The sequence below is a fragment of the Carcharhinus amblyrhynchos genome, chromosome 10 (assembly GCF_965287045.1).
Source record: "Carcharhinus amblyrhynchos chromosome 10, sCarAmb.v2.hapA, whole genome shotgun sequence".
Lineage (NCBI taxonomy): Eukaryota > Metazoa > Chordata > Chondrichthyes > Carcharhiniformes > Carcharhinidae > Carcharhinus > Carcharhinus amblyrhynchos.
The window spans coordinates 88,366,311-88,510,489 of NC_137333.1; the positions used below are offsets into that span (position 1 = coordinate 88,366,311).

The 144,179-nt window shown below is 43.4% G+C and overlaps 1 protein-coding gene and 1 non-coding gene across 2 annotated transcripts; one reads left to right on the forward strand and one right to left on the reverse strand.

The window, feature by feature from the left end:
* The first annotated feature begins 18,305 nt into the window (after window positions 1-18,305).
* plekhb1 (pleckstrin homology domain containing B1) lies at window positions 18,306-84,062 on the forward strand. Its single transcript, XM_080197540.1, has 6 exons — window positions 18,306-18,495; window positions 18,945-19,097; window positions 24,054-24,156; window positions 37,135-37,174; window positions 80,979-81,081; window positions 82,589-84,062. The coding sequence occupies exons 1-6, from the start codon at window positions 18,459-18,461 to the stop codon at window positions 82,723-82,725; spliced, it is 573 nt and encodes a 190-aa protein (XP_080053666.1). The 5' UTR covers window positions 18,306-18,458; the 3' UTR covers window positions 82,726-84,062.
* A 50,887-nt stretch (window positions 84,063-134,949) lies between these two features.
* Window positions 134,950-135,143, reverse strand: LOC145349598 (U2 spliceosomal RNA). The gene has a single exon (XR_013888110.1). It is a non-coding gene; the product is annotated as a U2 spliceosomal RNA (small nuclear RNA).
* Between the last annotated feature and the right edge of the window lie 9,036 nt (window positions 135,144-144,179).

Consider the following 144,179-nt stretch of genomic DNA (forward strand, 5'->3'; position numbering starts at 1 on the left):
AGGCCATCTGGCCCATTGAGCTTGCATTGACAACAATCCCACCCAGGCCCTATCCCCATAACCGCACATATTTAACCTCCCAATTCCCCTAACACTAAGGAGCAATTTATCATGACCAATCAACCTAACCCACACATCTTTGGAATTTGGGAGGAAACCAGAGCACCCAGAGGAAACACACGCAAACAAGAGGAGAACATGCAAACTCCACACAGACAGTGACCCAAGGCCAGAATTGAACCTGGGTCCCTGGCGCTGTGAGGCCGCAATGCTAATCACTGTGCCACTGTGCCACCTGTCTTGTCTTAACAGATCCACTTGTTTTAAGAAATGATGGACTGTCCCCAGGGTATATGTCACTTTTGGATTGAACATCATCTGTGGTGGGTGTGGAGGCTGAGTTGTGAGTGTCAGTCTGCAATAATTCTTGCTCACTAGTTAAGGGAAAAACAACAACATATTTATTTACAAGTAAGGGCAATACAGAGGCTTGCAGCCTCATGACTGCAACCAATTCCTGAGATGGTTCTGGAACAGAAGCCTGAGCTCACCAGGGTGATCCCTTGGGTCATGTGTTCTTTATTCTGCAGAGGGATCATTAAAGGAACAATCGCCACATAGCCTCCTCCTCTTCTAAGTCCTTTGATATGAATGGAAATACTCAATTTACACAGTCCAAGATAATTAGATGTTTACTACATGAACTTACTCAATTATAAATTCTTTCAGGAGGTTTCTGAATCAAAGAACAAAGAACAAAGAAAATTACTACACAGGAAGAGGTCCTTTGGCCCTCCAAGCCTGCACCGACCATGCTGCTTGACTTAACTAAAACCCCCTACCCTTGTGGGGACCATCTCCCTCTATTCCCATCCTATTTATGTATTTATCAGGACACCCCTTGAAAGTCACAACTGCATCCGCTTCCACTATCTCCTCCGGCAACGAGTTCCAGGTACCCACCACCCTCTGTGTAAAAAATCTGTCTTATACATCTCCTTTAAACTTTGCCCCTTGCACCTTAAACTTGTGCCTCCTAGTAATTGACTCTTCCATCCTGGGAGAAAGCTTCTGACTATCCACTCTGTCCATGACTCTCAATCTTGTAGACTTCTACAACTAAGACAATTGTTAAGCAATGATTATTGCCATGTGACCTTGTGTGTTACCCCATCTTTTATTCAAATCCATAAAGTAGCTTAATTCCAAGGAAAATTTTCAAGTAAAAAAAATTGGGCATTTGGACACAAACAACTGCAAGCACTAATCTCATCTTGAGAAATCATAGGCTTTTTCTAATGAGAACAACAACACTTTGCTTAAGAAATACAGCTTCCAATCCTTTGGAGCAGCATAACTCTTCTGCCTGGGGCGCTTCCATAGGATTGCTGTAGAAACCACAGTGACAGCTGCCTCTTCAGGCATGGACAGCTCAGTTCTATCTGTTTCCAAGGGAAATGTTGGTTGTGTCTGCCGTAGGACAACCAGGTACCTCAGTGCTTGGACAGTCAGCAACATTCCCGCATGGCAATATAGCTTCTGATGACAATATTGGCTGCTGGGGCAATTTTCTCTCTCAGATGGTCTCAAATGGTCTATGTGTTTCCTGGCAATCCTTCCTTCTATATCCATTTGATAAGACAGGGATCCAGTTTTGGATACAATGACTCCAGGGACCCAATCGACCCACTTCCAAACTTCCCCACTTCATCCATTGAAAACGACCATGTTGACTGAGATGAATCATGGTTTGTCTTCTGACAAGTCAGAGACTTCACCTCAAACACTTGCATACACTTTGTACATTGACAAGAGCAAAAGCATTTTTCCCATGAATAGACCAACCCATTCTATATGGACCTGTACCCACGGTGATTCACAAGGGTGCAGTGGGGCTGCAGCAGGCAGCCTTTGTTGCAATTGGCATTGTTCGCAGTGTTTGGCTAGGTTCTCATTGTACATCACTGCATGGCTGCCAGACCCGATTCCTGGTGAGAATTGGGGGTTGCATCTGGATTCGCATAGATCTTCATCTGCAGGCCTTTTATCTTGCCAACTCAACACTGAAGACACTCTCATATTTCTTCTTCCTGCAATTGCATTTCCTTAAGCCAATAGTGGCCCAGAAGGCTTTGTTCTTCGCCTGGCACTATTATTGCTGGGAGCTGGACAGACTGCTGCCCATAGCTTATAGGTACTGTTGTTGTGCTTCTTCTGTGTAAGTTGTTAATTTTTCTGCAGCGCTCTTTAAGTTGACTGGCTGCCTCCTTCTCTCAAGTACTGAAACTTATGTTGACCTATTACAATGGCAGATGCCCCAGTATCTACTTCCATCTTAAGAGGCTTTCCATTTACCAGGAGCATTACAGTAATGAGGGCTATCTTGCCCACTTTCACATTAATCAGAAAGTGAACATTTAAACTATTGGTGCCAGCTTCCTCTAGCAGCACAGTGGCACAGTGGTTAGCACTGCTGCCTCACAGCACCAGGGACCTGGGTCACTGTCTGTGTGGAGTTTGCACATTCTTCCCACATCTGCGTAGGTTTCTTCTGGGTGCTCCGGTTTCCTCCCACAATCCAAAGATGTGCAGGTTAGGTGGATTGGCCATGCTGAATTGACCCTAGTGTCAGGGGATTAGCAGGGTAAATATGTGGGGTTATAGGAATAGGGCCTGAGTGGTATTGTGGTCAGTCAGACTCGATGGGCCGAATGGCCTCCCTCTGCATGGTAGGGATTCTATGAAGATTATATACATAAGCTCTACTTAATTGGCCACTGGGTAGACGTGACTTGCTTTTATGCCAATGCCTTAAATGATCTTTCCTCTGACAGAAAAAACCCTGCAGGATTCAGGGAAGTGGTTTCCCCCACACCGGTAACATTCTGCTTTAACCTTTGCCGATTGATTTCTTCTTCTAAATTTTCTTTTATTTGTGGCTAAATTTGCATCCTGCTTCACTACCACATTTTAGTTTCTGGAGCCAATGCTGACTGCAAGTTCTCACCTTAACTGGTGAACAGTGCAGTAGTTTCCTCTGGGGACTCTCCCCTTTGAATTAAACTTAAATCTCTGCAATATGACTGATGGTTTTGGATGAAAATGTGACTTTACCAATTCAACCATCTCACTAAATGACTTAAAGTCAGGCATGCTTGGGGTTGTGAATCAAATTGTAAGCCTGGGTCCACACACACTCAGGAGTGTTGCTTTTCTCTTCCTCTCCTCTATTCTGTTGGCCTGAAAATAATAACCCAAACACTGTATGTATTGTGTCCAGTCCTCCATGGAGGCATCAAAAGGATCTATCCGTCCAAACAGAGGCACCTTGTAACTACTCTGCTTTGTCGCAAATTCACTGAACTTCAAAAGAAACTTTATTTATTTGCCTGTAAATGTTATACAGAGGCTATAGCCTCGTGGCTGCAGCCAACTCCTGAGATACTTCTGAAATGGAAACCCGAGCTCACCAGCCTGATCCCTCACCCTGCCCCCACCCCCCCACCCCAATAGGTTCCTAGGATCATGTGACCTTTACTCTGCAGATTGATCCTTGAAGGGACAATCACCACATAATCCCTTCAGCAGTTGGCACCAATGAATAATGTTGGGCCGAATTCAACTGGTGATTATCCTCCCTGACCAGATGGCAGAAACCTACCAGCTTTGAAGTTGCACTGAAACTCTGGGTGGATACACGATGTCAGAATCTGCAATCTGATCAGAGCAAAGACTTTTCCTTAATTAAAAGATGCCTTTTTTGTGGTCCCCTTTGTTTTGTACAGTGTGATTATTTCTGCATTATGCATATCTTGAGGTACAGATCTTTCCTTCCAGCAGAATCATGAAAGTTCACGGAGATGCTGCAGCAGTGCCAGTTTTCAGCTTTTGATGATTTCAGGTGGAATGCCACTGTTTCTTGGGTTTTACCAATAGCAAGATACTCAATGGTCTTGTTGAGCTATGGTTAGGCTCACTTATGTGGCACGGTAGCACAGTGGTTAGCACTGCTTCCTCACAGAACCAGGGACCCAGGTTTGATTCCCGGCTTCCGTCCCTGTCTGTGTGGAGTTTGCACATTCTCCCTGTGACTGCATGGGTTTCCTCTGAGTGCTCCGGTTTCCTCCCATGTCCTGAAAGATGCGCTGGTTAGGTGCATTCACCTGAATAGGCGCTGGAGTGTGATGACTAGGGGAATTTTGCAATAATTTCATTGCAGTATTAATGTAAATCTTACTTTTGACTAATAAATTAACTTTGTCCAGCTCCTCCGTGACACAAAAATCTGAATGATGCTGAGAGTTTCTTCACTAACAACGTTTTTTGTTGCATAGAGCTTGAGATAGTTCTTCATCCACCTTTCTAGCTGCTTAATAGGTTTAATGATGATCATCCTTGTCTTTGTCTTCAAGAGGGTTGATTTGGTTGCCGCTGAGCCTATTGCTTTCTGGGTGCCTTTGTACATCCGTCTAGCATCCTCAGAGTTTCAACAGTATTGATTGGCAATGGTGGGCAGTCTGTTGGGACTTGATTCTGGCAACTCTGAGAGCATCTAGATTCTGTTTGCTTGGGTTTTGATAGTAGTTCGTGAAGGCTGTTCTCTTGGTTGCAGTAAGCGGCTCCATAGAGTGGATGTGGAGAAGATGTTTTCATTAGTGGGAGAGGCTAGAACTTGAGGGAACAACATCAGAGTGAAGGGATGATCCTTTAAAACTGAGATGAAGAGGAATTTCTTCAGCCAGAGGGTGGTAAATCTGTGGAACTCATTGCCACAGAAGGCTGTGGAGGCCAGGTCATTGAGTGTCTTTAAGACAGTTATAGATATGTTCTTGATCACTAAGGGGATCAAGGGTTACAGGTGGAAGGCAGGGAGAAGACAGGAGATTGGAGATGAGAATCATATCAGCCACGATTGAATGGTGTAGCAGACTCAATAGGCCGAATGGCCTAATTCTGCTCCTGTATCTTATACTCTTATGGTCATTTCAGTCTCGTAAGCTTCAAACCGGTCAGTATTTCTTTGATTTCTTTCCTGTGTGCAGTGAGTGCAGAAGTATAGGTGGTGTTGTGCAGGTGATCCCACTGTGACACCACAGTCTAGTCTTGGGGGTTAATATCTGGAAAAACCTGATTAGTCTTGGGGGCTTAATGTATGGAAAAGCCAGACCAGGGAGTGATCAATGTCATGTTATTGTTTCGCTAAGTGTTACTTCAGATCAAAGGGGGATATAAAGTTCACTTATACAATGTCACCATCAACCTTTCAAGAGATCAACTGATGAGCACATTGCCTAGTAATGCATGTTCTTTTGACATTATTAATTAGTAAATTGAAATTATCACCTTTGCAGGACAGGCAGACAATTTGTTCCCTTCATTTACTGGAAGTGAGCTTTGCTGTCTGGGCCAGCATTTGTTACCCATCTTTAATTGCCCATGGACTGAGTGGTTTGCCAGTCCATTTCAAGAGTTAACCCATTGCTGTGAATCTAGAGTCAGATGGAGACTAGACCAGGTAAGGATGGCAGATTTCCTTCTCTACAGAACATTAGTTAACCAGATTTATGACAATCAGCAATGGTTTCATTGTTATCATTAGCCTTTTAATTCCAGATTTTTTTATTGAATTCAGATAGCATCATCTGCCCGGGTGGGATTCAAACCCATTTCCCCAGAGCATTATCCTGAGTCTTTGGATTACAATTCTAGTGACAGTACCACTATGCCATTGCCTCCCCTTGTCTTAGCACCAACTAAGATAAACTGAAAGGCTTCCTTCTTGTGTTGCATCGTTCTATGATTTGCAGGTCTGTCATCCACCCCAAGGCAACATTTGCCCCAAAATACCTCGAGCAAAATGACACAAAATAACTTGGTACACATCTCTGGCAACTGTAATTGTGTTCCTGTGCAATTCCGAGTTCATCTATTTTCACCATCTGTTGGTGATTATTGCTCTCTGCCAAGTTGATTTTAATATACGACATTGCATGAGCAGAATCCATCATCAAGAAAAAAACAATTGCAGAACTTTTTAAAGTTGTATTACGATGTGCACACATGAAATCCAAATATCTGGATCTCATTTTTGAAAAGGCAAAACATGGGCTGATATTTTATGACCTCGCTCGGGCAAAGCTCATAAAATCCTGCCTGAGACCAACGGAGAATTCCGTTCTGCGAGCTGCGCCCACCCTGATTCCAGGGTGGACATGGTGGTAAAATTCGGCTCATGAACTCTATGACTTCCCAAACAGTAGCAGACTTTATTTGAAGTCAAGTTTTTGAAACTAGTGTCATGTACCATGACCAAGTTGTGGTCAATGTCATTGGCAAAAAAGAACACAGTGGCATTTATAAGTTGACATTCTCAAGAGCAATTAGGGATGTTGCCAGCGAAGTTCACATCCCAACAACAAATAAACAAAATGCACCTTAACTCACAGCTACCCCCTGCTCAATTCTTACTTTGGTAACACTAATTGAATCATGGTACTTCCAAAACAGACACATTCCTGCATGATATTTCTACCACCTATACTTTTTGTGCCATCTCCATACCTGCTCCAGATCTTGTTCTGTGCCAATAGATTTCTGGTACGAATCAATTTATATTAACTATTTACACCATTATCACAGAATCTATGTACCTGCATGACTGTTCAGTTTCAAGTCATCCTGACTTATTGGGTACATTGCACTTTTGAGTTTTATATGAGATCATCTACTAGGTTCAGCCATTTGTGTAAGCATCTTCATATCTCCTTGACGCAAAACATCTCTTTAAATGACCAAGTAATAAGTAAATCATCATAGGATGAAGAATTAAAAGGAAATGTTTTTGCCTACATTTGCCTACAAATATAGTGCTTAGTTCTTAGTGTTTTTAGCCATTTGTTACAATAAAGGTCTTAAAATGTGAAATTCTGATATTCTTTCAGCTATTAACTGGAAGTTTGAATTTGCTTTTAAAAGTTATCGGTGTCTGGGTAGCACAGTGGTTAGCACTGCTGCCTCGCAGTGCCAGGGACGTGGCTTCAATTCTGGCCTCAGGTGACTGTGGAGTTTGTACATTCTCCCTGTGTCTGCATGGGTTTCCTCTGGGTGCTCTGGTATCCTCCCACTTTCCAAAGTGTGCGGGTTAGGTGGATTGGCCATGATAAATTGACCATTAGTGCCAGGGAGGTTAGCAGGGTAAATACATGGGGTTACGGGGATACAGCCTAAATGGGGATTGTTGTAGGTGCAGGCTCGATGGGCCGAATAGCCTCCTTCTGCATTGTAGGGATTCTATGATTCTACAGGGATTATAACACGAAGAAGAACAATATGCTCCTTCCAACTCCACAGCTGCTTACTGGAAAGTCATACATGCCACCATAGATCTCTCCTTATCTTCAGTATACAGAATTAATATGTATCTCTCAGGCTAAGACACACATAATAAACCAACATATGATTTGTTTAACATGGGGGAACAGGTGAACAAGCAGTACTAAATGTTAAAGAGTGTATTTTTAGGTCTGTTCGCAAAAGCTGGGCACAGGTGACATGATGATACAAGGCCTGAGAGACACTGAGCCACAAGCCTCATTTAAATTAGAATAACAAATTATGGATGTTCCCTGTGCATTTCACTGAACCTTGGAAAAAAACTGGGATAGGAGGGGTGGTGACTGGGAGAATAGAAAAGATGATCAGAAGAGGAAGAGGTAACTTTTAAAAGCAATTTCAAACTTCCAGTCAACAGCTGGAAGAATGTCAGAATTTCACATTTCAAATGCTTTACTGTAACAAATCACTAAAAACACTAATAACTAAGCGCCATATTTGTAGGGAATTTATACTTTAAAGAATCAAATAAAATATCCCCCTTTTACTTTTTACCCCAAGCAAAAAGACATATTTCACAGTTAAGTTTTACACTGTCCTTTAATGTAATTTTAATTTTACTTTTTTTTTACAGAATCAATCCAAAGTGAAGACTTATGAATACTGCAGGTTGCAAACTGTATTTTCCTCACTTACCGATGGATTGGCTTGCTCATGATATAATATTCTCTCCTCATGCCCCTCATCTCAGAAGACTGTGGATTTGAAACCCATACCTGAACAATAACATATAACCTGGATTGACAATTGCATGTGATATTAATGCTCAATATGCTATCATTAGGACCAAGCATTCATCCTACTCTTGTGTGTATGCCAGGGCTGCCCCGCTGTAGTTTGTGGGGTTAGTGGGAAGGCACTTTATTTACAGATGAATCCGGAGTGCCTCACCACCCCATGCTATCAGAGACATCTGAGGGGATTGTTTTTCCCGCTTCTCAAGGACTAATTTTCAGCTCCCCTTACAAGGGGCCAATACTAAATATATTAGGGGAGAGAATCCTCATTTTGAGGTATCAAGGCCACTTTGCCAGCCTGGGTTACCAAGAAAGCACATTGCATCACCATAAGTCATTGAAGACTAACACGCAGGTGCAGCAAGCTCGTGGAATGTTAACCTTTATCGCAAGAGGATTTGACTACAGGAGTAGTGAAGTCTTGCTTCAATTGTATAGAAACTTAGACTGCACCGGCAGCAGTGTGTATAGTTCTGGTCCCCTTACCTCAGAAAGGATATTATTCTCAAGGAGGGAATGCAACAAAGGTTCACCAGACTTGTTCCAGGAATGCAGAGCTGTCTTATGAAGTGAGACTAAGCAAACTGAGCCTGTATTCTCTAAAATTTCAAAGAATGAGAGATGATCTCATTGAAACGTACAAAATACTTCAAAGTATAAACAGAATTGATGCAGTAAGATGTTTTCCTTGGCTGGGGAATCAAGAACCAGGGGCTCAATTTCAAAAAAAGGGGAAAGCCACTTAGGAATTGATGAGGAGAAACTTCTTCAAGCAGAGGGTTATTAATCTTTGGAATTCTCTACGCTGTGGAAGCACAGTCATTGAGTATATTTAAGATGGAGATTGATAGGTTTCTGATTAACAATAATGTGAAGAGTTATGGGGATAGAGTGGGTAAAAGGCCTGATCAGCTGTGATCATACTAAATGGTGGTGCAGGCTCAACAGGCTGAACTTCTGTTCCTACATTCAGCTCACAATATATACACTGAGGCTGTTAATAAGGCTATAACAGTAAATCCATACATTTTGGGGATACACTACAGTCTGCTTTCTTTCAGGTCATGGGGTATCAGCTGAGAGATCCTGTACCAAGTATGGCAATGGGCTAAGGAGCTAGGATCTACACAAGAAGACAGAGGTGAGGTGGATTCCACTAAATTTACAATTATTGACATCAGACTTCCTGGGCTGTACTTACTTGGCATGTCTCTGTGTCCCTTTGTAAATAAGAAATCTACACTTGTCTGCTTCCAGCCTGCTGGAAATTTCCCACTGGTGACTGACTCCCGCATAATGACCTTCAGCAATTCTCAAATCTCCACCTTTGTATTGTAAATGCCTTAGGACATAGGTCATATTTCTGAGGGAATTTATTAGCTTTTAGCCCCTTGAGCCCATCCAGAACCTCTGTTTTGCAAATGTCAAAGTCCCAAAGCTCTCACAATGTGTATTTGATGTTGAATGTATCCTCCTGGTTAAAAGAAAATGTCTCTTAACATATGTACCATCTCCTTTTCATCATACTTTTCAACTCCATAAGGGCCTTAACATCTTCCTTGATTACCCCGTTGCTGTTGTAGTATGGTAAGGATACTTTAACATGATATTTTGCATTTGTTACCATGTCTGTTTCTATCTTACTCTTAGCATTGTTACCAGTCACATTATTGCGATCTAGGACTACTCAATACTATGGCACAGTTATATGCATGAATAGTCTCAAAATGTGCACAGTGTGATTATTAAAATTGAAACCACTTTCTAATAATAAATGTGTACCAATCGGGGAATTAGTGTTCACTAATAAAGCCAGATACCAGCTTTCATCAAATATTAATTTGTGTATTAGAATTTGAAGATTCAAATAAAATTCAGAAATTCTGTTTTTTTTTCTAGAAACCCCCCCAAGAAACAGCTCCAATGGTGATATATTGTTAGGTTATAATCTAAATTGTTGTTGTAGAAAAGTCATTTATTTGAATCTGTGCTTTAATGCTTCAAGGAGACCGAGTCCTCTAAGCCATTGGGAAATTTGGAACATGTGTAATCAATCAAAACATTGACAATAGTGCTGCCTTTTTCCCCTGGAATTTTTCAAAGTGGAACTTGTGCATCGAATGCCTGTGTTGCTAAGATACAGGAGGCTTAAGTCTTATTGCAATCAGTACTTTGATCATGGTGCTAATGCTGTTTAAAAGCAGACTGCAATTACACCATATTTTAATCTGCACCCTGTTTGAATTGTGCTTTAGGAAGAGGGCACAGATTCGTGTGACATAGATAACAATGTCAGCGTAATTTTAATTGTCTCAATAATACCTGTATCAGTACTGCCGGTAATGTCACCTTGAGCAGCGCCGGAGTGAGGTTATTCCAGCTAAACCACTGGGAGAAGATTTTCATTCAGCACCACTATAGACCATCAACCACTGCAAAATGACAGGGTGGTGCGCAGCCAGAAAAAGACAGGCTGAAAAACATACCTTTAGAGAAAGGAGCTGTACAATAACTGGGAGTTAGCCATCTCTGATTAGGAAGAGATCTTTGTGAGAAAGCATATTACTGCAGCATGAAAGGGCTCAGGAAGACACCACGGGGGAACTCTCGAATTATTTTGAAACCGTGATGATGAAAGATGAAACAGTTATGATTGGGGTCATTCAGGTTGCACATATTATAGAGATTCTAACTCATTTTGATTTAGTTTCAGTGTTGGAATGTATGACCTTGAAATTGCAGAACTAATATTCATATAAGAACACATAATACTCCACTGTTTGCTGTTTTAACAGTGGTGTTAACCATTCAAAATTGGAGAATATTCACAGTTTCAAGGCCAGCAGCAAAAATGAATAATTTTTAGCTAATCTACTTATCTTTTGATTTGATTTATTATTGTCACATGTATTATCATACAGTGAAAAGTATTGTTTCCTGCACGCTACACAAAGCATATCATTCATAGAGAAGGAAACGAGAGAGTGCAGAATGTAATGTTACAGTCATAGCTAGGGTGTAGAGAAAGATCAACTTAATGCAAGGTAAGTCCATTCAAAAGTCTGATAGCAGCAGGGAAGAAGCTGTTCTTGAGTCGATTGGTACATGACCTCAGACTTTTGCATCTTTTTTCCCGACAGAAGAAGGTGGAAGAGAGAATGTCCGAGGTACATGGGATCCTTAATTATGCTGGCTGCTTTTCTGAGGCAGCAGGAAGTGTAGACAGAGTCAGTGGGTGGGAGGCTGGTGTGCATGATGGATTGGGTTACATTCACAACCTTTACTAGTTTCTTGTGCTCTTGGGCAGAGCCGGAGCCATACCAAGCTGTGATACAACCAGAAAGAATGCTTTCTATAGTGCACTTGTAAAAGTTGGTGAGAGTTTTAGTTGACATGTCGAATTTTTTTCGCCTTCTGAAAAAGTAGAGGTGTTGTCTGATCTTTAGTAAAAATTGGGTGTGCTGCGTACTGTATTCCAAAAGAATACGAATGAAGAAGTCTTCCTGGGATTGTGTAGAACTTTGGTGAGATAAGCCTGGAGAACTGGTTTGCTTTGATTTTGATTTTATTTATTGTTACAGGTATGAGCATACAGTAAAAAGTATTATTTCTTGTGTGCTATACAGAACTGGTGGATAGTCAGAAGCTTTTTCTCAGGGTGGAAGTGTCATTTATAAGGCAGCACAGGTTCAAGGTGAGAGGCGGAAAGTTTAAGGGAGATGTGCAGGGGAAGTCTTTCACGCCGAGAGTGGTGGGGCCCCAGAACATGCTGCCAGAGGAGGTGGTGGAAACAGGCACATTAACAACATTTTAGAGGCATATGGATGGATTCATGAATAGGCGGGAATAGAGAATATGGACTAAGTAATCGTAAAAGAGTTTTTTTTTAGTTTAGTTAGGGCATCATGATCAGCACGGGCTTGGAGTGCTGAAGGGCCTGTTCCTGTGCTGTACTTTTCTTTGTTCTTTGTTAACTGTGTATAGCTTTTGTCTCATTACTGAAGGAAGCATACACTTGGAGCGCAGCAAACATTTATTAGATAGTTTCCTGGGATAATGGAAATGCCCTTTCAGAACAGATTAAGTCAATGAGTACTATATTCTTTAGAAGAATGAGAAGTGTTCTAATTAAAACATGTAAAATTCTTAAGGGTCTCGGGGTTTTCCCTTTTTGGAGAATCAGGAACTAGTGGTCACAGACTCAGTACTGAGATGAGGAGAAATATATTCACTCAAAGGACTGGGGATCTTTGGAATTTATTACCCCAGATGGCAATAGCTGTTACATTACTGTATACAAACAGAGACTGATAGATTTTTGGTTACAAAGAGAAGGAGGGGATATGGGGTTGGTGAGGATATATGGAGATGAGGCAGAGCAGCCATGGTCATATTGCCTGCCGCTAGGGCAGGCACGATGGCACAATGGTGAGCACTGCTGCAGTGAGCTCCAGGGATTCAGGTTCAATTCCTAGTTTGGGTCACTGTGCGGCATCTGCATGTTCTCTAAGTCTGCGTGGGTTTCCTCTGGGTGCTCCAGTTACCTCCCATGGTCCAAAGATGTGTAAGTTAAGTAGATTGGCCATGCTAAGTTGCCCCTTCGAGTCCCAAGATGTGTGAGTTAGATGGATCAGCCATGGGAAATGTATGGAGTTAAATGTATGATGTGCAATACTCTGCATTCCTACATGAAATAACTTGCAAATTAAACAAAACCACTAAATATAAAAGTAACTTCTTTAGGACCTTTCTCAAGAGAAGAAAATATTAAAACATTATAAGTTGAAATGCTATACATTCCTGAATGTCTATATTCATAAATGAAAAACAAAGCATTTAAAAAAGATCATTTTTAAAATATATAAATACAAAATACTGTAATCAATTAATAATATGAATGGACTGACCAGGGTCCATCTAGTGGCAGATATTAGTCATGCAGGTACTATCTGCATGGAAAGTGTGAGCTCGGAGCAGAAATTGGACCAAAGAGAAAAGCAGCATCTATCTAAACATGACCCCGGTGGTGGTAATGGATACTGGGAGGGTGGGAGCAAGAGCCAAGTGCTGGCAAGGAGGTAGGACAGCATAGCTTGAGATAGTAACTTCATCACTGGGGAGAAGGTCATATACACATGCAGACCATAAAACAGACATCTGTTCAAACAACATTGAAAGAGAAGCTTGCAATGTTGAATAGATCGTCACTGGGGGGAGTGGTATAACACAGATATTAGAGGGAGGTTTTTCACACAGAGGGTAGTGGGGGTACGGAATGCTCTGCCAAGTAAGGTGGTGGAGGCAAACACGCTAGAGTCATTTAAGAGTAACTTAGACAGGCACATGAGTGGGTTGGAGATGGGTGGACATAGGAGATTGTTTTAAATAAGGGTCATTAGCATTGGGGCGTCCCTGGTAAGGTAAATGGATATGGTACAATAATAATGTTTTTTTTTCTTTTCATTCACAGGTTTTAAGTCGGTCCGCCTAGTGTCCAACGAGGGGCATACACGCGATGGGTCGTACTTGGGCTGCTCTTGGTTGTTCGAGATTGGCCTAGTGCTTCATGTCGTTAGTGTGTGCCTAAACTGGACCAGATACTGGGCAAGACGACAGCTCAGTGACTATCACTGATTGCTGTGCAGACGCATGGATTTGGGCCAGTGTCTGTGGGAGTTTGCACATTCTCCCCGTGCTTGCGTGGGTTTTCTCCGGGTGCTCCGGTTTCCTCCCACACCCCAAAAATGTGCTGTTAGGCTGATTGGCAGTAATAAATTGTCCCTAAATTAGTTTCCCTCAATGTGGATGGCCATAAAACATTAGACAAGGGTCATGGGTGGAGAGGGGGACTGGTGGTGTTGGGATGGCGGCGCGGGCTCGTTGGGCCGAAGGGCCTGTTTCCTGGGCTGTTTTTGTTCTTTGTTCTTTGTTCTTTACTAATAACTTAAAAGTGAAACAATGTCAAATAAGTCAGTGTTAAGGGGATAGAGCAGAGTCTTACTGATAGGTTGAGGCAGCATGGTGGCAGAGTGGTTAGCACTGTTATTTCACAGTGCCAGAAACACAGGTTCAAATCCAGCTCGGGTCACTGTCTGTGTGGAGTTTGCACGTTCTCCCTGTGTCTATGTGGATTTCCTCCGGGTGTTCCAATTTCATCCCACACTCCAAAGATGTGTGGGTAAGGTGGATTAGCCATGCTAAATTGGCCCTTAGTGTCAGTGGGGACTAGCAAGGTAAATACATGAGGTTATGAGATAGAGCCTGGGTGGGGTTTGTTGTTGGTACAAGCTTGATGGGCTGAATGGCCTCCTTCTGCATTGTAGGGATTCTATGATTTGACTGAGTGGGACAGCATGATGTGCTTCTTTTTGCCAGCCTCTCAAGCTTCACACTCCAAATAATCTCCATCTTCTCTTAAACCACATTTCCCATATCCTATGTGATAAGAAGTCTTCCTCACCTGTCCAACGTTCATTCCTTCCCCATTCAGCTCATCAGTTACAAATGGCAAGTGACTGTGGCCATAGTGCATTATCCTTCCACTCCACCTCTCTGCAGTCTTTGATGTACTTGGTCACACCTTCATTCTCCAAGCCTATCTTCCATTGGTGGGTTGACTGGGATGACCTTGCTTGTTTCCAGAAATCCTCCTACAATCACTCGTCCTGCCATCTTCACCTGATGTTTCCCAAATATCAATCTTTGGTGCTTCCACCATCACCTCACCTACCCCTGTCCCCCAAACCCCTCTCTCCTCACCCCCCCACCACTATTTCTCATCTACAGGTGGCCTCTCAATGATATAAGATCATTCTTTTGATAAAAGCAAAATACTGCGGATGCTGGTATTTGAAACAAAAACAGAAAATGCTGGAAAATCTCAACAGGTCTGACAGCATCTGTGGGGAGAGAATAGAGCCAAAGTTTTGAGCCTGGATGAGACTTCATCAGAGCTGATTACCCATTAGTTGACTAACACATGCATCACACTGCCTTTCTATACACCAGTTAGAAAGCAAAGAACAAAGAATAGCACAGCACAGTAAACAAGCTCTTTGGCCCTACAAACCCATGCCGCCCATTTTAACACACTCAGTGAGTGCCTTATTCGAGTCTTACATCGCTCATCGACATTTTCGTCTACCTCTAGCGGAACCCACAATAAAGGGGGTGGAAATTTAGGGAATTGCATGTATGCCAGATTAAGGGAGATCCAATTACGGGACAATTTATTGACACCAATCAGCCTGAAAAGCACATTTTTGGGATGTAGGAGGAAACCGGAGTACCCAGAGAAAACCCACACAAGCACGGGGAGAATGTCTGTGGGAGTTTGCACATTGATCCAAGCCGGAGATCTGACCCGGGTCTCTGTAACTGTACAGCAGACAGTGATAGTCACTGAGCTGACGTGTTGCTGTCAGTTGGTCCAAAGTAAGCATACACTAACAGACATGAAGCACTAGGCAACTCTCAAAACAACATCCAAGAGCAACCCTCGCACAACCCACCGCGTGTATGCCGCTTGTTGGCCAACAAGGGTGGACCGAATCGCCTGTGGATGTAAAAGGACACATCAATAAACATAAATAGACATACAACAGGCTATACAGACAGTGATGGAAGATCCCCAATAGCTCCAACGTAAGTGACAAGGTGAGCCTTGAAATTTGTTAGAAGACTGATAGGAATCTTTTAATTTCCAGGAACGTCATGAGGCTCTTGATCTTCAACTAGAACATTCGTTTGTATCCCTCCATTTTCAGTCTGCTCATGTGACTGTCCAGGTAAGTTTTAAACAACCCTAGCGTGTCTGCCTCCACCACCCTGCTTGGCAGTGCATTCCAGGGCCCCACCACCCTCGGTGTAAAAAACGTCCCTCTGACATCTGAGTTATAACTCGCCCCCTCACCTTCAGCCTGTGACCCCTTGTGATCGTCGCCTCCAACCTGGGAAAAAGCTTCCCACTGTTCCCCCTGTCTATACCCTTCATAATTTTATACACCTCTATTAGGTCTCCCCTCATTCTCCGTCTTTCCAGGGAGAACAACCCCAGTTTGCCCAATCTCTCCTCATAGCTAAGACCCTCCATACCAGGCAACATCCTGCTAAACCTCCTCTGCGCTCTCTCTAAAGCCTCCACGTCCTTCTGGTAGTGCAGCAACCAGAACTGGATGCAGTACTCCAAATGTGGCCTAACCAACATTCTATACAGCTGCAACATCAGAGTCCAGCTTCTATACTCTATACCCCTTCCTATAAAGGCAAGCATACTATATGCCTTCTTCACCACCTTCTCCACCTGTGCTGCCACCTTCAATGATTTGTGGACTTGCATACCTAGGTCTCTCTGTGTTTCTATACTCTTGATGATCCTACCACTTATTGTATAACTCCCCCCTACACTAGTTCTTCCAAAATGCATCACCTCACATTTATCTGGATTAAATTCCATCTGCCATTTCTCCGCCCAAGTTACCAGTCTATCTATATCCTGCTGTATTGTCCGACAATGTTCATCACTATCAGCAAGTCCAGCCATCTTCGTGTCATCCGCAAACTTACTGATCAAACCAGTTACTCCTTCCAAATTATTTATATATATCACAAATAGCAGAGTTCCCAGTACAGAGCCTTGCGGAATGCCACTGGTCACAGACCTCCAGCTGGAAAAAGACCCTTCCACTGCTACCCTCTGTCTCCTGTGACCAAGCCAGTTCTCAACCCATCTAGCCACCTCCCTTTGTATCCCACGAGCCTTAACCTTTTTTACCAACCTGCCATGAGGGACTTCGTCAAACGCCTTACTGAAATCCATGTAGACAAAATCATAAATCATAGCATAAATCATAGAATCCATATAGTGTTTAAGGAGGCCATTTGGCCCATTGAGCCTGCACCGACAACAATCCCACCCAGGCCCTATCCCCATAACCTCTCATGTTTACCCACCTAATACCCCTGACACTAAGGGGCAATTTAGCATGGCCAATCAACCTAACCCGCACATCTTTGGACTGTGGGCGGAAACCAGAGCACCCAGAGGAAACCCGCACAGACACAGGGAGAACATGCAAACTCCACACAGACAGTGACCCAAGGCTGGAATTGAAACTGGGTCCCTGGCGCTGTGAGGCAGCAGTGGTAACCACTGTGCCACCGTGCCACCCTAATGTCTTGTTTTTTTTTCTCTCCAGGATATCACACAGCAATGTCCTGGGGATTGATCTTCAATTCCTGGAGACTCCAGGCCAACCTTGGAGGATTGACAACCCTAGTTCAAATCCATATAATATGCATTATATATTAAATACATTTTATTTAATTAACCGTGATACATTGGCATCGAGATCGGAGAAATCTCAGGTATATAATTTTCATTTGGGACGTCAACTTGAACTGAGAATAAATATAAAATGTAAGGTTGGTGCAGTTGTATTAGTTAACACAGATCGCAGCAACATGCCAACTTCTGTTCACATTACCTGTTTCAGAGCTTCAACTAGTACTGACAAGGAGCCTTGGTTTGCATATTGGGAAATGTAGTTCTGAGCATGAGGAGGAGCAAATAAATCCAGTGCAAAAAGACTACAACTCCCAGGTACATAAAGCTGATACAAGGCTGAAAGAGTATCAATGTAGAGAGGAAAGTTTTGAATAGCCCAGTATTTGGAAAGCTCTGGATAAACACTATAGCAATTCATCACCTGCTTTAGCTTTGGAATATGTTACCTATCATGGTCTGTTCCAATTCTATATTTTGAAATCATAATTTCCTCTTAAACTACAGTCATAGATTTTTATTTATTTAAAAGCAAATGTATTTACACATTGGTGCACTTTGAATTGTACACTTTAAAATGTTGTTTACACTTTGAGACTAAAAATACAAAAAGAGTGTGATCAGACTGAGTTGATCTCATTTAAATAAAGAGTTAGAATATATTTATATGGTTGGGCATTTATTGAACATTATTACTCAGTTCCGGAATTCAGAAACAAGTTGAATTGCAAGATTAAATACAATTGAAAACTTCTTTTTAAATACCAGAGCCCAAACCCATTTAGCCGAGTGTGATGTGCTGCTTTGAAAAGCCACTTCGACCTGTTTTCTGGAACCTTCCTGACTTTTCTATTTAGAAGAGGGATCAAGCAGGGACAAATAAATCCCTAAATCCGATCATGCGGATTAGTATTTGAAGGAGAGGCCCAGTTTTTTTCTTCTCTTCTGAGCATTTGTTCACATAAATGTGCGAGAGAAGGTGAATTGAATTGCAAGCTGGGCGGATGAGGTGTGGGATCTGCTGATACGAAGACCCCTGTGTGAGAATGGCTTTGGTGAAGAGTGGCATGTTGTGGAGACAAAGTGAGTGTTTTGAAGGGATTAAGAATCTGCAGCATCTGCATTAATGTGGCTGAATTTAAATTTTGTAACCAATTGGAATTCTGTAACAAGTGTTTAAATTAACAAGTGTTTGTATCAATCAATAGCTGTAGTTAAATTGGCAATATTCAATTTTTTGACCGAAATTCATAACTTTTAAATTGAAAATGATGTCTCCACCCTTTCCAAAATTTTTAAGGAGAAAGGAATTTAACTTATTAGAAATTATTTATACTTAGCTACAGAATTTAACAACAGTTATAGAACTAGCTATAGAATTTAATACAGTTATAGGACTTCTTTTAGCCACAAAATTTAATAGCAGTGTGCAGAATGCTTTTCTTAAATTGCCAATTTAAATGGGAAAGACACAAAGGGCAAATGGAACACATTAAGAAAATCTATGTTATTTTCTTGATGTGTGTATGCAGGCACAATACTAAAACGGTGGAAGAAGAATTGGTTTGACTTGTGGCTGGATGGTATCCTTGTGTATTATGAAGATGAAAACCACCGTCAATTGGAAGACAGCATCCATCTCAGAATAAATTGCATAAATATAAAGGCAGGATATGAATGCATAGGTAAGTGTTATCTGTCACCTTGTCTATTTTACAATGTCATGTTTCAACAGTTAGCAATGATTCAGCTGAACATTTTGGTGGTTCAGGACGCCATTCGATGCTGACAGTTTAAAAACCTTGTTTGTGAAGTGTGTCCAGTCTCCCACTATAGCAATAGGTGGTGCAGTAAATTAGTATACTTGCTTAATATGGTAAGTCACAATAAACTTGCCAACTTGAGATAACTTTACATCTTTGGGCTGAAAGGGTTTATTTTCTCCTGTGGTTGCTTTTCTGAGGTTATTATAGAATCCCGTAATGCAGAAGGAGTAATGCCATTTGGTCCATCCATTCCACGCCAACTCTCAGATAGAGAATCTCAGCCAAGCCCTGTCCCCGTAACTTACATATTTACCCTGCTAATCCCCCAACCTACACATCTTTGGACATTTAGGGGCAATTTAGTGTAGCCAATCCACCTAACCTGCACATTTTGGACTGTAGGAGGAAACCGGAGCACCCAGAGGAAACCCCCGCAGATACGAAGAATGTGCAAACTCCAGACAGACAGTCACCCGAGGCCAGAATTGAACCCAGGTCCCAAGCGCTGTGGTGCAGCAGTGCTAACCACTCTGCCACCCTAGTTTGAGTTTATATGCATCATTTTGAACTGTTTCAATAATGATCTGACAGCAACTGTCTTCAGCAGCGACCTGAAACACATGCCATCAAAATCCACTGTCAAGCAAACCTGTGCAATAGTCCCCATACTATTTACGATCTACCTGACAGTGCTGTTAACCTTATTAAAAATCCACCAAGCTCTGGTGTGAGTATTAAATACACCCAGATGGATAACTTTAACCTCAGTCGCCTCAGTGCCAAAACTAAGCTGACCACCAGACACAAACTGATCTACAAATTGCAGGTGACTCCAGTGTCGTTGCTCAGGCTGCACCAGATTTGCAAACCACTCTCAATCGCTTCCATTCTGCATACAAGAAATTCAGCCTGCCCTTGAATGGTGTCAAAACAAAACTCATATCAACCCACATCTAGTCAGCCAAATATTCCACCTCCTTTTTATGTTAAAGGAGAGATTCTGGAATATGTTGAATATTTCTCAAAAGCCACCATGAAAAGAGGATAGGCTCAGCTACACCAGTTCAGCCTTCTACAAACTAAAGTTTATTTATTAGTGTCACAACTTGGCTTACGTTAACACTGCAAGAAGTTACTGTGAAAATCCCCGAGTCACCATACTCCTGTGCCTGTTCAGGTACACTGAGAGTGAATTTAGCATGTCATTTGGACTGTGGGAGGAAACTGAAGCACCCAGAGGAAGCACATGCAGACATAGGGAGAATGTGCAAATTCCACACAGACAGTCACCTAAGCCTGGAATCGAACCTGGGTGCCTGGCTCTGTGAAGCAGCAGTGCTGACCACTGTGCCACCCACCAGGCAGCAAGTAGTGGATAAGAGAACTCGACATGTCGACAAAGGTCCAATCAGCCAGAATTTTTAGGATAAAGCATCACTACCAATGCTGGCTGCTCCACTGAGCATTAATTGGCTGGGGCCGGAACTTCTGCCCCTCACTCAGGGGGCTGGTCCCACCTTAGAGAGCTGCCAACCAATCAGGTTGACCAGCAGCTCACCAGTCCCAATAGTGCCAGAAGGTGCAGTGAACAAAACGGGAAGTACAAGCTTTCACTAGAATCTAAGGCCCAGGCATCCAAGACCAGGTAAAGTGTCGCTGGGTTGGGGGGGAGGTGGAGGGAGGGCTGAGGTCTGGGTGTTGGATGGCATAAGTGGTGAGGCTGTTGGTGGCTAGGCCAAGAGGGGAGGGAGCACCCTTGTAAGGTAAACCTTATCGGGTTGGGGCACCCAAGGTTTAAAGAGGGCCTTTGAGTGAAGTGCCCCTCACCTCCTCCCAACCAAGGCCTTTGGGAAGTCATAGGGGGAATTTTACAGCCCCCATCACTCCTACTGCTACCACCACCACCACCTGCACACACATCGCTTGGGGGCGGGAGAGTGGAGGGAGGGGTGTAAAATTCTGTCCCTAGTGTACAGAACTGTTATCATCACCACATGCCTGCACTGCAGCGAGAGCTGGATTCTGTATCAGTGCACATGAATGCGCTAGAGAAATTTCGTCAGCATTGCCTCCGCCCCCTCCTTCAGATTCGTTGGAAGGTCTGTCAAACAAATGTTAGTCATTCTTGAAGCAGCTCCACAAACATTCAGGCAAAGCTCCTGCAAAAGCAATTTAGATGGACTAGACATCTAGTGCATGCCAATGGTCACAATGTGTCACCCTCTCCAAATCCTGATCTCTAAATTCTCAAATGGCCAGCGTTTCAGGAGAGGACGTCCTGCCCCATGTGTCCAAAGATCTGTTAGATTTAAAGACATTTAAAATGTGTCTTATTATCCTTGGCCTATAATAACTCAAGTAAAGTTTAAAGTTTATTTATTAATGTCACAAGTAGGCTTACTTAACACTGCAATGAAGTTACTGTGAAAATCACCCAGTCACCACACTCCGGCACCTGTTTGGATACACTGAAGGAGAACTTAACATGGCCAATGCAATTAACCAGTATATCTTTTGGATTAAGGGAAGAAACCTGAGTACCCAAAGGAAACCCTGCAGACACAGGGAAAAAGTGCAGACTCTGCGCAGACAGTGACCCAAGCCAGGAATTGAACCTAGATCCCTGTTGCTGTGAGGCAGCAGTGCTAACCACTGTGCCACTGTGACAGAACATGGATTTGGCACTGGCCTTAAAATTCTGGAACCTCGCATTTGCTATTGGCAATTATTTAAAATCAGGTTAAAGACAGGTGGTGGACTGGGCAGTCTGATTAAAGTTTTTTTTGGGATAAATACACCTTTTTCAACAAACTTCACCAAGTTACCACTCTTAATGATTTCATAATTTAAAACAGAAATTTTAAAAAAGATCTGTTTTAAAACTTGGTCCAATTATTAAAACATGTTTGTGGCGTGTGAACATTATCGGCAAGATCATTATTTGTTGCTCATCTCGACTTTCCCTTGAGAAAATCTGTTGAACAGTCGCAGTCCATGTGTTGTAGATACACCCACAGTGCTGTTACGAAAGGAAATCCTGATTTTCGACCCGGTTATAGCTGAAGGCTAAAGGCTGAGTATTGTATGTTTTAAAATTCTGGGTTGTATGAACGAAGCAACAACAACACATCCATCTGCAGAGTCATATTGACCAATAAACCAAGGCAAAATGTCATTGCTTACATGGTGAAAATAAATTATACAGCGTTGCAATCTGGAGTTTTCCACATGATCCTCACATAATAGATGTCCCATTTCAGTTTCATTTTTCACCATAATACAAGGAAAGTAATGGTGCTTGCTGTTATTAAAATGTAACTTGGACACCCAATTCTGGGGGGTGATTCTCCCATTCTGTTAACACAGCGGGCCGGGAGATTTGAGCGTCAGCTGACTCGCGGGATTCATTAATTCATTAAAGTCCTTTAGGGAAGGAAATCTGCCATCCTTACCTGGTTTGGCCTACATTTGTCTGCAAAGTCACAGTAATGTGGTTGACTCGCAACTGCCCTCCAAGGGCAACTAGAGATGGGCAATAAATGCTGACCAGCCGGCGATGCCCGTGTCCCATAAATGAATAAAAGAATTTGCGCTGGGCATCCGGGCCCGAGCGCATCTCCCAGCCTAAGTTTTTTGGCCTGGAGGAATCCATGCTGAAAATGAGCATAACAGATATTAGCACACGTTTACATACCTTTTAAATATAATTAGTGGATCTACAACTAGAATCTCCATCCCCACTACCGTCTCCCTCCACTCTGGCATGATTTCACACTGGCGGCGGATCACAACTGCTGTGTAAAAAGTCAGGAGCTAACGTGGCAGCATTGGACAGTTGTCCCTGACTGCTCAAAGATGTATAGGTGGATTAGTTATGGGGTTATGGGGATAGGGCGGAGTGGTAGGCCTGGTTAAGATGCTGTTTCGGAGAGTCGGCGCAGACACAATGGGCCGAATGACCTCCTTCTGCACTGTAGGGATTCTATGGATTCTATTGAGCCTCCAGTCAAACATGTGGTTTTCCCATTTCCCACATTCTATGTTCTTGCAATTTTCATTTGCGCTGTACCAGGTACTTAACAAAATCTGATTGTCAGAGAGTTTTTCCAGATATCTCAGTGGGCACGAATTCAAAGAAACTTATGAAAAAAAGAATTTCTCCAATGTTCCCCTTGTTTTATAGCAGCAAAAGTCTGATGGGCAGACCCTAGACTGGAGATGGCAGTTTAGGATTGATCTTGTCTGGGGGTAAATCCATCATTTACAGGACAATATTTTAGCTAAGATTTGTTTTTATTCATTCATGGGACATGGGCATTGTTGGCTGGCCAGCATTTGTTGCCTATCCCTAGTGCTGAAGGGCAATTGAGAGTCAATCACATTGCCATGGCTCTGGAGCCACATGTAGGCCAGATCAGATAAGAACAGCAGATTTCCTTGCCTGAAGGGTATTAGAAAACCAGATGGGTTTTTCCGACAATTGACAATGATTTCATGGTCATCGGTAGATTCTTAACTCCAGATATTTTTTATTGAATTCAGACTCTACCATCCACCATGGTGGGAATTGAATCTGGGTTCCCAGAGCATTACCTGTGTTTCTGGATCAATAGCACCAGGCCACCACCTCCCTTTTAGCTAAGATGTGTGTATCTTAAACCCAACTTCACTTAAAAATTTAGTGCAGGACATAAATGTGGTGTAAACCAATGAAGTTCTGCAAGCTTTTTGAACAATGCCGGCCCTGAACAATATGTTCAAAAAGCTAATCTTGCAAACTGACTTCCATAGAAACAACTAAAGCACAACAGAGCACACAGTTCTGTCTTTTACCTGTTTATTATTTTTACTATTATTAAACCTTTTCTTCCACAGAGGGCTTGCCACCTGAACAGAGCAGTAGGGAATGTATGATAATAATCTATCTAAGGGATGGGTCAAAACTGGCACTCTGTGCAGACAGCTCTGATGATGCATTGTAAGTATGATCATTCCTTTACCCTTTCTACATCCAGAAAATTCATGTATCAAACCCAGTCTAATACCTTGTCTGCTGAGTGTTGTGAAGCATACTGTGAGCATAGTAAATCTATTGCGTATGCTGCCCAGGGAATAAGGAATCATTGATTCATTCAAATGCTGGCTAGAAAATGATATTTTATTCCGCATATTTAGTAGGAGCTGATGACTCTATAGCCAGAATTTTACCGCCTCACCTGCTCGAGGCTCGTAAGATCCCACCCGAGGCCAACGGAAAATGCTGTCTGCTAGCCTCACCCGCCTTGATTCTGGGGCAGGCATGCTGGTAAAATTCTGGCATATGCCTATGGTTCCCAAAACTTTCCACTATTAATGTTTTCCTTGTATCATGTCTTATTCTGCTGCAGATTAATTGACAAGAGACCGATCAATATGATTAATCAGCAACTCATATTAATGTTCTTTCAAACCACTACCAGGACAATAGAAAGCAAACCTGCTGCATCTTGGTCTTTTCTTTTCACTTTCTCCTTCTTCCCCGGATCACATTCTTGATTATTCAAGGGTCACCAAGCCGCAGCGTGTGCCATGATTTTTCTACAGGGAAGGGCAATAAAGCAGACCCCTGGTCAACCTGAGCTGGAAGAAGATCCAAGCTTTGCTTTTGGTGTTATTTTGGCCCACATACTAATTGTCTTGCCAACTGAGCTAATTGGATTCCTTTTGCATTTCCAACTGGCACATCCAGCATATTATGGACTTGCAGCCAATGCTTCAAAAAAAAGGACACAAACATGTTATTAAAATGTGATTGCTGCAAATCATGAAGCTATAGTTAAGAAAGCCCACCGACCCCTTGACTTTCTCAGGAGGCTAAGGAAATTCGGCATGTCCACTACCCTTCTCACCCACCTTTACAGATGCACCACTGAAGGCATCCTTTCTGTATGTATCACAGCATGGCATGGCTCCTGCTCTGACCAAAACCGCAACAAACTACAAAGGGTTGTGAACGTAGCCCAGTCCTTCACCCAAACCAGCCTCCCATCCGCAATGTTGTTGACTCTCAACTGCTCTGAGGCAACTAGAGATGGGCAATAAATGCTGGCCAGCCAGCGACACCCAAGTCCCATGAATTAATTTAAAAAATTCATTAACTCCCGCTGCCTCGGAAAAGCAGCCAGCATGATTAAGGACCCCACTCACCCCAGACATTCTCTCTTCCACCTTCTTCCATCAGACAAAAGATACAGAAGTTTGAGGTCACATACCAAATGACTCAAGAATAGCTTCTCCCCTACTGCCATCAGACTTTTGAATGGGCCTGCTATATATAAAGCTGATCTTTCTCTACACCCCAGCTGTAACGTTACATTCTGTTCCCTTTTCATTCCTTCTCTAATGAAGGGTATATTTTGTCTGTATAATGCACAAGAAACAATACTTTTCACTATATACCAATACATATGACAATAATAAATCAAAATCAAACATGACCTTTGACTATTGAGCTACAGTCAGTATCAAGTCCTAGGCAAATAACTAATTAGATATGAATATTCATAGCAATCCACAGAATTCAACATCTCCTTGTCTTTTTTTTAGTTTGTTCATAGGATATGGGTATTGCTGGCTGCTCAGAAGCATTCTCCAGCTCTTAAGTACAAACATCACCCGCTCTCAATTCATTCTGATACAAGACCTGATTTACTCTTAAAGGGACCAGCATTGTTCCTTAAAGGGACTAACATTGTCACTGAACTCCATTGCAATACGAGCCTGCTGAAAGTGGCAAGCACGGGGAAACCCTTTGCTTCAACCAAATGGTGGCGCCATCTTGAATTTCAGCAGCTTTGTAAAGCTGAACCTACACTTCAAAATATTTTAGTCATGCATCAGCCCTTCCTGGTCTTATCCAAGACCGAGTTCAATCACATGATTGAGGACTTTGGAGAAAAACCTTTCTTAGATATATGATAGATTCAGGAGGGGATATAAAGACAGAAGCTGAACAAGTTAACATGCTACTTCATTTGATAGGACCAATACGGACGACATTGTTGCTAGATATGGAATTGACGCATTATCTGTTAAATTTGAAGAAGTATTAAAATCATTCAGTGTTTATTTTGGCCTGAAATGTAACAAAATCCTTGAAAGGGCTGAACTTTATAAGTGTTTCCAGTAGCCAGGAGAAATTGTCAACTTATTAATGAACTGTACAGAATGGCTGTAGGTTGCAAATATAGAGACTAAAATCTGAACTTATCAGGGAAAGAGTAATTGTAGGAATAGTGGACAACACATTCTCAGACAGGCTGCAAATGAAGGAAGGTCAAATCCTTGAGAAAGTTATCCAGATTATTAGGTAACCATTAGGTACTCATTACAAGAAAGATGTGGGAGCTATTGAAAGGGTGCAGAGGAGAGTTACAAGGACGTTGCCTGGATTGGGTGCCATGCCTTATGAGGATAGGTTGAGGGAGCTCAGTCTTTTCTCCCTGGAGAGACGAAGGATGACAGGTGACCTGATAGAGGTTTATAAGATGTTGAGAGGTATAGATCGGGTGGTTTCTCAGAGGCTATTTCCCAGAGCTGAAATGGTCGTTATGAGAGGACACAGTTTTAAGGTGTTGTGGAGTAGGTACAGAGGAGATGTCAGGGGTAAATTTTTCACTCAGAGGGTGGCGGGTGAGTGGAATCGGCTGCCATCAGTGGTGGTGGAGGCAAACTCATGGGGTCTTTTAAGAGATTTCTGGATGAGTACATGGGATTTAATGGGATTGAGGGTTATAGGTAGGCCTAGTAGGTAGGGATATGATCAGTGCAACTTTTGGGTCGAAAGGGCCTGTTTGTGCTCTGGTTTTCTATGTTCCATCTGAATTCTATGTGCAGCACAAACCAATTTTAAGAGGACGAAGTAAATTGCAGCACAAAGGAAACCCACAGTCCAATTAGGTAAACAGCACAGAAACAGGGATACTCCAGGCCAGGAGAACAATACCCTAACTGAACAGTAGAGCAATCATGGCAGCATTGTGGAGCAATCCTGCAGTTTAGGCCCAATGTTTTCATTGTAACAGAAATGGAAGCTTCAACAAATTGTGAAAGGCCAAAATATCTAAGCTTACAGAAGACCTGAAGATGACTCAAGAGGTCAAAATTGTACACCCAGAGGACACTCAGCCATGCTTCTTGGATAATGTGAAAGACCTTGGAGAGAAGAAATTTTGTTTACCAGCCATGTCACAAAGTTTAAATTGGACATGGGAGCCAGTGTTACAGTCCTGTCAAACAAAGAATCTTGGCTTTGACCAAGAGACACACCACTCTGTGGACCAAGTGGAACTTGATTTCTGATCATTGACATGATTCTGGAACTGCTAAGGTCTGAAGACAATTAAATCTTCAAGCTGATGCACGATATTCGTAACCCCGTCCTTTTCTCTCTTAGCAGAGATGCCTGTATGGCCGTGAATCTCCTCAAAATGGCAGAAGATGTCAAGATAGCCACTGTCTTAATTGTCCAAAATTGCACGTTCCTGAGAGCTCTAACAAGAAAGGGTATTCTAACTGGGACTTTGGCTATGAACTGTCTTTGTGACATATGCCAGAAGACCCTCATTGACCACATCAACTAACACTCCAGATGGTTACCATGATGCCCTCAGGGAGGAGAGACAAGAGAGCAATGAACAGCTTCAACCTCCGGGTCCGCCAACTCCCAGGCAGCATGGCAGTGCCACAGAAGATGCTGGAACCAAGTAGTAATCGTCCATTGTCGACAGAACACCACACAGTCAAAAGCAAAACAGAGATTACAAGAAAAATCTCATCCTGACAGGAATGACTACCTTCCATTGCAGTGGTGAGTAATAATGACATGCTTACAAGCACAGTGTTCATCTACCCCGTAAGAAACAACATCACCTATTACCAGAACTGTGGATTTGACAAGGAGTGGCTTAATATGAAGGAATGGAAAAAGAGAAGGAAAAGATAGCCAGGACAAATTCTAAAACAAAAGATTTTACCTGGAGTAAATAAGCCTCCCACTCCTTTGACATTAGTGCGAAAGAGCTATGGAAGGATTATAAGGCTTTCAGCATTATAAGGCCTGAACCTATGAACTCAAAGACTTGAAGGAGGGGGGGGAGCGATATGATAGTCATAATGATGTAATTACCTGGGGTAGAGTTGAATAACTTGAAATATGTTGGATAAGGACTTGAGGGAGGTGTTTCAAAGAATCCCTACAGTGCAGAAGAGACCATTTTGACTCATCAAGTCTGCACCAACTCTCTGACCCAGTATCAGTCCCACTTCTCTGATCTATCCCATAACCATCACATTACCACTGCTAATCCATCTTACCTACAGATCTTTGGACATTAATGGGCAATTTAGCTTGGCTAATCCACCTAACCTGCACACCTTTGGACTGTGGGGGGGAACGGAGCACTCAGAGGAAGCCTACGCAGACACTGGGAGAATGTGCAAACTCCACTCAGTCACCCAAGGCCGGACTTGAATTGTGAGGCAGCAATACTAACCACTGCGCCAGTATAAGGGTCTGACATGAGACTGAGTACAATATTGCCTACGCAGTGATGTAAGAGAACACATGACCCACGCCTAGGGTCTGTCTAGCATTGGACAGAGTCATGTTCACAAGCATGCATAGAGACAGCACATAACTTGAATCTTTTACTGTATCTATGTTCTTGCAGTTAATAATTATATATAGCTAACCTACTTAAGACTCAAAGATTTCATTAAGACCAAACCAAATGGCATCCAGCACCCTACAACATTCAGGAGGGGGCTGAGATGGACCATTCACTCTGCACTTTTAGCTGAACATAGCTGCAGTTTCTGTTTTGCCTTTTGCACTGATATGTTGGGACTGTAGCAGGCGGGAACCTGAAAGGTATTCAAATTCACCAATTTAAATATAATTAGTGGGCTTGAAACCCTTTAGGTTTTCTGCTGGAGTGGGCACACAGACCCAATTCAGGAGAATTGTGGCCATAATGTTGTCATTTCTGACAGAAACACTGCAGCTTTTTTAAAAAATTCATTCGTGGGACATGGGCGTCGCTGATTGGCCAGTATTTATTGTCCATCCCTAGTTGCCTGTGGACAGTTGAGAATCAACCATATTGCTGTGGGTCTGGAGTCATATATAGGCCAGACCAGATAAGGACGCAGATTTCCTTCCCTGAAGGACATTAGTGAACTAGGTGGGTTGTTCCGACAATCGACAGTGGTTTTGTGGTCATCCGTAGATTCTTAATTCCAGGTATATTTTATTGAATTCAAATTCCACCATCAGCCAAGGCAGGATTGGAACCCAGAACATTAGCTGAGTTCCTGGATTAATAGTCTAGCAATAATACCATTAGGCCATTGTCTCCCCAGTGAAATAAATGTTGGCCACATTAGTCTGGCAGTCACATGTTGAAGGTTATTCAGTGCCTGGTGGACACAAAGCTCCGTAGTGTGCTAACGCTGTGAGCATGTGAAGCCTATGCATCGAGTGTTTGACGGCTTAGTGAGGGTACAAACTCTGTTCAGGTTAAAGGAATGCTTGATTAATGCAGCTGGAAATCTGAAAATTGCCTCCATCACTCAATGCTCCGTATCAAACAAATGCATCGAGGGAGTGCTGTAAAAATAGTTTTATTTCCCGTCGCCACTGACTGAGCCTGTCTTTGAAACAGGGACATCCTTTATTGCTACACATCCTCTTGCTTGGCTGCCAGAAGCTGAACAGTGAAGGGGCTTTTCTGGTCTGAGCCATTTTTCTCCCTTCAAAAATGTTTCAACTTCAAGGGCAGCTCACCATCTTTTGATGACTGCTGGTGCCTGATAATACAATTCCTGACCTGTGTGGCATTCCCAGCAAGCCAGTTAAGGTGGGTAATATATGCAGTGTTACTGGGGTCACCACATTTCAAAAGCAAACAAAAATTAATGCAATTAAATCTTCTGGGGTGATTCTAATTTCCACAATTTCCTTACCTGCACACCCAGCACAGAATGGTCTGTGCCAGAATTTGTTAAATTTAATGCACAATATCTCCTTCACAATTTAGCCATTCCATATCTGTTTTCCAAAATTTGCTAGCACAAATGTATACCATGTTCTCCACATTTCACTGACTAACAAACCTCAAGAAGTGAAAGATTATTATGGATTTGGGCTCTGGAATGTACTTGCGGCATTTAAATACAAATGTCATTGTGTCGCTAAAAAAACCAGCAAAAAGGTTAATTTAAACAAGGCATGTTTGACACTTCAACCTGCTCCTTTCCCAATTTCAGGCCAATTATTATATACATATTCTAAGGACATTTCTCATTTCTAACATCACACTCCGGATGTGGAGATTTTACTGACTGAAATGTGCATCCTTTAGAAAGGTCTAATGATTGTAATTTGCAATGCATGGTGTTAAATGGGTGGATTTTATGTAATTGAAACATACTTTTCTGTAAATTCATGGCATACCAGTACTGGGGAAAGAAGGAACTGTACTGTTTGGGCCACATGGTGGCACAGTGGTTAGCATTGCTGCCTCACAGCATCCGGGACCTAGGTTCGATTCCCAGCTTGGATGACGGTGCGGAGTCTGCATGTTCTCCCTGTGTCTGTATGGGTTTCCTCTGGGTGTTCCAGTTTCCTCCCATGTGCTGGTTAGGTACGTTGGCCAAGCTAAATTCTCCCTCAGTTTACTTGAACAGTTGCCAGAATGTGGCGACTAGGGAATTTTCACAGAAACTTCATTGCAGTGTTAATAGAAGCCAACTTCTGACACTAAAATAAATAAAAGTTGGCTTTCATCTGAACCATGCTGGGATGAGTTTCAGGCGAGTCAGATAGCTCGGGCTGTAGAGAGAAAGTTATAAACTAAATAATGAAGAGAGACTTCATGTAAGAAGAAATGTGGAACATTAAAGAGAAAGAGCAAGATAATATTGCAAGGTAGCAAAACAGGTATTGGTGATCAGAGTGTGACAGGAGGAAATAGGACATTCACTCATGAGAGTGCACCAGCAAATATTGTCAGAGTAGGGGAAAATGACTAAGTTCACAGGGAGGGGAGGAGGATTCAGTTGCAGGGAGATTTAGAAATCCAAACATAATTTTAAAAATGTATTGATGTGGGTAAAAACAAGCTGAGTGGCTCAGGAAGGAACAGAGAGTTTATGGTAATAGTGTATCAGGGAGTAATATCCATACAGGGGATAGTAGTGCCAAAAAAATCACAGAATCTACAATACAGAAGAAGGCCATAGAGTCTGCAATGTCTCTCTGAAAGAACATTACACCAATTCTCACTCCCTTGCCTTGTTCCCATAGCCTTGCAAGTTCCTTTTCAGATAGCAATCCATTTCACTTTTGAACACTTCAATCAAAACTGCCTCCATCACCCTGTAGGAAGTTCATTCCAGACTCAAAACACCCTCTGGCTGAACTCACGTTAAAAGAATTCATCCACAGGCACATTTCACTCTTAAAGTCGCAGCGTTGGGACCCTGGAGTGTCAGGACCCTGGAGTGTCAGGACACTCGGGACAGCCCCAGCAGCGATAGCCTGGAATATATATATTCTAAGGACATTTCTCATTTCTAACATCACACTCCTGATGTGGAGATTTTACTGACTGAAATGTGCATCCTTTAGAAAGGTCTAATGATTGTAATTTGCAATGTATGGTGTTAAATGGGTGGATTATTATTGTTTGCATGGGAGCCTGGGTATTTCGGCATTGGCATCGCCACCATGAGCGAAAGCTGGTAGGCAGGGGAAGCCAGCACAAGGAACAAGATAGCGATTAATCCTTCTTCTAGAAAGGTAAACCAGAAGATCACCGAGCCCATAGAGTTGGCTTTGCCATTAAAAGCAAATCAATTGACCATCTCAGAGACTCCCCTTGTGGGATAAATGAATGCCTTATGACCTTTTTACTCACCCTAGCCCAGAGCCAATGCACTACAGCCTTCAGCACAAATGCTCCATCACTGAAATCTATAGTCTTCACCAAGCCATATGAGAGCATGGGCCTTACATCCATTAGACTAAGGTCTTTTACCAACGTGTCCCGCTCACTGCCCCTCAGTTATTAAAATCCACAATGAGGTCTTGGACAACATGGATCACTTTCCATACCTTGGAAGCCCACCATCAACTAGGGCAGACAGACATCAGCGATGAGGTTAAACATTACCTTCAGTGGGCCAGTGCAGCCTTTGATCGCCTGAGGAAGAAAGTATCTGAAGACCAGGCCCTCAGGCCTGGCACTAAGCTCATGGTCTACAGAACATTAGTGATATCTGCCCTCCGATATGGCTCAGAGGCCAGACCTAGGCAGCTCGAAACCTTGGAGAAGTACCAATGGCACTGCCTCCACAAGAGCCGACAAATCCACTGGCAGGATAGGCACACCAACAACAGTGTTCCCGCTCAGGCCAACACTCGCAGCATCGAAGTATTGACCACCCTAGAACAGCTCCGCAGGGTGGGCCACAACATCCGCATACCTGACACAGGACACTCAAAACAAGTGCTCTACTTGGAGCTTCAACACAGCAAGCAAGCCCCAGGATGGCTTCAAAAATACCCTCAAATACAAGTGCAACATTCACACTGACACCTGGAAATCTCTGGCCCAAGACCTCCCAAACTGAAGGAAAAGCATTTGTGAAGGAGCCAAGAACAAGTTGAAGGCCCCCCCACCGCCCATACCCCTGATGCCCTAGGGGCCAGTCCTGCCTCCTACTTCCCAGTGTAAAATCTCTGTGTTGTGCAGGTGAGCTGGAACCCGGAGGGAATCCCTTATCCCACCCTTTCAATTTCATCCCCGTCCCCGCCTCACCTAAAAACCCACCGAGCGCGGGAGTTTAAAGTCGTGATCCATATTTCGGATGGCAGCACGCAGAACTCAGTAGTGGTACAAAAATGATAAATGCACTAAACTTTTTTTCACTGAATTACATATCAGCAATTTGTGAAAATCAAAGCACCAAGTTAAATAAGGAACACAACTTGTAATTGCAAATGTTTTAATGGTAATTTCATTTTATCATAATGGGCGGCAAAAAAGCAACATAGGAAAAACCTGCTGACACAGTGAGAAATAGAATCTCAAATACACTGCCTGAGAGTGTGATGGAGGCAGATTCAATCGAGACACTCAATTGAATAATTATCTAAAGAGGGAAAAATTGCAGGGCTATGAGGTAAAGGCAGCGAAGTGGGACTGGATGAGTTGCTGTTGCAGTGAGCTGGCATGGAAATGAAAAACCGAATGGTCTCCCGTGCTGTAACCATTCTGTGATGCTGTGAATCCCTGTAAGTGTATTTGCAGGGCTGCAATGGCACAGAGCTTGCATCCAAAACTGGTCGAATGTAGGTCATGGGCCTCATTATTGTTTAGGCAAGCAGCCAGAGCATGACGTACCTCTACAGGCAGCTGTCCTATTTTAAAAAGACAAATATAGCACCACTTGCCTCGCTGGCAGTGCCTAAAAGTATATGCTGGAAGGGAATAGAGCTGGTGGGCAGTAAGTGGGAAGACTGTTGAGTGGTACCACTAAGTTGGGGGTGTTCTGCTGCTGCTTCTGCCTCCACAAGCAATTTTCAAAAAGTTTTAGAAGAAACCTTAGTGCCTGTCAAAAAATTGCAACTGAAGCTGGCTCAGCTCCTACTCTGATCATTGCCATTGAATATGGAGCCTAAAACACACCCCTGATTTATATATGGAAGGGACCTAATGTTCCTTCATATTGCTGCCAAGGATGCCTGGAAGATGGCCCAATCCACTATTGGGTCGTAATCAGTTCCAGTTTCTATCCCATTAGCCACAAAATAGTTTTCAGCATACAATGCACAGCACTTCGTTAAAACGCTCACTGATTTTATGTTGTTTTCATAAGTTTATAAGTCCATCAGGAATTTCAGATAGTTGGAGTCAATCAGGCTGAGTCAATATTGCTTTGTGAAAGGGAAAAAAACAATTAGACAATTTATTGGAGTTCTTTGAAGGAGGCACATATGCTGTGGATAAAGGAGAACTGGTGGATGTACTTTACTTAGACAACCAGAAGGCATTTGCTAAGGTGCCACATCAAAGATTATTGTGGAAAATAAAAGCTAATAGTGTAGAAGGTAACATACCGGCATGGATAGAAGAATGGCTAGCTGGTAGGCATTAGTAGGTACAAATTTATCTTTTTCTAGTTGGTAGATGTAACATGGGGTGTGGCACGAGGATCAGTGCTGGGGTCTCAACCTTTTACAATTTTTATGAACGACTTGGATCAAGAGACTGGTGGTACAGTTGCTAAATTTCCTGATGACACAAAGATAAGTAGGAAAATAAGTTGTGAAGAAGACATAAAGAATCTACAAAGGGACATAGGCTTTGGAGAAGGTACAGAAAAGATTTACCAGGATGTATGGAGGGCATTAGCTATGAGGAAAGATTGGAGAAACTTGGTTGTTCTTACTGGAATGACGGAGGTTGAGGGGCAACCTGAAAGAAGTCTACAAAGTTATGAGAGGCATGGACAGAGTGGATAGTTAGAAGCTATTTCCTAGGGTGGAAAGTCAATTATTTGGGGGCATAGGTTTAAGGTGCAAGGGGCAACGTTTAAAGGAGATGTACGAGGCAAGTTTTTTACACAGAGGGTAGAGGATGTCTGGCACTCGCTGCCAGTGGAGATAATGGAAGCAGATACGATAGTGACTTTTAAGGGGCAGCTTGACAAATACATGAATAGGATGGGAATAGACGGATATGGTCCCCTGAAGGGTAAGCGGTTTTAGTTCAGTCGGGCAGCATGGTTGGTGCAAGCTTGGAGGGCCGAAGGGCCTGTTCCTATGCTGTAATTTTCTTTGTTCTTTTGTTCTTAAGTCAGTGGACAAAGATTTGACAAATAGAATATTATGTGGGCAAATGTGAAATTGTTCATTTTCGCAATTAAAGAAGCTAATTATATAAATAGTAAGAGAATGCAGAGCTCTGAGATGCAGAGGGATCTGGGCATCCATGTGCATGAATCACAAAAGGCTAGTATGCAGGTGCAGCGAGTGATTAGAAAAGGTAATAGAATATTATTATTTATTGTGAGGGGAATTGAATATAAAAGTTGGGAGGTTATGCTTCAGTTGTACAAGGCACTGGTGACGCCACATTAGAGTACTGTGTACAGTATTGGTCTCTTTATTTATAGAAGGGTGAAAATTAATTGGAAACAGTTCAGAGATTTATTAGACCAGTACTAGGAACAGGCAGGTGAGAAAGAGAAAGGTTTGGCCAGTCTAGTTTTGCATTCACAGGAGTTTAGAAGATTGAAAGATGTCTTGATGGAAACTTTCTATAGAGGTATTGACAGGATGGAAATGGAGAGGATGTTTCATCTTGTGGGAGAATCTAGAACTTGGGGTGACTGTTTAAAAAAAGGGTCTTTCATTTAAGACTCAGATGATGAGGACCATTTTTTCTCTCTGAGGCTCATGAATTTTTGAAACTCCCTTGCTCAAAAGGTGATGGAAGGAGAGTCTTTGGCCAGAATTTTACCAGCACATTCATTCCTATTCCAGGGGTGGGCGGGATTTGGAGAATGGCATTCTCCGTTGGCCTTGGGCAGGATTGTAAGAACTTTGGGCGGACGTGCTAGTAAAATTCCGTTCTGTGAATATTTTGAAGGCAGAGCGAGATAGATTCTTGATAAACAAGGGGGTGAAAGGTTATCAGGGTAAATTAAAGTTTATTTGTCACAAGTATTCTTACATTAATGCTGCAATGAAGTTACTGTGAAAATCCCCAAGTTACCGCTCTCCTGTGCCTGTTCAGGTACCCTGAGGGAGAATTCAGCATGGCCAATGCACCTAACCAGCACATTTTTTGGAGTGTGGGGGGAAACTGGAGCACCCAGAGGAAAGCCACACAGACAGAGGGAAAACATACATACTCCACACAGACAGTGACCTAAGCTGGGAATCGAACTGGGGTTCCTGGCGCCTTGAGACAGAAGTGCTAACCACTGTATCACCATACCAAGGTTAAAATCATTTTAGAAATGATCTTATTAAATGGCAGAGTAGGCTCAAGAGGATGAATGGCCTACACCTGTTCCTAATTTGCATGCTTGAATATAGAGGCGGAAACAAAACCAGAGACATTGGGTGAAATCTTCCCCTCAGAGCTGATGACAATCAAGTGGTCTGCTTCATCCTGGATGGTGTCAAGCTGTTGAGTGTTGTTGGAGCTGCACCCATCCAGGCAAGGGGAGAGTATTCCATCACACTCCTGACTTCTACTTTGTAGGTCAGTCAAATATGGCATGATGGCGTTGAACGTCCGGCCATCATTTTAAAACAGCACCCAGAGAAGCATCATCAGTTCCCCGCAAGCCAGTGGTATTAATCTGCCTGCCTGAGAGACACACATTTTGACCTTGAACTGCCACCTCTCCCCACCTGCCATGCATGGATCCCTCGAGCTGCTGCTACCCTTGTCCACCTTTGGACTTCAATTACCTGCTGTCCCTCAATATCAGTGAAGGTGTTGCCACAGCGCAGGGAAGGCTTGGCTTCACGATTTAGCGATGGCTCCCTGCAGATTCTCCTCTGGGTCATCCAGAGTGGTGGGAGGTCACGTTTCATTGGGCCAGTCAGGAGCTGACCCCAAATAAAATCCCACCCCCAATCCAGATTGCGCTGTTGTTCCAACAAAAGAAGGAGTAGGAATTTTAGGCCTTTGATACTTCTACTTATGACATTTGTTTGCTGTCAAGTAAAATGATTTACAGTTCAAAAATACAGTTTGGTTCTGTAATAGTCAACAGATTCTTCAGATAAATTTTTCCGAAATCTTATGTGTATTTTTTTAATAAATTATGGAAAAATTCTACAGGATCTCACTATAGCAACTTGTGAAAATTAATTTGTTCTTGTGTGTGGCAGGGCATGGAAGCTGGCCTTCTTGGAAACTAAATACAGCCCGGTAAGAATTCTCTTCAAAAATAAAACTTAATTTGCTAATTTACGCCAAAGTTAGTTTTTTCAGATTGCATTGAACATTACTTAGCCATCGAATAGATGTGAATGAAAATGTATGTCTATGAATTAATTCAAATTTGGATGACCCAATCAGGGAGACCAGAATCCGAATTTGAGTCAGACTGGTTATTATATGCCTGCCACATGCAGTCATTTTTTTGATACTGGGACTGTGGCCGCAGTTAATGGTTTCTGTGGAGTTTGATGCATGATCACCAGTTCTGAATTCTACTGCTGAGTTCCCATCCCCATGGATTGAACCAAAGTTATAAATACAGAGCCTCTTTGTCTCCTGCTTGAATCTGCGCACTTAGCTTTGCTCACCGCTGGCTAATTTGTCATGTTTGTAGACTGCAGCTGGAAGTGTCTGCTTTTTTGTGAGATTAAAAATACATTATTGTAATCCTAAATTGTGTGTATCTTGCAAGCCTCCTATTTTGCAATGTGTTCAGTCTTTTACATTATCTTCTGAACTGTTATATGGATTGGATTGCTCCTCCTGCTGTGACACCTTGATTCATATTCATGTTTCTCCAGACTGTGATAGACAATGACTGCATCCATCGTTTTACAGTTTCCAGAGATAATTGATGGGATTGTAAAATGTAATCCCTGAAAACTGCCACAATCTCTGTCTGTCCATGTAATTTTTTCACTTGTCCAAGTTTGAAGTATACTTATTAGTGTCATAAGTAGGCTTACATTGACACAACAATGAAGTTACTGTGAAAATCCCCTAGTCGCCACACTTTGGCACTTGTTAGGTTACACTGAAGGAAAATTTAGCATGGCCAATGCACCTAACCAGCACGTATTTTGGACTGTGGGAGGAACCCGGAGCACCCAGAGGAAACCCACATGGAAACAACAGACACAGGAAGAACATGCAGACTCTGGGGATTTTCTAGAGCGATTAGGGGATTTTCACAGAAACTTCATTGCAGTGTTAATGTAAGCTTACTTGTGACACTAATAAATAAACTTTAAGGCAGTGACCAAAGCCGGGAATTGAATCCAGGTCCCTGGCACTGTGAGACAGCAGTGTTGACCACTGTGCCGCTGTGCTGCCTCAGCAAGGTTTGCTAATCGGGACTCAGTCAAGCAAATAGAAGAGGCAGGAGCCAAGAAGTATCTCAGCCAGTATGGAAATTGGACAACATTGAGCTCTCTTCGCCATCTGGGCAAGCTGGTCTCACGTCATTGAGAAAAAGCATTTTGCTTATCGGTCAACATAGAGACCTTAACTAGAAGCAACTGATGATTATTTTGGTTGTTTGGTATGTAGGGTACTCAGTTTTCCTGCTGAGTGATAAAAATCTGTAGAAGCTGTCATCAATCATTAGTTTCCTCATGCAAAAGATTAAACCCTTTGGGTGGAATATTCCTGTCTCGCCTGCCACAGGAATCATAGCGGGTGGGACACAGACCATGCAAGTTCCGTTGACCTCGGGCCTTGGGGCAAGCATAGCTGGAAAATCCCACCCTTTATTTACACTATACGTGTGTGAAGTACAGTCTTGTAATGGAGTTAACTTGTTGGTACATTGGGTCGCAATTAGCATAAATGGAGGAAACGTTTTTGGTTCTTTTACAGTGTACTGCTGCAGGCTTCAAAGAATCATACAGGGTGCTTAGCTCCTTGTTGTGAGCCTTTAGTCGGGCTCAATGCCAGACATAGCCAGGAACAGCTCACAGGGGATTTGTACTACAGCAGATGGAATATTTGCTACAGCAACAACAGTTTTTGTATTCATTTAGTTTTATAGATTTTTTTTGGCCACTGGCACAATAGATTTTGGCTACCAAGGCAAAAAGCTTGAGTTGGGAAATTTCCTGATTTGTCTAATGTGTCCAGGTGAAAAGTATCCCGTAATGTGCGGGTTTCACTCTGGCGTAGGACAAGGGGGAGAACGAGTCAAACCCATTGACCTTGGAAGTAGAGCACAGGTGGCCATGGGGACAGGCTTCTTAGAATGCCTGCCTCACTTCTCTAGGGCTTTGTTCTAGTTTATTTTTTACAAGGTATTAAATACTTGAACCCTCACATGTCACACTTTCTCACCCACCCACATCCATGACCCTTCAATACCCTCATGCCAGCTCAATGCCCCCAGCCACTCCTAGTGGTCCTCCATTCCCCCCATGCCAACTCATGTACTCCACCATCCCCCCATTGCTCCTCATATCGTCCACACCAAATTCCATATCCACCAGGAGCAGACCTCAAGAGTCCTGAGGAGATGAAATAACTAATTTGTAATAATCTAATATAGCTCTCACTGCTACACACTTGGTGATGGAAAAAATCCCATTCTTTGTGCCCATTCAAAGCTTTTAAATATTTTGAGGTGGTCAGTTTCGTATAAAAACAAACAAACTTCTATTCAGATCCCACATCAAAAATGGTTAATCTTTAAATACCTTTCTAAGCTGTCAATCAAACTGTAAACCTAGAATCCCCTGCAGTGGTAATTGTAGCTTTTGAAATTCAGCCAAACATTCATAATGACATTATGATGGCTCTTGGGGAAATGTCAACAAAGAGTGCTATTGAAATTGTATGACCTGATGTTGCTTTTTTTTTCTAATCTATGTCTATTAATCTAAACAGTTCAACTTTTAACTCTCAGTGACCCTTTTTTTTAGTTTAAAGAGCTGGGGATTTTAAAAAGTTCAGATCATGAAAATTATACAGTCCATAACCACGTGGGTTTCCTCCAGGTACTCTGGTTTCCTCCCACAGTCCAAAGATGCGTGGGTTAGGTTGATTGGCCATGCTAAAAAATTGCCCCTTAGTGTCCAGGGACGCGTAGGTTAGAGGGATTAGTGGGCATAATGTGTAGGGATATGGAGGTAGGGCCTGGGTGGGATTGTGTTTGGTGCAGACTCCACCTACTCCATCAATTTGTGATTCCCACACTGTGGGTTAAGGCACTTTGAACCACCACTGGCCAAACTTGGATCTATCAGAAATGGGGATGGGACTTGCAAATCCGAGTCCCACCCGTCATTTTTAAAGGTTTGTAGTGCTTTCCCACATGGGTAGAAGGAGAAACATTGGGTTCAAGATAAAGGGGAAAATTTTTAACCCCCTCCCCATCAAACCTCCCCCTCCCTCCAACTCCAAATGCTGAATTGATGATCTAAATTCTTCTTTTGCACTATTTGTGAATCAAGAGAAGAAATCATGTTTCCCCAAAACTCATCCCACTCCTACTCCAGCCCACTGTTTACTTTCTAAACACAGTACAATCTATTTACCCTCCCCTCCCCGACCCTGACATTCTCAATGTGATTTTGGTTCCTTCCCCTGCACTACCAGACTTAGCTACCATCTTCTCCTAGATTATTTTCCAGCCCAAGACAGGTTGTCAGTCTCACTGGCAGCCAGTAAACCTGTTATGATCAGACAAAGAAGGTCCTGCTGTTTAAATTTGGAAAAATCTTCAGGGAACCCTTTCTTCCAGGTTTCTGTCCAGAAATCATCCCCACAATTCTCTTCCAAACTCTGAATTATTCTCAGGCCCAAAGTGTCAGGGTAATTTTGACTTTTGGTTGCTCTTCATATTGTCTCCCAACTTGTCTTCATTGAAATTAAAGGTAAATGATATCAGGATGGATGTGGAACAAGCTGTCCATTCACTGTCCGTCATTTTACATCGCTCCAAGTCAAAATGACCCCTCCTCTCTCTCTCGGCTTTTCATAGAATCATAGAATCCTACAGTGTAAAAGAAGGCCATTAGGCCCATCGAGTCTGCACCGACTGCAATCCCATGCAGGCCCTATCCTCATAACCCCATACATTTACCCTAGCTAGCTCCCCTGACACTGAGGGGCAATTTAGCATGACCAATTCACCTAACCCACACATCTTTGGACTGGGACAGGAAACTGCAGTACCCAGAGGAAACTCAGACATGGGGAGAACACGCAAACTCCACACAGAGAGTGACCCAAGCCAAGAATCGAACCCAGATCCCTGGTGCTATGAGGCAGCAGTGCTAAACCACTGTGCCACCATGCCGTCCTTTCGAGAATCATCACTTGCCAAATCCATCAATGTCTGTTGTGTGCATGAAGGCTCTCTGAGAGGGAACAGACAGGTAATAGTACTAAATGTTTGGAAATGTTTGTTCTCCGCTGAGTGAGATTGTTGATTACAGCAAGAGAAACTGAGGTGGGGGGGCGGGCTTTATAATCGCTGTAAAGCCCCTCTGTTAAGGAGGGCAAAACAGACCAGACATTTGGAACATACAGACTCAAAACACTAACTCTGTTTTGCTCCCCACAGATGCCACCAGTCCTGCCATGTTGTGCTTTTCCAGAATTTTCTGTTTTAATATTAGATGAGAAGCCTGCTTGTAATCACTAAATCATTAAATCACTAAGGGAGCTGAGTTTGACCTATGCTTGTGTGGGCACGGGGCAATGGCAGCTTTGGGTTTGGCTGCGTGGTCACATAGACTAACCAGTGCTCACAGTCAGAGCTCACAAATGAGCCGTCTCTTGCTGGTGGGTTCTTAATGACGATAATTTAGCGTGGAAGTCCCCTGAAATAAAAGTCACCTTGACATAAAAACAAGAGAGTCAGCCAGCACAAAACAATCAGTGACTCTGTTTGATTTCTTCAATGCAAACCTGGATGTTCCTTGAGGAATTTAATACTAATTAATATAAAGCTGGAAACCGAAGATTTACACAGCACCTTTAATGAAAAGTTGCATGAAGCTTAGCAGCTTTGGAATTACTGTAACAGGTAGCCTAGGTGATAACATTTTAATACTGGAATGATCATGAATATCATTTTTTCCTCCCCATGCTTTTCACCCTTGGCACCTTTACACATCTCTGGCAAGAGATTTGCTGTCAAAGTTTTTGCCATTGATAAACTATAGCCAGTTGCTCCGACTTCCACAAGGGCAGAGAAGTCATCTGATTTTCCCTATTTACTCATTGTTTCTCCATGGTACGATGGTTTAAAACATTCCCACCTGGAAATCAGGAGTGTTGTGCCATTGACTTCTTCTATATCTAACTATTGTTCAATAACAATAGGAGCTATAAAAGCTGCTTTCTGCATCTCCTAAATAATTCATAATAAATTTGCCCAAAGAGGTTGTTTATTCATGTAACAAAATAAAGATAAGAAAGGAAGCTGCTTCAACATTGTTTATTCCAGAGGTCAGAAAATCCAGAAATTTGAAAAGCCATGACTAATTCTAGCTTTCAGGATTGTGGAAATTTGAGGCTAAATGCATTCAGGCGAGCACTAGTTTATCCTTTCCACTGTAGTGTATCCAGGCACATTTTTTTTATCCATTCATGAGGCTTGGACATCGCTGACTGGCCAGCATTTATTGTCCATCTATAGTTGCCCTTGAAGGGCAGTTGAGAGTTAAACATATTGCTGTGGCTCTGCAGTCACATCTAGGCCAGTCCAGGTAAAGACAGCAGATTTCCTTCTCTAGAGGAGATTAGTGAACCAGATGGGCTTTTCTGACAATTGACAATGGTTTCATGGTCATGAATACATAAGAACATAAGAACATAAGAAATAGGAGCAGGAGTAGGCCATCTAGCCCTTCGAGCCTGCCCCGCCATTCAATAAGATCATGGCTGATCTGTCGTGGCTCAGTTCCACATTCCCGCCCTCTCCCCATAACCCTTAATCCCCTCGCTTATCAAAAACCCATCAACCCGCATCTTAAAAATATTTAGCGAGGCAGCCTCCACCACTTCAACGGGCAGAGAATTCCAGAGATTCACCACCCTTTGAGTGAAGAAGTTCCTCCTCAACTTCGTTCTAAACCGCCCCCCCTTTATCTTGAGGCTGTGCCCCCTAGTCCTACTGTCCTTTCTGAGCGGGAAGAGTCTCTCCACCTCTATCCTATCCATCCCATTCATCATCTTATATGTCTCAATGAGATCTCCCCTCATTCTTCTAAACTCTAACGAGTACAAGCCTAGTTTATTCAGCCTCTCCTCATAGCTCAACCCCCTCAACTCCGGCATCAGCCTAGTAAACCTCCTCTGCACTCCCTCCAAGGCCAAAATATCCTTGCGTAAGTGCGGCGACCAAAACTGCACACAGTACTCCAGCTGCGGCCTCACCAATGCCCTATACAGCTGCAGCAAGACCTCCCTACTTTTATATTCAATCCCCCTCACTATGAAGGCCAGCATCCCATTAGCCTTCCTGACCACCTGCTGCACCTGCAGGCTGGGTTTTTGCAACTCATGCACAAGGACCCCGAGGTCCCTCTGCACCATCACCTGCTGCAGTTTTTCGCCACATAAATAATAGTCCTTCCTACCATTATTCCTACCAAAGTGGACCACCTCGCACTTGCCAACATTAAATTCCATTTGCCAGTTCCTGGCCCATTCGCCCAGCCTATCTAGATCCTTCTGCAGACTCTCCACACCCTCTGCGCAATTTGCCGTTCCACCAATCTTGGTGTCATCAGCGAATTTCAACACCATACACTCGGTTCCCTCCTCCAGATCATCTATGTAAATGGTAAATAGCTGAGGCCCCAGCACCGACCCCTGGTGCACTCCACTAGTCACCAACCGCCAATCCGAATAGCACCCATTAACCCCCACTCTCTGTCTCCTATTTGACAACCAATCCTCTATCCACACTAACACCCTACCCCCAACTCCATGCCCCCTTACCTTCTGCAATAACCTCTTGTGAGGTACCTTGTCAAACACCTTCTGAAAATCAAGAAAGACCACATCCACCAGCTCTCCTCTATCCACCGCCCTAGACACATCCTCATAGAACTCCAATAAATTTGTCAGACACGACTTCCCCTTAACGAAACCGTGCTGCGTCTGCTCTATCAAGCAATTCCCCTCAAGATGCCTCGCTATTTCCTCCTTGATGACGGATTCTAACATTTTACCTACAACAGACGTTAAACTAACCGGCCTATAATTCCCCGCCTTTTGCCTGCCACCCTTCTTAAACAACGGCGTAACATTAGCCGTTTTCCAATCTTCCGGCACTTCCCTGGAATCCAGCGACATCTGGAAAATAACCACCAAGGCATCCACTGTCACCTCCTCCATTTCTTTCAGAACCCTCAGATGCATTCCATCCGGTCCTGGGGACTTGTCCACAATCAGTCCCTCCAGTCTGTCGAGCACCGCCTCTCTAGTAACAATAATGTCATTCAGGCCCTCCAGTCCTATCACCTTTCCATCGCTAACACCCGGCAAATTATTCACGTCCTCCTCCGTGAAGACTGAAACAAAAAAGTTATTCAAGACCTCAGCCATTTCCCCATCCCCTACACTAAGTCCCCCCTCTCATCCTCTAAGGGTCCAACGTTCACCCTAGCCAGCCTCTTCCTTTTTATATATTTATAAAAACTCTTGCTATCCTTTTTTATATTAAGCGCTAGCCCAGCTTCATAGTTTCTCCTACCCTTCTTTATCAACTTCTTTGTCAATCTTTGTTGACATTTAAACCTCTCCCAATGCTCTTCTCACCCACTACTCTTAGCTACTCTAAACGCCTCCGCTTTTAATTTAACACTTTCCTTCACCTCCTTCGTTATCCACGGCTTATTACCTCTCCTCCTACGGTCCTTTTTAACCATCGGAATAAATTTCTGCTGAGCACCAAGAAAGATCTCCTTAAAGATCCTCCACTGCTCCTCAGTACATTCTTAATTCCAATTTTTTATAAACTAAATTCAAATTCCACCATCTGTTGTGGCAGGGTGCGAACCCAGGTCCGAGAACATTAGCTGAGTTTCTGCATTAACAGTCTAGTGATAATACCATTAGGCCATCACCTCCCTTTGCAAAACATGTTTGGACACTTGCTGCTGGAAAAATTAATTATGACTTTGGTCTATGGTTAAATACACCACAATGCAATCAGTCACTACCACATCAATTTTAGATGCTCTGTCTCTATAAGTTGACGCGAGGTGTCTGTTAATGTTTATAGACTGTGCAGAAAATGGTTTAACAGCACAATGTGAACTGGCAAGCCTGGACATGGTAGAAGAAATTTCCTTTGTCTAGAAATTTAACACCATAAATAAATACCTACCTCTCTGAGTGTAATTAGAATTTCCACACATTCTGCCCTGTGCCTAAGCATCGGACAGACAAAGCAGAGCTGAGTTAGACTCTCCGTTCAGAGAATGTGAATTTTCATGGACTGGGCTATTATCATAACCCATTCCCAGACAGAATTTTGCAGTGTCAAGCAAGTCTAGCCCAGTTGCGGACTTCATGGAGTAGCTGGGGCCTTCTGGCTGCTGTTCTCCAAGATCAAAGAACTGTTTGGATGGTACAATGGTATCATGGAAAGGACACACTTAACCTTTCAGCATCTCTTGTCTTGCTGCCTGGACTCCATAGATCATCCAAAATAAAGGGATCTTATGTGCAAGACCTCGCAACTATTTGAAGAATCTTTACGAAGTCCAATTTTATAAATAGAGTCATATGCCGGAATTCTCTGGCCATTCATGCCAGCAGGATCCTCTGGTCCCATCTGCAGCGCACCCCCGCCTGCTGGTTGCCCAATGGCGTTGGTGGTTTAAATGAGAAATCCCTTTAATAGCAGAAGGACCAGAGAATCTTACCCCACAGAACAGCATGTTGCCCCCTACTGCCAAGAAACACAGCTGGGAGTCCTGCAAATCCTGCCTATAGAATTTCACAGCACAGAAGAGGCCTTTCTGCACTCATCGCCAGAGGCCAACAAGGTAGCTGTCACTAGAAAGCTAGCTCCTATTCATTGTTTCGCCAGCTCAAGAAGAGCAAGTAGCGAGCTAGGAGATTGAGAAATGGATTGTAGAGAGAGGAGGGAATGATACTGGTTGACTATGAGAGCTGGGTATGAGATGTTTAGAAAATGGGTTGAGAGTAATTAGGGGTTGTAGAGAGGTGCCTGGAGAGAAAGGAATGAGTAGAGCTGCCCCTTGTGTTGGTCCAAGGAATGCAGTACAGGAGAATCCCCAGGAAGCTGTAAGGGGTTTGGCATGTAAACATGGTACCCATCCTTCCTGAATTCATGAACCATTGAACCTCTTTTGTAGTATCACCAATTGGAGGGGCCATACCTCTGCTGCACACTTCCTCAGCCACCTCCATCGATTGCCTGTTTGGTTTAAGAGGTGGAACTCTTTCACCTGCCTGCAGGGAACAAGATTTCATGTCAGTCCCTCGGATCCTGCAGTAGGACCTCGGTAGAAGAGACCTGGAGGAGTAACCTTTCCCCATCTCCAGTCCGTTCTTGCAGTCATTGAATAGCTGTGATTAGGAAACAAGATGGAGCTCATCCATTGTGACTGCTCTTTTTTTTAATAAAAAATCCTTCTTTTGACTAGTTGTGGATTGTTCTGATGCCCGCTTTCCATGATTGATTTGGAAACGCAGAAACAGAATGCTAATGTCTGGCTGGGTTAAAGTGCCTTGGCAAAACCTACTGCTCAACTGACCTACTGCCATATACCACTCAGAAGAGGCTTATTTCAAAAACGTTCTGCCCAATAAATCAGGAAGGCCAACATGTTCTTGCATTTGGAAACTACCAAAATGGTAATTTTCTCAGCTCTCCAGCTAGATCATGAGAAAATAGAATATCTTGTGATTGGTGGAGGTCTGTTTGGAAGGGAGAAGAGTGGGTCTAAGATTAGTATTTTATACTTAAATAAGGGCAACTATGTGGGCATGAAAGCTGAGTTAGGTGAAGTGAACTGGGATAGTAGGGGATAGATCAATCGAGAAGCAATGGCAGACGTTTAAAGGAATATTTCAAAATATGTGGAATAAGTATATTCCTGCTACAAAGAAAAGTTCTAAAGGGAGGAGCCACCATCTGCAGCTAAAGAAAGAAATTACGAAAAGCATCAAACTTGAGGTAAAAGCAGAAAACTGCACAAAGATGAGTGACAGGTCAGATGATTGATTAGAATATAAATAACAGCAGATAATGACGAAAAAGATAATCAAGAAATTAGAGCGCGAGAAGAAGGTCCACCGTCCCAAACCAACACCACCCCTTCCCCTTCACCCCCACTGCTAACCAGCTGATGGGAAATTTCGCCCAGAAAGTCAGTATGGGATACAATTTTGCTGTCTGACCAGATGTTTCTTTGCAATTTAGTAGAATATGGAAACTGTCTGAAGCAATGGATCAATAAGCTACTGCAAGGTGGATGGATATAGTTCCTTGGTTGGGCCGAATGGCTTCCTTCTGTGCTGTAACTTCTCTATGGTTCTAATTAGCACTGTTTTCTTCCTCATAGTGTGTTTAAAAGACCTTGTAGCTAAAATAAGAATAATATATTTTGATACCCAGAGAGCCACTGACAGAGTAGTTTGGCTCATTGAAGATATCTCCAGCTCTGCAGCCCAGAATTTCACACATCACAGGAATTATCTCCCTGGTGGCCATTAATCTCCAAAATTCGCTGCTCGTATGATCAAATTAGACCCGTTGGTTGTGGCCAATAAGTATAACCTCCCCTTTGCTGCTGTCCCTGAAACAGCAGAGAGACTGCTGAGAATTTCAAGTGGCATTGCAGCAATGTGTAACACTGTGTACATTTTGCCAGTGTTATCAAATCTAGAGTAATTACAACTTAGTGCCATTGTAGAACATCTTTGAAAAGAGCTGAATTTGAAGAACTACTTAAACTAATTGAATTTGGCCTGGAATGTGCACCTAAATTAGTCTTTTAGTTTTCTTTTAATCATTGCCTGTCGTGTTAAACAGTTAACTAATTCTGTGGAGTGGCATTAAATCACACAAAGTATTCCCTCCTGCCTGCTAGGAATTGGATGGTAAAATTACTGACATTCTGCCTGAAAAATCTGACCGCAATTGTTCCAAATTGTGGTATCTGTTCAGTATCAAGATGTGATTTATTTTCCTCAATGATTTTGGAAAATAGTACAAGTTGAATGTTATACCTTCAGCCAGAAACTTGAGCACATAAATCTGGCTCACACTCCAGTGCAATATTGAAAGTGTATGGCATTTTCGAAAGTGCCATCTTTTTGATGAGGTGAGGGATGGCATGGTGCCACACTGCTGCCTCATAGTGCCAGGGACCCGGGTTCGATTCCTGGCTTGGGTCACCCTCTGTGCAGAGTCTGCACATTCTCCTGCATGGGTTTCCTCCGGGTGCTCCAGCTTCCTCCCACAGCCCAACGATGGGCATGTTAGGTGGATCGCCATGCTAAATTCTCCCTCAATGTACTTGAACAGGTGCCAGAGTGTGGTGACTGATTTTCACAGTAACTTCATTGCAGTGTTAATGTAAGCCTACTTGTGACACCAATAAATAAACTTTAACTTTTAACTTCAAGTGGACTTAAAATTTCCCATGTCACCATTTGAAAAATAGCTGGGACATTCCTTCTAGTGTTCTGGTTAATATTTATAACTCATATAGGATTGCTACAAGGATCTCATTGCCATCTGTGGGACCTTGTAGTTTGCAAATGGCGACAGTGTTTCCCATACCACACCAGGACTACAATTTCAAAGTGCTTCATTACTTTTAAAGCTCTTCAGGAAAGGTCTTATATAAATGTAAATCATCCTTATAAATAATTTTTCCATTTTGCATCTGTATCAAACAATTAATACTTTCACAATGACTTTTAAATGTTGTAGATTTCCTTAACGGAGCCAGTTTTCACATTAGACCTGCATAACATGCATAAGTAAAGTACCCGTAATACATTGAAATTGCTCTATGCATAGATGGTAATATTAGGGAGAATTAAGTTTTTAAGGATTGTACTAATCAAAAGGGAAGAAAGTGGCTAGAAATGTGCCAATAAGGAGCAGGTGAAGGACTAAGTCAAGTATAACCAACCAAACAAATCTATCAATAAAGGAACAATAGGGAACCAATAAAAGTGCTCTAAATGTTTCACAAATCTTCACAGTTGCTGTGACCAGACATTTTAAAATTCTTTTAGCATCTATTGATCCTTGATCTTCCCGGTGGCATGCTGGCACAGTGGTTAGCACTGCTGCCTCACAGTCCAAGGGACCCGGGTTCAATTCCTGGCTTAGGTCACAGTTTGTGCAGAGTCTGCATGTTCTCCCCATATCTGCATGGGTTTCCTCCGAGTGCTCCAGTTATCTCCCACGGTCAGAAAGACATGCTAGTTAGATGGATTGATTGGCTGTGCTAAATTCTCCCTCAGTGTACCTGAACAGGTGCTGAAGTGTGGCGACAAGGGGATTTTCACAGTAACTTCATTGCAGTGTTAATGCTAGCCTCCTTGTGACTAATAAATAAACTTGCCTCCCTCACTCTTTGCAGTAATATAAACGCTTGACTCTTGAGTGTTGCAATGGGAGATCTATTTATTTAAAAGTTGAAACATTCAAAGGTAGCATGTTGCTGTTAGGGTATTGAACAGAAGGATGTGAGATAGATATATTAAGCATTTGTTCACTAATATGACCTACTGTACATCCCAAGCTGTGACTCTTTAATGTGTGAAGTGCTTCACATACACGAGTGCTAGAGGACATGGTAGCCTAGTGGGAATGGCAGTTATAGTCACGCATTTAATAAATTTGGCAATTTGCAAATTAGCATCAAAAAAGTGGCCTTGAAAGCTGCTGGATTATTATAAAAATGCAACTCGCCTAAGGAAGGAGCCTGCTACCATGGCACGGTGACACAATGGTTGGCACTGGGGCCTTACAGCGCCAGAGACCCAGGTTCGATTCCTGGCTCGGGTCACCGTGCGGAGTTTGCATGTTCTCCCCATGTCTGCATGGGTTTCCTCCAGGTGTTCTGGTTTCCTTCCACGGTCCGAAAGATGTGCTGGTTAGATGCATTGACCATGCTAAATTCTCCCTCAGTGTACATGAACAGGCACCAGACTGTGGCAACTAGACGATTTTCACAGCAGTTTTATTGTGGTGTTAATGTGAGCCTACTTGTGACTAATAAACAACCTTTACTTTGCATTGGCCATGCTAAATTTTCCCTCAGTGTACCCCAACAGACACCAGAGTGTGGTGACTAGGGGATTTTTGCAGTAACTTCATTGCAGTATTAATGTAAGCCTACTTCTGACACTAATAAATAAACTTTTCTTTACCATTGCTTGCAGCTGACGCCAAACAGCCCTGAAAATGTTTAATTTTTCTTAAAATGCCTGTTGTTAAAACAACATTCCGTAGCAGCTCTGTCCAACAACAAAGCTGCAGGAACTGTCCTTTTGTGGTATTAATGAGTGCATTTAGTCGTTGAAAGTAGTTTAGCAGATTACAATCTAAAGCTTGTAATCTAACTAGTGCTATAAATTAGTTGTCGCACACAACATATTAAAACTGCTTCCATTCTTTGAAGAGACTTGTAATTAATTAACACCTCATATAAATCACATTGTAAATGCTTTTTCAGAGTCTTATCTGCTTCCTGTATTTTCTAATAAATCTCGACTCCCATCTCCAGTCAACTGAAATATATGCATGGCTAAACTTTAATGACAGTGATAAATTAGAAGAGATAATGTCCTAAATCACAGCTAATAAATAACTGAATAAGATAACCTGAAACTATCTCACATTTTCACTGTTTTATGGACACCCTTTCTAGTTTATCAGAAGGAAATCAAATGAAATATCAAACAGGCACATTGATGAAATGAAGAATAATTGTAATGTGCCTGAAAATCAGGGTACGTGAAGCAGAGAATAGCTGACGGTTCTGTAAAGGAGCTGCTGTACACTGAATAAGAGCTGTTGTTAGGAATATTTAATGTGCCTTCTGGTGTTATGTTCTCATAAAAAAGGGGTTTAAGTGAGCAGCTTCTTAGGGTTTTCCAATTAACAAATATGTGCTGCTGTGAGTAAGCATATTTATGACCTTTAATCTATTTCCTATGCTTGAGGATACACTGCACTTTAAAATACTAGCTTGGTGTGGCTGTATTACATCCTCTTTCCTTACCTCAAACCGTCTCCCCCTTTCATGATTTTTTATTTCACGATGGGCTTTGTTCCTTCATGTCAGGTCCTTCAGGGTGACACGGTGGCACAGTGGTTAGCACTGCTGCCTCACAGTGCCAGGAACCCAGGTTTGATTCCCAGCTTGGGTGACTGTCTGTGTGGAGTCTGCATGTTCTCGCTGTGTCTGCATGGGTTTCGTCCAGGTGCTCTGGTTTCCTCCCACAGTCTAAAAGATGTGCTGGTTAGGTGGATTAGCCATGCTAAATTTTCCCTCAGTGTATCCAAAGAGGCGCCGGAGTGTGGTGACTACGGGATTTTCACTGTAACTTCATTGCAGTGTTAATGTAAGCCTATTTGTGACACCAGAAAAAAAACAAATTAAATAAATAAACAAGTGTCTCAGTATCACAGGGAAAAAAAAATCTTGTTCACCTGTTTCATATCTCCCAGTTTAGAGAAACTGCATTACACAACATAGGTTCCCAGTAAGGTGAATAACATTCAAAAACATTCAAACATAATTTAAAAAATTGAGGTTGAGCTGCAGAAGGAGAACAAAATTTGGAGGAATGATTTTAATCATGTTGAAATAAATAAAAGGATTTGAAATGAGCAGAGAGCTGGAGACAGGGCTTATACAGGAAATGAAGTGGTAGGACAAGGTCTGAGGGATTTATGGAACAAAGAATTTAATATTAATGGGTTAGAGGCTCCACCCTGGGAGCAGTAGGAAATTCCATTGCAAACTTCCGCCATTTTGAAAGATACATTTTCCCCTCCCCCCCGAATTTATTTAATTTGTGTATCACGACTTTGGGGCAATCTTACCAAAAATATTCGAAGTGCCAAATGAGAGTGACAACAGGAGAGAATTGCGACCATTTTTCAGGGCAAGATATAATCATATGGCACTTAGAAAAAAAAAAGGCAAAATATGATTCCCGCCAGTAGGGGGAGTGAGCAAAACCCGTTCACACTGAAAGGCTGGCTGCTGAGCTCCAGGGGCACCATTGCACAGTGTCCCTATGCACTGTGCACAATGTGAAATTTAGGGAGTGAATGCTTGACAGGGCCCAGACAGTTGAAGACACAGCCACCCAGTGGTGGGCAAGTAAAGTTCAGGTGTTAGAGACACAGATCAGGAGCACAGATACCTGAATTGTAGAGCTACAAGTTACAGAGATAGTGATACATGTGGCCATGGGAGGATTTGAAAACAAGGATGAGAATTTTAAAATTGAAAATTTATTAACATAATCAGAAATCAGTAAATGTCAGACAGCACAGGGACGATGGGTGAATGAGACATGGTGCAGGTTAGGATTTTGGATGACCTCAGGTTATTGAAAGTAGGAGATGCTTATTTTGCTGTGTGCTTAGTTCAAACCTGAACTGCTGGAACCTAGTTATTTTTGAACAAAAACAGGTAGTTTCCTTTTTTCAGTTAAAGGTTACTTTTGACTCAGAGTGAAGAATATAAAAATCCAAACACACTGTGGTAAATTTTGAAAAGCTGCATTAGAGGTTGGATCCAGCTCCTCACTGAGTTAATAGAAGATAGATGAACCAATTGGAAAGATAATGTACACTAATTAGCAGCCATGTGTATGAATTGAGAGGATCAATTTATAAGAGCATGAAATCTCCTGGTTGAGCAATATAATGAAGCTATATGTATATACATATATATAAAAATGAAATGAAGCAATATAATGAAGTAAGATCTGGATTATATTCAAGCTTGAGATGATAAGTAGCAGGTAATATTACTGCCACAAGAGAGAATCTAACCAGTACATGCACGTGGCAGCATTACTGCCTGCAAATTCCCTTCCAAATCTCAAACCACCCTGACTTGGAACTATATTACCATTCTTCACTATTGTTGGGTAAAACTCCTGGAACCCCATCCCCAGCAGCACTGTGGCGTACAGACACCAGACTGCCATAGTTCAAGATTTTGGCTCACCACCACCTTCTCAAGAGAAGTTAAGGCCAGAAGGATGTAGTTAACACTGCTGCTTCACAGCATCAGGGATCCAGGTTCGATTCCCAGTTTGGGTCACTGTGCAGAGTCTGCACATTCACATGTCTGCATGGGTTTCCTCAGGGTGTGCCTGTTTCCTCCCAAACTCCAAAGACATGCTAGTTAGATTCATTGGCCATGCTAAATCCTCCGTCAATGTACCCGAACCAGTGCCAAAGTGTGGCAACTGGGACATTTTCACAGTAACTTCATTGCTGTGTTAATGTAAGCTAACTTGTGACGCTAATAGATGCTAGCATTGCCAGTGATGTCCACATACCATGAACCATTTTTGAGAAAGGAGGCAAAGTCACTGTTGCCAATTTCAGAAGAACTCATAAAGGTTCCAAAGGCTTTCCCATTCTTCCAACTTTGCTATCTACACGTCCTAGCACAGCAGCAATTTCTGATCAACACTCAAGGAAACCTCCACTCACTTGTTATTTTTGGGCCCCCTGTAGCAGGCCATAAGATTATACTGTATGGTATTCTGCACTTCTGCATTCTCCTCACACATGACTGCAGGGAATGTTGAGATACACTGCTGTGAATTCTCTGCTTGCTACAGTGGAGTGTTTGTAGTAGATTTAATTCATGCAGTAAAGACCTACTGCTTCTAAAGGCAGATTTGGGATGGCAGCAGGCCCAATTGATGTATGTTTGAGAGTATCAAACTTGTTTTATCTTTCCTGCTCCTCTTTGACCAAATATGTATGTTCCTTCTCACTTGTACACTGAAGTGTACCTTCTGAAAATTACCTTCATTTCCCAGTGTGCTGAGCTGCAAGTGCTTGAGAGGGTAAAGGGCTTAACACAATCTCCATGGAGTGACATAATCTATGGCATCACTTGTTTCAGGATGGCACCTGAGTTCTTGCCTAAGAACTTAGCAAAAGGGAAAAGAAATAAAATGTATAATGCATTCCCCAGAAATGGCTTTAAAGAAACTCAGCACTGCTGCCTCACAGCACCAGGGACCCCAGTTTGATTCCCAGCTTGGATCACTGCCTGAGCGGAGTCTGCACATTCTCCTCGTGTCTACATGGGTTTCCTCCAGGTGCTCCGGTTTCCTCCCGCAGTCTGAAAGATGTGCTGGTTAGACACATTGGCCATGCTAAATTCTCTCTCCGAGTACCCGAACAGGTGGTGGAATGTGACGACTAGGGGACTTTCATAATAACCTCATTGCACTGTTAACGTAAGCCTACTTGTGACACTAATAAATAAACAAAATAAAGTTCATAAGTCATTTTAGCCAGGACCTTCATCTACACAACCCTTGATTTTCAATTGGGACAGAAAATAAAGTGGGAACCCGCGACACCATATTCTCACTTTTTCTAACAGATTCAGCGTTTCTCCTGTTCACTTTGCCAGATAATAAAGTGTTCTCCCTAATTTTATATTAAAACAAAGTGGTAATGACATCATACATTCACCTGACTCAGCCTGAAGTGCCCATGCCCGCAAGAAAACCAGGCACTGGCATTGCCTGTCAGGTGGGATTCTCCCACCTTAGCTATTCAAATGTATGCTGAGCATGAAACACCCCCACCAGCCCAGCTATTGCAAGGTTAATCCTGATCTCAGCCCAGCTATTGCAAGGTTAATCCTGTGACCTCAAGACTGCAGCTGCAGGCAACTTCAAAGCAGCTACATGCTTTCAGTTCCTCTTTTTCATAAACATTGCGGTAAGGAACAATGCGGGGTGGGGTGGAAGGCTACTTGAGATGCCCTCAACAGTGAAGAAAAAGATACATACACAAACATGACTGCAATCAAAGGCAAGTTAAAAGGACTGGGCTGCCTTTGAATGAAACAAAGGTTTGCAACTGATTTGAAGGAATTTCAAAGGCTCAGAAAAGTGAAATAAATGCTGTGTTAAATGAATAGAGCTGAGTAAGTAGCTGTGGAAAACCCTCCCCCTAGTGAAAGTGACTTTTCCTGTGAGTCAGAGGACTTCAAAGGGGCCTTTTCACATGTGAGAGGAAAAAAGGACTCCTGAATGGCACTCCTGAATGGAGTGCTATTGGGATTTGAAGGCCTGTCAGCTGTCTAGGGGCATGGAGATTAAAGTGACCAGGCCACCTCAAAGTTTTCACAGTTGACAGACAGGAGTGAAGATTTAGATCATGGAACTATCTAAAATCGCCATGCCAAGAGTGATCTTCAGGTTGTCCAGGGCATGCAGGGACAGCCCGCCATGAAACCCCTTACTTGGGGGAGGGAGCCAAGATCAACTCCTTGCCCCCGACCCGAGCCCAACCAGCCTCCAGGACCCTTGGTGATCCTCCTTCTGTAGCTTGGCAGCAGCAAAGGAGTACATGGCACTGAACTCACCTCCTTGACCCCCTAGGGTCCAACACGCCAGGTCCATGCTAGTCATGACCAGCACCAAAGCCTGCCCGGTACAGCTCCCTCTGGGGAGGGAGGTGAATGACAGGAGGACATTAAATTAGGCTTCAAGCCTACTAATGATATTTAAATCAATGCTTTTGCGTAATCATCAGGTTCTCGCCTGCTCTGGTCGATAACCTGACTGGAGCCGGTGGTGCGGGGTGAGTGAATCGGAAATACTTTGATACTAGGCAACAATCCCACTTTATTTCCAATGTCCTATTCAGTGGAACATCGGGATTCCCAGTAGCAGCAAACAGCACCGGTGAATTGTCCCATTGTGTTTTCCATCATAGCCACAACAGTAATGCAGGTTTCACCTTACATCTGTACATAACAGCAATCAGCAGTGCTCAGTGATGGGAAATGTTAAATGCTCACAACAGACACTTTGAGGAGAATTAGATTTGAATCTTAACTATCCTATGTGTGGCCAGCAATCGTGCCAGATAGGAACATCCAGGCTTTTGTGAGATGAGCATTTGTTTTGGAATGTGAAGATTCGCATATGTGTCATTGTATGAGCAACTGTAATAAATATAGGCTACTGTAATAAATATAGGCTACTTGCTGGTTGCAGGCCCCAAACTTCTCTTCTTCAATATCCTTAACAGATTGCCAGCCATATAGGGAAAGGGATTCAGGATAACTGGCAGCACAGTGGCACAGTGGTCAGCACTGCTGCCTCATAGCGCCAGGCATCCAGATTTGATTCCCAGCTTGGGTCATTGTCAGTTTCGATTCCCGGCTTGGTTCCTCCCAGTGCTCTGGTTTCCTCCCATAGTCCAAAAGACACGCTGGTTAGGCACATTGGCCCTGCTAAATTGCCCCTTCATGTACCCTACCAGGCACTGGAATGTGGTGTCTAGGGGATTTTCACAGTAACTTCATTGCAGTGTTAATGTAAGCCTACTTGTGATACTAATAAATAAACTTTAAACTTTACTATGTATTTGAATTTCTTGTTGATGCTGAACTGCCTATGCATGCAAATGGTACCTGAACCTTTCACATTGTATTCTTGTGACCTGACCACACTATGTCAAGTCTTTTCAAATGAGCATAGATATGCTTTATTCTAACTCTACTCTTCTGAGGGAGTACTGTGAGGTGACATAAGTGCATAAGATTATTGTCTCCTAATGTCACGGTTACATGAACAAATGAGTATTGTAAGAAGTGTATTGCGTGTGCTCTGTGCATACCATACAGGTCATCTTCAAAAGGATGCAACTATGGGTTCACACCTGAAGAAGAGAACATAAGAACATAAGAAATAGGAGCAGGCATGTATACAGGAATTGCTACGTCACAAAATTTCATCACTCTCAGGTACATTGGAGCTGGATACATGTATACAGGAATTGCTACGTCACAGAATTTCATCACTCTCAGGTACTTTGGAGTTGGGAGACTGCATTTGTTTTAATCGGTCACCTCCATTCATGATGTTTGCATCTAGGTTTTAGCAGCTGAATGCTCCTTTGCACCAGAGAAGGTTAATCTCGTTCACCATACTTCACACTGCAACACCTCCAGTTACTCATTGCAGAGAGTGGGATTTTTAGATGCTCACCCTGTTTTACACATGATGCTGCCAACTTATTGCTTCCTTCAGGTTTATAAGAACATAAGAACATAAGAAATAGGAGCAGGAGTAGGCCATCTAGCCCTTCGAGCCTGCCCCGCCATTCAATAAGATCATGGCTGATCTGTCGTGGCTCAGTTCCACTTTCCCGCCCTCTCCCCATAACCCTTAATCCCCTCTCTTATCAAAAACCCATCAACCCGCGTCTTAAAAATATTTAGCGAGGCAGCCTCCACCACTTCAACGGGCAGAGAATTCCAGAGATTCACCACCCTTTGAGTGAAGAAGTTCCTCCTCAACTCTGTTCTAAACCGCCCCCCCTTTATCTTGAGGCTGTGCCCCCTAGTCCTACTGTCTTTTTTGAGCGGGAAGAGTCCCTCCACCTCTATCCTATCCATCCCATTCATCATCTTATACATCTCAATGAGATCTCCCCTCATTCTTCTAAACTCTAACGAGTACAAGCCTAGTTTATTCAGCCTCTCCTCATAGCTCAACCCCCTCAACTCTGGTATCAGCCAAGTAAACCTCCTCTGCACTCCCTCCAAGGCCAAAATATCTTTGCGCAGGTGCGGCGCCCAGAACTGCACACAGTACTCCAGCTGTGGCCTCACTAATGCCCTATACAACTGCAGCAAGACCTCCCTACTTTTATATTCAATCCCCCTCGCTATGAAGGCCAGCATCCCATTCGCCTTCCTGACCACCTGCTGCACCTGCAAGCTGGGTTTTTGCGACTCATGCACAAGGACCCTGAGGTCCCTCTGCACCGTCGCCTGCTGCAGTTTTTCGCCACGTGAGTAATAGTCCTTCCTACCATTATTCCTACCAAAGTAGACCACCTCACACTTGCTAACATTAAATTCCATTTGCCATTTCTTGGCCCATTCGCCCAGCCTATCTAGATCCTTCTGCAGACTCTCCACACCCTCCGCACAATTTGCCGTTCCCCCAATCTTGGTGTCATCAGCAAATTTTGACACCCTATACTCGGTTCCCTCCTCCAGATCATCTATATAAATGGTAAAAAGCTGAGGCCCCAGCACCGACCCCTGGGGCACTCCACTAGTCACCATCCGCCAATCCGAATAGCACCCGTTGACCCCCACTCTCTGCCTCCTATTTGACAACCAATCCTCTATCCACACTAACACCCTACCCCCAACTCCATGTCCCTCGACCTTCTGCAATAACCTCTTGTGAGGTACTTTGTCAAACGCCTTCTGAAAATCCAGAAAGACCACATCCACCGGCTCTCCTCTATCCACCGCCCTAGACACATCCTCATAGAACTCCAGTAAATTTGTCAGACACGACCTCCCTTTAATGAAACCTTTTTTATCCATTCAAAGAATGTGGGCTTTGCTGACTAGGCCAGCATTTATTGCCGATCAATAATTGCCTTTGCGAAGGTGATGGTGAACTGTCTTCTTGAACCAGTTCAGCAGGAAACAATTGCAGACAACTTCCCCAATAGAAATGTTCACTTTCCCAATTTTCCAGCTGGCAAGCCAACAGGATTTGGACCAAACAAACTGTGACCCTATTCTATGAATAACAAAGCTCTTCAGGTGAAGGGGTTGCCTCGCAACATTCAGTCATTGAGATGATGGCCCTACACCAAGGGTGACTGCAACTCCAATTTCGCTGGACTAAATGAACTTTGAGATGAACTGATGGACCAAGTGATGGAAAATGGGATTAGAATTGTTAAGTGCTTGATGGGCAGCACACACACGGAAAGGTCAAAGGGCCCCCACCTATTTCCTATGGCCTCTGAGCGTGATCTTATCTGCCATTCACACTGTACTGCTCCTATAAGCAAGGAGGGAGAATTTGGTGTTCAACCAAATTTCCATTCACCACAACGGGGACCAGAAAATCCCGCTGGTGTGATCGGCTGGAAGATTCTGCCTGATGATTCAACGTGCAGAATTTTCCAGCCCTGCCCACTGAGGGCATCAGAGCAAGCGGGATAGGACCACACAAAGGGCCATTGACCTTGAGCAGGATTTTCTGGTCTTGGGGCGAGTGCGGCATAAAAATTTGCTCTATGACTGTAAATTATATCAGTACAGAGAAGGATATGTACTGAAAGGCTTACAGTTTGTGTTAGCTGGTTTTGGTTATGTTTCATTTCAGGCTTGCTCTTCTCTCGATATTAAACAAACTGCTGTCTGTAGACTTAAAACCAGATGCAGTGACTGGCTTAGTTGGATAGCTGTTGCAATGCAGTCCTTTCAAACACTTTGGCCTGGAATTTTGCTTGCACTTTATGTGCACAGAGATGGAACATTTCCTAGATCCAACAAAAGATGTGGATGTTCAGAGTTTACTCTGACTAAAGTTGTCATAGTCCCAGGTGACCTTAGGCACTGGTCAGTGGCAATTTAACCAGAGGATCACCACACCTCAAGCAAGGGGCACAGATGAGAAGGCGGGGCTTTCGTGAATAACCTCAGTCAGTATGGGAATTGAACCCATGCTGTTGGTGTCACCCTACATCTCTAACCAGCCATCCAGCCAACTGAGCTAAACTGACCCCAGTTCTGAGTAGGGTGATGGGGCAGGGATGATGATACCGTAATTCTAGATTAGAAGTAGTGACTACGTCCCTTGAAATGAGTGCAGAGTCTGGCAACTACAGAGATGGGCTGATTGGAAGGCCTGCCTCTGACCACCTGCAACTTTATTTAAGTTATTAAAAAAAGGATCGAAAAAAAAATCCTCCATCAACCCATCAAAAAACTCATGTTGCTTCATACCCCTCACCTACTTCCTATGGCCTTTCATACCTCCTAAGCCACTCTATCCATCACCATGGCCCTCATGCCCCTATGCCAAACATATCTTTCACTCATCCTGATAGCCATCTATTGCCCCATGCCAGCTTTGGGCTAACTCGTGCCTACCAATACCTCCTACCCACCATCTTTTGCCCATACCCCTCCTAGTATCCACCATAGACAAGACTCAGGTGCCATACTGACATAAGTATGTGTATATTGATGACATCATTATTTTAAAAAAATCACTGATGTAAAACATTCAATACATTGAATTTCCTTTGCCTAATCTTTTATGAAACAAACATTTCTATTTGAGAATCACTCATGGTTGTCAATAAAACTGCTCACGTAACACGCATCCCCACTGTGACATTGTTAGGTTGTAAAATCAGTCATTGCAGCACAAATCCTCTTATGATAACTCTGAAGCTTATGTCTACAGACAGGGTGAAATAGCAGGCACTGATTTCTTTTAAAACTTTGCTTTTGTTAATTTAAAGCCCAGCAGAGTTAAATCCTTTGACAGCTTTGAAAAATGAAATGAGCTTTGACAGTTTCAATGAGTTTTGACAGTTCTTTGACAACTTTGAAAGTTCTCTGATAGTTCTTCAACAGCTTGGCAGTGCCTGGTGGGCAGTGCAGGCTTGCCCCTTGGACAGGCTGGAGAGGCACCTCCTCCTTACTTCTAATTCTCTGGTGGAGCCTCAATGGCCTCTGTTCCCTCCAGCAGGGTGAAGGCACCCATTCCCCATTATTTGGGAGCAGTCATAAACACCGCTGGAGGGAATCACTTTCAGCTAGGTGGGAGAGGGGTGGTGCAGGGGATATGATAGCAGGTCCAGAGAATACCATCCCAGGCCCGCTAATCACATTGAAATTCTCATTTCAAAATGATAATTAGCTCCGCACTGATTCTTGGCGCAGAGCTGATTACGTTAAAAAAATGTGACTGGGAGACTGCAGACCCCCCCGCCGGCATGTCCCAGCCCACTGAGCTGCTCGAGCTGCACAGCAGGCCTGGAGATCCTCAGCTATTATTTGTTGAGGATGTGATGCTTGGGACGGTACTGCCTTCATAGAGTCAAGGTAGCAAGCTTGATCTTTCAAATACAAATGGCCTTCTTCAAGTAAAAATTTATTTATTATTTATTAGTCACAAGTAGGCTTACATTAACACTGCAATGAAGTTACTGTGAAAATCCCCTAGTCGCCGCACTCCAGCGCCTGTTTGGGTACACTAAAGGAGAACTTAGAATGGCCAATGCACCTAATCAGTGCGTCTTTTGGATTGTGGAAGGAAACCGGAGCACCCGAAGGAAACCTATACAAACATGGGGAGAATGTGCAAACTCCGCACAGACAGTGACCCAAACTGGAAATCGAACCTGGGTCTCTGGCACTGTGAGGCAGCAGTGCTAACCACTGAGCTACCATGCTGCCCCCTTATGCCGCCATGCTGCCCCCTGTAGCTCCCCTTGAAGTTTGTGCAGTCCCCAGGTGTCTGATAGAAGCTCCTTAAATATAACGAGATGGGACATTCCCTAAATTGTGAAGTGAATATTTTTGTCTGGAAATCAGAAATGGTCTAGTTGAGCAATTTCCCATTCAATCAGGTCCTTGTGGAGTTGCTCCCAATGAGCTCCATGGCAATTTAGGAGCTGCCTTTATTTTCTGCTAGACATAGCTAGAGTAAAATGTAGCTCAGCTGAGCCACACAGAAAGATTACAATGGAGTGATTCACCGCGATGAAGAAACTTGCATGGCCCTTGAAAGCCCTGTGAACAGTAACAATGGCTGTCCCAAGGCTGGAAGTTCCCAACAAACCTTTTAATGGTCCGTCAAATTTTCTGCCTCGTCTGCTCTGATTCCCATGGTTTGTGAGACAGGAGAATTTTGGCCATGGGCGTCAAAGTCTTGGAGCAACCTGCAACTCAGATTTTCAGTTTTTTTTGCAGAGAGAGGCAACAAATACACATAGAGGACAGAATTAATGTAATTCCTCCAGAACTCGTAGTACGGCTTCTAAAAGATCACTGACAAGAAACCATCAACTATGGGTGGGATTTCCTGGCCGTTCTTGCCAGCAGGATCCTCCAGTCCTTATGCAGTGAGCTGAGATTTGGCTGAGCACCAAATTCTCCATCCTCGCTGTCAGCCTGTGTGGAGTCTGCGTGTTCTTCCCCATCTCTGTGTGAACGGCCAGAGAATTTGGGCCTGTGTTTCTTTGTCTATAGATATTATCTGACCTGTTGTTCAGTATTTCCAGCATTTTCTGTTTTAATTTCAGAGGTAGACAGGACCTGATTGAACTGCAGTTTTTAACCATTCTTGTATACGGTGTTGAACAATTTTAGATTTTAATAGAATTACCATGAACGTACGTTTTCATTTGGCATTTGCAAAAATACAAATGGACCTAAGTATCACCAAAGCAATGAGCTTTTAAATCAAATCTAAAATGGTTCTTCAACTTTGACTGGATATGATCATAGAATCATCTACTCCCTACAGTACAGAAGAGGTCATTTGGCTTATCATGTCTGCACCAACTCTCTGACAGAGCATCATACCCAGGCCCTCTCTCCCGCCCCATCCCCCACACATTTACCATAGCTAATCCCCCTAACCTACACATTACAGCACAGTGGTTAGCATTTCTGCTTCACAACGCCAGGGACCCAGTTTCGATTCTCCGCTTGCGTCACTGTCTGTGTGGAGTCTGCACATTCTCCCCATGTCCGGGTAGGTTTCCTCCGGGTGCTCCAGTCTCCTCCCACAGTCTGAAAGACGTGCTGGTTTGGTGCATTGACCCGAACAGATGCCAAATTGTGGTGACTAGGGCAATTTCACAGTCACTTCATTGCAGTGTTAATATAAGCGTTTCTTGTGATTAATAAATAAACTATTAAGGGGCAATTTAGCATGGCCACTCCACCCAACCTGTACATTTTTGGACTGTGGGAGGAAACTGGAGCACCCAGATATGGGAAGAATGTGCCGACTCCGCACAGACAATCACCCAAGGCTGGGAATTGAACCTGGATTTCTGGCGCTAACCACTGTGCCACTGTGCTGCCCATAATCAAGGGTGATTATTGTCAGTTTTGTTGTGCTTAAAACATTATTTCAGATTATAGAGTTGATTCAATCAGATATCGTTCTAATTGTGACAAGTGAAGTTCTGTATAAGAGGCATGTTGAGTTGTAACTTACCCATCCTTTTAGACTCTGGCAGGGTCTCTAATTAAAACATCGCAATGAATAATTTATAAATCTGTGCAGTTGCAGTACTATGATTCCTGAAGGTAATAAAAAAATGATATGAACTGTTCATTGCTCGTAGCTTTAATATTGATGATTATTTTATTGAATTTTTTTCCCCATGTTGTACATAATTTAAAGATTATCTGACATGAACTTGTCATTCAAATTTCTGAAACCTGACAGTTTATGTAATAATTGTATAAGTATTTCAGTCGGCAATCACATTAAACCGAGAGTGATAAGCACTGCTGAAATAGTAGAATGTAACTCAGTGACCCTGCTTCCATTATCGTTCATAAGCAGCAATGATCACAGGCCATTGCTGACTGCACCAAAGCTTGTGATTCCTATAAATAATTATCTAATGATAATTGCAAAAACCCAAGTGCATGAAACACAAACTTGTGCTGAACAGATTTAACTGTAACATTAATTAAAATAAATGTATTGCTGGATGGGAATTACTATCTGTAATGTTGTTACAATCTTTTTGGCGTGCCATTCCTGTCAATTTCCTTCTTTGTGTATTTCTCTATCCACATTTATAATGTATACTGCCCACTTAAACTTGTCACGTTGTAATGATACCCTCCCTGCGGTAGAAGGTGACGTATAAATGTGGGCATAGCAATATATAATGAAAATATAAAGATAAAAACAGGCTGTGTGAAACCAAACTACCAGGTAAGCTGTAAATCTAACATGGGCGGCGTGACAGCATAGTGGTTAGCACTGCTGCCTCACAGTGTCAGGGACCTGGGTTCGATTCCTGGCTTGAGTCACTGTCTGTGTGGAGTTTGCGTGTTCTCCCCATCTCTGTATGGGTTTCCTCCAGGTCCCCTGGTTCCCTCCCACTGTCTGAAAGATGTGCTGGTTAGGTGCATTGACCCAAAACAGGCACCAGAGTGTGGCAACTAGGAGAATTTCATAGTAACTTCATTCAATGTGAGCCTTACTTGTGACTAATAAATAAACTTTGAAAAGAGAAAGTGCCAGAAATACTCAGGAGGTCAGGGAATGTCCATGAGGAGAGAAATAAAGTTAACTTTTCAGATCAAAGATCTTACATCAGATCTGTAAATGTGAAAAGTAGACTGGGTTTTAAACAAGCACAGAGATAGGGAATGGAGAAAAGAGGAGAAGGAACATTATCCAGGGCAACACGGTGGCACTGCTGCCTGACAACACCAGGGACCCTGGTTTGATTCCCAGCTTGGGTTACTGTCTGTCCAAAGTCTGCATGTTCTCCCCATGTCTGCGTGGTTAGTTTCCTCGAACAGTGTGTGTTGGAGCCGATGAGGGAGCGAGCTATCTTGGATCTGGTGCTATGTAATGAAGCGGGTAGAATTAGGGACCTTGTGGTGAAGGATCCTCTTGGGGAGAGTGATCATTGTATGGTGGAGTTTCTGGTGCAGATGGAGGAGGAGAAAGTGGGTTCCTGGACACGCGTCCTTTGTTTGAATAGAGGGAAATACGGTAGGATGAGAGAAGAATTGGCGAATGTGGACTGGGAGAGCGCGTTGGAGGGAGGGTCTGTTGAGGAGCAGTGGAGGATCTTTAAGGAGATCTTTCTTGGTGCTCAACGGAAATTTATTCCGATGGTCAAAAAGGATAGTAGGAGGAGAGGTAATAAGCCGTGGATAACAAAGGAGGTGAAGGAAAGTGTTAAACTAAAAGCGGAGGAATTTAGAGTAGCTAAGAGTAGTGGGCGAGAAGAGGATTGGGAGAGGTTTAAATGTCAACAAAGATTGACAAAGAAGTTGATAAGGAAGGGTAGGAGAAACCATGAAGCTGGGCTAGCGCTTAATATAAAAAAGGATAGCAAGAGTTTTTATAAATATATAAAAAGGAAGAGGCTGGCTAGGGTGAATGATGGTCCTTTAGAGGATGAGAAAGGGGACCTAGTGGTAGGGGATGGGGATATGGCTAAGGTATTGAATAACTTTTTTGTTTCTGTCTTCACGGAGGAGGACGTGAATAATTTGCCGGGTGTTAGCGATAGAAAGGTGGTAGGACTGGAGGGTCTTAATGACATTACTGTTACTAGAAAGGTGGTGCTCGACAGACTGGAGGGGCTGATTGTGGACAAGTCCCCAGGACCGGATGGAATGCATCTGAGGATTCTGAAAGAAATGGCGGAGGTGATAGTGGATGCCTTGGTGGTTATTTTCCAAACGTCGCTGGATTCCGGGGAAGTGCCGGATGATTGGAAAACGGCTAATGTTACGCTGTTGTTTAAGAAGGGTGGCAGGCAAAAGGCGGGGAATTATAGGCCGGTTAGTTTAACATCTGTGGTAGGTAAAATGTTAGAATCTGTCATTAAGGAGGAAATTGCAAGGCATCTTGAAGGGAATTGCTTGATAGAGCAGACGCAGCACGGTTTCATTAAAGGGAAGTCGTGTCTGACAAATTTACTGGAGTTCTATGAGGATGTGTCTAGGGCGGTGGATAGAGGAGAGCCGGTGGATGTGGTCTTTCTAGATTTTCAGAAGGCATTGACAAAGTGCCTCACAAGAGGTTATTGCAGAAGGTCGAGGGACATGGAGTTGGGGGTAGGGTGTTAGCGTGGATAGAGGATTGGTTGTCAAATAGGAGGCAGAGAGTGGGGGTCAACGGGTGCTATTCGGATTGGTGGATGGTGACTAGTGGAGTGCCCCAGGGGTCGGTGCTGGGGCCTCAGCTTTTTACCATTTATATAGATGATCTGGAGGAGGGAACCGAGTGTAGAGTGTCGAAATTTGCTGATGACACCAAGATTGGGGGAACGGCAAATTGTGCGGAGGATGTGGAGAGTCTGCAGAAGGATCTAGATAGGCTGGGCGAATGGGCCAGGAAATGGCAAATGGAATTTAATGTTGGCAAGTGTGAGGTGGTCCACTTTGGTAGGAAAAATGGTAGGAAGGACTATTACTTACGAGGCGAAAAACTGCAGCAGGCGACGGTGCAGAGGGACCTCGGGGTCCTTGTGCATGAGTTGCAAAAACCCAGCTTGCAGGTGCAGCAGGTGGTCAGGAAGGCGAATGGGATGCTGGCCTTCATAGCGAGGGGGATTGAATATAAAAGTAGGGAGGTCTTGCTGCAGCTGTATAGGGCATTGGTGAGGCCGCAACTGGAGTACTGTGTGCATTTTTGGGCGCCGCACCTGCGCAAAGATATCTTGGCCTTGGAGGTAGTGCAGAGGAGGTTTACTAGGCTGATACCGGAGTTGAGGGGGTTGAGCTATGAGGAGAGGCTGAATAAACTGGGCTTGTACTCGTTAGAGTTTAGAAGTATGAGAGGAGATCTCATTGAGACGTATAAGATGATGAATGGGATGGATAGGATAGAGGTGGAAAGACTCTTCCCGCTCAAAAAAGACAATAGGACTAGGGGGCACAGCCTCAAGATAAAAGGGGGGCGGTTTAGAACGGAGTTGAGGAGGAACTTCTTCACTCAAAGGGTGGTGAATCTCTGGAATTCTCTGCCCGTTGAAGTGGTGGAGGCTGCCTCACTAAATATTTTTAAGACGCGGGTTGATGGGTTTTTGATAGGAGAGGGGATTAAGGGTTATGGGGAGAGGGCGGGAAAGTGGAACTGAGCAGCGACAGATCAGCCATGATCTTATTGAATGGCGGGGCAGGCTCGAAGGGCTGGATGGCCTACTCCTGCTCCTATTTCTTATGTTCTTATGTTCTTATGTTTTCCTCCGGGTGCTCCGGTTTCCCTCCCACAGTCTGAAAGATGTGCCAGTTGGGTGCATCGGCCATGCTAAATACTCCCTAGGTGTACCAAACAGGCACTGGAGTGTAGCAACAAGGGGGATTTTCACAGTAACTTCATTGCAGTGTTAATGTAAGCCTACTTGTGACACTAACATATAAACTTTAAAAAAAGGAGAGCTGTGTGATCAGGAGGAAGCAGGAAAGAATAAATGACTGAAGTCTGGAGGGTACAGAGTGTTAATGGGGTAACTAAAGCAATAAAAAATGGGTCTGGATGGATGCAAACAAGGAAAACAGAATCGTCTCCATCTGCTATCCAAAAACACAAAACTAAAAGAAAAAATAGGGGTCGAGGTTATGATCTGAAATTCTGAATTCAGAGTTGAGCCTGGAAGCTGATGAGAGCCTAATTGAGAGATGAGATGTTGTTGTTCAAGCTTATTTTGTACATTGTTGGAACAGAGTAGGGTGCTGAGGTCAGAGTGGGAATGAACAGAGAATTGAAATGACGAGCTACCAGACGTTCTGAGTAATGTTCTGGGTGGCACGGCTTGGGTCACTGACTGTGTGGAGTTTGGCTTACATTGCCACTGCTACCTCGTAGTGCCAGGGACCTAGGTTCAATTCCCGGCTTGGTCACTGTCTGTGTGGAGCTTGCACTTTCTCCCCCTGCCTACGTGGGTTTCCTCTGGGTACTCCGGTTTCCTCTCACAGTCCAAAGATGTGCCGGTTAGGTGGATTGGCCATGCTGAATTGCCCCTTAGTGTCAGGGGAGCTAGTTAGGGTAAAGGCATGGGGCTATGGGAATAGGACAAGGGTGGGATTGTGGTTGGAGCAGACTCAGTGGGTCAAGTGGCCTCTTTCTGCACTGTAGGATTCTATGATTCTAATGTTTGCGGATTGATGAGGTTTTCTGCAAAGTGTCCACATCCTACCCCCAGAGGAAAAGATCTGCATCAATGACTTTGACTGAGTTATGTCTGCATGTACTAGTTCAAATAACCTTGGTCTCTATTCCCTTAACTAAAGCTCATGTTGCTCCTACGGGCAGTGCCATTGGAGATGAGCAAATATTGATACGCACACATGCAAATATGGGCTGGATTTTATGAGAGGAAGAGGGAATGCCCAACCCACCCCAGAAGAAAAGTTGGTCAGAAAATGACTGACTTTAAAAAAATGTTTGCCACGCAGTGAAAACATGCTGTGAGTGGCCTTAACAAATTGATGTGGAGATGCCGACATTGGATTGGAGTGGGCACAGTAAGAAGTCTCACAACATCAGGTTAAAGTCCAACAGGTTTATTGGAATCATGGGCTTTCGGAGCGCTGCCCTTTCATCTGCTCCACTCACCTGACGAAGGAGCAGTGCTCCGAAAGCTTGTGATTCCAAATAATCCTATTAACAAATTGAGGGTCAGGTTTCCATCACTCAGTGAAAGGAACCTGATCTCAAGCAGGTTCACAAAGATCAAAGATAGATACCAGATCCAGGTCCGTGCCAGAGATTTTGGGCAAGGAGGGATCAGGCAAACTGGAGTTGGAATGAGGTGAGGGAGTGGGGACAGGAATTGGGCCCTGGTGGGGAGGCACAGCAGAGATGTATGGTCTTGGAGAGGATATGCCTCTAATGTGCACAGGGCAGCTCTCAAAGGATGGAACCCCTCCTTCATGCCTTATCACCAACTTGGGTGAAGAAACAGCCTTCCACTGCCCAGTATATTGTGGCAGTGAGGGAAAACTGAGGGCTTTAATTAGGCAATAATTGACCGTCAGATGGCTAGTGAGCACCTTATCCAACTCCCCCTCCCTTCCTGCACATATAATGACTAGGTTGGGGGTGGGGTGGGAAAGCAGTAGGTTGGCACCTGACAAATTTTACATCCTCCACCACCCCTGCCAGTAGTGGATGCCAGTTTGCTACTCAGGGACTTGGACAACAAACTGCATGCACCTAAAAACACTGAAGACGCACCCACAGCAATGCCGTTGCAAGATCCTCTAAACCTAGCAGCAAGCAAGGTGTTCCTGGACAGGACTGCCTGTCACATGCCTGACACCAACCTCCGAAGCAACTGTTCCGATCAGAACTTGGCTGGGGTAGGAGATTCCTCAGAAGACAGTGGAAGTGTTTTAGGGCTGTCCTAATATCTTCCCTGAAGAGGTCAAATCACCAACACGTGGGACTCCCTGGTCTGTCACGAACCAAAATATGAAGGAGGTTCACTTGGGAAGGCAGCAGATACATCGTGAGACTTTGTTAGGAGCCCGCAAAGATGAAGTGGAGGCATCAGAAAGAGCACACAAATGGCCAAGCAAGTAATTTACCCCACCCTTCAAGCACCATTTGCCACACACCCACCCCCATGTGACAGAGTTTACAGATTGTGCATCAGACATATCAGCCATATTAGAATCAGCATAGAAACAACTCATCCTCCATCCTGTGGCTCTGCCTAAGAAAGGGAGAGGCTTTAACAAGTAAAAATAAATCAAATTTGTTTGTAGTGAATCAAGAGAAAGGTGTTTGCCTTTAAATTAAAATTGTATTTAAAATAAAGGTCCACAAGGAGTGGCACAGTGGCACAATGGTTAGCACTGCTGCCTCACAGCGCCAGGGACCTAGGTTCAATTCCTCGCTAAGATCACTGTCTGTGTGGAGTTTGCATGTTCTCTCCATGTCTGCTTGGGTTTCCTCCAGGTGTTCTGGTTTCCTCCCACAGTCTGAAAGACATGCTGGTTAGATGCATTGGCCATGCTAAATTGCCTCTTAGTGTCCCAAGGTGTCTTTCGTTTAGATGGTAAATGTGTGGAGCTACAGGGAAAAGGCCTAGGTAATTTGCTCTATCAGAAAGTTGGAGCAAATTCAATGGGCCGAAAGGCTTCTTCTGCACTGTAGGGATTCTATGATCTATGAATTTATTTATAGGATCATTCTGTAGCACTTATTTATGAAATCTCCTTTAAAGGAACATTGATTGTTGAGAATAGTGGTGACTTATATAAGCAGTGTAATTACCTTATTGAGAAGCAGTAAGGTGTTTTGATGCAAACACCTTCACTGTATCTGAGCATGTAGAAAATGAAGCTTCTGTAAAAGGTTTTCCATGAAGACCCAGCTTTTTAAATAGCAATGATGTGTGGGTATCTCTGTCACAAATTCTGTCACTACCGCTTAACAGCTGAATGAAGCATCCTAGGGTTTTGATACCTTGCACAGGTATCAAGTGTCACAATATCCCTGAAAATTCTCAATTTGGAATTATATCAATAGTGTTTATGAAATTCATTTTAGCAGCTATCTCACTGTGCGTTACACTGGCAACCAGCCCAAAAACAGCAGGCAGCTATTGCTATGGTAACAGGAAGTCTGGCAGGCCTGCCCTCTATGCTGTTCGTACTGCGAGCAGGCTCTGCTATATATGTTTGCAGCCTGGGCCTTAAAGACTGAGCTCCATCAGAGTAAATGGAAATTACAAATCAAATTTTTTACATTTCAAAAATGAGGAAAAATCAGTCTGCTTTTAAACACTTTTTTTCTTCAGAAATCCTTTCTTGGGCTGTTCCTGTCACTGGGAGGAACAATGTTTATTGTCAATCCCTCACTGTCCTGGAGTGGATCTGGTCTTGGACTGAGTGGCCTGTTAACCGATTTCATTCATCAGCTAAGAGCCCATGAGGGCTGGAATTGGGGCAGGAGTGCACCACAGGGCCTGTTGATCCTCATTCACTACAATCATGGCCGATGTTCAGCTTCAACTCCACTCTCCCACACACTTTCCAAATCCCATGATTCCCTGAGAGACCAAAGATCTGTTGACCCCAGCTTTACATCTATCCAATGACAAAGCATCCACATCCCTCTAGGGTGGAGAATTCCAAAGATTCACAATCCTTCGGATGAAGAAATATCTCCTCATTTCAGTACTAAAGCAGCATGTAAACGTGCTTCTGTGGCTTTGATTCCCCAGCCAGGTCAAACAACCTCACAGTATCTATCCTGTCAATTCCTCCTTCAGAATCTTGTATATTTCAATAAGATCATCTCTCATTCTTCTGAACTCCAGAGGATAGACCCAATTTGCAGTGCCTGTTATTATAGAAAGAACCTCCCATCCCTCTGGTGGGAGGGATTGCTGCTGTGCATTTGTAGATAGTACACACTGCTGCTACTGAGCAACAGTGGTGGAGGGATTGAATGTTTGTACGTGTGGTGTCAATAAAGTGGACTGCTTTCGCCTGGATAGTATCAAGTGTTGTTGGAGCTGCACCCATCCAGCCAAGTGGGGAGTATTCTATCACACCCCTGACTTGTGCATTGTAGATGGTGGACAGGCATTGGAGGGGGTTATTTGCTGCAGCATTCCTAGCTTCTGACCTGCTCTTGTAGCCACTGTGTTTACATGGTGAGTCCAGTTGAGTTTCTGGTCAATGGTAACCCCAAGGATGTTGACAGTGGGGGATTCAATGATGGTTACACCTTGAATGTTAAGGGGCAATGGTTAGAGTGTCTTTTATTGGTGATGGTCATTGCTTGGCATTTGTGTAGTGTGAATGCTACTTGCCACTTGTCAGCCCAAGCCTGGATATTGTCCAGATCTTATTGCATTTGAACATGGACAGCTTTAGTTTCTGAGGAGTTGCGAATGGTGCTGAACTGTGCAATCATTGGCGAGCATCCCCACTTCTGACTTCTTTCAATATACCATTTGCTTCCTAATTTTTTTGCTTGACCTAAATGCTAACTTTTTGCATTCATTGTATGAGTGCATCCAAGTTAGTCTGACCATCAACATTTTGATTTGATTTGATTTATTATTGTCACATGTATACAGTGAAAAATATTGTTTCTTCAGCACGATACAGACTAAGCATACCATTCATAGAAAGGAAAGGAGAGAGTGCAGAATGTAGTGTTACAGACATAGCTATGGTGTAGAGAAAGATCAACTTAATGTGAGATAGGCCCATTCAAAAGTCTGATGGCAGCAGGGGAGAAGCTGTTCTTGAGTCGGTTGGTAAGTGACCTCAGACTTTTGTATCTTTTTCCCAACGGAAGAAGGTGGAAGAGAGAATGTCTGGGATGCATGGGATCCTTAATTATGCTGACTGCTTTGCCGAGGCAGCGGGAAGTGTAGATAGAGACAATGGATGGGAGGCTGGTTTGCGTGAAGGATTGGGCTACATTCGTGACCTTTTGTAATTCCTTGCAGTCTTGGGCAGAGCAGGAGCCATACCAAGTTGTGATATAATCAGAAAGAAGGCTTTCTATGGTGCATCTGTAAAAGTTGGTGAGAGTTGTAGCTGACATGCCAAATTTTCTTAGTCTTCTGAGAAAGTAGAGGCGTTGGTGAGCTTTCTTAACTACAGTGTCGGCATGGGGGGACCAGGACAGGCTGTTGGTGATTTGGACACCAAAAAACTTGAAGCTCTCGACCCTTTCCGCTTCATCCCTGTTGATGTCGGCAGGGACATGTTCTCCTTGACACTTCCTGAAGTTGATGACAATCTCCTTTATTTTGTTGACATTGAGGGAAAGATTATTGTTGTCACACCAGTTTATTATCTATCACATTCCTGTACTCTGTTTCATCATTGTTTGAGATCCGACCCACCACGGTGGGCTATTTCCAGGTTTCACACCTGTTAAAAAAATTCTGCTTTTCTATTCTTATGAGCAAAGTGAATAATTTCACACTTGCCACATTATTCTCCAACTGCTACCTTGCTGCCCAGTCACTTAACCTGTCTTTACTCTTTATAGCCCCTTGGTATCCCCTCACACCTTACATTCCTATCATCATCAAACTTAGATACATTACTCTCTGTCTCTCCGTCTAAGTCTACACTACTATATATGTTTAATTTTTCAACAAATGACATTTAAAATGCCAGAGCTATATTTCTTTATGATTTTCACCCAGGGTCACAACACTGTGTAGCAAGATTATAGCTATACTGCAGAGTTGGGTTGACTGGCAGAAGTTTCAGTTTTCCTTTATTATGGAGCAGATCTTTCCCTTGATCTCCCTTGTCCATGACGAACAGGCTGTCACCTGTCTTTTCAGGCACAAGAGCTCTCAAAGTCACAATAGCCTATAGCAAGTTTAACCCTATTGGATGCTTCTGAAAGACCTTGACCAGTAATGATTGGTTCTTACTTGGCAGCTGGTTTCTTGACAGTAACATCGCATCTTCTGTTCTGTTCTTTATTTTTCATCTTCACTCGCTCTTCATTTCATCTCTTTCCACAGTGATCAGTTCTCAGCTTCCCTCCAACTCTGACCTCATCATTTGTACCCTTGGCATCTCTTTCTACGTAATTGCTTTGTACCCAACATCTGTATTTTTCTCAGAAAGGGCCTCCTGTAAGCCTAGAAGCTCCTGTTTATTGACTAATTAATGATTAACCATATATTACATTCCTAATTGTTTGAGTGGCAATCTCACCTAATTTGAAGACTCTGTCTGAGATAGAACACGCACAGTCTAAGGGGATCATAAGAAATAGGAGCAGGAGTAGGCCATCTAGCCCCTCGAGCCTGCCCCGCCATTCAATAAGATCATGGCTGATCTGTTGTGGCTCAGTTCCACTTTCCCGCCCTCTCCCCATAACCCTTAATCCCCTCTCTTATCAAGAACCCATCAACCCGCTTCTTAAAAATATTTAGCGAGGCAGCCTCCACCACTTCAACGGGCAGAGAATTCCAGAGATTCACCACCCTTTGAGTGAAGAAGTTCCTCCTCAACTCCGTTCTAAACCGCCTCCCCTTTATCTTGAGGCTGTGCCCCCTAGTCCTACTGTCTTTTTTGAGCGGGAAGAGTCTCTCCACCTCTATCATGGCCATCCCCAACATCCCAAAACATCTGGCATGCCTGTAATACAGATGATAGCTGTAATACAGGTATGATTAATCACCCACTTTTCAAGAAAACGACTATTTACACCAATGCTGCAGGAGTCCTGCTGATTTTCCACTGAAATTCCACCTGCGTATTAGGAAACACTCAAACATTCTAACCCTTAATCATTCCGGAAAGGATAGCATTCAGCCAATGGAAGCCAGCAAAATTCACAAACAATGCAATCGAAGAAATGAATGTCCAGCAATAAACTTAAAGATTGTATTGAATATTCGATTGTCATTGATTCCTATTTAAGACCCCATAATTACTCAATTCACAAATACCAAAATGTTCTCATCTTGTATTGGTATTTGTGAATTGAGTAATTATGGGACAAATCAGATCTGCTTGTCCAATGTGCCCCTTTAGGAACAGATAAAGCTGTGGCATTCCAAGTATGTAACCTCCAAGTATGTAATGCTCTTGTTCTTCTAGATGGTAGTGGTCCTGGGTTTGGAAGGTGCTGTCGAAGGTACCTTGTTGAGTTCCTGCAGTGCATCTCGTAGATGGTCCACATGGTTGATATTGTGCGTGCATGGTGGAGGGGTTGAATGTTTGTAGAGGGGGTAGCAATCAAATGGGCTGCTGGAATCCATCATCATCTTATTGAATGACTCAAGGGGACAGAGGATCTATTTGTAATTTGCATGCTTGATTGCAAAATAAACTTTATTGTAACTGTTCTCTGCTGTGGTGGTGTAACTATATTAGGAGCGTATGTACCAGCTATTGCTCATGGTAGCAAAGATGTGATCCTCATGCATAAGAGTACAATCCATCCCAAAGGGAATTAGTCATAATTGATGCAAACTCTGAATTAAATTTCCTTGTCTGGAATTCAGTACAAAAATTTTAAAATTAATTAAAGGTTAGGAAACTGTAGACATATTTGTGTGAGGCAGCAGCTTGCAATTTTTACATTTTTCCTCGAGTGGTTTTGCATACACACAATCTGCTTTGTCTGGGAGGGCTCTAGACTTTGCACAGTATTGATCACATTGCTGCTTACTGCTTGTGTATCAGATGATGCACGTGGCAAAATTGAAGCAAACCCATGCAGAGACGGGGAGAACGTGCAAACTCCACACTTACAGTCCGCAAGGCCGGAATTGAATCCAGGTCCTTAGAGCTGTAAAGCAGCAGTGATAACCACTGTGCCACTATGTCACTGCATGATCGGACAGCAGCCATTTGGAATCTGCTCATCAATTTAATTGGATGGTGAGCTCAGAAGCAGCCAGTTTTGTCTCTGGCTGATACCTACCCTGGACCTAGCTCCTGGCAAATGCTGGCTCTGGACACCCGAATGGTCCTAACACCAGGCTCCTAAAGCCCACAGGAAAATCTTATCCAAATGCATTTTCGTTCGCTCTCAGACCAGATAACATAAGCTGAGGAACCAGTCTATATTGAAGCAAAAACATGGTTAAGTGTGCAACCAACAATTCTTTTAAGTTTAATTGAATGATTGAAGTTTATAACTGCATTTAAGTGTGGAGATTATTCAAATCACACAATCAGTGTAAACTTTCAGAGATAGACCAGAACTCTTTGTTCCTGCAGTAAATGAGACTATATAAAGAAGAGAGTAACTAACTATATAAAGGCTAACTTTATTAACAGTTTATTATCAATATTTTGAGCACATTTTTTCCATTCAAGAATTTAACTTACAGATCTACAGTAAATAAGCATAATTGGCCTGGTTTTTATGATTAGTGGTGAGTTAATAGTGCTGCTAGTCACTGTCCTCAAAGAAGCTTTCCCACAAAAATCTATCAAGTTCACCTTTCAAATATTAATTTCATTCTGGCGCCAATCAAACAGGCTAAGCAGCCAATCGCAATGAAGTGTTCTCACGGTCAGCCAACAACAGGATTTGTCATTTAATTTTTAAAAATAATTTTACCAAAAGAAAAATTAAATATTGTGACATACACATTGGGATTAAGGTGGAAGGTGAAATATTGGCAGCAATCTAGCAACCCCGTTAGACATGGGCGTAAATCCTGTAACTGCTGCTAATTCCTGCAAGTGGCCAAAACCCAGATTTGCACCAGCAAGATCTCAGTTTGAGATCTCCCCCTGCCCCACCTCCAAACCCCAAACAAACCCCCGCCCCCATCAGCCCCAAACCCCGCCCCCATCAGCCCCAACCCTGCCCCCACCCCACCAGCCCCCAGCCCCACTGGCCCCCACCAATGACATTCTAGGTGTGAATTTGCTTTCCATACTATTCAATGTATTATCATATTGTTACTGGGCTTGACGCTGTAATGTCTTCCCACAATATATCCATCTGGTGGCATGACGTCATGCCGGCGTGAATACTACTAGTTTTGAAAAGCAAAAACCAATCATAATGACCATGCACAGTGGGGTCCTAAAGGAGGCTATTCGCCCCATCGAGCCTATAATGGCAACAGTCCCACCTGCGAATATGCCCTATTCCTGTAACTTCACTTATTTACCCTGCTAGTCCCCCAGACACTAAGGCAATTCAACATGGCCAATCATCCTAACCTGCACATCTTTGGAGTGTGGGAGGAAACCGGAACATTTGGAGGAAACCTACACAGAGTAATTGCTGGAATATTTAATTATCCTTTATGCTCTTCACTACACTGTTCAGACATTCAATATGAATTATAATCTAAATTTACAACACCTTTTATCCTTCTGAGCTGAACTAGTAATTTCATTTTAATGTTACTTATGTAGAAGTCTCCTGATAGTCCTCAATCTTGACAATTAGCTTATTGCTATATGTTTGCCTATCTATAATTATTTAATTAATTCACTTAATAATTAAAAGTATAAAACAACATCTGTAATGCTCTATATTTTTTCAAAGCTGTGGGAAATTTCATAGACCGGATAGTTAAAGGGACTTTAAAGAAAGATCTTCCATTTTCTTTATTATTTAGTTTTGGGAGGCGCCATACCATGCATTTATTGTCCTTCCCTAATCCCCTTGAAAAGAATGGGTGGCACAGTGGCTGGCACTGCTAACTCACAGCACAAGGGATCTGGGTTCAACCCCAGCCTTGGGTGACTGTCTGTGTGAAGTTTGCATATTCTCCCCGTGAATAGACTGGGCTTGTACTCATTGGAGTTTAGAAGGATGAGGGGGGATCTTATTGAGATGTATAAGATGATGAAGGGGATGGATAGGGTAGAGGTGGAGAGGTTCTTCCCGCTCAGAAAGGACAGCAGGACCAGAGGGCACAGCCTCAAGATAAGGGGGGTGCAGTTTAGAACAGAGTTGATGAGGAACTTCTTCACTCAAAGAGTGGTGAATCTCTGGAATTCTCTGCCCGTTGAAGTGGTGGAGGCTACCTCGCTAAATATATCTAAGACGCGGGTAGATAGGTTTTTGGTAGGCAAGGGAATTAAGGGTTATGGGGAAAAAGCGGGAAAGTGGAACTGAGCCACTTCAGACCAGCCATGGTCTTATTGAATGGCGGGGTAGGCTCGAGGGGCTAGATGGCCTACTCCTGCTCCTATTTCTTATGTTCTTATGTGTCTGCGTGGGTTTCCTCCGGCTGCCCCGGTTTCCTCCCACACTCCAAAGATGTGTAGGTGAGGTGGACTGGCCATGCTAAATTGCCTCTTAATGTCCAAAGATTTGTAGGTTATAAGGGTATGGTGAGGGCTGGACCAGCATAAGATCTTCTATCAGAGAGTCGATTCAGACTCAATGGGCTGAATGGCCTCCTTCTGCACTGTAGAGATCCTGTGATAAGACAATTTTGTGTCTTCTTGAACTGCTGGTTTCCTTGTGGCAATGATGCCCACTTTAAGTAGGGCTTTTCAGGATACTGACCCACAATAATGAAGGAATGGCAAAACATGTCCAAGTAAGACGATATACTACTGGGAGATAATCAAATACCTATGACATTGCTGTCCCTAATATTCTCAGTGTGAATGTTGAAGGACAAGGAGTATTGTTGAAGTGCTCTTGGGGAGATCCTGCAGTATACATATCATTTGGGTCAAACATACAGCATCGCAGTGTGCTAGTGGCACAGAGGGAGTGCTGTGGCAAGGGTTGGCCCAGGTTGAGTTGAATATCTGAGAGTCATAGAAGTTTACAGCATGGAAACCGGCCCTTCTGCAAAACTTGTCCATGCCGCCCAGTTTTTAATCAGTAATCTAGTCCCAATTGCCCACATTTGGCCCATATCCCCCTTTACCAATCTTACCCATGTAACTGTCTAAATGCTTTTTAAAGGACAAAATTGTAACTGCCTCTATTAATACTTGATTCCATACAGTCAGCAGTCTCTTTGTAAAAACATTGCTGCTCTGGAACCTTTTGTATCTTTGCTCTCTCCCCTAGCTTCAGGAAAAGATATTGACTATCTTATCTACGTCCCTCATTATTTTATAGACCTCTATAAGATCACCCCTAAGCCTCCTACGCTCCAGGGAAAAAAGCCCCAGTCTATTCAGCCTCGCCTTATAACTCAAACAATAAAGTAGCATTCTAGTAAATCTTTTCCGCACTCTTTCTAATTTGATAGTATCCTTTCTATAATAGTGGCCAGAACAGCACATCGTGTTTTAAGTATGGCCTTACCAATGTCTTGTACAACTTCAGACATCCCAACTCCTGTATTCAATGTTCTGACCAATGAAATCAAGCATGCTGAATGCCTTCTTCACCACAAGGGGGCAAAACTTGATCTCCTCTTGGAAATAAGGAAGGGCAGGTGACAGAAGTGATAGTGAGAGATCACTTTGGGACCAGTGACCATAATTCCATTTGTTTTAAAATGGCTATGGAGAATGATAAGTCTGGCCCAAAAGTTAAAATTCTAAATTGGAGCAAGGCCAGTTTTGATGGTATCAGGTAGGAACTTTCAAAAGTCTGTTGGCAGGCAAAGGGACATCTGGTAAGTGGGAGGCTTTCAAAAGTGTGTTAACTTTCAGGGTAAGCATATTCCTCTTACAGTGAAGGGCAAAAGTAGGGAACCCTGGATGACTTGGGATATTGAGACCCTGGTCAAGAAGAAAAAAGAGGCACATGACATGCATAGGCAGCTGGGTTAAAGTGGATCCCTTGAAGAATATAGGGAGTGTAGGTAGAGTTAAGAAAAAACCAGGAGGGCAAAAAGGGGACATGAGATTACTTTGGCAGATAAGGCAAAGGAGAATCCCAAGATCTTCTGCAAATACATAAAGTGCAAAAGAGTAACAAGGGAGAGAATAGGGCCTCTTTAAGATCATCAAGGTCATCTATGCACTGATCCACAAGAGATCAGTGAGATCCTAAATAAATATTTCTTATCAATATTTGCTGTTGAGAAAAGCATGGATTTTAGGGAACTTGGAGAAATAAATAAATCAAGTTTTGAGGACTTGACATATAACAAAGAAGGAGGTGCTGGAAGTCTTAAAGCGCATCAAGGTAGATAATGAAGTATATCCCAGGACATTATGGGAGGCTAGGGTGGAAATTGCGATCCCCTAGTAGAAATATTTGAATCATTGATAGCCACAGATAAGGTGCCTGAATGATGGAGGGAAGATTGGATTTTTCTTTAACTCTCCCTATGTCCCGCCATTAACTGAGTAGGTCCTGCCTTGGTTCAATCTACCAAAATGCATCACCTCTCATTTAACTAAATTAAATTCCATCTGCCATTCATCAGCCCACTAGCCCAATTGATCAAGATCCCATTGCAATCCTGGGTAACCTTCGTCACTGTTCACTATGCCACCAATCTTGGTGTCATCTGCAAACTTATTAACTATGCTCCTAAATTCTTGTCGAAATCATTAATATAAATGACAAATAACAGTGGACCCAGCACTGATCCCTGAGGCACACCGCTGGTCATAGGCTAAGAGGAGGTCAGTTGTTTGAAAAACAACCCGCTACAACCACCCTTTGTCTTCTGTCATCAAATCAATTTTATATCCAATTAGCTACCTCACCCTAGATCCTGTGAGATGTAACCTTATGCAACAATGTACCATGTGGTACCTTGTTAAAGGCCCTGATAGAGTCTATGTAGACAGCATCAACTATACTGCCCTCATCTACCTTCTTGGTTACTTCTTCAAAAATCTCAATCAAATTTGTGAGACGTGATTTTCCACTCACAAAGCCATACTGACTGACCCTAATCAATCCTTGCGTCTCTAAATAACTAGTTCCTGACTCTCAGAATACCTTCTAACAAATTATCCACAACAGACATTAGGCTCACCGGCCTGTAGTTCCTCAGCTTTTCCCTGCAGGCCTTCTTAAACAAAGGCACATTTGCCACCCTCCAATCTTCAGGCACCTAACTTGTGACAATCAATGATTCAAATATCTCTGCAATTTCCGCCCTAGCCTCCCACAATGTCCTGGGATACACTTCATCAGGTCCCAGGGGTGTATCTACCTTTTTGCGCTTTAAGACTTCCAGCACCTTCTTCTCTGTAATTTGTACACTCCCCAAGACATCACTATTAATTTCCACAAGTTCCCTAACATCCATGCCTTTCTCAACAGTAAATATTGTAAGTGTTGTTGCAGCTGTACATATTCAGGTAAATGGTGAGTATTCCATCACACTCTACCTGAACCTTATCACCGAATAGGATGTGAACCACTTGATGCAGAACATCCACCTTCTGCTCTGCTGTTATAAATGTAGTTGTTTCAGTGAAGCTTCCTATCAATCACTCTCTATTTGCTATATTGGGTACATTACTGAAACATGCTAGAGTATTGTGGCCATTGAAGATATTCTGAAGGCCATGAAAATAATTCAATGAAAAGCATAACACAACATGTAGAAGCTATCAAGAACACCATTAAATATCCCATAATACATTGCAGTTGGTCGTCATGTGCTATTGTTAGCTATCGCCAAGTGAAAATTCAGCAATTCTGGTACCTATGTTCGAAACTGATAAGTTATATAGTGTTATAAATATTAATTTCAGGCTCAATTAGTCAACAAATACAGTGACCTGCCACTCAATTATCTACAGAAAGACATTTCTGATCCTCAGTGGGATGCTTGCATATGGTCGCTGAAGATAAAATTCTTCTTGCGTCCCCGGTGTTGTAGCACCCTCTAATGTTTCATTTATTGTTTGTTTTAAAGGTAACACAATATGATCCTGCTGATGATCATTATCAGACTGTTGCCCCAAATGCTTTTAACACCATCTACGTCAACCCAAGGAACTGTGGCTATCCACAATCAGGTATAGTATTTAAAATTATGTTGCAATTCCTTCAGGTTACAAGTCCATCAATAAATTAGTTAATTTTTTGATATTTCGTTGACTATCGAGACCTTTGCTGAATTTCAATGACTATCAATATCTTTCATAGTGAGATGTTCATCCAGCTCACCATTTCAAACAGGTAGATATAGCTTTGTGTTATTACCTACCATAATGCTGCTTGGTGTTATACTCCACCTCACATCAAAGCCAAGTTTCAAATGACAGATTAGCAATATGCCGCCATGTCAACCTCATGGTAGCACTGAGTATCCTTGCAGCAAATGGCACAACTTTCAATTTTCCATCAGACTTAGGGAAGACATGTTTCCCGGGACATTTCCAGTTATAGGGTCTTAGAGAATTATAGCATGGAAATGGGCCCTTCGGCCCAACTTGTCCATGCCACCCTTTTTTTAAACCACTAAGCTAGTCTCAATTGCCCGCATTTGGCCTATATCCCTCTATAGCCATCTTACCCATATAACTGCCTAAATGCTTTTTAAAAGACAAAATTATACCCACCTCTACTACTACTTCGGCACCTCGTCCCAAACACTCACAGCCCTCTGTGTGAAAAAATTGTCCCTCTGGATCCTTTTGAATCTCTGCTCTCGCATCTTAACCTATACCCTCTAGTTTTAGACTCCCATACCTTGGGAAAAGACGTTGACTATCTACTTTATCTGTGCCCCTCATTATTTTATAGACCTCTATAAGATCACCCCTCAGTCCCCTATGCTCCAGAGAATAACGTCCCAGTCTATCCAGCCTCTCTTTATAGTTTGGTGTGCCAGGGCTGCAGAAATGGATAATGGCATAATGGTACAGTCAGGTTATTTGGCAAAGTGATACAGTCAGGTCACTTTTTCAAACATGCCACCAAAAGTGATTGAAGTGCTTCTAAGGAAGCAACCAATGTTTTGGTCAGTTATTATTATATCTTAGTGATGCCACCACAGCTTTTTTTCGGACAAGAAGCCTTCACCTCTTGGGAAATCCATTGGTATCAGTAATGTGCTCTGTGGGAAAAGTTACATTTAGTACAAAGAACTTAAATGTTAGCAGGAAAAATCACATTAAATTGGTTTAGAAATAACCAAATACATAAACTTTAGTTTTACATCACTCTCCATCACTTCCTACCATTTCATTTGGGCTTCTATTACGTTAAACATCCAGCAGAGCTAAACAACTGGAAAGGACAGGCAGAAGACGTGTGTCCGAAATCAATTCAAATCCACTTGTTTGAGCCAAGTCCTTCCAAAGCTGCTTTTCCAGTCTTTATAAAATGATGGTGTGCAAAATGGGCACAGTATTGGTGGGCAGACCTCATGCCTGCCTCCTCCTACCCAAATACCACCTGAAAAGTGAATGTTTACAATAGAAAAATATAGCTTTTCAGCTCACAAACTCATGATCAGTTGATTAGATTCTCATGCATGTGATAACTATATATGAATAATGCATTTTTTTTCTTTCCCAGGGTCAGGGATGACCCACGTATGGGTCCATGAGAATCCATTTTACAACACAGGAGGACAAATTGCACTGGGGATGCTTGCTGGGGCTGTCACAGGCACTGTGCTGAGGTCGCTGATGTGGTCACCATGTTGGCTCTAAAATAACATTGCTTTTAAGGCAATAGTATTCCCATTGCTATATATACTTAAGGGCCTTTAGTTACATAATGGCATTGCAGTGCAAGCTTCTACTTTCCACTTAAACAAATGATATTGAACACGGGCACAGTTAGACATAAAATAATTAGTCTGAACTTAGGTCAAATATCCAAAGATTTAACACACAGAAGAAATATTGGCTGGAATTCTCTGGCCCTTCACCCCGTATTGTCACTGCCAGGGAGAACAGAGAATTTGGTATTCAGCGGGACCGGAGAATCCCAACTGCGGGCGGGGTTGGAAAATCTGGCCCATTTTTGAAATTTCACTGTAATGTATTGCACTTTTTAAAATTTATTTCTTAGTGTCACAAATAGGCTTACATTAACACTGCAATGAAATTACTGTGAAAATCCCCTAGTCACCACACTCTGGCACCTGTTCAGGTACACTGAGGGAGGATTTAGCATTGCCAATGCACCTAACCAGCATGTCTTTCAGACCGTGGGAGGAAGCTGGAGCACCTGGAGGAAACCCATGCAGACGCGGGGAGATTGTGCAAACTCCACACAGACAGTGACCTAAGCTGGGAATCAAATCTGAGTCCCTGGCACTGTGAGGCAGCAGTGCTAACCACTGTGCCACCGTGCCACTCCATATTCATGGTGCAGTACATTTGGAAAACATTGTCAACATTACAACTGAAGTATATTCTTTACACAAAATTAGGTTCAAATTCTTCTGTTAAAATGGAAGTAACAACTTTTGTTTAAAATGTATGACATTTAAAGTCACATCACTTTTTGGTGTATTGTTTGGTGGTGCAATACTTTACCAATCCATTTTCCTGCCACCCTTCCCTCCCACTGCCCCTGCACCCCTTCTAACTCACCCCACTTCCTTAGTTTGTGGAGGTTATAAACCAACTTTGATCAAGAGAGTAAGTGGATTGCTCCAGAATTGGAGCCTCAGATTTTTTATTGGCTGCCTCTATTGTTAAGCATCTGACCTCAGCTCGAAAATTCTCCACATTGGGCTGACTGAGACGGGAAGCAGTGTGAGAGACCACAAATGTAAATGCAGCAGGTATAAATTCAACCTCTTGAAGCTTCAACGTTCCTACATATTGAGCCCCGGTGGAAGGTGTCCAGGTCTGTGTTTGAAGATACATCAGGAAAGCATGTTTTCTATTTGTTACAAGATTGAAATGCTTCAGACACAAAATAAGTTTCCATCAGCACAAGTTACTGAGCTGGTCATTCAAGCTTTGTTGGAATTTATCACGATGCCACTTCCATTTTAGCTGTGCTTGTTGCTTATAATAAAATATCAGCAGAATTGTGTGCAGGACTAATCATTCCGCTGTCCACGCAAAGCATCAAAGCATGCAAAGTATCATTTGCCATTTTCAAGCATCACGACAATGAAGGGTGGGCCCTTGTCATCTTCATTCACATTCAGCCAGCTAATGTGTGTGTAATGGGGATAGGGAAAGTGAGCACTGGGGCCAGTTTTCCTCCTGGCTGCTACTTCTGGGATTGGTGGAAATTGGGGGAGGGTGGTGGTGGCAAGGGATTGGTTTATCTGCCACTTGCCTACAAAGTTAACGAGCAGCTTCTTGATTCCCACTCTCCAAAGTGTAGAAGTCCCATAGCAGGCCTGGTTTCCTCTGGGCACCCAGTGGTCCTAGGCAGAGTAAACTGAGCCAGGAGAGCAAGAATACCTCTCTTACCTGAATTTCCTCCCCAGGAAAGCCAGTGGAAACCACTCTTCACCAGTTTCCAACATGTTATTCCCCTTCATTGTTCCTAGGTGATTTCCCAAATACAGTGACATCCATGCTTTTTTAAAATTTATTTACAAGATGTGGGCATCACTGGCCAGGCCAGCATTTATTGCCCATCACTAGTTGCCCTTTGGAAGGTGGTGGTGAGCTACCATCTTGAACTGCTGCAGTCCCTGAGGTGCAGATACACCCACAGTGTTGTTCGGGAGGGAGCTCCAGAATTTTGACCCAGTCGACTGTAAAGGAACAGCGATATATTTCCAAGTCAGGATGGTGAGTGACTTGGCGAGGAACTTGCAGGTGATGGTGTTCCCAGATATCTATTGCCCTTGTTCTTCTAGATGGCAGTGCTCATGGATTTGGAAGGTGCTGCCTAAGGAATCTTAGTGAGTTCCTGCAGTGCATTTTGTAGATGGCACACAGTGCTGTCACTGCTGCCGGTGATGGAAGAATTGAATGTGGAAGAGGTAGCAATAAAGTGGGCTGCTTTGGTGTCAAGCTTCTTGAGTATTGTTAGAACTGCACTCATCTAGGAAAGTGAAGAGTATTCCAATACACTTCTGACTTTTGCTTTATAGATGGTGGACAGGCTTTGAGGAGTCAGGAAGTGAGTTACTTGGGAGGCAATGGCCTAGTGGTATTATTGCTAGACTATTAATTCAGAAACTCAGCTAATATTCTGGGGATCCAGGTTTGAATCCTGCCATGGCAGATGGTGGAATTTGAATTCAATAAGAAATGTCTGGAATTAAAAGTCTACTTATGACCATGAAACCACCATCAATCATCGGAAAAATCCATTTGGTTCACTAAAGTCCTTTAGGGGAGGAAGTCTGCCATCCTTACCCAGTCTGGCCTCCATGTGACTCCAGAGCCACAGCAATGTGGTTGACTCTCAACTGCCCTTGGGCAACTCGGGATGGGCAATAAATTTTAGTCAGTCAGCGATGCCCATGTTCCACAAATGAATTTTTTAAAACTCACTACAGGATTCCTAGCCTTTGACCTACTCTGGTAACCACAATAGTTAATGGCTAATCCAGTTCAGTTTCTGGTCAATGGCAATCCCTATGATGTTGAAAGTGGGGACTTCAGCAATGTTAATACCATTGAAGGTCATGGGGCAATGGTTCAATCCTCCCTTACTGGTAATGGTCATTGCCTGGCAGTTGTCTGCTGCATATATTACTTGCCAGTTGTCAGCCCAAACCTGGGTAATGTCCAGATCTTGTTGCATTCAAAAATGAATTTTTTTCAGTATCTGAAGAGTTGTGAATGGGGCACATCCCCACTTATGATGGAAGGAAGGTCATTGATGAAGCAGCTGAAGATGGTTGAGCCTAGGACAGTACCCTGAGGAGCTCCTACATTGATATCCAGCCATCACAACCATCTTCTTTTGTGCCAAGTATGACTCCAACCAGTGGAGAATTCCTCCCGATTCTCATTGACTTCAGTTTTGCTAGGGCTCCCTGACGCCACATTCAGTCAAGTACTGTCTTGATGTAAAGGGCAAATACTTTTACTTCACCTCTGGAGTTCAACTCTTTGATCTATATTTGAACCAAGGCTGCAATGAAGCCAGGAGCAGAGTGACCCTGGCGAAATGCAAACTGGGGGTCACTGAGCATGTTATTGCTGAGCAGGTGCTTCTTGATAGTGCTGTTGATGATCCCTTCCATCAGTTTACTGATGATCGAGATTAGTTTGATTGGGCAGTAATTGGCTGGGTTGGATTTGTCCTGATTTTTATGTACAGGACATACCTGGACAATTTTCCACATTGTCAGGTAGATGCCAGTGTTGTAACTGTACAGGAACAGTCTGGCTAAGGTCATGGCAATTTCTGGAGCACAGGTCTTCAGTACTATTACCAGAATGATATCAGGGCCCATTGCCTTTTCAGTATCCAATGCCTTCAGTCATTTCTTGATATCATGAGAGTAGATTGAATTGGTTGGAGACTGACATCTGAGATGCTGGGGACCTCCAGAAGAGGCCGTGATGGATCATCCACGTGGCACTTCTGGCCAAAGATTGCTGTGAATGCTTCAGCCTTATCTTTTAAACTGATGAGCTGGGCTCCTCCATTATTGAGGATGGGATTGTTTGTGGAGCCTCCTTTTCAATGAGTTGTTTAATTGCCCACCACCATTAATGGCTGGATGTGGCAGGAACTTATACCTGATCCATTGGTTGTGGGATCACTTAGCTCCGTCTATTACTTGTTTCTTATGCTGTTTGGTACAAGTAGTCCTGTGTTGTAGCTTCACCAGGTTGACAACTCTTTTCCAGGTATGCCTGATGCTGCCCCTGGCATGTCCTCCTACATTCATCATTGTACCAACACTGATTCCCTGGCTTTATGGTAATGGTAAAGTGGGGGATATGTCAGGCCATGGGATTACAGATTATGGGCGAGTACAATTCTGCTGTTGCTGATTGCTCAGAGCGCCTCATGGATGCCCAGTCTTGAGTTGCTTGATCTGTTCAAAGTTCATCCCATTTAGCACAGTGAAATGCCACACAACATGATGGAGGGTATCATTAATGTGAAGACAAAACTTTGCCTCCACAAGAACTGTATGATGGTTACTCTTACCGATACTATTATGGATAGATGCATCTATGGCAGGAGGTTGTTGAGGATGAGATCAAGTATGTTTTTCCCTCATGTTGGTTCCCTCACCACCTGCCTCAGTTCCAGTCTAGCAGTTATCTCCTTTAGGACCCCTCCGGCTCGGTCTTTGGTGGTGGCGCTTCTGAGCCAGTCTTGTTGATGGACATTGAAGTCCCCCTGCTCAAAGTACATTCTGTACCTTTTCCATCCTCAGTACTTCACTGAAGTGAGCTATGCTGTGTGCAGAATATCAGATCTGCTTAAACTGGGTGGTACGTTCATGGAGAGGGCAGTGTTGGCAGGTTACACATGTTCTTCTCATTGTATAAAGGCTGTTGTCAGCCATAGCTGAAGTGAGCTATGCGTCTTTTACACTTGGAGGAAGCACTGAGGGTGGAAAAAGTACATGGAGAAGTATCAATTCATCAGCTGAGGGGGGACCGACAGAATGTGGTAATACAGCCATGAAGTCTGCATCGACTACAATCCCACGCAGGCCTTATCCCCATAACCCCTCATATTTACCCTGCTAATCCCCTGACACTAGAGTCAATTTAGCATGGCCAATCCACCCAACTGGCACATCTTTGGAGTATGGGAGGAAACCAGAACACCCGGAGGAAACCCACACAGACATGAGAAGAACATGCGAACTCCACACAGTGACCTGAGGCCGGAATTGAACCCAGGTCCCAGGTGCTATGAGTCAGCAGTGCTAACCACTGTGCCACCGTGCCGTTCTAAGTCAATGAATTTCCAACAGTAATTTTTAAGGGACTCACTTCTGAGCTTGAAGTGTGCTGCCTCCTGTTCTAAGTAGTATCCCAGTGGTACAAAATATTTGATACTGTCTGTTAGATGATATTGACATGGAGGAAATTCTTCGCTGTATCTGACCAAGCTGAACCTGAATTGAAAGTGTTTGATATTACTCTGTGAAAGTGGAGAAAACTGGTATTCCCGCAGATCTTGATGGAGCTTTTCTGTTCTTATTCTGTGGCAACATCGTTTATCTCATTGTGGCACAGATCAATAATTCATCCCAGTGAAAACAGGAAATAATTCACAAAAGTAAATATATTTCTGATGTTTAGCCAGCCGTGTGCAGAATATCAGATCTGCTTAAACTGGGTGGTACATTCATGGACAGGGCAGTGTTGGCAGGTTACACATGTTCTTCTAATTGTGCAAAGGCTGTTGTGAGCCATAGCTGAAGTGAGCAATGCATTTTTTACACTTCCAAACACTTTTCTCACTGTACAGGATACAGGTAAAAAAAAAGCCATGTGACATATGACCATATCTCAATCCCAGACTCCAACTGCTATCACATTAGTTCTTTGTTCATTAAACTATAGGACAAAGAACAATACAGCACAGGAAACAGGCCCTTCGGCCCTCCAAGCCTGTGCCGCTCATGTGTCCAACTAGACCATTCGTTTGTATCCCTCCATTCCCAGTCTGTTCATGTGGATATCCAGATAAGTCTTAAACCATCCCAGCGTGTCCATCTCTACCACCTTGCTTGGCAGTGCATTCCAGGCCCCCACCACCCTCTGTGTAAAATACGTCCCTCTGACATCTGTGTTAAACCTTACCCCCCTCACCTTGAACCTGTGACCCCTTGTGTTTGTCACCTCCAACCTGGGAAAAAGTTTCCCACTGTTCACCATATCTATGCCCTTCATAATTTTATACACCACTATTAGGTCACCCCTCATCCTCCGTCTTTCCAGGGAGAACAACCCCAATTTACCCAATCTCTCCTCATAGCTAAGACTATCCACACCAGGCAACATCCTGGTAAATCTTTTCTGTACTCTCTCCAAAGCCTCCACATCCTTCTGCTAGTATGGCAACCAGAACTGGACTGCAGTATTCCAAATGTGGCCTAACCAACATTATATATAGCTACAACATCATACGCCAACTTTTATACTCTATGCCCATCCTAGAAAGGCAAGCATGCCATATGCCTTCTTCACCACCTTTTCCACCTGTGCTGCCACCTTTAGTGATCTGTGAACCTGCACACCTAGGTCCCTCTGTGTGTCTATATTCCTGATGGTTCTGCCATTTATTGTATAGCTCCCCCCTACATTAGTTCTACCAAAATGCATCACTTCGCATTTATCTGGATTAAATTCCATTGGCCATTTCTCTGCCCAATTTTCCAGCCTATCTATGTCATGCTGTATTCTCTGACAATGTTCATCGCCATCCACAAGTCCAGCCATCTTTGTGTCATCTGCAAACTTACTGATCACCCCAGTTACACCTTCTTCCAAATCATTTATATATATCACAAACAGCAGAAGTCCCAGTACAGAGCCCTGTGGAACACCACGAGTCACAGACATCCAGCCGGAAAAAGACACTTCCACTGCTACCCTCTGTCTTCTATGGCCAAGCCAGTTCTCCACCCATTTAGCCTGGTCTCTTTTTACCCCATGAGATTTAACCCTTTGCACCAACTTGCCATGAGGGACTTTGTCAAACGCTTTACTAAAATCCATATAGATGACATCCACGGCCCTTCCCTCATCAATCGTTTTTGTCACCTCCTCAAAAAACTCAACCAAATTTGTGAGGCATGATCTCCCTCCTACAAAACCATGCTGTCTATCGCTAATGAGATTATTCCATTCTAAATGTGCATACATCCTATCTCTAAGAATCCTCTCCAACAATTTCCCTAACACAGACGTCAAGCTCACCAGCTTATAATTACCTGGGTTATCCTTGCTACCCTTCTTAAATAACGGGACCATATTTGCTGTCCTCCAATCCTCTGGGACCTCACCTGTGTCCAGTGAAGAGACAACAATTTCTGTTAGAGACCCAGCAATTTAATCTCTTGTCTCCCTGAGTAGTCTAGGATAGATGCCATCAGGCCCTGGGGATTTGTTTGTCTTAATGTTCCCTAAAAAACCTAACACTTCCTCCCTTGTAATTGAGATTTTGTCTAACAGGTCAACACATCCCTCTGAGGCACTCCCAGTCAACATGTCCCTCTCCTTTGTGAATACTGATGCAAAGCATTCATTTAGGATCTCATCTACTTCCTTGGGCTCTAAACATAATTCCCCTCCTTTGTCCCTGAGAGGTCCAATTTTTTTCCCTGACCACTCTCTTGTTCCTAACGTATGAATAAAATGCCTTAGGATTCTCCTTAATCCTGTCTGCCGAGGACATTTCATGACCTCTTTTTGCCCTTCTAGCGCCCCGTTTGAGTTCTTTTCTACTATGTCTCGTTGCTCAAACTCTTATTTTTTTCCCCAAGGTATCAAAATTAATGAACTTCCTGCCCTCTCGCACTTCGCAATTAAGTTCTTCAAGTATTTAATGTGATTTATTATTGCCACATGTATTGGTATATAGTGAAAAGTATTGTTTCTTGCATACTATACAGACAAAGCATATCGTTCATAGAGAAGAAAAGGAGTGCAGAATGCAGTGTTACAGTCATAGCTAGGGTGTAGAGAAAGATCAACTTAATGCAAGGAAGATCCATTCAAAGACTGTGGCAGCAGGGAGGAAGCTGTTCTTGAGTTGGTTGGTATGTGACCTTAGACTTCTGTATATTTTCCTGATGGAAGAAGGTGGAAGAAAGAATATCTGGGGTACGTAGGGTCCTTAATTATGCTGGCTGCTTTGCCGAGGCAATGGGAAGTGTAGAGAGTCAATGGATGGGAGGCTGGTATTAGTTTAAGGTATTAAGTATTAGTTTAAGGCCCTTAATGAAATGGAATGTGTTAGTTTAAGACCTTTCATGGAATGGAATGTTATGAAATTCCTTTCTTTAAGTATGGTTCCAGCCCTTTTAAATGATACAGACTAACTATTGTTAAAATACTAAACTAGGAAATTTTATAAGAATGTCAATGGGTCTTATCTTAATAGTTGAAGACCCCAATTTCATGGCCCCGTCTACTCTATACAATCCCCAGGTTTTAAAGACTAGAACTCAATCTCACTCACTACTACTTCGATTCTATTTTCTGTGCTACTTTTTTCAGTATTGGTATTGTTTTGAATGATTAACCTTAGCTCTTCACTGCAGTAACTCCAGAAAAACATAGATGAATCCAATTTAATTTTCACAGTCAGAGCATCTCAAGTTAATAACCAGTAATGCTGACCCTCTATCGATCATTCTATATGGAGTCAGTTAGTTCAGTTCGCTGGACGGCTGTTTCGTGATGCAGAATGATGCCAACAGCACAGGTTCAATTACCGTACCAGCTGAGGTTATTTATGAAGGCCCTGCCTTCTCAACCTTGCCCCTCACCTGAGGTGTGGTGATCCTTAGGTTAAAATCACCACCAGTCAGTCTATGGTCATCTGGGACTATGGTGACTTTACCTTATTTGTTAAGCTGCAATTTAAATCTCCTATTTTAGGAAGGATATCAATGCCATGGAGAGGGTTCAGAAAGGTTCGTAGAGTTTTACTGCATACAAAAAGACTGTTCAGCTCATTCCACCTAAATTGACTCGGAAAGAGAGAGCCTCTTAGTCCCATTCCAATACCCTTGGAAATGCTTCATTTTCAAATACTCATTCACTTTGGCCTCACAAAGCACTATAGCTTCTGGTTACGCCATTGCTTCTGGTAGTATATCCCCTTTCCTAACAGCATCCCAGAAAACTCCTGCAGTATATATACTTCCTCTCCTAGAGAAATATTCTATTACAAGCGCTGGCATCTAGCTGACAATTTAGAAGAGGGTCCATGTTTGTCCTAGCTACAAAAACCTAGATAAATATTGGCCATCCTGTTTACCACGTTATCCTGCAAGTATCCTTTCCAACAGCGCTACATTCAGTGATAGAATGGTCTATCATTTGGCAAAACCAAGTTGAGTATTTGGCAGGCTTTCCCACTGTCTTCGGAGAGAACCTACATTTTGTCTCAAAACAAAGATTGCAGTCTACCAGGTATTGGTTCTCACCTCATTTCTCTATGACTATATAAGGCATGGGCAACCTTCCGGCACCACATAAAGCAACTCGATGCATTCCACTTTCGCTGTTAAAATCAATCTGCAAAATCAAGTGGCAGGAGAAGGTCCCAACGCTGCACTTCTTGCAAGATACCACGTACAAAGTAGCAAGAGCATGTTCAGCAGGGTCAGCTTTACTGGGTAAACCGTGTAATTAGCCTAGAGGATTCCTGTATACCAAAGGTAGTATTCTGCAGCTGGCTGAGTACAGGAACCTACACCAAACGCTGTCCAATAAAGACCTTCTGAATACCAATCTCAGAACCTAGAAGCTGGACACTCGCATTCGGGAAACAAAACCCTGGGCAAATACAAACGGGGAAGCACCTGTCATCAAACAATCTCAACATTTAAGGAAAACAAGAGTCAGGTCTCTATAGGTCAAACCAAAATACTTCAAAGCCAGTGCCCTCACCCATCCTTCCAACAGTGACTTCATATGTAATATTTGTATCTACCAATTCAAGATTTGGTTTAACATCACTTCATTTTATTTTTTCATGGGATGTGGGCATTACTGGCTGAACTTTTTTTGCCCATCCCTAATGATCCTTGAGAAGGTAGTGGTGAGCTGTCTTCTTGAAACCACTACAGTCCATGCAGTGCAGGTACACCCACAGTGCTGGTAGGGAGGGTGTTCCAGGATTTTATCCAATGACAAAAAAAGAAAGGCCATAAATTTCCAAGTCAGGATAGCGATTGGCTGGTGGTGTTGCCATACATCTTTCTGGGTGGTAAAGTCCCAGGCATATGGCATGCTTGCCTTCATTGGCCTGGGCATTCAGTTCAAGAGTTGGCAAATCATGTTGTAGCTATATAAAACTATGCTTAGGACACATTTGGAGTATTGCGTGCAGTTCTGGTCGCCACACTACCAGAAGGACTTTGAAGCTTTGGAGAAAGTGCAAAGAGGTTCACCAGGAATTTCCCTGGTCTCGAGGGTGTTGGCTGTGAGGAGAGGTTGAATAAACTAGGATTGTTTTCACAGGAAAGATGGAGGCTGAGGGGAGACCTGACAGAGGTCTACAAAATTATGAGAGGCATAGACAGGGTGGATAGCCAGAGGCTTTTCCCAGGATGGAAGTTTCAATTACAAGGGGGCACCGGTTCAAGGTGAGTGGGGGGAAAGTTTAAGGGAGAAATGGAGGACATGTTTTTCACGCAGAGAATGGTGGGTGCCTGGAACACACTGCCTGAGGAGATAGTGGAAGCAGGAACATTAGCAACATTTAAAAGGCATCTGGATGGATACATGAATAGGGAGGAAATAGAGGGATATGGACCGAGTAAGGGCAGAAGGTTTTTTTTTGTTTGGTTAGGGCATCATGCTCAGTATGGGTTTGAGGGGTCGAAGGGCCTGTTCCTGTGCTGTACTTTTCTTTGTTCTTTTCTTTGTTCTTTGTTTATAATATATTGTTGAAGGAAACAATCATATTGCATTGCCATCATGCATTGGCTGCTGTTGTGATCTGGCTAGGGTCCAGTAACCTTCTAATAAAAGTAGAAAAAAAATCCAGGTATTTACTATGAGAATAAGCCACAAGATTCCACAGTTTAAAACAAACAGAAGAGCTTTTACTGTACAAGAGCCAATAAAGCAGTGAATATTATCTATCCTATATACTTAACATCCGGAATTAACATTAGTTAAACATGAATTAACCAGCAAACTGTAGTTAAATATATCCTATAAATTGCACATTAAATGGCAGACACACCCAACACAGATCCCACAGATTTTCTCAACAGCTTCCCTTGTTCACTGTGAGTTACAAAACAACAAGAAAGAACAAAGAAAATTACTGCACAGGAACAGGCCCTTCAGCCCTCCAGGCCTGCACTGACCATGCTGCCCGACTGAACTAAAACCCCCTACTCTTCTGGGGACTGTATCCCTCGACTCCCATCCTATTCATGTATTTGTCAAGATGGCTTTAAAAATCTTATCTTCAATGAGAGGTGATCTTATTGAGACATTGAAGTTTCTGAGGGGTTTTTATAAGGTAGATGCCGGGAGGATGTTGTTATGGTTCAGGTTAGAAACTCCAAAGTACTTTATGGAATCCACCTGAATCATAAGTTTTTCATCTTGAATTTGGCTAGCATAAGTGAGATGTTTCACTTGAGGTGTGATTCAAATGACCCACTAGAGAGCTTTTATCAGACAAAATTTATTTAAGGATATATTAACAAGTCTAGTAAGAAAATTAGCAATAACTTTTATGAATTACAAACAAGAAACAAAACAACCATAATAATGTAAAAACCTTAACAAAGATATGTAATGCATTCCAATCAAACCAAAACCTTTGCCCTAGATAAAACCCTTTAAACTGGTTCAATTCAGCAAAGTCTACTACTCATGTGATACGGGAAATTGAAATCTTTTGTTGAAGTCTGCACTCCTCTGGATTCACTCCAGTTTGATTTATTTATTTATTATTTATTTATTAGTCACAAGTAAAGCTTATATTAACACTGCAATGAAGTTACTGCAAAATTCCCCTAGTTGCCACACTCCAGCACCTGTTCGGATCAATGCATCTAACCAGCACATCTTTTAGACTATGGGAGAAACCAGAGCACCTGGAGCAAACCTGTGCAGATACAGGGAGGATGTGCAAGATCCACACAGACAGTGACCAAGCCAGGTCCCTGGCACTGTGAGGCAACAGTGCTATCCATTGTGCCACCATGCCATCCAATAACAAAACACCAGAGACACTCTGGTCCAGCCCCTGGACCAGAGTCCAGATTTTCACCCTTCAGGAAAATAAGATCTGGCTTTCAGCTAACCAACAGAATTTCCAAAGAAAAAACAGAGAGAGAGAGACTTCTCTTTCAGCCTGATGCTTCTAACACTCCAACTCCCAAACTGAAACTGAAAATGAACTCCTGTCACCTGACCTGCCCACAGTTTCTTCTCCTTCCAACGATGACATCACCTAAGGCTATGAGCGTGTGAAACACTGACTGTGAGAACTGCAGAGATCATGATTTTAAAAAAAACTTCTTAAAGGTACACTGATGTCACAATGTTCCCACTTGTGGGAGAGACTAGAAACAGGGGACACAGTTTAAGAATAAGAGGCCTACAATTTAAGTCAGAGACAAGGAGAAATTTTATTCTCTAAAATTTTCTTTAGAATGTAAAATTCTCTTCCTCAGAAAGCAGTGGTGGCTGAGTCACTGAATTTATCCAAGGCAGAGTTTGGCAGATTTTTTATAAACAAAGAGAGCGAAAGATTATGGGGGACAGACAGCAAAGTGAAGTTGAGATCATAATAAGATCAGTCAAGATTTTATTGAATGGTGGAGGAGGCTCAAAGGAATGAGTGGCACCACCAGGTTTAAAATGCCTAGTCTCAGCTTGCTGGATTTATCGTTATATACATCTTGGAGCAAGGTTGTAACCAATGCAATTCAGCAGTACATTGGCATCTAAGGAGAATTGGAAGATGGTGCTTACATTAATTCATCCTTTACTTCCTCAGATGGATCCATCCCATGCTGGTACTTAACAAATTTAAGTACAGCCAGCCTTTCTGCCACCTCTACTTTACCCATGTTAGCCCATCCAGTGTTCCAACTCTCTTCTCTTTCGCCATGACTTCAGCAACACCATGTAGCTTGCAAAATATGAATTTAATACCTCGGTCATGCCCTCTGCCTCCATTGCCTCCCACCTACGACAGTGTTGTGGTAATGGTTTCACTGGATTAGTAATCTAGAGGCCAGGGAAATGTTCTGGGGACACAGGTTGAAATCCTACCATGGTGGATAATGGAATTTAAATTCAAATCTGAGACTGAAACTCTGACAAAAAGTCATCAAGGCTCGAAACTAGCTCTATTCTCTCTGCACAGATGCTGCCAGATTTGCTGAGATCTTCCAGCTTTTTCTGTTTTTGTTTCAGATTGCAGCATCTGCAGTAATTTGCTATTAGGTCAGAATTTTACAGTTCCTGCCCATCGGGTTCTGAGGTGGAGATGAGGTGTAAAATAACATGGATAGGGTTCCCTCCGGGATTCCACCTGTCCCGGTCCAGACACAATTTTACAGGGGGGAGGAGCGTGCATGGATAGGCCCTTGGACAGGAAACCCACTCTTGTCCCTATTAAAACCCTTTAGTGGCCGCCTAACCTTGACACAAGAGCCTGTACCTGCCCAGCCTTAATTTGTAGGCTTGGTGGAGAGGGTGGGGGGAGCACCCGAAAGCCGAGGATGGGAAATTGAAAATGTTTTCATCCTCAATCTTGGGTGAGAAAGGGGGAGAGGCGTCAATTGGAAGGCCCCTTCAGACTAGGAGTGTCCTCCTCTCATGACAAGAAGTCTCACAAACACCAGGTTAAAGTCCAACAGGTTTATTTGGTAGTAAAAGCCACAAGCTTTCAGAGCGCTGCTCCTTCATCAGGTAAGTGGGAGTTCTGTTCACAATATAAAGACACAAACTCAATGTATAAAATAATGGCTGGAATGCAAGTCTTTACAGCTAATCAAGTCTTAAAGGTATAGACAATATGAGTGGAGAGAGCATTAAACACAGGTTAAAGAGATGTGAGTTGTCTCCAGCCAGGACAGCTAGTGAGATTTTGCAAGCCCAGGCAAATCGTGGGGGTTACAGATAGTGTGACATGAACCCAAGATCCTGGTTGAGGCCGTCCTCATGTATGTGGAACTTGGTTATCAGTCTCTGCTCAGCGACTCTGCTCTCATGGACCAGAAACCCGTGGCTCTCTCTCCACCCCCAACCCATCCCAGTCTATAACCAACCACCACCCAACACTGAGATCACTCTGTACCACCCCCCCCCCCCTCCACCACCTCCCAACTCCTCAGGGCATCTCCTAACCTCCTCTCCCCAAGACATGTAGTACTTACCTGAAGAGCAGGTACAGCACTGCAATACCTCTTCTGGCCACTGCAGAGCTGCACCTGGAGTTGGCCAACATATGTAGGACAAATATCATAGGAACATAGGAATTAGGAGTGAGAGTAGGCAATGCAGCTCTTTGAGCCCGCTCCACCATTTTATGTGATCATGGCTGATCTCCATCTCATCCTAACTCCATCTCTCTGCCTTTTCTCCAGAGCCCTTTATCCCATTTTTGATCAAATATTTATCGACACCTTCTTGAATCCATTGATTGATTCTGCATGCACTTTGCACTCTGAGGCATTGAGTTCCATAGATTCCCAACCCTCTATGAGAAGTAACTTCTCCTTATTTCTGTCCTGAACCTCCCCCCCACCTTACTCTACAACAATGACCTCTTGTCCTTAACTGTTCTAGAAGGGGGAACATTTGATTAACATTTACTTCATTAATTCAGTTGAGTATTTAAACACTTCAATCAAGTCTCCCCTCATGCTTCTGTACTCCAGCGAGTACAGGCTCAATCTACTCAACCGCTCCTCATATGACAGCCCCTTCGAACCTGGAATCAATCCAGTGAACCTCTTCTGAACTGCCTCCAGTGCCATCACAAGATTTCCCCTGTAGTTCTTGCTTAGGTTGATTGGCAGGGTCATGTGATAATATGATTAATGGAAGGAGTTTGGTCAGTACCAGATAAAAATAACTTTTCAATTCTGGCTGGGATTTGTTTGAAGATGGCGTTCCACAGGTTTCTTTGAAACTTATTTTCCCTCTCTCAAAGCTTCAGAACTGTCTACAATTATTATAGCGAGTATATTTCTGGTTGCTAATTATATTTAGAGTGGATTTTAAGCCTGTAAGAGGAATGCTGCTTATTTGGAACTGAAACAGACATAAATTAGAAATTAAATTGGTTTCCTTTCATTTTCAATATTGTTGAACTGCTGGAGTTATAGTTAAACTGCGTTATTAAATAAAGTTTGTTTTACTTCAAAAGATCCCTAATTTGTCGATGGAATTACTCCTGGAGGAAAGCATCCTATCCTCACATTTATGCCAAAATAGAAAAATTGTTGGGGTCTAACCTGGCTTCATATTATACCCTGGGGTTCTGGTCCAGTACCTAACATCTTTCCCATTAGTTGATGGCCTGGATAATAAAGCACTTTTGAACATCCTGAAGTCATGAAAAATGTTATATAAATGCAAGTTTTTCTTTGTATTCGTGTTTTTGTCAGGAATTGCTTACATGGGACATCAATGCAGGAGTTCAAGGATGGCTGTTCAGCCTAATCATATTACCTTCATCCAACAGGTCGGGGTAGGGAAGATCACTAATGATTCCATGATGTTCAGCTACATTCCGAATGCCTCTGATAATGAAAGAACCCACACCAGCCTGCTGCAGGATTGAGGCAACATCTAGAAGTGGCAGGTAAAATTTGCTCAACACAAGCGTCAGGTAGGGATCACCTAAAGCAAAAGACATTCCATCCACCATTACATAACTCTTAAAGGTGCCACCATCATTGAGCCCATCAATATTTTCAGGTCACCTTAACCAAGAGCTGACATTGTAATTACAAAAGCAATGTTGAGATTGGGTGGCTCATCTCCTGGTACCTCAAAGTCTCTCTACTATCTATAATGGTTAAAAAGTTGCCATAGTCCCCGATGACGATAGATGCAGAGCTGACTGGTGGCGATTTAATCTGAGAAAAGCCACACCTCAGACAAGGTGCAAGGTTGAGAAGGCAGGTCCTTCATGAATAACCACAGCCATTGAACCTGCACTGTTGGTGTTGCTCTGGATCATGAACCAGCCATCCAGCCAACAGAGCTAATCGGCTATCAAGGACCATTTCATTACTAGACCTCATCGCTAACCTGGATGAATGAAACTACAACATCACTCCAAAGTTCCTCTCAAGTCACAAATCCATCCTGATATGGACATGTCTTCACTTCTCCATTTCTTCATCATTGTTGGGTCAACATCTTAGAATGCCCCTGAATAATACCGTTGTGGAAACCTCATCAACTCAAGAGCTGAAGAAGTTCAAGGAGATGGCCCTTTATCACTTCAACTAGGAATGGATGATAAATATGGACTTTCCAATCACCCTAAATCCCAAAAACAAACGTTAAATAAAATAGACCCAATGCCCCCCACCTTAGAAAAATAAAATTCTACTAACTTGTTTTTCTGGTGGTGAATTCCAAATTATAGTTCCACAATTACTGACTTATTAGGATGATGGCGGCTTTAGTTATTAGGGTAACCTGAGAATCTTCTCCTTGCAGCAGAGAAAGAGAAAATCTGATCACAGGTCTTCAAAATTATGACAGGGTTTGATAAGATTAATGAGGGTTAGTGAATTTGGGGAAGGGGCTGGTGGAGATGTCAAGCTGGTGGTCACTGCCTACAGGAACCTATCATGGAAGCTGATAGACCGGGTTTGCTTTGGTGAAGTGAGAGCCAGGATGGTTTATTACAGGAGGCTGTAAGGCTACATGTCGGCAACAAGAACACACTGGGGAAAACCTGTAATTTGTAAAAGCTGCTGGTGCCAGTTAGCCATAGGGAAAGTCAGCAAGTTGCTGGCTCTCACAAATAACTCATCAGTCACCCACTTGACATACTGCAAATTGACTAATGTTGCTGATGCTCCGTGCAATAAACTGGAGCCAAATGTTTGGGGCTGAAATGACCTTGACAGATGCCACTGATGGTGTGATTAACTTGGTCTCTGGCTGCAGGCCTGTAATCAGAATAAAGCATAACTATGTTCAGACTTTCCTTTTCAGTACTGGTCAGTAGGTGCACTATTGCTTTGCCTGTAGATGCAGTTGTGTGAGTAACAGCAAGTGGTCTTATTTTCTCTGATCCTATTACTTCTAAAGAGGACTCTCCATATAGGCAACGATATGAGGTAAAACATTCTTTAAAAGGCACAATAAAGCCTTAGTGCCAATTGGGCAGAGGAGAGGACATTAAAAGGCCCGATGCACTAGCCTTTTACTGACCATCTCAACTGCAGATCCACCTGTGATGACCACAGCACCAGGTTCCATGGACAAGTTGGAAACCCAGAGCCCTGTTGACCTGTGGGCCAGCAAGTAATGTGACACCTGTCACTGACTCCTTTTACAAGTTGCAACAAAGCTCCTTCCTGCTTTAGACAACAGTTTCAACATCCACACCCCAGACCCAAACAATAGAAAGAACAGGAGCTAAAATCAGCCAGTAGAACTTATTTTTGCCAGATTTGTCCAATACCTAATGTCTTGAAGATGCCCTAAATCAGAAAGGTAAGAAAATTGATCCTCATATTCCTTCACAAGCCACAGATGCCATCTTATTTTTTGTGTAGGTTTGTCTTCACCCTCAATGTAGACTGGCAAAGTAAGCAAGAATTGTCAATACTGATTGCTCTGATGATGGACCTTCTTGAACTGCTGCAGTTTATGTGGTGGGGGTGTTCCTACAATCCGACACGCCCGATTTCCTGGCTTTCCTGATATTACCAGCCCCATTCCATTGGCGTAATCAGCCTCGCGCCTGGGAAGGGTGGCGATTGGTGGGAGGATGGTGGGGGAAAGGTTTATGGGTGGGGTGGAGGGCGATATCTGTGAGGGGGTGGGGGTCGTGACAGATCTCCCAGTATACTGTATACACTTGTACGCAGTATACTAAGAGATTAGGGTACATGTTCAATAGAGACCCAACAGTCGACAGCCAGCTTCCCAGTGTGAGTAGGCTCTATCACTCCCCCTACTGGCAGGAATCAGATTATGGCACAGAGTGCTGTAAACTCACATAACTTACCTCACTGGAAGAACAGATGAGAAAATCCCCTGTTTTCTCACCCCATTGACAATTAGAATTTTTCTGAGGAAATTCCACCACTCTTTGAACTGCCTCTTATTCCTCTGCTCCTCCTATTTTCCCAGATTCCGTCCACTTGCAGTTGAGTTCCATTATGAATCTTTTCATGACCCACGCTTGCGAAAATTTCCAATTGTGGTGGGTGTTGTGTTGTGGACAGTGCAGCAAAGAATATATTCAAAGCTTTGCGCCCAACTCATCTCCTGAATAGCCTTTCCCACTGGCAGAAATATTTGCCCTGTTCATTTGGGTTGAAGTGAAAGGGTAGTGTACCACTCCTCATCTCATTCTCAAACCCCTGCTAATGTCAGTTTTCAACTCAACCCAAAAAGAACCCTGTGTTCAGTGGCCCCGGAATGACTTTTGGCCCCTGGTGTCAGAAGCTCCATGATCCCAAGTGCTTTGGTGTCCTTACCACTGAGGGAAGTTTCTGGTTGATCTAAGACCAGCAGCTAGGTTCATATCCCCAAACTCGTCTCTTTCTATTCCATGCTACAGAATGATTTGGAATATTATGCCTTATACGGTGGTGGTAATGGATTCAATAGTAGCTTTAGAAAAGGAATTGGATCAATGCTTGAAGGAATCAAAATTGCGGGAAAATGCGGAAAGATTGGGCAAGTGGTATAACTGAATAAAAGGAAATTACTGCAGATGCTGGAATCTGAAACCAAAGGAGAAAACGCTGAAAAACCTGGCAGCGTCTGTAAGGAGAGAAAAGAGCTGACGTTTCGAGTCCAGATGACCCTTTGTCAAAACTAAAAGGCTTAGAAAAGTTGGAGATATTTATACTGCAGGGGGCGGGAATGGAAGGTGAGTCATAGCCATAGAAACCAGGGGAAAAGACTGCTAATAGCTGTCCACAGCGAAAATAAAATGCCTGAATGGCCAAACAGCAGAGAAGCTGTAAGCAGTGACAGATAGGATGTTAGGGGAATGGAGGGGGAATGGAACAAAGGTAGAATGTAGAAAAGGGGAAGCGGGTGGGAGAAAAGGTAAGGGAAGGGGGATGAAGTAGGGGGAAGGAAAGAGTTGGAGGGGAAGAAAAATGAAGAAAGGCAGTAAATAAATAAAAGGTAGAGAATAACAAAAATTAAATAAAATAGAATGAAAACAAAAGGGGCCAAGGTGGGGTAGACCAAATCATCTAAAGTTGTTGAATTTAATGTTGAGACCGGAAGGCTATAAAGTGCCTCACCCGAAGATGAGGTCTATTCCGCCAGTTTGCATTGAGTTTCACTGGAACATTGCAGCAAGCCAAGGACAGACATGTGGGCATGGGAGCAGGATAGACTTTGGGCGGCACGGTAGCACAGTGGTTAGCACTACTACTTCACAGCTCCAGGGACCTGCGTTCAATTCCCGGCTTGGGTCACTGTCTGTGTGGAGTTTGCACATTCTCCTCATGTCTGTGAGGGTTTCCTCTGGGTGCTCCGGTTTCCTTCCACAGTCCAAAGATGTACAGGTTAGGTTGATTGGCCATGCTAAAATTGTCCTTAGTGTCCTGAGATGCATAGCTTAGAGGGATTAGTGGGTAAATATGTAGGGATACAGGGGTAGGGACTGGGTGAGATTGTGGTCGGTGCAGACTCAATGGGCTGAATGGCCTTTTTCTATACTGTAGGGTTTCTATGATTCTATGACCATGTGTTAAAATGGCAACAAGATTAATTGGACTGCTCTTTGAAAGAGCCACACACATACTCAATGGGCCAAATGCCTCCTACTCCTGCACTCCTGTATGATTTAATCCATTCTGAATATCTGGGCAGCACAATCTAGTCTATTTTAAGTTAAACTTCTCAACCTCATTACCATGTAGCATAGTGATGGATTGAATACCCTCAGGGCTGCACTGACCTATTCATCTGAATTTATAAACTATAATATTAACGCTAGTTTTCCTGTTCACTTTCCCCTGATTAAATGCCTTCCCTGCCACATAGCATTTTCCCAGCTAGGCAGCCGGGCAGGTAACCAGCTGCCGGCTATAAACACAACGAAGTTTTGCGTGAAAGACCTTGAATAGCTTCCCCTCTCCAATTTTATCTTCACCCCTCATGGAGCACTGCCTGATCCCAGCTTAACATCCCTGATTGTTGATTGCCATCTAATCTCGGTGCCGCAAATCCTCACAATCACTTAGGAAGCCAATCTGCCAACCTGTACACTCAGGACGGACGGAGGTTAATGCACCATGTGCACATTATTGTGTATGAAAACATGGGTCACTCCTGATCAGTTGTAAATTATGGTTTTGACAGTAGGTGAGGCCAATCATCTCTCTCTTTGTGAGAAGGGTGACAGTTAAGGGCAGCCTACTAATCGACTGAACTATCATTGAAAATTGTTCTATTATCTGCAGGTAAAACAAATTTATCTTATTATAGATTTCCTTTTGGTGGACTATTAAGTGCACACTGAATAAAACGCATTATCATCATACTGACATCCTTGAATTAATTTTATAATAAATTCCATTACTAAATATGTTTGTGACTTGCTGTTAACACAGAGATCCCCTGAGCCTTATAGCTTAGAATTAGACTGAAGGGTGAATAGTGATTTGAGCTACAAGTGACAGCCGGAATTACAGACTTTTTATTCATTTAGGATCAATAAATTGATTTTCCTTCCAAGTACTTCTCCCACACTCTCTTTGTAACTGTATACCCCCATTTTGCATTAATTCCAAACGAAGGGCCAGCTTGGCAACATCAACAGCGCCACCACTGGGGATGGTCATTACTGGAGCTGCAAGACAAAAGAGGGCACCGCCCTGGCGAGGTGCCCTTGAACATAAAGATAAGTTTGGTTGAGCTGGTCAGAGCCTGGCAGACAGATGGCAGTGATTGTGGGGTGGGGGTGGCACTGTGGTACAGTGATTAGCCTCACAGTGCCAGGGACACTGGTTCGATTCCTGGCTTAGGTCACTGTCTAAACATAACAACATAAGAACATAAGAAATATGTCTGTGCAGAGTCTGCATGTTTTCCCTGTGTCTGTGTGGGTTTCCTCTGGGTGCTCCAGTTTCCTTCAACAGTCCAAAAGTTGTAATGATTAGGTGCTTTGGCCATGCTGAATTCTCCCTCAGTGTACCTGATTAGGCACCGGAGTGTGGCAACTAGGTGATTTTCACAGTAGCTTCATTTCAATGTTAATGTAAACCTACTTGTAACACTAATAAATAAACTTTAAAACTTTATTCTAATGTCTTGTTCACTGGTGGGAAGCTACCAAACAGTCAGAGTGCTGGAAAACTGACATTACGCCATCATAGAAATCCTACAGTGCAGGAAGAGGCCATTTGGCCCATCAAGTCTGCACTGACCCCAATCCCACCCAGGCCCTATCTCCATATCCCTACATATTTACCTGCTAAATCCCTCTAACCTACACATCTCAGGGCTCTGAGAGGCTATTTCTTTTATAGGATGGCCAATCAACCTAACCAGCACATCTTTGGACTGTGGGAAGAAACTAGAGCACCCGGAGGAAACCCACGCAGACTGAAGGAGAATGTGCAAACTCCACACAGACAGTGACCCAAGCCAGGAATCAAACCAGGTCCTGGAGCTGTGAAGCAGCAGTGCTAACCATTGTGCTACGATGCCTCCCACGTTCTGGTATATCACTCTCACTCCACAGGGATTCTGCTGTACAAATACTTTTGATCTCCATTTTCCCTCATTCCTGTATTTAATAGGAAATACTACCTATTCAACTATTTCACAAATGACCTTTTTGACTTCAGAATAAGTTGCATCTGTTGTGTCCAAATAAGCCTCCAATTTGATGTGATAATAACCAGCTGCTATTTTGTTTCTAGGTTCTCTACAAGCATCTACCAGAGAATAGGAAAGGGGCGGCACGATGGCGCAGTGGTTAGCACTGCTGCCTCACAGCTCCAGGGACCTGGGTTCAATTGCAGCTTTGGGTCACTGTCTGTGTGGAGTTTGCACTTTCTCCCCTTCTCCCCGTGTCTGTATGGGTTTTCTCCAGGTGCTCTGGTTTTCCCCCACAGTCCAAAGATTTACAGATTCGGTTGAATGGCCATGGTAAATTGACTCTAGTGTCAGGGGATTAGCAGGGTAAGTATGTGGAGTTACGGGAATAGGGCCTGGGTTGGATTGTTGTTGGTGCAGACTTGATGTGTCAACTGGCCTCCTTCTGCACTGTAGGGATTCTATAATTCTAGTATAAGAAAAGACATTGGAGTTTAATTAATACAAGGTGTCTACTTGTGCTGAGGAACAGAGCCCACTTAAATACCATACATACTACTGTCACCCTCAGAATTATACAGGCAAGAACTGAAAACGCTGGAAAATCTCAGCAGATCTGATGGCATCTGTGGGGAGAGAATAGAGCCAATGTTTCGAGTCTGGGTGATCTTTTCTCAGATCTGGATTGGCTCGATTCTCTCCCCACAGATGCTGTCAGACCTGCTGAGACTTTCCAGCATTTTCTGTTTTTGTTTCAGTTTCCAGCATCCTCAGTATTTTGCTTTTATCTTATGTCCAAGAATGATCTGGTTAACGACCATAAGATCATGAATAAAGAATTATGTCAGAAAGCATCAACTGCGTACAGTAAAAATATCCCGCAGGTACACACGAAAGCTACTTCATGTCAATGCTAGAGCCACACGGGTCAATGGAAGAAAATCTCCATTTTAAGATAAAGCAGTTGTTTCTCCAGCAAACTATTATGGATGAATCCCCCGATAGTTGTACTGAGGTCGAGCCCCATTATGAATGCACAATAACAACACTGCTTTTCACAGATGTAGCACTAGAACTAAATCATTCCGACTGCAATGGGAATAGGCGGCTAATTATTAACGTGTCCATTTCTGGCTCTTCTCAAGCAATCAAAATATCTGAACTCAAAGCAGATAACAAGGTATTGCTGCTAAAACATTGCGACTAAAGCTAGTGTATTTATCTGTCCATAAATTAGCGTAATATAATAAAATATCAAACAAATCAGATCTAATGGACTATAATCCTCCCCTATTTAATTGAAGCCATCCCACAGGTCGTATTGATTTATCTGATGGGGATTTTCCGGCCACGCTCACCCAGAAAATGGAAACTCCCACCAGAGGTCAACTGACCTTTCCACAGATTGGAATGTGAAAAATGATTGGAGTGCAATCTGTAATTATCTTGTAATTGTATCTTTGCCTATAATATGCCGTGTTTGTGAACCTACCTCCACTCACCCAATGAAGGAGTAGTACTCCAAAAGCTTGTGATTCCAAATAAACCTGCTGGACTTTAACCTGCTGTTGCAAGACTTCTTACTGTGTCCATCCTAGTTCAACATCAGCATCTCCATCTCCTGGCTACTAGATGCCAATCTGTGTATTCATTATTTGTTTAGACAGCATTATGTATTTGTGGAGTCAGATATTGCAGTAAAGAACACCACAGAGCTACAAAAGGGCAGATTACTGAGGAGCATAGATACATCTGTTTACAGATACACTTTGTTTTCTTTGTTATCCCAATTGGCACTCTCTTTCTGATTACATTTGCAGACCCTAAAGCAGTTGATTTTAATGTAGGCACATCCTATAGGATGTTTCAAAAATTAACACAATGGTCCTGATTCTAAGTTTGTGATGTGCTGGAAAATGGTAGTGTGGTTCTAACAGCACGTGGGGAAAATAAGTAAGTTATTCTTGCTGTCAATGGCCTATTAGGCCAGCAACCTTAAAATCATTCACTCCTAATATTCCTGTCCAATCAGAGGCAACCAGTGAGATGTGGCCCCAGATGATGCAATCTGACCTCCAATATTTAAAGGAACAATCCCATGATGTAAGCAGAAGGAGTTTGGGATAAAGAAGAGAGAAACGAGGGTCAGAATGGAGTCAGGCTGGGCAAAGGTTGTTTCGTTTCCTTACATGTAGCACTGGAGGAGTAAGAGAGATACACTTCCCTAGCAACAGGAGGAAGAAACATGCAACTGAGACCAAAGGCATTATAGGTGGTTGCCAGGGAAGAGCATGGTGCCACATTTCTGGACTTAATATAAGAAGAAGTTTAATGACCCATGCAGGTCAGAGAAGGCAAGCACAGTGACACATTCGCCAACATTGTGCTATGACTACACTCCCACTCTCAGCCTTGTCAAGCCTGTTCCATCACTTCACATCATGGAGGAGGGAATGGCTTAGTGGTTTATCGCCAGACTATTAATCCAGAAGCTCAACTAACGTTCTGGGGACCCGGGTTCAAATTCCACCGCGACATCTGTTGGATTGAGAACACACATTTAAACTTTGTCCTTGCCACAGATGTGAGCACAAGGACAGAGAAGTGGAGAAGATCCTCTGAAAATCCCACAGCTAAGAACTGCAAAGGAAGAGGTGCTGGAAGTAAGTGGGATAACAGGGTCCTGGATCATCAGAAGTGGGAAGATCCCAGCTACTGAAGGACAAAATGAAACAGACACTCATATGTCATATAGCAATCAGCCATGTTGACTTGGTTTCCACAACAAGTGAAATATGATTATTTTTATGATGATAACTGAATGTCTGTTCCCTATTAGAGGGCCTTCATGCGTGTAAAACAGGCATTGATGGACTTGGCAAGTGATGAATCCATAGAGAGCGGCACAGCAGTTAGCACTACTGCCTCACAGCACCAGGGGCCCAGGTTTGATTCCTGGGTGGGATTGTGGTCGGTGCGGACACAATGATCCAAATGGCCTCCTTCTGCACTATAGGGATTTTGACACTATGAGATCATTCCCTTTGAAGATGCACCATCACAAGCAGACCACATACCAGTTCAGAAATACAATTCTCTAGTCCCTCCAGTGACTCACATTTAACAAGTAAACAATGCTGGAGACTGGATTATCCATAGACTGCATCCGACAGCACAGCTCTCTCCAAACTCTGTTCAGCAGGACATGAATGCTGTACCTCGGGGGGAGTGGGGAGGGGGATGTTGTCATTAAAAAGGTGAAGCATTGAACAATTGCAGACAATGTGCGATGCATTGAGCAGGCCTTCATTGTCATATCACCAAAAGTGTAAAACAATCTACCTCAAGCATGGTATTCCTCCATGGATAGAGTCCAATGTCACCAGGAGATGTCCAGATTGCCATGTGTGTGTAGTCACTGACATCCTGCAACTATGGAGCTGGGAGAGCAGAAAGGTTCCTCTGAAGCCTGCAGGAAACCATGGGTCTTGCTTGCCCAGGGCTTGTCCTCTCCCAGTTACATGCGGAGATCACCCCCCATTCACACAGAAGGATCATTCTTTTGGTTTAAAAGGCAGCTACCAACCATGTTTCAAGTAAGCTATCAGAGATCAAAATGATCTGGTGGGGTAGAGGGCTATCCTTTGACAACAATAGAAAATAAATTAAGTTAAGATCATATATAAATATATTATATAAAGACTGTGACCTTTCTCCACCATCTTAAACCTTTTTAAAAAATATTCCTATATTTAATGTCTCAGTGCAAAAAAGGCCACTCAGCCCATCAAGTCTGCACTGGCTTAGTATCTTACACAGGCACCTCTCCCCTGCCATATCCCCATAACCCCATGTAACCTACATACTTTAGGACACTAAGAGGCAATTTAGCATGACTAATCCATCTAACTTGCACAACTTTGGAATCCCTTCCCTCCACTCCTCGGACAATCCTACCCCTCCTTCCCATACCATACCATCTGTTCTTAAGGCTGTTACATCCTGTTGCAAACTCTCCCAGTTATTTTTTAATATCCAGACCTGCTGAGTTTTTCCAGCATTCTCCTAATCATTGGTAAGGGGATCAAAGGTAATGGGGAAAAGGTGGGAGAAGAGGTTGAGAAACATATCAGCCATGTTAGAATGGCAGAGCAGACTCGATGGGTTGAATTGGCTTAATTCTGTTCCTATATCTTATGGTCTTATATAAAGTACCTTTTTGTAGCTTAATTTAGGACAAGCTTGAATGCTGCTGCTGTTTAGTGAGGTTACTTGTTTTCACATTATTAACCTGTATCAGGGCTCCTGGAATTGTAATCTTTTTTAAAGTTGTCAGTTCACTACTTGCACATGGATACAACATTGATTAATCACGGTCAACCATTATGTTCACATATACATAAATCGCAGATAGTTTAATGTAAGCTTGATGTAAGTGGCTCACCTTCTGATTGCGATCTGTGTTTAATCAGAGGAAGGGTGATGTTCTTCAAATATTTTTTGTAGAACAGGGGAAGCGATGGCCAAGTGATATTATCGCTAGACTATTAATTCAGAAACTCAGCTAACATTCTGGGGACCCAGGTTTGAATTCCACTACAGCAGATGCTAGAATTTGAATTCAACAAAAATATCTGAAATTAAGAATCTACTGATGACCATTGTTGATTGTTCCAAAGACCCATCTGTTTCACTAATGTCCTTTAGGGAAGGAAAGATGCTGTCCTTACCTGCTCTAGCCTACACGTCACTCCAGATCCACAGCAATGTGGTTGATTCCCAGCTGCCCACTGAAATGGCTTAGCAAACCTCTCAATTTCAAGGGTAACCAAGGATGGGCAATAAATGCCAGCCCGTGATGTCCATGTCATAAAATCATAGAAACCTACGGTGCAGAAAGAGGCCCTTCAGCCCATCGCATCTGTACCGAACACAATCCCACCCAGGCCTTACCCCCATATCCCTACATATTATACCCACTAACCTGTGCATCCCTGGACACTAAGGGTCAATTTCTTAGCATGGCCAATCAACCTAACCCCACACATCTTTGGACTGTGGGAGGAAACCGGAGTACCTGGAGGAAACCCACGCAGACACGAGGAGAATGTGCAAACTCCACACAGACAGTGACCCGAGCTGGGAATCAAACCCGGGACCCTGGAGCTGTGAAGCAGCAGTGCTAACCACTGTGCTACTGTGCTGCCCATACTGCACAGACAGTGACCCAAGCCGGGAATTGAGCCCAGATCCCTGGTGCTGTGAGACAGCAGCGCTAACCACTGCGCCACTGTGCCAACCCATTGTTATCCTTAAAACTGATTGAATTCTAAGATTACAAATTTCCATTGCAGTCGATTTGCACATTGATATTCCTGATAAGTGCAACAGAGAAACTCCAAATGATCTGGCTGTCGAAAGGTGGCAACAAATAATTCAGTGATAATGTCTAAAACATTCCTGATTCTCACTCTTGATCGCACACTAATGTAAAACCTGAGATGACAGAAAACTTTCCGCAATTGAAAGAAATATGGCAAAGCTGTCTTTCAACTTCAGGTTAGGGCAGGTATTAAATATTTTAACACACTTTCATCTGTGCATTGTTAAATTATTCAAAGTGGTTCCTCCATCCAATCACACAAGATGTTTGCAGAAAGCCTGTCAAGGAACAAGTCTCAACTTGTGCAGAATACCAACAAGAGGAGGAATGTTGAAGCTTCACTCGACATATTAGCACAAGACTAAGTATGAACGCTCCCTTCTGTGCTGCGTGTTTTTTCTTAATCCCTGCGGCCTCAGTATCTGTACCAGTGTGAGAATGGTATTGTATAATGTGGATTTAGTTGATATATTACAAAAAAAATCATTTTTCTTGGCTTTGACATTCCATTTTTAATATAGATTTTTTATAAAAGTATTTAGAATCAGGATCACAGAATGGAATCATAAAATCCCTCCCGCACAGAAAGGAGGCCATTCGGCCCTTCGAGTCTGCACCGACCCAGCCCTATCCCCATAACCCCATGCATTTACCCTAGCTGGTCCTCTGGATACTAAGGGGAAAATTAGCATGGCCAATCCATCCTGTGGGAGGAAACCAAAGCACCCAAAGGAAACCCATCCTGATATGGGGAGAATGTACAGACTCCACGTAGACAGTGACCCAAGCCGGGAATCAAACCTGGGTTCCTGGTGCTATGAGGCTGCAGTGCTAACCACTTTGGCACCGTGCCTCCCTGGTTCAGCACAGCTCATTCAGCCAATTATGTTTGTCCTCTTTTCCCAAAGGAGAAATTTGCATAGTGCCACTTTTGGGCCTTCTCCCTGTAGCCCTGCAGACTTGTTCCTTTCAGATAATGATCCAATTTCCTCTGAAGTGCTAAATCAGAATAGAGAACCAGATGGTGCAATTGTTTTTATGTGTTTCATTCAGAGCCATTGACAAACTAGGCCCAAGACACTTAAAAGAGGTGTCATCAAAAGGCAAACATCAACATTAAAACCAAAGATAAGGCGTTGGGAGAGGTGAATTAAAAGACACTTTAAAGTGTGATTGCAAAGGAGGAGAGGTGGAAAGGTGTGGGGATGAAATTTCAGACTGAGGGGCTTGGTGGTTGAATTCACAGCTGTCAATGGTGGGACAGACAAAAGGAAAACACAGTAGCCATGGGTCGGAAACATGAGGCTGAGTTATGTGCTCTGGCATGCTGTGTGGTAGCTGCACCCAAAGTAGGTAATTTCCGAGTTCTGGACCTGACGCCTAAAGACACTGAATAAATCAATAATTAGGCCAAGTGGGACTTGAAGGTGGGTTGAGGCCCAATGGCATTGGAAGATACTGCCCAGTAGTGTTGGAGAGTGGGATATCCAGCATTGTGGGTCATAGGCTGTGAGCCACAACAAAGTCACAGCCTGTTGTTTAAAGGACCATCTGGCATGGGAAAGTGTTAGGTGACCCAGCGAACCAGTACATTCCTTCATTTTTAACCTGGAGATATTTGCAGGCATTTAAGGGAAGCATGAATCTCTTTAATATTTCCCTGAAATATCCATAGCTTGCCATTGATCACAGATAGTATTCAACTTGAACATTAACACAGCATGGTCTATCTTAGCGTCATCTAGTTATTGCATATTTCATTCCAGAGATATCCAAGGCAAATGAGTGAGGGGAGAGGGGTAGATTGGAGGAGAAATCTCTGCGGAACCTCCTCCAGGCTGTGTCCAACTGATGGGAGCAACTAATTCCGGAAGAGGAAGAGGAGACCTCTGTCAGTAAGATGCACAGCCTGGGAGCAGGTTACTGTGAAGTTGAGTAGCATTGGGCTGGTACAGTGCACTTAGACACAATGTCAGAAATAGCTCAAGGTTCTCCTGAGGTTGGCCAGGGTGTGTAAATCATGTCTTGGACATCTGCAGATACTTCAGTTTCTGTCTATAAACTCAAAGTTGAATAAAGTCCCTCTGCACTTCCATTGAGGATCCATGATGTCCTCATCACCTTCTGGGTCTGGTGCAGCTCTGCCACCCTCATGCAGCACCAGCGCAGCCTGACCTTCCCTACGTGCCCAGCTTCCTCCTGTTCTCCCCCTCCCCTGCTCCTCACTGGAGGTTGTGCCTCCCATAGAGACACCTTTCCCCTTGTGTGGTCTGGTTTAAAGCCTCGGGCGACGGTCAGGGTCTAAATGAACGTCTCTGCTTGAGGAATAAGGCATCTAAATAAGAAAGGTTTGAAATGTAAACTCTGCCTTCTTGCATGAAGCATTTCCAGCAATCACAGAACTTGGAACAACAAGCTTAGGGCTCAGCTGAAACCTTTCAACCTGCCCAAACACGCTGCCTGATTAAAAACAAATAGGAAACCTGCCGTGAAACCACTCGATAAACATTGTATTGCTCACATGACGTTTTTCCAGTCAGTTGGCTGATTAATGATTTTAACAACCCAATTTAGTGAGATTTCAATAATGTTCCTGATTTTTAGCCTCACCCACTTACCCTATTATCCAGAACTAGTATGATGACATCAAAACATGACCAGACTTCACAGAGCCCAATAATACATCAGTACAAACACTAATTCTCCTGGGACAGCACGGTAGCACAGTGGTTAGCGCTGCTGCCTCACAGTGCCAGGGACCTGGATTCAATTCTGGCCTCTGGTCGCTGTATGTGTAGAGTTTGTATATTCTTCCTGTGTCTGCGTGGGGTTTCCTCCCAAAAATGCGTGGGTTAGGTTGATTGGCCATGTTAAATTGCCCCTTAGCTTCCCATTGGCTGGCATTTAGTTGCTCCCATCAGCTGGACACAGCCTGGAGGAGGCTACGCAGAGATTTCCCTCTCCCACCTAGGGGCTGATTCTACCCTCTCCATTCACTCACTTGCCTTGGATATCTCTAGAGTGAAATATGTAATAACTAGACTATGCTATGTGAATGTTCAAGTTGAATACTACCTGTAATCAATGGCAAACTATGGACATTTTAGGTAAATAGCTAGGGTAAATAGGTGGAGTTATGGGGATAAGGCCTGGGTGTGATTGTGGTTCGTGCAAACTTGATGGACTGAAAGGCCTCCTTCTGCACTGTAGGTGTTTTGCGATTCTATAATTTTCAGAACGTTTATGGACGAAAAGGGATTGGTATAGGCTAGTGGGTCATTGTTTTTGTAACTGGTCGGCGCAACATCGTGGGCCGAAGGGCCTGTTCTGCGCTGTAATGTTCTATGTTCTATGTTCTATGTTCTATGTATTATTCAGCCCATGGCGAGTTCAGGTTTGTGGGGCTGGAGGAAGTTTCAAAGATAGGAAGGGGCAAAACCATTATTTTTTGTTCTTTTGTGGAATGAGAGCATTGCTTGTCTATCCCTATTTGCCCTTGAGAATGTGGTAGTGAGCTGCCTCCTTGAACCACTGCAGACCGTGTGGTGTTGGTAGGGATGGAGTTCCAGTATTTTGACCAAGTGACAGTGAAGGAGCAGCGATGCATTTCCAAGTCAGGACAGTGAGTTGCTAGGCAGGGAACTGGCAGGTGGTGGTGTTCCCAGATAACTGCTGCCTTTGATCTTCAAGGTGGTAGTGGTTGTGGATTTGGAAGGTGATGCCTAAGGACTCTTGTAAAGGGATATAAACATAAGGAAAATAATTTTAAATTGTAAATATTGGGGGAAACAAAGAAAATGAAATTCAGCAAAGGCAAAGTGGGCGAACTGGACTTGGTGGGTGTACCACATTCTCAGCTCCCTTTCAAAGCTGTCAGTGGGGGGAGTATAAAATCCAGCTGAGTGTATGGCGCAGGAAACTGAGCAGAGATTGGCAATGAGCTACAATTTACAAAAGGTGGAGGATGTGAGGCTAGCTGAAAGTATCAAAGGAACACTTGAGTTCAGAGTCACAGATGAGGGTCTTAGCTCTCGCTACATTAAGGCAATGTCAGGGATGGACAATGTTGTGTGGGTGGAAGTAGGAAGACTTTGGGATGGAGAGGATATCAGGTTGAAAACTGAGTTTGGGTCTAATAGGATGCAAAGGCTCTGAACAGACAGCTTTAACCTGAGATTGAAATAAGATTTCTGTACCGCCAGTGCTGAAAAACTGAGAGGCACAGTTCAATTTGTGGGCAGAGAGCTTTTTTTTAAACTTTCATGGACGTTGTTGGCAAGGCCAGCTTTTTTATTGCCCATCCCTTGAGATTGTGGTGGCGAGCCCCTTCTTGAACCGCTGCAGTCCCTACCGTGTGTGTCGTTAAGAGAGAGAGTTCCAGGATTTTGATTCAGTGACAGTGCAGGAACAGCGATAAGGATACAAAGCAGGATGGTGTGTGACTTGGAGGGGAACTTGCAGTTGCCGGTGTTCTCAGGCATCTGCTGGCTTTGTTCTTCGTGATGTTAAGATGTCATCAATTGGAAAGTATGGTTGAAGGAGGCTTGGTTGGAGTTTCACTCATCCCGATAAGTGGAGGGCTTTCCATGACTTTCTTGACTTATCCTTGTAGGTGGTGGGCAGATTTTGGAGAGTGAAGATATGAGTTACTTGCCACAAACCTCCCAGCCTTTGACCTGCTCTTGTATCCATAGTACGTATATGGCTGATTCAGTTCAGTTTCAGTCAGGATATTGCTAGCTGGGAGTTCAGTGATGCCATTGAACATCAAGGGGAGATACTTGAATTCTCTATTGTTGGAGATGGTCATTTCCTGGAACTTGTTTGGCATAAATGTTACTTGCCAGTTAACAGCCCAAACCTAAATAGTGTCCAGGTCCTCCTATTTCTTATGTTCTTATGTCTTGCTGCATGTGGGGATGTGCTGCCTCAATCTCTCAGGAGTCTCAAGTGATAGGGACGGCACGATGGCAGAGTGCTGCCTCACAGCATCAGGGCCCTGGGTTCAGTTACGGCCTCGGGTCACTGTCTGTGTGGAGTTTGCACACTCTCACCGTGTCTACGTCGGTTTCCTCCGGGTGCTCCGGTTTCCTCCCACAATCCAAGGATGTGCAGGTTAGGCTGATTGGCCATGCTGAATTGACCCTGCTGTCAGGGGGATTGGTAGGTAAATATGTGGGATTACGGGAATAGGGCCTCGGTGGGATTGTGATCAGTGCAAACTCGATGGGCTTAATGGCCTCCTTTTGCACCGTAGGGATTCTATGATTCTATTCTCTGATACTGAACATTGTGCAATTAAGCCAACATCCCTACTTCAGACCTTATGATGGAAGGAAGTTCATTGATGAAGCAACTTAAGATGGTTGGGCCGAGGACATTACTCTGAGATATTCCTGCAGAGATGTCAAGAAACTGAGATGATTGACACCCAACAGCCACAGCCATCTTCCCTTATGCTAAGTATGACTCCAATGGAGAGTTCCCCCCGACACTTATTGACTTCATTTTTGTTCGGACTCATTAATACTATACTTGGTCAAATGAATCCATGATCACAACAGCAGGAATTCTATGCTAAGAGGACTAAGTGATTGAGACCAGCAGTAGAGTCCCTATAAGAGTCTCATGGCCGCATGAGAAGGGGTAAAGATGACTCTCCCATTTTACTACCCAGCATCTGACTGTAACAGGGTTTGTTGTCAATTTAGAAAGATGAAAGAATTTTCCCAATGTCTGTGTTTAACCATTTATGTGCTGCTCACAAAGAAACAAGTCTGACTAACTTCGTTGAGGTTTAAAACAAAAGGGGTTTGTTTCTATTGATGTAAAAACTCACCCAGGTAAAGATAGTAAAATATTTAAAAAGATAAACCAGTACTTCTCAAACTTTATATTCACACATACACAAGCATGCAAAATTTATAATTCATTCTCTAGGCACATACTGTCTCAGCCAAATTAACATTCAATGCTGAAAGATAAAGAAACGGAGAATCCACTGCTAATGAAGATTTGACTGCATCATGGTGGCTGTCATGGTGTGGAGGTGCCGGCGTTGGACTGGGGTAAACACAGTAAAAAGTCTCACAACACCAGGTTAAAGTCCAACCAGTTTATTTGATAGTAAACCCACAAGCTTTTGGAAACGCTGTTCCTTCGTCAGGTGTGTGGAAAGTTCTGATCAGAGAAGGACATATAAAGGCATACACAGTTTACAGAATACTGATTAGAATGCAAGTCTTTACAGCTAACCTGCTATTCAAGTCTTAAAGGTGCAGACAATGTGAGTGGAGATAGCATTAAGCATAGGTTGAAGAGATGTGTATTGTCTCCAGACAGGACAGTAAGTTTTTTCGTTGGTTAAAAGGAAAAAGGAGGCTTATGTTCGGATGAGACGTGAGGGCTCGGGTAGTGCACTAGAAAACTTTAGATTGGCTAGGAGGGAGTTGAAGAGTGAGCTAAGAAGGGCTAAAAGAGGACATGAGAAGACTTTGGCTGATAGGGTTAAGGAGAATCCTAAGGCGTTCTATAGGTATGTTAAGAACAGAAGGTTGGTTAGGGCAAGATTAGGGCCAGTTATAGACAGCAGAGGGAAGTTATGTGTGGAACCGGAGGAGATTGGAGAGGCATTGAACCAATATTTCTCTTCGGTGTTCACGCAGGGGGACATGGATATAGCTGAGGAGGACACTGGATTGCAGGGGAGCAGAATTGACAGTGTTGCAGTTGATAAGGAGGATGTGCTAGATATTCTGGAGGGTCTGAAAATAGATAAGTCCCCTGGTCCGGATGGGATTTACCCCAGGATTCTCTGGGAGGCAAGAGAAGGGATTGCAGAGCCTCTGGCTCTGATCTTCAGGTCGTCGTTGGCCTCTGGTATAGTACCGGAAGATTGGAGGTTAGCGAATGTTGTCCCATTGTTTAAGAAGGGGAACAGAGACTTCCCCGGGAATTATAGACCGGTGAGTCTCACTTCTGTTGTGGGCAAGGTTTTAGAAAAAATTATTCGGGATAGGATTTATAGTTATTTGGACAGTAAAGAATTGATTGGAGATAGTCAGCATGGTTTTGTGGCGGGTAGGTCGTGCCTTACTAACCTTATTGAGTTTTTTGAGAAAGTGACCAAAGAGGTGGATGGGGGTAAGGCAGTGGACGTGGTGTATATGGATTTTAGTAAGGCGTTTGATAAGGTTCACCATGGTAGGCTTCTGCAGAAAATGCAGATGTATGGGATTGGGGGTGATCTAGGGAATTGGATCAGGAATTGGCTAGCGGATAGGAGACAGAGGATGGTAAATATTCATCATGGAGTTCGGTTTCGAGTGGTGTGCCTCAGGGATCTGTTTTGGGGCCACTGCTGTTTGTAATTTTTATTAATGATCTGGATGAGGGTATAGTCGGGTGGATTAGTAAGTTTGCTGATGACACCAAAGTCGGAGGTGTGGTAGATAGTGATGAAGGGTGTCATAGTTTGCAGGAAGACTTAGATAGGTTGCAGAGCTGGGCCGAGAGGTGGCGGATGGAGTTTAATGCGGAGAAGTGTGAGGTAATTCACTTTGGTAGGAATAACAGATGTGTCAAGTATAGGGCTAACGGGAGGACTTTGAATAGTGTGGATGAGCAGAGGGATCTAGGTGTATGTGTACATAGATCCCTGAAAGTTGGGAGTCAAGTAGATAAGGTTGTTAAGAAGGCATACGGTGTCTTGGCGTTTATTGGTAGGGGGATTGAATTTAGGAGTCGCAGCGTCATGTTGCAACTGTACACAACTCTGGTGCGGCCGCACTTGGAGTACTGTGTGCAGTTCTGGTCCCCACATTATAGGAAGGATGTGGAGGCTTTGGAGAGGGTGCAGAGGAGGTTTACCAGGATGTTGCCTGGTATGGAGGGGAGGTCCTATGAGGAGAGGCTGAGGGATTTGGGGTTGTTTTCGCTGGAAAGAAGGCGGCTAAGAGGGGATCTTATTGAAACATATAAGATGATTAGAGGTTTAGATAGGGTGGATAGTGATAGCCTTTTTCGTCTGATGGAGAAATCTAGCACGAGGGCGCATGGCTTTAAATTAAGGGGTGGTAGTTTTAGGACGGATGTCAGGGGTAGGTTCTTTACCCAGAGGGTGGTGAGGGATTGGAATGCCCTGCCTGCTGCAGTTGTAAGTGCGCCTAGTTTGGGGGCGTTTAAGAGATCCGTGGATAGGTTTATGGACGAGAAGGGATTGGTTTAGGTTAGTGGGTCAGTGTTTTGTAACTGGTCGGCGCAACATTGTGGGCCGAAGGGCCTGTTCTGCGCTGTAATGTTCTATGTTCTATGTAAGTGAGATGTTGCAAGTTCAGGCAAGTTGTGGGGGTTACAGATAGAGGAACATGAACCCAAGATCCCGGTTGAGGCCGTCCTCATGTGTGCAGAACTTGGCTATCAGTCTCTGCTCAGCGACTCTGCGTTGTCGTGTGTCATGAAGTCCGTTTTGGAGAACGCTTACCCGAAGATCAGAGGCCGAATGCCCGTGAGCACTGAAGTGTTCGTCAACAGGAAGGGAACAGTCTTGCCTGGTGATTGTTGAGCAATGGTCATTCATCTGTTGCCATATGGTCTGCATGGTCTCCCCAATGTACCATGCTTCGGGACATCCTTTCCTGCAGTGTATTAGGTAGACAACGTTGGCCGAGTTGCGAAAGTATGTGCCATGTACCTGGTGGATGGTGTTCTCACGTGAGTTGATGTCATCCATGTCGATGACCTGGCATGTCTTGCAGAGGTTGCAACAAGTTCCAGCTCACCATCAGACTCACCGTGGACTATTCTCCTGAATCAGTTGCATTCTTGGACATACGCATCTCCATCAAGGACAATCACCTCAGCACCTCACTGTACTGCAAGCCCACAGATAACCTCATGATGCTCCACTTCTCCAGCTTCCACTCTAAACACAATAAAGAAGCCATCCCCAACGGACAAGCCCTCCGTATACACAGGATTTGCTCAGATGAGGAGGATCGCGACAGACACCTCCAGATGCTGAAAGATGCCCTTATAAGAGCAGGATATGGCGCTCGACTCATCGATCAACAGTTCCGACGCGCCATAGTGAAAACCACACCGACCTCCTCAGAAGACAAACATGGGACACAGTGGACGGAGTACTCTTTGTTGTCCAGTACTTCCCCGGAGTGAAGAAGCTGCAACATCTTCTCTGGAGTCTTCAACATATCATTGATGAAGACGAACATCTCGCCAGGGCCATCCCCACATCCCTGCTTCTTGCCTTCAAACAACCGCACAACCTCAAACAGACCATTGTTCGCAGAAAACTACCCAGCCTTCAGGAGAACAGTGACCACAACACCACACAACCCTGCCACAGCAACCTCTGCAAGACATGCAGGCAATTGGGATTAGCTTAGGAGTTTTAAAAAAAAGGGCGGCACGCATAATTTGAGCCAAAAGGCCTGTTTCTATGCTGTAAACCTCTATAACTCTAATATTCAGTTCCGGAATCCTACTGCTGTTCTTAATGGAATGTCTGTACTAACAGTGCTGAAGCATTCAGAACAGCAGCAGGGTTTGGATATTTACAGTGATGAACCATTGAGAATAGCAACAGGGTTTGTATATAAACTGTGCTGAACCACTGAGAACAGCAATAGGATTTCTATCCTGAAGTGCTGAAAAATTGATACCAGCAATAGGATTTCTGTCCTAACAATGCTGATGCTCTGAAAACATCAGTAGGATTTCTGTATTAATATTGCTAAATCATTGAGAACAGAAAAAGGATTTCAGAGCTAACCACGCTGAAGCATTGAGAGCAGATGTAGGATTTCCAAACCAACAATGTTGACTGATTGAGGATACCAATTGGCCTACTGTGCCATCACTGCTAAGCCATTGAGAACAGCAAATGGATTGTAGTGCTAACAATGCTTAACCAATGAGAACAGTAACAAGGTTTCTCTCCCCACAGTGTTAATCTATGAACTCAAAGCACTGGACCATTGAGAAAAGTATTAGGATGCCTACACTAATGTTAATACAATGTTAAGCCATTGAGAACAGAGGTAATATTTCTGTACTGATTAAGAATGGGTGGTGGGGAGGAAGTGGAAGGGGGGGAAGGCACATTAGCACAGTGATTAGCACTGCTGCCTCACAGCACCAGGGACGCAGGTTCAATCCTTGGCTTGGGTCAGTGTCTGTGTGAAGTCTGCATGTTCTCCCCATGTCTGTCTGGGTTTCCTCTGGGTGCTGTGGTTTCCTCCCACCATCCAAAAGGCATGCTGGTTAGGTGCATTGGCCATGCTAAATTCTCCCTCAGTGTACCCAAACAGGCACCCTAGTGTGGGGACTAGAGAATTAACACAGTAATTTCATTGCAGTGTTAATGTAAGCCTACTTGTGTGCAGTAAATAAACTTTAACTTTAAAACAGAATTTCTGTATTAACAGTGCTGAACCATTAGAAACAGCAACAGTATTTTTATACTAAAAATGCTCAACCATTCAGAACAGCATTAGGATTTCTGTACACACATTGCAGAACCATTGAGCATTAGGATTTCTGTACACACATTGCAGAACCATTGGGCATTAGGATTTCTGTACACACATTGCAGAACCATTGAGCATTAGGATTTCTGTACACACACTGCAGAACCATTGAGTATTAGGATTTCTGTACACACATTGCGGAACCAACGAGCATTAGGATTTCTGTACACACTGCGGAACCACTGAGTATTAGGATTTCTGTACACATTGCGGAACCATTGAGCATTAGGATTTCTGTACACACACTGCGGAACCATTGAGCATTAGGATTTCTGTACACACATTGCGGAACCATTGAGCATTAGGATTTCTGTACACACATTGCGGAACCATTGAGCATTAGGATTTCTGTACACACATTGCGGAACCATTGAGCATTAGGATTTCTGTACACACTGTGGAACCATTGAGCATTAGGATTTCTGTACACACTGCGGAACCATTGAGCATTAGGATTTCTGTACACACACTGCGGAACCATTGAGCATTAGGATTTCGTACACACATTGCGGAACCATTGAGCATTAGGATTTCTGTACACACACTGTGGAACCATTGAGCATTAGGATTTCTGTACACACTGCGGAACCATTGAGCATTAGGATTTCTGTACACACTGCGGAACCATTGAGCATTAGGATTTCTGTACACACTGCGGAACCATTGAGCATTAGGATTTCTGTACACACTGCGGAACCATTGAGCATTAGGATTTCTGAACACACACTGTGGAACCATTGAGCATTAGGATTTCTGTACACACTGCGGAACCATTGAGCATTAGGATTTCTGAACACACACTGCGGAACCATTGAGCATTAGGATTTCTGTACACACACTGCGGAACCATTGACCATTAGGATTTCGTACACACATTGCGGAACCATTGAGCATTAGGATTTCTGTACACACACTGCGGAACCATTGAGCATTAGGATTTCTGAACACACACTGCGGAACCATTGAGCATTAGGATTTCTGTACACACACTGCGGAACCATTGACCATTAGGATTTCGTACACACATTGCGGAACCATTGAGTATTAGGATTTCTGTACACACACTGCGGAACCATTGAGCATTAGGATTTCTGAACACACACTGTGGAACCATTGAGCATTAGGATTTCTGTACACACACTGCGGAACCATTGAGCATTAGGATTTCTGTACACACTGCAGAACCATTGAGCATTAGGATTTGTGTACACACATTGCGAAACCATTGAGCATTAGGATTTCTGTACACACACTGCAGAACCATTGAGCATTAGGATTTCTGTACACACATTGCGGAACCATTGACCATTAGGATTTCTGTACACATTGCAGAACCATTGAGCATTAGGATTTCTGTACACACACTGCGGAACCATTGAGCATTAGGATTTCTGAACACACACTGTGGAACCATTGAGCATTAGGATTTCTGTACACACACTGCGGAACCATTGAGCATTAGGATTTCTGTACACACACTGCAGAACCATTGAGCATTAGGACTTCTGTACACACTGCAGAACCACTGAGCATTAGGATTTCTGTACACACTGCGGAACCATTGAGCATTAGGATTTCTGTACACACTGCAGAACCATTGAGCATTAGGATTTCTGTACACCTTGCAGAACCATTGAGCATTAGGATTTCTGTACACCTTGCAGAACCATTGAGCATTAGGATTTCTGTACACACTGCGGAACCATTGAGTATTAGGATTTCTGTACACACTGCAGAACCATTGAGCATTAGGATTTCTGTACACCTTGCAGAACCATTGAGCATTAGGATTTCTGTACACCTTGCAGAACCATTGAGCATTAGGATTTCTGTACACACACTGTGGAACAATTGAGCATTAGGATATCTGTACACACTGCGGAACCATTGAGCATTAGGATTTCTGTACACACATTGCAGAACCATTCAGCATTAGGATGTCTGTACACATTGCGGAACCATTGAGCATTAGGATTTCTGTACACACATTGTGGAACCATTGAGTATTAGGTTTTCTGTACACACACTGCAGAAGCATTGAGCATTAGGATTTCTGTACACACATTGCGGAACCACTGAGCATTAGGATTTCTGTACACACTGCAGAACCATTCAGCATTAGGATTTCTGTACACACACTGCGGAACCATTGAGCATTAGGATTTCTGTACACACACTGCAGAAGCATTGAGCATTAGGATTTCTGTACACACATTGCGGAACCATTGAGCATTAGGATTTCTGTACACACTGCAGAACCATTCAGCATTAGGATTTCTGTACACAACCTGCGGAACCATTGAGCATTAGGATTTCTGTACACACATTGTGGAACCATTGAGTATTAGGATTTCTGTACACACACTGCAGAACCATTGAGCATTATGATTTCTGTACACACACTGCAGAACCATTGAGCATTAGGATTTCTGTACACACACTGCAGAACCATTGAGCATTAGAATTTCTGTACGCACACTGCAGAACCATTGAGCATTAGGATTTCTGTACACACTGCGGAACCATTGAGCATTAGGATTTCTGTACACACACTGCGGAACCATTGAGCATTAGGATTTCTGTACACACACTGCAGAACCATTGAGCATTATGATTTCTGTACACACACTGCAGAACCATTGAGCATTAGGATTTCTGTACACACACTGCAGAACCATTGAGCATTAGGATTTCTGTACGCACACTGCAGAACCATTGAGCATTAGGATTTCTGTACACACTGCGGAACCATTGAGTATTAGGACTTCTGTACACACACTGTGGAACCATTGAGCATTAGGATTTCTGTACACACTGCGGAACCATTGAGCATTAGGATTTCTGTACACACTGCAGAACCATTGAGCATTAGGATTTCTGTACACACATTGCGGAACCATTGAGCATTAGGATTTCTGTACACACATTGCGGAACCATTGAGCATTAGGATTTCTGTACACTCACTGCGGAACCATTGAGTATTACGATTTCTGTACACATTCAGGAACCATTGAGCATTAGGATTTCTGTACACACATTGAGGAACCATTGAGCATTAGGATTTCTGTACACACTGCAGAACCATTGAGCATTAGGATTTCTGTACACACACTGCGGAACCATTGACCATTAGGATTTCTGTACACACACTGCGGAACCATTGACCATTAGGATTTCTGTACACACATTGCAGAACCATTGACCATTAGGATTTCTGTACACACACTGTGGAACCATTGAGCATTAGGATTTCTGTACATACACTGTGGAACCATTGAGCATTAGGATTTCTGTACACACTGTGGAACCATTGAGCATTAGGATTTCTGTAGACACTGCAGAACCATTGAGCATTAGGATTTCCGTACACACATTGAGGAACCATTGAGCATTCGGATTTCTGTACACACTGCAGAACCATTGAGCATTAGGATTTCTGTACACACTGCAGAAGCATTGAGCATTAGGATTTCTGTACACACATTGCGGAACCATTGAGCATTAGGATTTCTGTACACACATTGCAGAACCATTGAGCATTAGGATTTCTGTACACACACTGCAGAACCATTGAGCATTAGGATTTCTGTACACACACTGCAGAACCATTGAGCATTAGAATTTCTGTACGCACACTGCAGAACCATTGAGCATTAGGATTTCTGTACACACTGCGGAACCATTGAGCATTAGGATTTCTGTACACACACTGCGGAACCATTGAGCATTAGGATTTCTGTACACACACTGCAGAACCATTGAGCATTATGATTTCTGTACACACACTGCAGAACCATTGAGCATTAGGATTTCTGTACACACACTGCAGAACCATTGAGCATTAGGATTTCTGTACGCACACTGCAGAACCATTGAGCATTAGGATTTCTGTACACACTGCGGAACCATTGAGTATTAGGACTTCTGTACACACACTGTGGAACCATTGAGCATTAGGATTTCTGTACACACTGCGGAACCATTGAGCATTAGGATTTCTGTACACACTGCAGAACCATTGAGCATTAGGATTTCTGTACACACATTGCGGAACCATTGAGCATTAGGATTTCTGTACACACATTGCGGAACCATTGAGCATTAGGATTTCTGTACACTCACTGCGGAACCATTGAGTATTACGATTTCTGTACACATTCAGGAACCATTGAGCATTAGGATTTCTGTACACACATTGAGGAACCATTGAGCATTAGGATTTCTGTACACACTGCAGAACCATTGAGCATTAGGATTTCTGTACACACACTGCGGAACCATTGACCATTAGGATTTCTGTACACACACTGCGGAACCATTGACCATTAGGATTTCTGTACACACATTGCAGAACCATTGACCATTAGGATTTCTGTACACACACTGTGGAACCATTGAGCATTAGGATTTCTGTACATACACTGTGGAACCATTGAGCATTAGGATTTCTGTACACACTGTGGAACCATTGAGCATTAGGATTTCTGTAGACACTGCAGAACCATTGAGCATTAGGATTTCCGTACACACATTGAGGAACCATTGAGCATTCGGATTTCTGTACACACTGCAGAACCATTGAGCATTAGGATTTCTGTACACACTGCAGAAGCATTGAGCATTAGGATTTCTGTACACACATTGCGGAACCATTGAGCATTAGGATTTCTGTACACACATTGCAGAACCATTGAGCATTAGGATTTCTGTACACACACTGCAGAACCATTGAGCATTAGGATTTCTGTACACACACTGCAGAACCATTGAGCATTAGGATTTCTGTACACACTGCAGAAGCATTGAGCATTAGGATTTCTGTACACACATTGCGGAACCATTGAGCATTAGGATTTCTGTACACACATTGCGGAACCATTGAGCATTACGATTTCTGTACACACTGCAGAACCATTGAGCATTAGAATTTCTGTACACACACTGTGGAACCATTGAGCATTAGGATTTCTGTACACACTGTGGAACCATTGAGCATTAGGATTTCTGTATACACTGTGGAACCATTGAGCATTATGATTTCTGTACACACATTGCGGAACCATTGAGCGTTAGGATTTCTGTACACACATTGTGGAACCATTGAGCATTAGGATTTCTGTACACACACTGCAGAACCATTGAGCATTAGGATTTCTGTACACACATTGCAGAACCATTGAGCATTAGGATTTCTGTACACACATTGCGGAACCATTGACCATTAGGATTTCTGTACATACATTGCGGAACCATTGAGCATTAGGATTTCTGTACACACACTGTGGAACCATTGAGCATTAGGATTTCTGTACACACACTGTGGAACCATTGAGCATTAGGATTTCTGTATACACTGTGGAACCATTGAGCATTAGGATTTCTGTACACACTGCAGAAACATTGAGCATTAGGATTTCTGTACACACTGAGGATCCATTGAGCATTACGATTTCTGTACACACATTGCGGAACCATTGAGCATTAGGATTTCTGTACACACTGCGGAAACATTGAGCATTAGGATTTCTGTACACACTGCGGATCCATTGAGCATTACGATTTCTGTACACACATTGCGGAACCATTGAGCATTAGGATTTCTGTACACACGCTGCGGAACCATTGAGTATTACGATTTCTGTACACATTGAGGAACCATTGAGCATTAGGATTTCTGTACACACTGCAGAACCATTGAGCATTAGGATTTCTGTACACACTTTGCAGAACCATTGAGTATTACGATTTCTGTACACATTGAGGAACCATTGAGCATTAGGATTTCTGTACACACATTGAGGAACCATTGAGCATTAGGATTTCTGTACACACTGCAGAACCATTGAGCATTAGGATTTCCGTACACACATTGAGGAACCATTGAGCATTCGGATTTCTGTACACACATTGTGGAACCATTGAGCATTAGGATTTCTGTACACACTGCAGAACCATTGAGCATTAGGATTTCTGTACACACTGCAGAACCATTGAGCATTAGGATGTCTCTGCCTGCAATGCTGAAGCTTTGTGAACATCTATAGAATTCCTACATTAACTGTGCTGAAACCATTGAAAACAGCAACTGGATTTCTATACTCAGGGTGCTGAACCACAGACAGCAGCAATAAGGATTTCTGTACTAACCTTACTGAAGCTCAGAGAACATCAATAGGATTTCTGTACTAACAGTGTTGAACCGCTGGGAATAACAGTAGGGTTTCTCTAATACCTGTGCTGGAGCATTGGGAACCGCAATAGGATTACCGATTGAACAATGCTGAACCATTTTGGTATTAGCAATGCTGTACCATTGAAAATAACAACAGCATTTTTGCACTCACTGTGATGCACCATTCAGAACAGCTGTAGGATTTGTGTACTTACAGTACTGACGTATTGACAGCAGCAGTAGGATTTGTGTATTAACAGAACCATTGAGAAACACAGTAGGATTTTTGTACTGACAGTGCTGGACAATTGAGACCAACAGCAGGGTTCCTGTATCAACAGTGCTGACCCTTTGACGACAGCAATTACATTCCTGAACTAACGGTGCTGAACTATTGTAAACAGCAACAGGATTTCGGTATTATCTGTGCTGAATTTTGAAAGCAGTAGCCGGATTGCTGTGCTAACGGTGCTGGACCTTTGGGTATAGCAGTAGGATGTCCATCCAAACTGCGCTGAAACATTGAGAACAGCCAAAGGATTTCTGTACTAACAGTGCTGAACCATTCTGAACAGCACGGTGCTGAAACATTGCTAAAAACAAAACGGTTTCTGCACTAATAGGTCAGAACCATTGAGATGAACTGTTGGATTTCATTACAAACTGTGCTGACAGTAAAAAATCTCACCACACCAGGTTGAAGTCCAACAGATTTATTTGGAATCACAAGTTTTCGGAATGCTGCTCCTTTATCAGGTGACTGAGGAAGTAGCAGTGCTGTTCAGTGTAGAATCACTCACCTGATGAAGGAGCAGTCCTCCAAAAGCTCATGATTCCAAATGAACCTGCTGGACTTTAACCTGATGTTGTGAGGCTTCTTACTGTGCCCACCCTACTCCAACACCTGCATCTCCACATCATGGCCACATAAAAACATAAGAACATAAGAAATAGGAGCAGGAGTAGGCCATCTAGCCCCTTGAGCCTGCCCCACCATTCAATAAGATCATGGCTGATCTGAAGTGGCTCAGTTCCACTTTCCCACTTTCACCCCATAACCCTTAATCCCCTTGCTTATCAAAAACCAATCTACCCGTGTCTTAAATATATTTAGTGAGGTAGCCTCCACCACTTCAACAGGCAGAGAATTCCAGAGATTCACCACCCTTTGAGTGAAGTTCCTCCTCAACTCCATTCTAAACTGCCCCCCCCCCCTTATCTTGAGGCTGTGCCCTATGGTCTTGCTGTCCTTTCTGAGCGGGAAGAGTCTCTCAACCTCTACCCTATCCATCCCCTTCATCATCTTATACGTCTCAATAAGATCCCCCCTCATCCGTCTAAACTCCAACAAGTACAAGCCCAGTCTATTTAGTCTCTCTTCATAGTTCAACCCCCTCAACTCCGGTATCAGCCTAGTGAACCTCCTCTGCACTCCCTCCAAGGCCAAAATATCCTTGCGCAAGTGCAGCGGCCAAAACTGCACACAGTACTCCAGCTGTGGCCTTACCAGTGCCCTGTACAGTTGCAGCAAGACCTCCCTGCTTTTATATTCAATCCCCCTCGCTATGAAGGCCAGCATCCCATTTGCCTTCTTGATCACCTGCTGCACCTGCAGACTGGGTTTTTGTGACTCATGCACAAGGACCCCGAGGTCCCTCTGCACCGTAGCATGCTGCAGCTTTTTGCCCTTTAAATAGTAGTCCCTCCTACTATTATTCCTGCCAAAGTGGATAACCTCACACTTGCCAACATCGTATTCCATCTGCCAGGTCCTTGCCCACCCGCTTAGCCTATCTAGATCCCTCTGCAGACTTTCTACACCCTCTGCACAATTTGCTTTTCCACTTATCTTTGTGTCATCAGCAAATTTCGACACCCTACACTCAGCCCCCTCCTCCAGATCATCTATATAAATGGTAAATAGCTGAGGCCCCAGCACTGATCCCTGGGGCACTCCACTAGTCACCAACCACCAATCCGAATAGCACCCATTGACACCTACTCTCTGCCTCCTATTTGACAGCCAATCCTCTATCCACGCTAACACCTTACCCCCAACTCCATGCCCCCTGACCTTCTGTAACAACCTTTTGTGTGGCACCTTATCAAACGCCTTCTGAAAATCGAGAAACACCACATCCACCAGTTCCCCTCCGTCCACCACACTAAACACATCCTCATAGAATTCCAATAAATTCGTCAGACACGACTTCCCCTTAACGAATCCGTGCTGCTTCTGCTCTATCAAACAATTCTTCTCAAGATGCCTCGCTATTTCTTCTTTGATGATGGATTCAAGCATTTTTCCCACAACAGACGTTAAACTAACCAGCCTATAATTCCCTGCCTTTTGCCTGCTACCCTTTTTAAACAGCGGCGTAACATTAGCTGTTTTCCAATCTTCCAGCACTTCCCCGGAATCCAGCGAGGTTTGGAAAATAATCACTAAGGCATCCACTATCACCTCTGCCATTTCCTTCAGAACTCTGGGATGCATTCCATCTGGTCCTGGGGACTTGTCCACCATCAGCCCCACTAGTCTATTGAGCACTACCTCTCTAGTGACAGTGATCGCATTCAGGCCCTCAACTCCTACCATCCTTCTATCTTTAATACCCGGCAAACTATTCGCGTCGTCCTCCGTGAAGACCGAAGCAAAAAACTTATTCAAGGCCTCAGCCATTTCCTCATCCCCCACCACTAAATCCCCCTCTCATTCTCTAAGGGTCCAACATTCACCCTAGCCAGCCTCCTCCTCTTTACATATTTATAAAAATTCTTACTATCCTTTTTTATATTTAGTGCTAGTTTAGCTTCATAGTCTATCCTTCCTTTCTTTATCAACTTCTTTGTCATTCTTTGTTGATTTTTAAACCTCTCCCAATCCTCTACTCGCCCACTACTTTTAGCCACTCTAAACGCATCAGCTTTTAATTTAATACTCTCCTTTATCTCCTTTGTTAACCACGGCTGATTATCCCTTCTCCTACGATCCTTCTTTACCATCGGAATATATTTCTGCTGAGCACCAAGAAAGATCTCCTTAAAGATCCTCCACTGTTCCTCAGCAGTCCACCATCGAAACTGTCTCGAAGCTTTGAGAATATCAATAGGATTTCTGCAACTATGAACCATTGAGATTAGCAACTGGGTTTCTGTACTAACAGTGCTGAACCATTGAGATTAACAATTCTGTATTGACAATGCACAGAACAGCAGTGGGATTTCTGGACTAACAGCGCAGAACCATTCAGAACAGCGATCGGGTTTCTTATTAACTATGCTGAGCAATCAAAAACAGAAACAGGAGTAGGATTTCTGTATTAACATTGTTGAACCTTTTAGCAAATAATGGGATTTCCATACTAACATTGCTCAGTCATTGAGAACAGCAGTAGGCTCTCTATTCTAACACTGTAGAATCATTCACAACAGCAGGAGGATTTCTGTACCCTCAGTGCAGAACCATTGAGAACAGCAGTAGGAATTCTGTACTAACAATGCTGAACCTTTGGGAACAGCAATAGGAATTCTATAGGCATTGTGCTAGACCATTGAAAGCAGCCACAGGATTTCTGTGTTAACTGTCCTGAACCATTGAAACAGCAATAGGACTTTTTCTATTAACAGTGTTGACCAGTTGAGAATAACACTAGGGTTTCTGTACTATCAACGCTGAACCATTCAGAAATAAGAATAGGAATTCTGTATTAACATTGTTAAATTATTGTAAACAGCAGTAGGAATTCTGCTAAACTATTGCAAACAGCAATAGGAATTCTGTATTAATGTTGTTAAATTATTGTAAACAGCAGTAGGAATTCTGCTAAATTATTGCGAACAGCAACAGGCATTCTGTATTAACATTACTGAATTATTCTGAACAGCAATAGGGATTCTGTATTAACATTGGTAAACTACTGCCAACAACAACAGGGATTCTGTACTAATGTCACTGAACCATTGAGAAAATGGTGGGATTTCCGTACTAACATTGTTCAATCATTGAGAACAGCAGTAGGCTCTTGGCATGGTGGCACAGTGGTTAGCACTGCTGCCTCACAGCTTCAAGGACTCAGGTTCAATTCCGGCCTTAGTCACTATCTGTGTGGAGTTTGCACACTTTCACTGTATCTGTATAGGTTTCCTTTGGGTGTTATGGTTTTCTCCCACAGTCCAAAGATGTGCAGGGTTAGGTTGATTGGTCATGCTAAATTGACCCTCATTTCAGGGAGATTAGCTGGGTAAATGTGTGGGGTACAGGAATAGGGTCTGTGTGGGAATGTGGTCAGTACAGACTCAAAGGGCCAAATAGCCTCCTCCTTCTGTACTGTGGGGATCTTATGATTCTAACAGTGCTGAATCATTGAGGGGCATCAATAGTATTTATATACAGTTAGTGCTGGACCATTGACAACAGCAGTAAAGTTTCTATACTAACCGGGCTGATGCATTGAGAAGGATTTCTGTATTAACAAATCTGAACCATTGAGTCTCAATGGGATTTCCATACTAACATTGCTCAGTCATTGAGAACACTGTAGAATCATTCACAACAGCAGGAGGATTTCTGTACCAACATTGCTGAGCCAATGAGAACGTGAATAGGATTTCTATACAAACAGTGCTGAATGATTCAGAAAAGCAATAGGATGCCTTTATTAACATTTCTGAGGCATTGGGAACAGCAATAAGATTTCCACACCAACAATGCCATGCCATTGAGAACAGCAATATGACTCCTGTACTAACGGTGCTCAACCATATAAACAGCGGTACGATTTCTGTACTAACAGTACTGAACCACTGAGAAGAGCAATATGATTTCTGCACTGAACCATCTGATCCATTGGGATCAGCAGTTGGATTTCTGCACTAACTGTGCTGAAACACTGGGGGCAGTATTTGGATTTTTGTAGTAATAGTGCTGAACCTTTGAGAAAAGTGATAGGGTTTTTGTAGTAACTATGCTGACCCATTGAGAACTGCAATTGGATTTGTACGCTAAACCTGCTGAACCATTGAAAACATCATCAGGATATCAGCACCAGCAGTGCTGTTCCAAATAGAAAAGCAGCAGGAATTCAGTTTCCGTGCGCTCCGGCATTGAGAACAGCAGTAGGATTTCGGTACTAACATTGCTGAGTGTTGAGAACTGGAATAGGATAGAGTATTAATATTGCTGAACCATTGAGAACAGCATGGGAGAGGCGATACTCCCAAAAGTGCTGAGTTGGCGGGAAAACTGTTCTAGATCACGACTGTTTTCTCAGTTCAACTTCACACTTGAATCTCCGCACCCTGTGCAACGCAGAGGTCCCAGTCCTGAATTTCACCTAAACCCCAGGGAGGTGGGACCAATTCACGCCGGACTCTGATAGTTCCAGAACTCTGATTGCTGGCCAGCCTGGGGCTCCCACAGTGCTGCCCTCCAGCCCCTTCCCTCTCCCCCCAACTGGCCCAATCGTGGCCCCCACAGCAATTCCCAGGCCAGCCCTGACTCACCCCCACCCTGGAGCACCCCAATGTTCAGCAGCCCTGCACCCAGCTGTGGTGATCCCCCCCCACTCCCCTCACCCCAGCAGACCCCTCCCAGCTGAACCCCTCCCCCCAAGGGGCAGAACCCCCCCCCCGGGAGGAAAACCCCCCTCCCCGGGGCAGACCCCCAACCCCCAGCCCGCCCCGATCGCTGGCCTCCCTCCAGCCTAGATAATGGCCATACAGAGTGGCAGCAAGACCCCTCCACTCCCACTGATTGCCCCTAGGCCTCACCCACATTAGGCCCAGCCCCCTTAGCACTGCATGATGCCCAGTGTGCAGTGCCATGGTGCCCCCTTGGCATAGGCACTTTGCCCCTTGGGCAGTGCTGGGGGTGCAGGCTGGCACTGCCAGGGTGCCCATGCCACGGGGCCAACACCTCCCCTGACACCCAACCCCTTGGGAGGCCTTGATTGTCCCCCGCCCTTCATTCTGGTGGGGTCTTCTGCTAGTTCTCCAAACATGGGGAGTTAGTCTGAATGTCACTGGAATGAAGTACTCCTGGTGGGGGCGGGAGATTCAATCGGGACCGGCAAGTTCCTGACGATGAGATGCTAAACATATTTAATCCATATTAATAAAAGATTCAAAGGACTTACCTGCCTTCCCGCCAGTTTCCAGCATGGTCTGGGCTCCAACTGTTCTCCAACTCTGGGAGATGCACATGCGTTCCCGGCGCATGCACAAATCCTGGGAAAAGGCCAATGACACGCATCTTCCCGTCCAAGATGTAGGAAAAGTTGTGGGTAATGATGGGAGAATCACTCGCAGGATTTCTGTACAGACAGTGCTACAGTATTGAGAACAGGAATAGGATATCTGTAATATCACCATTCAACCATTGAGAGCAGCAGTAAAATTTCTGTATTAATGGTGCTGAAGTTCAGAGAACATCAATAGAATTATTGTACTAGCACTGCTGATCCATTGGGAACAGCGATATGATTTCTATATTAACAGTTCTGAACCATTTTAAACCATAAGATTTCTGTACTGTCAGTGCTGAAACACTGGGAACGTCACTTTCAAGTTTTTCAAGTTTGCTGATGACACCACTGTAGTTGGTCGGATCTCAAACAATGATGAGACAGAGTACAGGAATGAGATAGGGAATCTGGTGAACTGGCGCAACAACAATAATCCCTCCGTCGATGTCAACAAAACAAAGAAGATTATCATCAACTTCAGGACGTGTAAAGGAGAACATGCCCCTGTCTACATCAACGGGAACAAAGTAGAAAGGGTCGAGAGCTTCAAGTCTGGTATCATAGCTTGGTATGGCTCCTACTTTGCCCAAGACCGCAAGGAACTACAAAAGGTCATGAATGTAGCCCAATCCATCACGCAACCCAGCATCCCATCCATTGACTTTGCCTACACTTGCTACTGCCTCGGCAAAGCAGCCAGTATAATTAAGGACCCCACACACCCCGGACATTCTCTCTTCCACCTTCTTCCCGTCGGGAAAAAGATACAAAAGTCTGAGGCCACCGACTCAGGAACAGCTTCTTCCCTGCTGCTGTCAGACTTACCTTGCATTAAGTTGATCTTTCTCTACATCTTAGTTACAACTGTAACACTACATTCTGCACACTCTCGTTTCCTTCTCTATAACTGTTTTGTCTGTATAGTGTGCAAGAAGCAATACCTTACACTGCATGTTAATACATGTGACAATAATAAATCACATTCAATCATTAGGATTTCTGTACTAACAGTGCTGAACCATTGGGAACAACAATAGTATTTCTGTGTGAATGGTGCTGTACTGGAGAGAACTAGAGATTTCCGATTTAACTGTGCTGAAACATTGGGAACTTCTGTATTTACAGTGCTGAACCATTGGGAAAAGCAATAGGATTTCTGCACTAACTGAGCTGAAATACTGACAACAGCAACAGGGTTTCTGTATGATGGTGATGAAACATTAAGAACACTGATCATATTTATGTTGGACAAAGCTGAACCACTCAGAACAGCAATACAGTATCAGTATTAACACTGCTACACCACATAGGACGGCAGTGGAACTTCTGTACTCACAGTGCTGACCCTGTGTGAACAGGAGATTTCTGTATTAACAATTGTTAGGGACCAGATCAGAAACTCCAAGGTATATTATAATGCTAGCCTAGACCATAACCTTTTTATGATCTTGACATTAGGGTGAGCATAAGCTGTTTTGCTCCTGATATGATTCAATCCACCAACCAGGAAGCTTTTATCAAAACAAACTTTATTTAAAAACACAGTTAGAATATAGCAAAAAGAATTAGCATAACTTTTACAAATTATAATACTTAAACATGACAAAGTATATTTCCTAATAGCTATCACTCTCTATTTTTCCAATTTCAGCTGTACCCATAAATATACACAAATCCTTTCTTTAGAACCAGTCCGCACCAATAACAGATATGCTCAAATTAATGCTACATTTCCAATTTTTTAACACTCTGGACAGAGATCCAGGCAGACATATGTCTTCTGACTCTCATATAACCATCTCAGCAAAAGATCCACCTCCAATCAGCAGGATCTTAGAGAAAGTGACTTTTTTTTAACTTTATTCTGATCCAATCAAGTCAAATTAAAGCCAATTCAGAGTCCCAACAAGTTGGGACATTCCCAATCCAAGCTGACAAGACAGGGCTCTCACCTCCTGTCTTGGGCTTGATCTACATGATCCAAGCTGATTGGAGTAGGTGCAGCTCCTCCTCCAAGGCTTGATCTCATTTGCATCTTAGCCCAAAGGCCCAGATACTGCTTTAAAAAAATTACTTTAAACGAAGCTGAAATGTAACCTAATGACTTAAACCAAGTGCAGCATGTTGATACTACACTTGATCTTAGCCAAAAGGCCGAGAAAGAGACTTACTTTGCAACAGATTTCAGTCTCTAACCTCGGAGAGAGAGAGAGAGAGAAAGAGAAAGAGAGGCACTGCTCTCTAACAACTCTAAGAAACACCTTTGTGTAAGCCTAGCTCCACCCAGTCACATTATTTTCTGTTGGTCAACTTAATCAAGTCCTACCCACTCTGCAAACCCCCAGGGGGAAAAAAACACTAAAAACAACAGAGCAGCTTTAACTCAGATTAAAACAAACATTCTAGCAATTAGGATAAATTATGCTGCTGCAGGTGCAATAAAGAGCTGCCAGATACAGAAGCAACTGCACCAATAAAATGGAAGGGACTGCTAATAAGCATCCTGCACAGAAACATGATTAAAATACACTTCTTAAAGGCACAGTTTCACCACACAGTGCTGAACCATTGAGATTAACAACAGGATTTCTATACTAACAGTACAGAACCATTGAGAACAAATTTATATTAATGATTTGAATGAGAATATAGGAGGCATGGTTACTGAGTTTGCAGATGACACAAAGATTGATGGCATAGTGGACAGTGAAGAGAGTTATCTTCGATTGCAACCAGATCTTGATCAACTAGACCAGTGGGCTGACAAATGGCAGATAGAGTTTAATTTGGATAAATGCGAGGTGATGCATTTTGGTATTTTGATAGATTGAACCAAGGCAAGTTTTACTCAGTTAATGGTCGGTGTTGGATGGAGTTACAGAACAAAGAGATCCATGGATACATGTTCATAGCCCCTTGAAAGTGGAGTCACAGGTGGACAGAATGGTGAAGAAGGCATTCGGCATGCTTGGTTTCATTGGTCAGAGCATTGAATACAGGAGTTGGGACGTCATGTTGAAGTTGTACAAGACATTGGTAAGGCCACACTTGGAATACTGTGTGCAGTTCTGGTCGCCCTATTATAGAAAGGATATTATTAAACTAGGAAGAGTGCAGAAAAGATTTACTAGGATGCTACCGGGACTTGATGGTTTGAGTTATAAGGAGAGATTGGATAGACTGGGGCTTCTTTCTCTGGAGTGTAGAAGGTGAGGGGTGATCTTATAGATGTCTATAAAATAATAAGGGGCATAGGTCAGCTAGATCGTCGATATCTTTTCCCAAAGGTAGGGGAGTCTAAAACTAGAGGGCATAGGTTTAAGGTGAGAGGGGAGAGATACAAGAATGTCCAGAGGGGCAATTTTTTCACACAGAGGGTGGTGAGTGTTTGGAACAAGCTGCTAGAGGTAGTAGTAGAGGTGGGTACAATTTTGTCTTTTAAAAAGCATTTAGACAGTTAGATGAGTAAGATGGATTTAGAGGGATATGGGCCAAATGCGGGCAATTGGGATTAGCTTAGGGGTTTAAAAAAAATAGGGCGGCATGGACAAGTTGGGCCGAAGGGCCTGTTTCCATGCTGTAAACCTCTATGACTCTATAAGATAGTATGTTTGTGTCTACAGAGGTGAAGCATCGAGTACAGCAATAATATTTTGGACCCCCCCACCCCCCATCCTCCACCACCCCCATTATTATTTCTGTAATAACAGTGCTGCACCATTGAGAACTGGAATAGGATTTCAGTATTAACAGGGCTGCAGCATTGAGAACAGCAGTAGAATTGCTTTAGAAACAGTGCTGACCCTTCAAGAAGAACAATGGGATTTCTTAACAGTGTTGATCCAATCAGAACATCAATAGGATTTTTGCATTAGCAGCGCTGAACCATTGAGAAAAGCAACGGGATTTCACTATTCACAGCGCTGAACCATTGAGAACAGCAATGGGATTTCTGTATTAACAATGCAGAGTACATTGAGAACAGCAGGAGGATTTCTGTACTAACAGCGCTGAAGGATTGAGAACACCAATAGTATTTATGTACTAAAATGCTGAAATATTGAGAACAGCAATAGAATCAGTATTAATATTGCTACAGTGCTGAGAACAGCAATAGGGTCTCAGTATTAATATTGCTACAGCACTGATTCCAGCAATAGGGTCTCAGTATTAATATTGCTACAGTACTAAGAACAGCAATAGAATTTCTCTACTAACAGTGCTGATACTTTGAGTTGAGCAGTAAGATTCTGTACATTAGGATTGGCAACATGATTTCTGTACTAAAGGTGCTGAACCATTGAAAATGTGTCTCCCATCCCTCTGCACCACAAAATGAGTGCAGTGGGATGCGAGACACATGTTTTTAATGGGAGATTTTCAAGTCAGCCAATTTGCAGGATTCATGCAAGGGGTACTGCCTTGGTGGTGTCTCCCAGCCTTGGCCCCCTGGCATTGCCCAAGGGGCAAAGTGCCAATGCCCAGGGGGCACCTTGGAACTGCCCATCGGGCATAGGGCAATGACACGAGAGTGGGGTCTATGGGGGGGTGCAGGGCCTGGGGGGTAGGGCCTGATGGGGACAGACCCTGGTAAGCCAATTGATGTGGGTGGACATCCCACTGTCACTCTGCAGCCTGGATCGGTACAGAAGGAGGGAGGCCAGCGATCAGGGCAGACTGTGGGGGAGGAGGGAGGTGTCATCCTGCTGGGGGAGTGAGTCAGCAGGAGGAGGGGCTGGAGATCGGGGCAGACCAGGAGGGGGGCTGTTCAGGGCTGGCCTGGGAATGGTCGGGTGGCCAGTGATCGGGATGTGAGGGGGAGAGGGGGGTGTGGAGGTGCGGTGATGCAGGGATCGTGGGACTGGCCAGCGATTGAGCTAGCCAGCAATTGGGAGGCCGGCAGTGTGGGTCCACTACGCATGTGCCAATCTCAGCACTGACAGATTGGCACATGCGTAGTGGCCCCGTCAGCACACTGATTTCAGCCTCTCCAGTGGTAATAGGCCGTGCCCCCTGAAATTTAAATGATATTCATGCTAGTGAGCTCTGCAGTGCACAGAGTATGGAAGATTCGAATCTGAACTCCCACTGAGAAAACCAGCGTGAGTTACTCCAGTTTTCACTCAAATTTAACACTTTGAATTTTTCTGGGAGAATTCTGGCTGTGAATTCTGTACTAAAGATGGTGAAACATTGAGAACAGCAATAGGATTTCTGTACTAACATTGCTGAGTATTGAGAACTGGAATACAGCATTAATATTGCAACAGCATTGAGAACAGCAATAGGATTTCTCTATGAACAGTGGTGATTCTTTGAGAGGAGCAGTAGGATTCTGTACATTAGGAATGGCAGCATGATTTCTGTAGTAACAGTGCTGAAATATTCAGAACCAAGCAAGATGGTTTCTTTGTAACAGTGTTGAAACACTGAGGAGACAAATAGGATTTCTCTGCTAGCACAGCTGACTCAGTGAGGACAGCAGTAAGATTTCTGTACTGGCAGTGCCAAAACATTCAGAACAGCAGCAGGATTTCTGTTCGAATGGTGCTGAACCAGTGAGAACAGGAGATTCCTGTCTTAATGGTGCTGAACCATTGAAAACAGCAATAGGATTTCTGCACCAATAACACTGAAACTTTGAGAAAAGCAACAGGGTTTTGGTATTCACAGTACTGAAACATTGAGAACGGCAGCCGGATTTCTGTAACAACACTGAAACATTTTGTATTAACAGTGTGGTAGCATTGAGAACGGCAGCTGGATTCCTGTCCCAGCAGTGCTGAATCATTGAATACAGCAATAGGATTTCTATACTTACAGTGCTGAACCTTTGAGTTCAGTAATAGGATTTCTGTACTGCCAGTGGTAAACTATTGGGAACAGCCATAGGATCTCTATACAAACTCTGCTGAGCCACTGAGAACAGCGGTAGGATTTCAGTATTAATACTGCTACACCATGTAGAACAGCAATAGAATTTTTCTACTAACAGCACTGACCCTTGAGAAAAGCAATCAGGTTTCTATACTAATTCTGCGTAACCATTGAAAACAGCAGTCCGATTTCCATACTAACAGAGATTAACTATTTAGAACAGCAGAAGGATTTCCTTACTGAGAAGATTGAACCATTGAGGACTGTGGTAGGATTTCTATACAAACATTGCTGGCTGTTGAGAACTGCAATAGGATTTCTCCATTGACAAGACTGATCCACTGAAATGTGAGCTCAGGTTTCTATCCAGACAGGAGATGTATGAATGTAACTTGCATAATTTGCATGGACACTTTAAAGCAGCATATTCGACCTTTTATATTCCCTCTAGTTTTAATCAAACAGTTTGTCTGTACATGAGTAATAATTAGGATAGTTTCCTTATATCACACTTTTTCACTTTGTAAGAGTGCAGCAACTTGTACCTTTCACATACCTGATAACCACAGGTTCTTAACAATGCAACAAAAGCCAAGTCATTGGAAGGAGTGATTAATAACTGGCAGAATAAATTGGTAAAATGATTGAAGAAGCAGCTTAGAAGCCATAGGAAGAGGTTTGAGAAGTGATTTCAACCTGTTTTAAATGTATTTTAAATATTATTATCTGGTCTGGCAAGGAACTTGCCAGGTCCAATAGCATCTCCCACCCCGTCAGGAGTGCTTTACTCCTGCAGGGTTTAGAGTAGCTCCCCACATTCAGGGAACTAATAGGAGACCCTGCAAGAGTAAAGGGAGGCAATCAGGGCCCCCCAGGGGGTCAGGCTGTGGGCAGTGCCCCCTGAGCATGGCATCCTGGCAGTGCCAGCCTGTGCCCCCAGCACAGCCCAAGAGGCAAATTGCCCAAGCCAAGAGAGCACCTTGGCACTGCCCATCAGGCATGGGGTAGTGCCAAGGAGGTGGGGCCTATTGTGGGAGGGGCTGTTTGTGACTTTCCCGGGCCAGTTTTTAATGGCGTACTCAGCCTGGCACCGGGAAACAGCATGAGACTGATTACAATATTATGATCAGTATTTGAATCTCATTACTGAGTCTGGGGCGGTATTGTCCTAACTCGCTAATATTTCTGACCTCATGGAGAGGTTCCCACCAGTGGGGATTAAAACTGGTCCCCAGCAATAGGGACCAGATGTTGATGGCCTCGCTGATGAGTCAGAGGCCATTGAGGCCTTCCCGGGATGTCAGGGGCAAGGGGGATGCTGCTGGGCAGTACCAGCCTGGCAATGCCAGCTTGGCACCCTGGCACTGCCCATTGGGCACTGCCCACCAGACACTGGGCTGTGCCAAGAGTGTAGGGCCTAAAGGGGCGGAGCCTTCCGGGGGCTGGGGCGGACTAGGGGGGAGGGGTGCGAACTTATCAGTGGTGGTGGTGGTGGTGGTGGTGGTGGTGGGGACCGCTGCACGCTCTGCATAGTATTTGGAGAGTAAGGGAGGGGAGTGATTAGGGATGGCCATTGGGGGGGCCACCAGAAGGGGGCAGTGTCAGGGGCAGTGATTGGAAGGGTGCGTATTGGGGCCGGCAATTGGAGGAAGGCCAGGGCCGGCAATCATGGAGGGGTGTGGGGCCAGCAATTGGCGGGGGGAGGGTCAGGGCCAGCAATCTAGGAAGGGTCGGGGTGGTGATCATGGGTGTGGGTATCAGAACCAGTGATCGGGGGGGTGGGGCCAACAATGGGATAAGGGCCAATGCGGGGCCAATCTCCTTACTGGGAGATGCGCAGTGGCTTACTCAGCATGCTGATGCTAGCCTCTTGGGCAGGATTAGGACCTGCCCTCCCCCTCCCACCCCCAGATCTCTGCTGCAAATCCCTGGTGGCACTTTGTGAAGCAGCACAGTGTGACAGAAATTCAACCAACTAAGTAAGTTCGCCCAAAAAAAGGCCGGAAAATCTCCCTTTTTCCCCACCATTGGGCACATTGTTTTTTGCTGAAGTTGGGTGGGGGGGTGTGTGGAAATTGCTCCCAAGATCTTTTCATTTTACTTAAAACCCACAAGCTCTAATATAATTTCAATATTACAAAAAGAAAATTGGCAACAAGACAAGAATTTGTTTCCTCGAGAACATCAAGGAAAGGTGCTCAGTAGAAGAAAAAAACATGGCGAGTCCTCACACTTCACATGTTGGAGGGCTGAGGAGAATCAACAAAAGGAATAAAGTTTTAAAGTTTATTTATTAGTCACAAGTAAGGCTTACGTTAACACTGCAATGAAGTTACTGTGAAATTCCCCTAGTCGCCACACTCCGGCACCTGTTCGGGTCAATATATCTGACCAGCACATCTTCCAGAATGTGGGAAGAAACTAGAGCACCCGGAGGAAACACACGCAGACACGGACAGAACATGCAAACTCCACATAGACAGTGACCCAAGACAGGAATTGAACTCGGGTCCCTGGCACTGTGAGGCAGCAGTGCTAACCACTGTGCCACCATGCCATCCTAGTTCCAGTGAAGGAAGGCCTTATAAGAACAAAAAAAGGGTTTTTCTTTAGATCAGTCAAAAGTGAGATCTGGTAGATTTGAAAAAAGGGGATAGTTTGCTGTGCACTTGGGTCATTTGAAAAGGAATATATATCAGGTCAGTGGTCTGCAGGGTAAAAAGGGGAGTACTGGAAAGGCAGTTAAAACTATATATATACTGAGCAGTCTCAAGTCACTAGTGTCTGCAAGAGAAATGGCAACTCAGTTAGAATCCATGGGACTTTCCATGGGAAGGAAATGAGTCCAATGATGTGCAAGTTATGTGGATTGACCATGATAAATTGTCCATTAGTGTTGGGGGATTGGCAGAGTAAATGTGTAGGCTGGAGCTTGGGTGTTGTCAGTGCAGGTTCAATGGGCTGAATGGTCTCCTTCTGCACTGTAGGAATTCTGTGAATCTATGATTCTATGAATCACTGAGTTCCTATGCAGAGCGTTTTCAGTATTTTGTACAAGCGAATAAAATTTATCATACCACATTTCTTAGCACAATAGGCAGTAAAACCTTTAATTTTCTCTGGAGCTTGGTTCATCCAGCAAAGCCAGGAGCCAAAACTTACGATGACTTGACAAAGCTCCTTGAAATGTCATTGGTCATCGTGGAACGATTCCACCACAGGAATCAAGTGGAAGGCAAAAGTTTGAAGGTTTGTTTGCTGGGTTATCAGGTGGGTAGAAATTCAGCAAGATTGATCTTTCACAAGCATATTTGCAGATAAATGTAGCCAGTGTATCTCAACCATTGCTGACCATGATTGAAGTTCTTTTTCATTAATAAGATTGACTTTTGAAAAAATAGGCACCAGCCCTATTCCAAAGATCAGTGGATCAGACGTTAAGTGGTCTCTCTGGTATACAATGTTATCTGAATTATATTCTAATTACAGCATCCAGTAAATAGGAGCAGTTAAATAATTTAGAAGTGACTCTGGAACATCCTCAAGCATGTGATCTGCGTATCAAGAAAGTAAAGTCAGTCCAGATGACAGTCCAGTATTTGGGTCACATTATTGATAGTAAAGGCCGACATAAAGTATCTAAAAAGATGGAAGCCCTTTTAGAATACAAATGTGGCACAATTTAGGTCATTGCTAAGATTAGTAAATTGGTATGGCAAATTTGTTGATAATTTAACTACATTATTGATGCATTGCATAATTTACCATGCGTGAAATGATTTATTAACACCGCCATATTACAGCCAGTTACAATGGGTACCACCTACAGCTTTAGCACAAACCGGTCCAATTTCTTGCACAGTTCAAACTGAAGATGAACTAGTTTGCTGATGCCATGCTGACCAATTGTTGTCATGATTTCTCAGAATCATCTCCCAAAAGAACCAACTACTTTTGTGAATATTATTACGGAAGGCTTTGTTGAATTGGATGATTATGCCTTAGCTACTATACCACTTGACAATGAGGCAGAATTAGTTCCAAGAGAAGAAGTGTCTACTGAAATTCCAAATAATAATTCGAGGATCAAGGACAGCCAAATTCCAGATGTCACATACACTGAAAGAGGAATAGATATCCTCCTGATTGACTTTCTTATTGACTGTGTATAATGATTAATGGTGCTATGTCTAGAGTATAATTGGTCTTTTGTATAACATTGTAGTAATTTGTTGTCGTGACCACAGAAGTAACGGAGAGGGATGTTATATATTTTAGTAGTTGCATGATTGCTTTAAGAACAGATCACATGATTTGTTGGTGATGGGGTGTTTCAGAGGTTCCTACTTTTAGTTTCAGTTATCCACTATATAGGCAACAGCTCCTTCAATACATCTGTTGTTGTTCGTGTGACTCTGTATGTGTAAACCACATCTTTTCTTCTTGTTTGAACCTCACAACCCCTAGTCTAGTTCAGACATTACAAGTTTCAATGTATGGCCATCACTTATTTGTTTCTTTCCATGCCTACAGATCAAATTGCAATTTCCTCCTATCCAACCATTTTTGTCTTTCCAATACACACCTTCCTTTGACTGAAGCTAGAAAGATCTGCCACAGTCACATCATGCTGTGTGCATAGATTGCCCAAAGCACTTAACAGAGATTAATACCTAGACAGTAAATTGATGACAGCAACTCAAACTGGAACAAGAGCCTCATGGCACAGATGTTAGGCTAAATATCTCCATCTACTGGAGAGGAACTGTGATTGACTTTGTAGAATATATTGAAATGTACTAGACAAGAACACTAATTGTTTAAGTATCTGCAGTCTCTTTAGGAGTTCAGAAACGTGCAGTGGGAAAAGTAGATGGGTTATAGATAGACACACTGTGGAAAGATGTTCAGGACCATGCTGGGTGTAATTAATAAAAAAAGACTGCATTCATATAACAAAAGCCCTATTTTACATAGTTTGGTTAACAAAACTGGTTGTACATTGAGCTAGTGTGCCAAACATAAGTAGTTTGAAAAGAAAACTTGCCTTTCACAACCACACACCACCTAAAGTGTTTTACAGCCAAGACAGACTTTTTTGAAGGACAGTCACTGTTTGTTTGAGTTTAGTTTATTTGGTTTATTTATTAGTGTCACAACTAGGCTTACATTCACATTGTGATGAAGTTACTGTGAAACTCTCCTAGTCACCACATTCTGGCACCTGTTCAGGTACTCTGAGGGAGAATTTAACCTGGTCAGTGCATCTAACCAGCACGTCTTTCGGATTGTGGGGGGAAACCGGAGCAGACACGGGGACAACATG

Bases quoted from the DNA above. Each gene is read 5' to 3' on its own strand.
- plekhb1 (XM_080197540.1), top strand. From the start codon at position 18,459: ATGGCTTTGGTGAAGAGTGGCATGTTGTGGAGACAAA. The intron at 18,496-18,944 runs GTGAGTGTTTTG...GTGTGTATGCAG, and splicing joins TGGCATGTTGTGGAGACAAA to GCACAATACTAAAACGGTGG. The intron at 24,157-37,134 runs GTAAGTATGATC...TGTGTGTGGCAG, and splicing joins GACAGCTCTGATGATGCATT to GGCATGGAAGCTGGCCTTCT.